Source organism: Salvia miltiorrhiza, unplaced genomic scaffold (assembly GCF_028751815.1).
Source record: "Salvia miltiorrhiza cultivar Shanhuang (shh) unplaced genomic scaffold, IMPLAD_Smil_shh original_scaffold_282_1, whole genome shotgun sequence".
NCBI classification, from domain to species: domain Eukaryota; kingdom Viridiplantae; phylum Streptophyta; class Magnoliopsida; order Lamiales; family Lamiaceae; genus Salvia; species Salvia miltiorrhiza.
Genome location: NW_026651518.1, coordinates 193378 through 318868, shown reverse-complemented (window position 1 = coordinate 318868; position 125491 = coordinate 193378). Strand labels below are relative to the sequence as shown.

The following is a 125491-nucleotide window of genomic DNA, read 5'->3' as shown; positions in this document are numbered from 1 at the left end:
GATCTTGGGACCTTGCATATTTCATCCCTCATCAGAGTTGATAAATCATATTGCTTCCATGCAACAATCACAACACACTTGATAGCAGATGCCAAAATTCTTTCCAAAATTTGTTCTTTCTAAAATAATAATTATTCTATGTTTAAAATAGTGAAACACGTTATTAAATTAGAAAACTAATTTAATACTTACCATAGGTGTGTAGGAAGAATCACGACAGATCAGGAAATGGAGGTATCAAAACAGAGATGTCGTCGGTGGGGTGGGAGTCGACGGCACGGTGGACGAACTCCAGGGCTCAGCGATGACTCGGCGGCGGACGAACCGCAAGCTCAGCGGCGACTATTTCACCGGAGTCTAGAAGAAGGAACGGCAACGGGTTATAGGAAAAAGAAATCTCAGGGCTCTTGTATTAATTGCTTCGAATGGAGAATTCTCATGGGTTTAAGAAGTGGAAACAAAATCGAACTAATTAAGGAATGGAAGAGGGAGTCAGAGATGAGGCGCAGCAACGCCGCCCTTAGGACGGCGGCGACGCCTGTATTTAGAGGGAGAGAGAGGCGGGCAGTTTAAGGGGGGAATTAGGGCTTGATTTGAGTGTGCAATCGACTTTAGAGAGAGAAAATGATTGAGAGAAGAGAGAGACAGTGAAGGGGGAGACGACGCCGACCGGATTCAGGGACGGCGGCGATGGGGTGAGGAAAATGGAGGCATGACTTTTGTTTTAAAAGTGAGAATGAGAATATATAGATTGGATTCTCAAATGCCACGTTGGAGATTGAGATTGAAAAGAAAGAATTTGAGGCCTGCCACGTAGGCTAAGGCCTAATCGTATTATAGAATAGATATTATTATTATTATTATTATTATTATTATTATTATTATTATTATTATTATTATTATTATTATTATTATTATTATTATTATTATTATTATTGTTATTAGGAAAAATGTGCAGATTAGCCCCCGAAGTAGTAGCCCCTATAGCGTATAACCCCTCTTACTCACTGTGTGTGCAACTAAACCCCTGAACTCCGAGAAAATGGTGCAAATTCCCCCCTCTGACCTAACGCCGTTAAGTGTCCGTTAACGTTTGGGTTTAATTGCACCCTCTACTTCAGGGGTGGATCTGCACCTTAATTTTTTTTTTTTTTTAATTTCAGCAACCCACCTCCGGCATCAACTTAACCGCCCCCCGTACTCATCGGCTCCAACTTACACTTTGTCAGCTCGCACGCGCTGAATCTCTTGATCGTCAACTGCTTACCGCCGACATGCAGCAGCATCACCAACTCCAGATGTGGACCTGGATCGAATCCTGCTTGGTCCAAATCAATATCCGTATTTTTTTACTTAGGTCAGGACCCGGTCCAAATCCATTAGGTCCAAAAAAATGAGATTCATGTCCAGATCCATTAGATTCACAGGGTCTCGAGTCCTGACCCGGATCCATTCTTTTTTCTCTTTTAAAATAAATTTACAAATATTAAATTAACCAAAAATAAAATCATAATTATTATCTAGAGTTTTAATAATTATTCAAAAATAAATAAATAAATTTAAATATATATTATATAGATAAATATACACACAATTAATATCATAAGATAAGCCTAAAAGGTTAAGGTGTTGGAGGAGATGATGTTGTGCGGGGCGGGTGAAGAAGCTGGTGGCGTTGCTGCATGTAAGCGGTGGGCAGTCGACAACCAAGAGATTGGGCGCGTGCGAACTGACAAGGTGCAAGTCAGAATCGATGAGTACGGGGACGGTTAAGTTGATGTCGAAGGTGGGTTGCTGAAATTAAAAAAAAAAAATAAAAAAAAATTAAGGTGCAGATCCACCCCTGAAGTAGAGGGTGCAATTAAACCCAAACATTAACGGACACTTAACGACGTTAGGTCAGAGGGGGGAATTTGCACCATTTTCTCGGAGTTCAGGGGTTTAGTTGCACACACAGTGAGTAAGAGGGGCTATACGCTATAGGGGCTACTACTTCGAGGGCCAATATGCACCTTTTCCCTAATTATTATTATTATTATTATTATTATTATTATTATTATTATTATTATTATTATTATTATTATTATTATTATTATTATTATTATTGTAGTAATGGACGAACAGAAACAAATAAAGTTTGCAGAATGAAAAATATATTTTTCTTCCCTATATAAATAAAATGTATGGATTTATTTTATAAAAAATAAAAATAAAATTTTAATTATTTTGATAGACATAAAATAAGATTTTGTTTTAAAGTAATCAGTTTATAGAATTTGTGCCTTATTATGCAAACATGTAAATCAATGATCGGACCCGTTTATAATTTACATATACGTGCATGTCTCAATTCAAACTTAATTTAAAATTAATTTTATTGAAAATTAAGAATATAAATATTATATATATATATATATATATATATATATATATATATAGGGTTGAGTTCAACAGAGAATTATCTTTTTCGAGAGAACGGACAAATGTATATATTTTACGAACAGATCAACATAAGTAATGAACAAACGTATTTAGTAAAAATATAGAAAAACTCGCCACCAACAGGATTCGAACCCGGGGCAAATTGTTGTTCATGCGGTACATTGATCTGTTCATTAAAATTATAGGTCTGTTCGTTTTTATTTTACGAATTCTCTATTCTCCACAATATTTAGCTTCTCTGTTGAACCCTTCTCTATATATATATATATATATATATATATATTCATACAATATAATATATTGCAACATATACATATAATATGTACGCTATTGAGAAATATAAAATTAATAACAAATATACATCTAATCACTGCTAACATTCAATTAAAATAATTTATCGTATATAGATTATAATTTTTTTCTTATCAGACATGTAAATCTAATTTTTATTTAGAAAAAATAAATAATAAAATTTATTAATTTAGATTATATGTAATGTTAATATTATTATATATATGTATATATTTATTATTAATTATATTTATTATGATTAATGAATCTTTATATAGAATGTAATAGTTAATTAATTAATAAATGATGAAGATTATATATGGTAAATTTTGAAATGGTGAGATTTTAGATATGCCACATAGGTTAAGGCTTAATCCTATTATATAATAGATTCAAAGATCACAAAAAGGGGGATTTAAAGTCTCCCAAATCTATTATAAAAATAGAGAATATCTTCTACTTTTGCATGTTATTCAACTGACGTAGCCCTCTGATCACGGCCAAAACTTATAATGCTATTTTAATATGAATTTTATTAGGGTCATTTTTTAAGATTTGAGTTAGAGTCTTAGTTGCTTTTGCCTCCAAAAATCACTCTTTATAGTTCCACAATTATTTTCTTCGTCTTTTCCCCATTCACAATTATTTTCTCCGTCTTCGTCTTTCCAATGGGAAAATATTATTTTAGCTTTGAATAAAAGGAAACCCTGCATTTCCTACTTTCATCATTAATCCTTCCCATTTGCCCATCATATCCACACACACACTATATATACATGTATATGGATTTCATAGTTCAATATTCTAAAAAATTACTACTGTCAAAATCAAGCCAAAAAATGCAAAAATCTCCCCATTTTCTCATCCTTGCGCTACTCTTAGCAATCCATTATTTGATGGATTATAGCTCAGCCAAAAACGATATCAACACCGATCGTTCTTCACTTCTCGCCTTAAAATCCCAAATCACATTAGATCCTCAAAATATATTGACCCAAAATTGGAGCACTGAAGCCAGTGTTTGTAGTTGGATCGGAGTTACTTGTGATTCATACTACAATAGGGTGACACGGTTGGATATATCGGACATGGGTCTTGTCGGAACCCTCCCACGAGAAATCGGGAATCTTTCTTTCCTTGTCTCTTTAAATGCGAGTCACAACTCTTTTCATGGCCTCATTCCCCCATCTATCTTCAACATGTCATTTCTAGAAGTTTTGGAACTAAAGAATAATAGTTTGTCTAGTAGTTTACCTCTTGATATGTGCACACACAATCTGCATAGACTCAAGAGGCTTCGTATATCTTACAACGAGTTGTATGGGGAAATACCATCGAGTTTGGGGCATTGTTCACAGCTTGAGTATCTTTCTTTGGTCCAAAACAATTTCAGTGGATTTGTGCCGACAGAAATTGGGAACTTGACCAAGCTTCAAGAGTTGTACCTTGGTGAAAATAAGTTGACTGGTAAGTTGATTCCTATATTTATGAGGTCAAATCATGCATTTAATCCCATATTATTTAATTCTTTAATTTATGTGCTTTGCGTTTGAGGGTCAAATTTGAAATTTATCTCAGATTAATTGTATGTATAAACTTAATTTGGACCACTAATCATTATACAATAATGCATACAACTGTAAGGATGTGATTTGTTGATAAAGGTTTTATTTTTCTTTGAGTTATAACTCACACACATCCTTACTCATGCATATGAATGACTCGAACCTCCAACCTACATCATTTTACGTTATGCATGATTTCTCCTCTTTAATTTCAGGTCCAATACCATCTACTTAGGGCTGTTTAATTGGTTATCGAGTTTTGGATAATCCGTTAACCGAACCGAAATTCTCGGATTTGGGTATCCAATAACTGATTTTTTTGGTTATCGATTCGATTTCGAGTATCATTTTTTAAAAAATTCGGTTATCGGTTAACCCGATAACCGAAACGGGTTAACCGAAATAACTGAAAATTATTTAATATATATATATATATTATATATTTTAATTATTAATTCATTATTTTTCTTTTAAATCGAGTCTTAGTTAAAATAAAATTATGATATATTTAAAGTATAAGAATGAGCTTTAGTTTAGTAGATATTTCGGACTTAATGGTAAAAATAGGACGGTAACTTTCAATATTTTTCAGAAAGAGGACTATATGTTACGAAATTTGAAAATGAGGACTATATGTTACGAAATTTGAAAATAAGGACTATACCTTTCATTTTTTATAATTACACTCCTATTTAACACATTAAAATAATGACTATAGCTTAAGGTATTAGACCTTAGTGAAAACAATTTGAGAGATGATTATATTTCCCTCTCAATCGATTTTTGAAAATTATTGCATCCAAGATAAATAATTCAAAGCAATTTTCCATATAGAAGATGCCATTAATTTTTTTATAGTTAAGAAATTTAATTATTCATTTGTCATTCCATGAGCCTAAGAGATCCGATTACTTACTGCAAGATATAGCACCGGAAATCGAACATACCAGCTTCAAAAGAGGTGAAATAATAATAATTTTTTTGGGAATTTATACTGAGAGGTATATATGTTCTTATCTCTATACTGAGAATTTAACTACTTTGATACCTTACTATTTCATTTCTATTGATAATTCAGAAATTGGTTGATAATGTCATTCGGTTTAAACGTAGATTTTTGGGAAAATGGCAAAACTACAGCTCTTGCCTCTAATGGTATTTTTCGGTTCCTCGGTAACATGATGTATATATAGCTAAGCAATTTAATTATTCTTTTCTCATTTTACTTTCAACTTTATTAATACTAATTCTTTGTTCAAATGTTCAATCTAACAATAGAACCGGGCATGCACCTAAATCTAGATTTGATGTATTATAGTCTCCAAATATAAAAAGCTAGTGAGTATTTCGACGGAGAATTATTTTAACTTGACATTATTTCACAGGTGATATACCGAAAGAGATTGGTTATCTTAATTATTTACAGGTGTTGAGCATAAGCGACAACAAATTCAGTGGACGATTACCAAGACAACTTTGGAATGTCACGACTCTTCGTGAATTATACATTGGCAACATCTCTTTAACTGGTACGTTGTTACTTTTTTGCTAATTTTTTTTTGGATAAATCTATACGGATCAATTTGATCCGGATCAGTAGGGGTATAAAAGTCCAAAAAAAATGACTGAAAATGTGTTTTATCTTAAATGCCCCTTATAAAAGTTTATTATTTTAAAATACTAAATTTAATATATTGTGAATATAAATTGAATGTCTTTTCAATTTTCTAGGCCATAAATTAAGTTCATGAACATATGCACTTAAATCAATACATTGAACATATATAGGATACATAAAATTAAACAGTTCATAATTCAATTCGTAGGATTTTGTAATTCGTAGGATTTCATAATTTTTTTTTATAAAAAATTAAACATTTCATAATTCGTAGGATTTTTGTTTATTTAAGAAAATAATTAGTTTGGTATATATAAAGAACTTGTTTTTTTAATATGTTTTTATGTTTTATCTGACTTTTTTGTTTTTGTAACATTTTTTTATTTAAACACCCCCAATCACTATAAAAAGTGTTTCAATTTAAAAATTTAAATATTTATATTATTATTATTATTATTATGTTGGATAATATATCTAAATTAAATTTCTTTACATAAATCATTAATGAGTATTGTAACATTTTTATTATTATTATTTATCAAGTTTGTATCATTATTTATCAAGATTAAAAAAGTTTGTAACATTTTTTTATTTAAGCACCCCCAATTATTATTATTATTATTATTATTATTATTATTATTATTATTATTATTATTATTATTATTATTATTATTATTATTATTATTATTATTATTATTATTATTATTATTATTATTATTATTTATCAAGTATTGTGTATTTTTCAACATCATCTTGATTTTAGTATTTTCCATGAGATCCTAATTATTCGAAACACAACCCAAAATATAAAAAGTCATAAAATGTAATATAATATATATTCTAATTTAGGATTGTATATATGTATATGTATATCACATAGTTAATAAAATTAGAATATTTTGTACAAGTAATTATTTTTAGTATGAAAAAAAAAAAATTGTGTGAGATTGAGCCTATTGTAATATCCAATAAAATCATGAATAAATTACGAAGAATTTGAGTTTACTAATTTTAATGTAATTTTTTTAGAATATAAAATATAAACTATTTTCACCCGTTAGATCATCAAGATCTACGATAGGCTCAATCTCAAATTCTTCGTAATTTATTCATGATTTCATTGGAGATTACAATAGGCTCAATCTCACACAATTTTTTTGTCATACTAAAAATAATTACTTTGTACTTTTTGAAGGGTATATATAAAATATTTTATGTATATATTATAATTAATTCATAATTTTAGGAGATAAAAAACTTTTACAATGTTTTTAGAATATAAAATATAAACTATTTTCACCCGTTAGATCATCAAGATCTACGATAGGTTCAATCTCACACACATTAAAATTAGTAAACTCAAATTCTTCGTAATTTATTCATGATTTCATTGGAGATTACAATAGGCTCAATCTCACACAATTTTTTTTTCATACTAAAAATAATTACTTTGTACTTTTTGAAGGGTATATATAAAATATTTTATGTATATATTATAATTAATTCATAATTTTAGGAGATAAAAAACTTTTACAATGTTTTTAGAATATAAAATATAAACTATTTTCACCCGTTAGATCATCAAGATCTACGATAGGTTCAATCTCACACACATTAAAATTAGTAAACTCAAATTCTTCGTAATTTTTTCAATTCGATGTATAAAGGTATGAATTGTGAAAAATAAATTTTTGCTACTTTTGGGATTCTGAGTTATAATTTTATGTAGAACACATATCAATTCGCTGTATAAAGGTATGAATTGCGAAAAATAATTTTTTGCTACTTTTGGGATTCGAACTCAGGATCATGAATTCATCCAACGGGATGTTGAATCAACCGTAGATCTTGATGATCTAAGGGCTGAAAATGATTCTTATTTTATAGTTTAAGAAGTGTACTTATTTTAGCCCGCCATATATATATATATATATATATATATATATATATATATATATATATATATATATATATATTTGTAAATAAATCATATCATATATATATGAAAGCTCAACCAATTACATAAATAGTAACATATTGCCTAAGTTTATAATATTATGAAAAAATTTCATATTGCGTAAATTAAATTATCAGTTAATTTTTTTTATCTTTTTAATATTTTATATTTGTTAGTCATACGGATAAATGTAAATAAATTGTCCAACCAAAGTTTATAATATTATGAAAATTTATATTGGTAATATATATTATTAAAATAGACTTTAAATGAAATAATATCATATTTTTATATTAAATGATCACACATGTTCAGTAAATGTAAATAAAATATTTAGAAATGAAATGTATTAGAGATTTAACAAATGGTGGTGTTAATGATTGTTATGCATCTATCGATCTCCTTTAGTGTACATTGGCATTGCTTAATGCATCTAAAGTTTCAATAATAGACATCATTTCAAACATTTACACATCCTATTCTAACAACATTTGCGATCATTTTTATCTTGGTATCACGAGCAATAATTGTTCCTACCCGTTTCTTGTATAACATAAAATTTTAACATTCATATAATATTATTTTCATAATTTAAATATAAAAAATACTTTTACATAATATTTATTGTTAAATATAAAACGCTTCTCAAACAATCTTAAAGTCAGTGGATTGACTCATGTGTGCATGTGTTTCTGAAATTTTAAAAAAATGTATATATGCAAGGACGATGTACGAAATTGTAAACCCTCTACCCTTGATAAAATATTGAACTATTTGTTTATAGTTAATGAATATTAAAAATTATGAATTAATTATATTTAATAAAGTATAGTTTATTTTCGTCAAGTTACCATACTAAAAGCTACAAAACTAATACAATCACTGTAGTTAAGCCGTTTTTTCGTATATATTAAGCAATAACTTTCATAATGCATTAAGATATCCACCGAAAAAGAATGAAAAGTACACAATATATTTTTAAATTGTGTTGGCGATCACTAAAGCTAAAGTTGTTATTCATATATATTTGTGAGCAAGAAAAATATATACTTCAATTGTAGCAATTGGACAAGAGGTGACAATTTCATTTACGTGTATTTATTTTTAAAATATAAAATTTCGACTCTTTATTTTTAGTTAATAAATATAAAAATTAATTATATTTCATACAATATATATAATTTATGAATTATGTTTATATTTAAATCACTTTACATATTATCAATCAAATGCGTACGAAAACTTTAGCTTAAAATGTATCCATTGAATTTAGTCTTTACATTTTCCTGTAAAAAATTATGAATTAATTTTTTTTTTTTGATGAGGAATTATGAATTAATTATATTTAATATAATATAATTTATGAATTAAGTGTATATTTTAAACCACTTTACATATTATCAATCAAATGCCTACGAAAAGTTGAGCTTAAAATGTATCTATTCAATGGATTCTTTATATCTTCCTATCCCAAATATTAATATCTATGTTTTTATGTTTAATTTGTTTCATATTTTTGTTTTTGTAATAGTATTTTTTATTTAAATAAAGGGTGTGTTTACAAAAAAGAAAAGCATACATAACAAAAATAAAAGTAAAGAAACACTTCAGGAAAATAAAAGTAAAACATTTTAACAAAAAAAAATAAAAAACGTAAATATCAAAGCATGATATTCACAAATGCATGATTGAGTAATTAAATACATTCATGTTGGTTTACAAAATATATTATAAATTAGTCAAACTTCTCATTGAAAACACAAAAGTATTTATTGAAAATAATGTTCCCAATAATATATATACATATTTCATTAATATTAAAATGAAAAATACATAAAGGGTAAATATGTCTTTTTATGTTGAACATTAATTATTTTTTGGATTTGATCCGGATCAAATTGATCCAAATAGCAAGGTCCTTTTTTTTTATTGAGATGTTTGGTTTGAGGCATTGTATATTACTGCTTTGACTCGGTTTACAATTTACAGTTTACAGTTTAACATTAATATGATTGTCAGTGAACAAAGGATTAACCTTAGCAATAAATTAACCGTATGCTTTGATTAAATAAATGACTTTTTAATTTTATTTTAACAACTTATAACCCATTCGTAAATATCAGAGAGACCACTTAACTTAATTAATACTATTGCTCATGATTACTTTAGTAGACTCTAAACCGAATTGTTTACAACTTAGCCCATATCACAAGATATATTGGTCATGCATTACTGTTGGTGGGCTCTTATTTATTATTATTATTATTATTATTTCTCTCTCTCTCTCTCTCTATTCTTGACACAGTTTGCACTTTGCATCGATCTAAATGGAATTGTTTACAATTTATCCCATATGATATATTCACTTTCATATAATTAGGAAAAACACATCACTAACTATTTTTCTAATACTTATGATTTAATTTGTAGTTCATACTATTTGTAACATATTATTACTACACCCGATTCAAAAATAGTTATCATGATTTGACACAATTTGACAGGTGGTATTCCGAAAGAGATTGGTAATCTTAATAATCTAGAGATATTAGCCATGAGTTCCAACAATCTTAGTGGACCATTTCCAAGACAAATCTTGAACCTCACAAGTCTCCGTCGACTATACCTCTGGAACGCCTCTTTAAATGGTATGTCTGCATTACTCTTTAAGCCAAAACTTTAGTGAAAGAGTTTGGTATATCGTAACTAACCATGAGAATTGGAAATAATATGTGATACACATTTAGTCTTATGCTTAAGTCAAAGTCTATTGCTAGTTGTGTAAGAGATGATTATATTTCTCTCTCAATCGATTTTTGAAAATTATTGCATCCAAGAAAAATAATTGAAAGCACTTTTCCATATAGAAGATGCCATTAATTTTTTTATAGTTAAGAAATTTAATTATTCATTTGTCATTCCATGAGTCTAAGAGATCCGATTACTTATTGCAAGATATAGCACCGGAAATCGAACATACCAGCTTCAAAAGAGGTGAAATAATAATAATTTTTTAAAAAAAGTTGCGTAATATATTTTCCCGATAAAAGAAAAAGGAAAACAGACTCTAATATTTTGAAAAATAATTGGAGCAGTGGAATCTCTTTTTCACATGAGACTTGAAGACAGCATCCCACTTGAAAATGGAAATCTTTCTTCGCTCGTCTATACTAGGAATTTAACTAGGTTGATACCTTACTATTTCATTTCTATTGATAATTCAGAAATAGGTTGATAATGTCATTTGGTTTAAACGTAGATTTTTGGGAAAATGGCAAAACTACGGCTCTTGCCTCTAATGATATTTTTCGGTTCCTCGGTAACGTGATGTATATATAGCTAAGCAATTTAATTATTATTTTCTCATTTTACTTTCAACTTTATTTATACTGATTCTTTATTCAGATGTTCAATCTAACAATAAAACCGGTCATACACCGAAATCTAGATTTGATGTATTATAGTCTCCAAATATAAAAAAAACTAGTGAGTATTTTAACATTAATCTTTTTGCAATAAACCGTATGCTTTGATTAAAAAAAAATGACATTTTAATTTTATTTTAACAATTTAATACCAATTTGTAAATATCAGAGGGCCCACAAAACTTAATTGATATTGCTCAATTCATAACTATATACTATAACTTTGCATGACTATATATGACTTTGAATTGATTAGATATAAATTCTTGCACATTAATCTTTTTGCAATAACCGTATGCTTTGATTAAAAAAATGACATTTTAATTTTATTTTAACAACTTAATACCAATTTGTAAATATTAGAAGGCTCACAAAACTTAATTGATATTGCTCATGATTACTTTGGTAGACTCTAAACCGAATTATTGACCACTACTTAGCCCATATCACAAGATATATTGCTCATGATTACTACGGTGGGCTCTTATTTATTATTATTATTATTATTATTATTATTATTATTATTATTATTATTATTATTATTATTATTATTATTATCGGAAGATGTATTTTATCGATAATACTTTATCAGGCTGCTTACCAAAAGACATTTGCTCGCATAACAACCTTCAAAGACTCAAACTACTTAGCCTGTGGGGGAACAAATTGGAGGGAGATATACCATTGAGTTTGGGTCAATGTACACAACTTGAGAGTATTGACTTGTCATACAACAACTTTGGTGGAAATGTCCCTCGAGAAATTGGGAACATCACACAGCTTAAGGAATTAGACCTTCGCCGGAACAATTTGAAAGGTATGCTCTTATCTTTATACTAATAATTTAACTGATTATCTCGAAATCAATTGATGATAACATCATTCAATTTCATGCTTTGTTTTTCTAGCTTTGCATTGTTTTACAGTTACATCCATCATATGAGAAAAGATGATATATTGAAGGCTTTTCCGAGGCTCAAAAAAGTTAATTTACCATTTTTTCATAATTATTATTTATTTTTCTCGCTTTGGGGTTTGAGAATCAACGGATTTTGATGTCAAATCTAATTAGCATTATAGGTTCAACAAGTTTTGAAAGATCACGTTAAGTACTCAAAATATCACAAGAGATACATACATACATTCACTTAATTTCATATAGTTGGACAACGCTAATTTACATTTCATAATTGATCGTATGAATATTTTTATTTTCATTATTTGAATTTTTTCAGTCCCACCCTTGTAATGGGATATTAGGTCACATAATAGTATTTCAGTCCTAAAATTTTACTTATATTCTTTTTCTTTTCGTATATCTATTATGGAATTCGGATTATAGTCCACCCAACTCCTTTTTCTGCATTAGCAAGATAGGGGAGCAGTTTGAAGTGGTGTACCACTAATATACTTTATAATCGAACATAATTTTTTAACTTGACATTATTTCACAGGTGATATTCCGAAAGAGATTGGTTATCTTAATTATTTACAGGTATTGAGGATGAGCGACAACAAATTCAGTGGACGATTACCAAGACAACTTTGGAATGTCACGACTCTTCGTAAATTATACATTGACAACATCTCTTTAACAACTGGTACGTTGTTACTTTTTTGCTAAATTTTTTTATTGAGATATTTGGTCTGAGGCATTAACCACCTTTATTGTTATTTCTAATAAGCCAATTGTTAATCATATTTATCGTCACTTTTCTGTCCTATTTTCTGTTCTTTGAACATTGTATATTACTGCTTTGACTCGGTTTACAGTTGAACAAAGGATTAACCTTAGCAATAAATTAAATAAATGACTTTTTAATTTTATGTTAACAACTTATAACCAATTCGTAAATATCAGAGAGACCACTTAACTTAATTAATACTATTGCTCATGATTACTTTAGTAGACTCTAAACCGAATTGTTTACAACTTAGCCCATATCACAAGATATATTGCTCATGCATTACTGTTGGTGGGCTCAATTTCACAGGTGGACTTTATTATTATTATTATTATTATTATTATTATTATTATTATTATTATTATTATTATTATTATTATTATTATTATTATCTCTTTCTGTCTCTCTCTCTCTATTATTGACTCAATTTGCATCGATCTAAATGGAATTGTTTACAATTTATCCCATATGATATATATTCACTTTCATTTAATTAGGAAAAGCACTTCACTAACTATTTTTCTAATACTTATGATTTAATTTGCAGTTCATACTATTTGTAACATATTATTACACCCGATTCAAATCGAGTTATCATGATTTGAAACAATTTCACAGGTGGTATTCCGAAAGAGATTGTTTATCTTAATAATTTAGAGACTTTAGACATGAGTGGCAACAATCTTAGTGGACCATTTCCAAGACAAATCTTGAACATCACAAGTCTCCGTCACCTATACCTTGGTGGCGCCTCTTTAAATGGTATGTCTGCACTACTCTTTAAGCCAAAACTTTAGTGAAAGAGTTTGGTATATATATCGTACATAACTAACCATGGGAATTATAAAAATACGTGATACACATTTAGTTTTATGCTTAAGTCAAAGTCTATTGCCCGTCGTGTATGAGATGAATATTATATTTCCCTTTCAATCGATTTTTGAAAATCATCACGTCCAAGGAAAATAATTAAACGCAATTTTCCATATAGAAGATGTCATAGGGCTCCCCAATAATTTTTTTATAGTTAAGAAATTTAATTATTATTTGCTTTTATAAAGTTACAATATTAAAAAGCTAGTGAGTATTTCGATCTAACAACAAAACCGGGCATGCACCTAAATCTAGATTTGATGTATTATAGTCTCCAAATATAAAAAGCTAGCTAGTGAGTATTTTGACTTGGAATTATTTTAAATTGTAATTTAAATTAAGTTATAGTATTATTTTTCGTATAATGCTATTATCTAAGCTGATTTGTGAGATTATATGGTCTGGAGTTTGTAAAATTTGGTCACAATACACTTAACAAAATTATTAAAATCTGTGCCGAAGCTATTTAGGTATATATTTTTGCATACGGAGGGTGTATTTTATACCATAATACTTTATCAAGCCACCTACCAAAAGACATTTGCTCGCATAACAACCTTCAAAGACTCAAACTACTTAGCCTGTGGTCGAACAAATTGGAGGGAGATATACCGTTGAGTTTGGGTCAATGTACACAACTTGAGAGTATTTACTTGACAGACAACAACTTTGGTGGAAATCAACTTGTACATTAATCTTTTAGCAATAAACTGCATGCTTTGATAAAAAAAAATGACTTTTTAATTTTATTTTAACAACTGAAAACCAATTTGTAAATATCAGAAGGCCCATTTAATTGATTCATTGCCAAGAATAAATTGAACCGAGTCAAAATTAATTGTGGATTCGACAATTACCATTTAATATTCCCTTAATAATGTATTCGAACTAACAAAAACGAACCATTAAATATATTGTTCTAATACTTATTATTTTTGTGGTCGTGTTATAATAATCAAATCAATTTATTTTACGACTTGGCAATTGTGGAGGTGATATTCCAAAAGAGATTGATTATGTATATCTTGGGAATAAGAAATTCCACAATGCTATGAAAACTTTAGCAAATCTTTAGCCATCTATCGTTCAATTATAAATCAGTTTAGTGGTAAAAAAAATTAGACGGAACATTACATAAATTATTTGTCATCCATTTCCTAATTTGTTGGTTTTAGATGCATTTGTTGAAAAGATATTTCAAATTATCTGTCAAAGTAAGATATGCGATTTGTCTAATTCCTTTGCCAATGCATGCACAATATGAAATAGAACACGAATGATATTTAAAAAAAAAAATAGAAAACACTTTTTTTCGAATTGTATGACTTAGCTAATTTGTGTCAAAAGATCTGAGTGCTTTACATCCCTATCTTTAAAGTGATTTATATGAAGGGTTCTCCAATTTTCAGGTCCAATACCATCCACCATTGGAAATCTATCAAATTTGTGGGCCCTAGACCTCTCTTCCAACAAATTAAATGGTGAGCTTCCATTCTCCATGTGCAACATGACATCCCTTCAAATTCTTATTTTCTCAAATAACAGTTTGGAAATCTTTGGACATATTTCATCTAAATGCAAATCACTTTAGTGGCCCCATTCCATCAATATTTATGAGAGGGTGTATTTTTGAGTCTAACAATTTGAGTGTTAATAAATTGCAAGGAAATTTGTCTATACGTGTGTTCATATAAGATATGCGATTTGTCTAATTCCTTTGTCACTCCATGTGCAATATGAAATAGATTTATATATCTTGATATAAATGGAAACTCTTTTCATGTCACTATTTCCTCCATCTATTTTTAATTTGTTGTTAATAGAATATATTTATTTATATGGCAATCCTATCAGCTCGTGTGATATCCCGACTTTTCTATAAGAAATATAGAAGATCTTTACTTAGTTTATTATTGCTACACGTCCATTTTTAATAAATTATATTATATTCCAAAGAAATTTTACAACTTTGACGTTGATGATTTTTTTTTAGAAATTAGTTGATAATGTCATTCAATTTCATGCTTTCACTACCTTGTTATGCCATTTTTTTAATTATGCTTTATTGACTTGATTGGAATAATAATTTAGTTTTTGAAATAATTCAAAAATATGGAAAAGAATTTTGGGTTGTCTATATTTTTTATAAAAACTATTTTTGATTGAATGATATTTTATCTAAGAATCAATAGAATACATGTTTTTATTGAAGAAGACCCTTTCATAAAAAAATTAACAAAGTGGGCATTTTTATCTATTAACATTTACTTTTATCCATCTAAACTAATCCTCAAAAATAAGTTTTTATAATATTTTTGATGAATTAATAGTTATTTGAGTAGAAGTCAAATTTTGTGGCTCAATGATTTGACTTCCACGCGGCATTGTCACATAAGTCAAATAATGACTTGCAAATTGAGTTGTCTTGTAAATTAATACTTTATCCGTTCCATAAAAATGTGCATCATTTTTTGTAGCACGAATTTTAATAAAATGTTAAATAACTGTATTAAGAGTTGAAAAAGTGATTGATTTTATTAAAAAATTAGAATAAGAAATAAAAAATTAGTGGTGTAGTAGTGTCCAAAAATGACAATGCACACTCTTATGGGTCGGAGTAAGCTAGTTTGCAAAAATTCTAGGCTCACAAGAACAGTTTTAGATTTGAATATAAAGGGCATTTGTAGGCTTCTAGTCTCCAAAATTCTAGGCATATTTTAAATCAACTATTACTCTCTTTTTTATTAAAAAAAAGATTAGTAACGATTTTTCATTTTCCCAATAGTGATTCAAATCCCTAATCTATTAATTGGAAGTGGAGAACTTTACCAATTTAGTCACGCTTCGTTATGAAATTAACTATATACTTATAACTTTGTATGACTATATATGACTTTGAATTTATTAGATATAAATTCTTGCACATTAATCTTTTTGCAATATGCGTTGATTAAAAAAAATGACATTTTAATTTTATTTTAACAACTTAATACCAATTTGTAAATATTAGAGGGCCCACAAAACTTAATTGATATTACTTTGGTAGACTCTAAACCGAATTATTGACCACTACTTAGCCCATATCACAAGATATATTTCTCATGATTACTACGGTGGGCTCTTATTATTATTATTATTATTATTATTATTATTATTATTATTATTATTATTATTATTATTATTATTATTATTATTATTATTATTATTATTATTATTATTATTTCTCTCTCTTTTTCTATACTTGACTAGGTTTACATCGATCTTATTAAATGGAATTGTTTACAAATTAGCCCATATGATTAGAAAAAGAACACCACTAACTAATTTTCTAATAGTAATTATGATTTTAGATTGGTTAGATTAACTATATATGACTCTGCATTGAATAGGTTAAATATAAATTCTTGTACATTAATCTTTTAGCAATAAACCGTATGATTTGATAAAAAAAAATGACTTTTTAATTTTATTTTAACAACTGAAAACCAATTTGTAAATATCAGAGGGCCCACTTAATTGAACCATTGCCAAGAATAAATTGAACCGAGTCAAAATTAAGTGGATTCGACAATTACCATTTAATATTCCCTTAATAATGTATTCGAACTAACAAAAACGAACCATTAAATATAGTGTTCTAATACTTATTATTTTTGTGGTCGTGTTATAATAATCAAATCAATTTATTTTACGACTTGGCAATTGTGGAGGTGATATTCCAAAAGAGATTGATTATGTATATCTTGGGAATAAGAAATTCCACAATGCTATGAAAACTTTAGCAAATCTTTAGCCATCTATCGTTCAATTATAAATCAGTTTAGTGGTAAAAAAAATTAGACGGAACATTACATAAATTATTTGTCATCCATTTCCTAATTTGTTGGTTTTAGATGCATTTGTTGAAAAGATATTTCAAATTATCTGTCAAAGTAAGATATGCGATTTGTCTAATTCCTTTGCCAATGCATGCACAATATGAAATAGAACACGAATGATATTTAAAAAAAAAAATAGAAAACACTTTTTTTCGAATTGTATGACTTAGCTAATTTGTGTCAAAAGATCTGAGTGCTTTACATCTCTATCTTTAATGTGATTTATATGAAGGGTTCTCCAATTTTCAGGTCCAATACCATCCACCATTGGAAATCTATCAAATTTGTGGAACCTAGACCTCTCTTCAAACAAATTAAATGGTGAGCTTCCATTCTCCATGTGCAACATGACATCCCTTCAAATTCTTATTTTCTCAAATAACAGTTTGGAAATCTTTGGACATATTTCATCTAAATGCAAATCACTTTATGGCCCCATTCCATCAATATTTATGAGAGGGTGTATTTTTGAGTCTAACAATTTTAGTGTTAATAAATTGCAAGGAAATTTGTCTATACGTGTGTTCATATAAGATATGCGATTTGTCTAATTCCTTTGTCACTCCATGTGCAACATGAAATAGATTTATATATAAAAAAAAGTTGAGTAATATATTTTCTCCATAAAAGAAAAAGGAAAACATACTCTAATATTTTAAAAAATAATTGGAGCAGTGTTATCTCTTTTTCACATGGATAATAGAGTGACTTATTTAGAACTCTAGCTGGGGTATGACTTGTGAGACTCGAAGGCAGCATCCCACTAGAAATTGGAAATCTGTCTTCACTTGTTTATCTTGATATGAATGGAAACTCTTTTCATGGTACTATTTCCTCTATCTATTTTTTAATTTGTTGTTAATAGAATATATTTATTTATATGGTAATCCTATCAGCTTGTGTGATATCCCGACTTTTCTATAAGAAATATAGAAGATCTTTACTTAGTTTATTATTGATACACGTCCATTTTTAATAAATTATATTATTCCAAAGAAATTTTACAACTTTGACGTTCATGATTTTTTTTTAGAAATTATTTGATAATGTCATTCAATTTCATGCTTTCACTACCTTGTTATGCCATTTTTTTTTTTAATTATGCTTTATTGACTTGATTGGAATAATAATTTAGTTTTTGAAATAATTCAAAAATATGGAAAAGAATTTTGGGTTGTCTAAATTTTTTATAAAAACTATTTTTGATTGAATGATATTTTTATCTAAGAATCAATAGAATACATGTTTTTATTAAAGAAGACCCTTTCATAAAAAACTTAAGAAAGTGGGCATTTTTATCTATTAACACTTACTTTTATCCATCTAAACTAATCCTCAAAAATAAATTTTTATAATATTTTTGATGAATTAATAGTTATTTGAGTAGAAGTCAAAATTTGTGGCTCAATGATTTGACTTCCACGCGGCATTGTCACATAAGTCAAATAATGACTTGCAAATTGAGTTGTCTTGTAAATTAATACTTTATCCGTTCCATAAAAGTGTGCATCATTTTTTGTAGCACGAGTTTTAATAAAATGTTAAATAAGTGTATTGGGAGTTGAAAAAGTGATTGACTTTATTAAAAAATAAAAGTAAGAAATAAAAAATTAGTGGTGTAGTAATGTCCAAAAATGACAATGCACACTCTTATGTGCCAGAATAAGTAGTCTCCAAAAATTATAGGCTCACAAGAACAGTTTTAGATTTGAATATAAAGCGCATTTGTAGGCTTCTAGTCTCCAAAATTCTAGGCATATTTTAAATCAACTATTACTCTCTTTTTTATTAAAAAAAAGATTAATAACGAATTTTCATTTTCCCAATAGTGATTCAAATCCCTAATCTATTAATTGGAAGTGGAGAACTTTACCAATTGAGTCACGCTTCGTTATGAAATTAACTATATACTTATAACTTTGCATGACTATATATGACTTTGAATTGATTAGATATAAATTCTTGCACATTAATCTTTTTGCAATAAACCGTATGCTTTGATTAAAAAAATGACATTTTAATTTTATTTTAACAATTTAATACCAATTTGTAAATATATATCAGAGGGCCCACAAAACTTAATTGATATTGCTCAATTCATAACTATATATAACTTTGCATGACTATATATGACTTTGAATTGATTAGATATAAATTCTTGCTACTTTCAAAAAAAAAAAGATATAAATTCTTGCACATTAATCTTTTTGCAATAAACCGTATGCTTTGATTAAAAAAATGACATTTTAATTTTATTTTAACAACTTAATACCAATTTGTAAATATCAGAGGGCCCACAAAGCTTAATTAATATTGCTCATGATTATACTTATTATTTTTGTGGTCGTGTTATAATAATCAAATCAATTCTTTTACAACTTGGCGATCAAAGAGATTGATTATGTATATCTTGGGAATAAGAAATTCCACAATGCTATGAAAACTTTAGCAAATCTTTGGCCATCTTTCGTTCAATTATAAATCAGTTTAGTGGTAAAAAATGAGATATATGGAACATTACATAAATTATCTGTCGTCCATTTCCTAATTTGTTGGTTTTAGATACATTTATTGAAAAGATATTTCAAATTATCTGCCGAAGTAAATGGTGAGTTTCCACTTGGCAGAAACGCTTGCAAAACTTGATCAGATCTTTAGCTTATTTTGTTTTCTTAACTTGCTGGCTTCTTCTCATATAACTAATTTATGCTTAGTTAGATAAATACTCTAACAACAGTTGGATTTTCTGTTTCCAGCCATATTGGATCTTCTATTTTCTCAATGTTAAAAGATGATTTGTTAAATTATGATGTCATCAAGTATACTTGGTGTGCATGTCTTCGTGATACAGGGAAATATAAGATTTGTAACAAAATATCTTGTGTGCATTGCTAATTGATTTATACTTTAGAGGCATTTAGCAAATAATAAAGTTTCAGCGTATGTTTTCAAGTACAAAACAAATGTCTTTCTTACTATGCTCCATCTTTAAAGCGATTGAAATGAAGGGTTCTTCAATTTTTAGGTCCAATACCATCCACCATTGGGAATCTATCAAATTTGATGGAGCTAGACCTCTCTTCCAACAAATTAAATGGTGAGCTTCCATTCATCATCTGATATAATAACTTTTTTACAAACTTGATTGGAACTTTGGCCATTTTTGTTTGAACTAGTCTTTTTAATATTTTACATTTGGTAAGATAAGATATGCAATTTGTCTAATTCCTTTGCCAATGCATGCACAATATGAAATAGAACACGAATGATATTAATAAGAAAAGAAAAAAATAGAAAACACTTTTTTTCGAATTGTATGACTTAGCTAATTTGTGTCAAAAAATCTTAGTGCTTTACATCTCTATCTTTAAAGTGATTTATATGAAGGGTTTTCCAATTTTCCAATACCATCCACCATTGGAAATCTATCAAATTTGGGGTATTTAAGGCTCTCTTCCAACAAATTAAATGGTGAGCTTAATTAGCTAAATACTTTAACAATAGTTGGATTTGTTGTTTCCAACCATGTTGTAACTCTATTAATTTTAAGGATCAATGTTAACAAATGCTATATTAAATTAAGATGCCATTGAATATATGAGACATGCATGGGTGATATAAGAATAGAAGAGCTAATTTAATTTCTATCAAAATACTTCACGTGCATAAAATGTATTTCTTCATTGCCGTTTCTTTATGTATCCAGATTGTTGACTTCTCAAACTTTCAGGTCCAATATCATCCACCATTGGGAATCTATCAAATTTGGAGTATTTATTGCTCTCTTCCAACAAATTAAATGGTGAGCTTCCATTCTGCATCTGCAACTTGACATCCCTTCAGTTTCTTCTACTCTCAAATAACAGTTTGGAAGGGACAGTTCCACAATGCTTTCGAAACTTGAGCAAATCGTTGTCCATATTTCATTTAAATGCAAATAACTTTAGTGGCCCCATTCCATCAATATTTATCAAAGGGTGTAGTCTTCAGTCCATCAATTTGAGTGGTAATAAATTGCAAGGAAGATTACCGAAATCCTTAATCAATTGCAAAAGTCTGAAGGGTCTCGACGTTGGAAATAATAGAATACAAGATGAATTTCCCTTTTGGATGGAAGGTCTTCCTGACCTTCGAGTGCTCGTCTTGAAGTCTAACAAGTTTGATGGTAACATGTCGCTGGCTTCACGAAGCAACCTTCCATTTCCTAAGTTGCAAGTTTTAGATATATCAGAGAACGAATTTGTGGGGTCTCTACCTCGAAAATATTTCAAAAATTTCAGAGCAATGATGGATGTGAAGGAAAATCAAAAAGAAAGATACAATAATAATGATTGGCAATTTCAAGCATTCGTGGAGATGACAATCACCTTGAAAGGCTTAGATCAGTTATTGAAGAGATTGTTGGAAACCTTTACAATAATTGATTTATCCTCCAATAATTTCTCTGGGAGTATTCCAGATTCCATAGGTAATCTGAATTCTCTGAGATACTTGAATTTGTCGCACAATAATCTCATGGGACACATACCTGCATCTCTTGGAAATATAAGTGTGCTTGAATCATTGGACTTGTCATCGAACAAATTGGACGGAGGAATTCCAAGTGAATTGACGAGGTTGACATTTCTTGCGAAATTAAACCTGTCAATGAATGATCTAGTGGGGCAAATACCACAATCTACTCAGTTTTCGACATTTGAGAATGATTCATATGTGGGAAACTTGAGATTGTGTGGATTTCCGTTGACGAGAAAATGCAACGAGGAGAATGGGCAGCGGATGCAGCCAGAAGAACAAGATGACGAAGATGATGAGTATGGATTTATAGATGGATTTGGATGGAGAAGTGTGGTGATGGGATATGGAAGTGGAATCATAGTTGGAATTGGAATTGGTTGTTGGATTATTCGATTTGGAAGGCCAAGATGGTTGGTGGAATTCTTTTTTGGCGTTGGATATATAAATAAGAAGAAGAAGAAGACAAGGAAGAGAGCTACTCCAACACAGAGGAGAAGTTGATTCAAGACAAGCATATATCATGAGCTTTTCTTTCTTGCTTTTTTGTTGTTTTTAAGACTTTAGATTGTTGTTTTTTTTATTGCTACTCGTGAGTTTGTGATTTAGAGTTTATAAAATTTCCTGCTGCTACGTGACGCATTAATCTCAGCCTCCCCAGAAGCCATCACACGAAGAAAACGACAGTGGTTTTGCTGATTTTCTTACATTTTTCTTCATTCTTCGTTGTGGGTTTTCTTTGAAAAGTGATTGTGATGGAGTCCCGGTATGATAAAAGCAGTTATTTTCTTGTTGGCTTTTTGTCGAACATTTGGCGGACTTGTTTTCGCCATTCTTTAGAGAATCTTAATTCTCAATTTGTTTCACAATACTAGAATTCCCTTCGTCTCTTGTCATCAAATAGATTGGATGGGGAAATTCCGAGTGAGTTAACCAAGTTGAATTTTTTTACAAAATTAAATTCCGAGTGATTATACTATTATACCCTTATAGCCATCATTTAAATTTTATAATGAATTATAAATTTATAAAATAAACAATCTGAAAGAGGCGTAAAACTGCAAAACTCATGTTCTTCTCCGGCATCTCTGAAACCGCAAAACTCATTAGAAGCAGGCGCTCCGCCTCTTCCAAGCACTCGTTATTCTGCAAATATTCTATACAAGTTATCTTCTCCATCTCTTCAACGTCGTTAAACTTCATTAATGAGCGCATCATGCTAATATAAACTTTATTAACAACCTTCCTACCCTTGTAAGCCTTCCAGATTATAAATGTAGTAGAAGAAGATGAAGAAGTCCGTGTTGGTCCAAAATTAACTAAATTGACTGTTAATGCTCAAATTACCTTCAATAGAAGACAAAAATTATAACAAACCAATAACAACAGAAAAATTAGAACCAGCGAATCACAAATTATAATCACATTTTCCACTGGAAATGTTGCGGAACTTGAAGCTTAGCTTAGCTGCAGTAATGGAATCGATCACCATGAGACTATCCTTTATCACCTTCGCCAATTCCTGTGGTGTCTTAGGCCTCGACTGCTTGAAGAACGAGAACGACGTTATGATGATTCATGAAATCACGAAATAGTACTTCGATAATCGAAGAGAAAACGACATTGTGATGATTCAGTCGTTGGCGATGGCGACGACATCTATAACATCTGACGAGGCTCTGCATGTGAAGAGAGAAAGAGATAGAGAGATCGAGATAGAGATATAGAGACAAAGGGGCTATACAAATTTGAGTTGGGCTATATAAATAAATTAAGAAATATTTGGAATGAGGCTATATGAATTTGAGATTGAACATAAATGTTTTTTTAATTTAACTTTTATGACTTATGATTCATTATAAATTCTAAACGGTGGCTATAAGGGTATAATAGTATAATCATACTTATTTTTATTATTATTTTAATTAAGGGGCTATAGTGATAAAATTGGGAGCTTAGTTTAAAATTACCCTTTTTAAAAATAATGGCCAAATATATATATGTCAATGTGAGCCTTATGGGCCGGGCCGACATGGTTTGGTCAGAGATCAGCCCAACTTTTGATTCAGACGTATATAAGGTTAGAATTGATTTATAATTCCTATACAAGGGTATTGTCTTACTGAATGTATATTTAGACATAGGGAATGCTCAAATAAATGCACGAGATTGTGTGTATTGGTTTGGGATTCTGTTGGATTTTTTTGGATTTTAAATATATATTCAGACTGTCTTTCTTTTTCTCTATACATTTAGCATTCTCTATCGATATATTCCCTATATAAATATATATTTTCTTTTTTCTGAGAATTACAAGAGGTATTTATTACATAATCAAATAAGTAAGTTTGCTCTGTGAGACTTCTGTCGTGCTTAATTAGATATATTGTAATTACAATTCGGTAATAATTTATGTAGTAAAGGCTGAATTTTTCCTGAATTAAAAATGATAAAAAAAATTTGGAAAACAGTTCGTCTCTCAAGTAATATCAAATATATTTAATAAATTATTCTCGAAATTGTCTCGATAATAAATGAATTAATTTCACGCACATTTAATTTAGTCTATTGACTCTAGTGCCGGTCGCCTCTGAAATATTGAAATGGGCATGTGGAGACCATTAATACAATTAATATTATTGACTATATCACGCAATCATACACTTTAAAAAGTAATAAAAAAATATATATTTCCCTTTCAATCAATTTCAGGGAATTATCTCATTCAAGAAAATAATACAAGGCGCAATTTTTCATAAGGAAAATATACAGTTATTTTGCCATTATCATAATCAAACCGTTAAATTAAAATTCAAAAGATTGTGTGAAATTGTGAATGTAACACCCCGCCTATTTATATTAAGTTTAGAATTTAATTTAAACTTAGATTTAAGATGATTCACGCCGGATAAAAGAAAATGAATTTATTTTTAATTCCAACAAAAATGATTTACAAAAAAACATTTGTAAATTTAGTTATTAAATTTATATGCATTACATATTTATTTAATTTAACATTTAGCATCTACACGAGTTATTTATTTAAGCGAACACTGAATGATTATTACAGTTTTCATTATATTTTATTTATTTCTTTCCCACTCACACTTTACACTACACTACACTACACGATATATTTTTTTTTTTTCCCCACCAATTTCACCCACTCTTCCACTCACACTTATAAGCTGACCCACTCTTCCACCCACACTTATAAACTGATTTCACCTATAAAAGCCTCCATCCTTTAACGCCTATTCATCCCAAAATCAATTCTTCTCATTGAGCTTTCTACTTAATTCAGCTTCCCAATCTTGAGCTTCTTCTCAATCATATTCTACAGCAGCTGGTAAAGAAATTCCTCCTACTTTCATTCTTATTCTCCATTCCTACTTTGACGTTACTTTGACGAAGCTTCTAACTATAATCTGTATTCTTTTCTGCAGAACAATAGAATAATCTCATAATAATTTCATAAAACAAAGGATCGCCTTTTACTCAACCATCGACTGGTAAACCCAAATCTTTCATGGTTATATCAAACACATCGACTGGTAAACCCAAATCTTTCATGGTTATATCAAACACAGCATAAACACCTATTTCACAGACAGTAAATTGGCATACATATATACACAGATAATCATCCTTCATACCAGAGACTTATACGGACTCTTATTAACCGATCGATTAAACAAGAAAATAGAAGAAACAAACAGAATGATACATATGCATATACAGAACAATCTGCATAATTTCTTTATTTTATATTTTTGAATGAAAGAGTCAACTTTCCATTGATTTGAGTGTTGGTGTAGCGTGAGTTCAGTTGGGGCAACGTTTTTGACGGCCATAGGCTGTCCGGAAAGGGGGGAGAGAAGAAGGCGGCGACGCCGCCGCTGTAGACGACTGTGGTCGGCGGCGGTGGTTTCCCTGCTGCTGGCACGCTGTCTGTGAGAGGAGGAGCTACGGCACGGCGGCTCTCCCCGCTGCTGTCGGGCCGAGGAGAGAGAGAGACTCGAGGGAGATGGCAAGGCACGGCGGCAGCCCGTCTCATTTGCTGCCGTTGTCAGCCAGTTTGAGTGAAGGGGGGGGGGGAAAGTCCAAGCGGACGCCGGAGTTCCAGGAGAGAGAAGCGGCTGCCTCGCCGGAAGGAGGAGCGGCTGCCTCGCCGGTTTGATGAGTGAGGATGAGGGAGAAGGGGGTGGTGGCGTGAACCGCGAGAGAGAGAGGGGGACAGAGCCTTGGGAGAGAGAGGTTGAGATATGTGATAGTGTGTGTGTGCGGCTGATGAGGGAGATAAGAGGATGGAGGTGTTGGGCTAGGGTGAGGGTTGGGCTTTGGGGTTGGGCTTGGTTGGGGAGTGGGCTTGGGTGTTGGGCCGGGGTTTAATTAAGTTTTGGGCTGCGAAATTTTATTATCAGTTGGGCCGATTTTTATGAGTATTTGGGCCGAGAATTTTTAAATGGGCTGGGTTATTTCTTAATTTTGGGCCGAGTCAGTTGGGCCGATTTTCTTTTATTAAGCTGGGCCTCTGATTATTTTAAATCATGGGCTGCCCAAGTATTTATTTAATTGGATTTGTGCAGATTTTATTTAAAGGAGCTACACTATTATAATTAATTAGACTTATTAAGTTTAATTAATTATTTTCAAAGAGAAAATTTTTATAATAATATTTAATTATTATTATAAGCATATTTTAAGTAATTTCTTATTATATGTCAAGCATGACATGAATTTGCATTATATTTTTGCAATAAGAGTATTTAAGATTTAATTGGTTTTATTTATAATTCCAATTATTAAAGAAAGATGAGTAAGAATATTGTTGGTGTTCTTAACTCAAGAGAAATGTTTTCAATTATTTATTCATTAAATTTTGAAAACCCGGCTAAGTGAATCATAGAATATTAAGCACTTCACTATGACTTAAGATTAGATTCAGGAGACCTATTAAGATTATAGATTTCTTGTAGGCTTTGTGGATCGTGAGGACTAGCACTGCTATACCAATTCAGAGTTAAGAATAAACGACAGGCTTTGCCTATTCAGGTGGGCTTATTTTCCAAATGTATGATTTAGCTATTGAGCTTAAATATTTCAATGAAATGAAAACTGTTTATCCAATAAATATTTTTGTGCACTCTGCTCTGTTTAAGGCTCGCATAAGTTAATCGATCGAGGTTCTCTTATGACCTAACACGTTGTTTGAGAATTGTGTACACCTATTAGCTGACTCGGTGGGTTGATCTCCATCGGGCACTAATCATGTATGAGGCGTTATAAGGGTGCTCGACGGGATGTGTTCCGGAGCATTGGGTCCCAAATGGGAGCTTGGCTGGGTTACGCCCTCAGTCCAAGTAAAGCAGGAGTAATGGATCCGTCGGTGGCTAAAAGGTCCGGGATCACAGCGAGTAACGGAAAGGGAGTGTGACAATTGCGCGCAATATAATAAAATGTTTTAACATGCTTAGAAGTTATTTTTGTTTTAAAACCTTCTAAGTCATGTAAAGTATAATTGGATAAACTGCTCTTATGATTATGAAATATTTATAAAAATGCTAGCCCACTAAGTACATTAGTACTTAGCCCAAAATTTCTTTCAAATGTTTTCAGGTTGATTGGTCGGTGCTGACGGGGCAGAGCTGAGGCTAGGGTTCAACTCCGTATTTTGTCTTCCGCTGTTGCACTAGCTCTTATTTGTCTTTTATTTCTCCAACTTAAGACTTTTATGTTAAATTCTGAATTATGTTTTCTTATCGAGCTTAAACTCTCAACTTCTAGCTCTATGTTATTAACGTTGGTTATCGGAAGCATGAAACCGAACTTGTGATCCTAAGGCTTAGAATGTTGTTGATTGATTAATATCACTTGATTTTTGTCTTTCTTCACTCAAAGGGCGTTCCCCGACTTTTTATCCTATTATTTGAATCCCACAAGGTTCTTTCCTTGTTTATTTCTATGATTTTAGTCGCACCTCGATTATAGTTTATTCCTTCAAGAATTGGGTTGTGACAGAATGGTATCAGAGCATGAGTTTTCTTTCATGTCTCTGATAACCATAAGTTTTTGATGTCGAGTCTAGAATAGTATCTCTAGACTTCTAAGAATTTCAGTAGCCCTCAGCTCGCCGTCACACTGCCGCAACAAAAGGTACGACTTAAAAATTTCAATGATTTTAAATGCTTTCAAAGTTTTTAAGAAGTGCGCGCTTTCAATGTATGATGTTATATGAATTGCTTATCGCTTTCATATTGTTATTTTGAGCCTTTAACTCATATAACCAATGTATGTATGTATGTCGTGTTTGGGACTACCCGAGCCCTTAACGAATCAATGAATTTATGGTCGAGTTAGATTTCATTAATCTTTCCGGATTAAGAAAATTTTTATGAAAGGGGCATTTATTGTCCATATGTTTAAAGGTTTCAAAAGAAACAAATGATTAAATGAATGAAAAGTTTTATGTTATCGTGTTAGGTCCACTGCCTGTACGATATGAATGATGAGTCTCTTACAAATCGTTTGAGTACTACCCAAGGATACTTTAGAAATGTTAGTCGTGAAAGCTCCGCTTGATCGATTTAAGTAAGGAATGATAAGATAGCAACGTTTAACATAGATATGTTACAACGTAGAAGAAATGTCATGAGATTAAGGTTTCACTTAAGTTATTCCACTTAAGTTTAGATTAGTTTCCACGTAGAACTAGTCTTTCACATGGTTACACTATAGAAGCGATATATCTCGTGTATATCTATATATGTATGTATGTATGTATGTATGCCGAATGAGTCTCTTTGTCTGCTGATTCTCGTCCGTCAATCAGAATGGAAGGTGCACCAAGAGGACGTGGTAGAGGGCGCGGACGTGGCCGTGGGCGCGGTAGGGGATTTGTACCCGAAGAGCCTATTCCACAAGTAGCACCAAATCGCACAGCCGAGGAAAAGTTTCGCAAAGAAAAACCCCCAACGTTTGATGGATTGGGCGAACCTGCGGATGCCGAGAAATGGGTTAGGGCAATAGAACGGATCTTCAACTACATCCGTTGTGACGATGAGGATAAAGTGGCATGCGCAACTTATCAGTTGGTGGACGAAGCTGACTTTTGGTGGGAGTCAGTGAGGCGGACTATGACTGACGAACAGTGGGAGAATTTCACATGGGAAGAATTCAAGGCTGAATTGTATGAGAAGTATATACCAGGATGTTACCGACAAAAGAAACAGAACGAGTTTTGGAATTTGAGACAGAAAACGGGAACTGTGACCGAGTATGATAGAGCCTTCAATCAGCTATCAAGATATGCTCCGACGTTGGTGGACAGCGATGAGAAACGCGCAGAGAAGTTCAGAAACGGACTGCGTCACGAGATAGCGATTTCCCTAGCAAGTCAAGGCGGTCTCACCTACGCGCAGACATTGAGCAGAGCCCTCACTATTGAGTCATTGTTGCCAAGGGAGAAAGGAAAATCCCCCGAACAGTTTGGATTTGTACCATCTCAAGATGGTAGTAAGGGAAAGAGAAAATGGAATGAAGGGACTGGTGGAAACATTGGAAATGGGAAGAAACCATGGACGGCAAATCAAAATCAGAATCAACATCAGAACCCACAACCTCAAGCAATAGTTCAAACTCCTTGCCCAAAATGTCAAAAACTCCATCCGGGAGAATGTCTGAAAGGAATGAACGTCTGCTATAACTGCGGAGAGGCCGGGCATTATGTCTCGACATGCCCAAAGAAGGGAGGAGGAGCACCCCAACAACAAAATCCTGGAAACCAACAACGACAAAACCAAGGTCCTAGAGGAAATCAGAACCAACCACGATACGCTAGGGCCTATGCCCTTAACCAACACCGAGCAGCAGGAGATCACGGAAACCTGACAGGTACGATTAATGTTTTCGACATGTCGATTATAGCTCTATTCAATATTGGAGTATCCTATTCTTCCATTTCATATGTTGCTTGTAAGAAATTAGAATTTACGCTATAATCGTCCGTAACAACGATAAAAGTTAGTACAACTGACGATGAAAGACTGCTACTAAGGACGTCACCGCGAACTCAGAGCTCGATATAGGCGCCGAAACATTTTGACATACTTACATGTTATTCCTATGATAGAAATTGACGCAATCCTCGAATTGGTTGACTTACTCAAGTCAGCGCCACGATACTTTTAACAAGAGAAAGATCCCTCTTCAATCTTCAGGAGAGGATGAGACAAGTTTCCACGACATAACGACGTACCAGAGTTTGAGGAAAATTTTCTAGTTTGCTAAACGATGTCGCGCTGTTAGGGAATTAAGTACGTATATGATTTAGTGCCGCACAAGAGTTGAGTGGAATGAAAGTCTAGTATCCAAACTAGATGACCCAGATATGCAATTTCGAGGACGAAATTTTTATAAGGAGGGAGGAATGTAACACCCCGCCTATTTATATTAAGTTTAGAATTTAATTTAAACTTAGATTTAAGATGATTCACGCCGGATAAAAGAAAATGAATTTATTTTTAATTCCAACAAAAATGATTTACAAAAAAAACATTTGTAAATTTAGTTATTAAATTTATATGCATTACATATTTATTTAATTTAACATTTAGCATCTACACGAGTTATTTATTTAAGCGAACACTGAATGATTATTACAGTTTTCATTATATTTTATTTATTTCTTTCCCACTCACACTTTACACTACACTACACTACACGATATATTTTTTTTTTCCCCACCAATTTCACCCACTCTTCCACTCACACTTATAAGCTGACCCACTCTTCCACCCACACTTATAAACTGATTTCACCTATAAAAGCCTCCATCCTTTAACGCCTATTCATCCCAAAATCAATTCTTCTCATTGAGCTTTCTACTTAATTCAGCTTCCCAATCTTGAGCTTCTTCTCAATCATATTCTACAGCAGCTGGTAAAGAAATTCCTCCTACTTTCATTCTTATTCTCCATTCCTACTTTGACGTTACTTTGACGAAGCTTCTAACTATAATCTGTATTCTTTTCTGCAGAACAATAGAATAATCTCATAATAATTTCATAAAACAAAGGATCGCCTTTTACTCAACCATCGACTGGTAAACCCAAATCTTTCATGGTTATATCAAACACATCGACTGGTAAACCCAAATCTTTCATGGTTATATCAAACACAGCATAAACACCTATTTCACAGACAGTAAATTGGCATACATATATACACAGATAATCATCCTTCATACCAGAGACTTATACGGACTCTTATTAACCGATCGATTAAACAAGAAAATAGAAGAAACAAACAGAATGATACATATGCATATACAGAACAATCTGCATAATTTCTTTATTTTATATTTTTGAATGAAAGAGTCAACTTTCCATTGATTTGAGTGTTGGTGTAGCGTGAGTTCAGTTGGGGCAACGTTTTTGACGGCCATAGGCTGTCCGGAAAGGGGGGAGAGAAGAAGGCGGCGACGCCGCCGCTGTAGACGACTGTGGTCGGCGGCGGTGGTTTCCCTGCTGCTGGCACGCTGTCTGTGAGAGGAGGAGCTACGGCACGGCGGCTCTCCCCGCTGCTGTCGGGCCGAGGAGAGAGAGAGACTCGAGGGAGATGGCAAGGCACGGCGGCAGCCCGTCTCATTTGCTGCCGTTGTCAGCCAGTTTGAGTGAAGGGGGGGGGGAAGTCCAAGCGGACGCCGGAGTTCCAGGAGAGAGAAGCGGCTGCCTCGCCGGAAGGAGGAGCGGCTGCCTCGCCGGTTTGATGAGTGAGGATGAGGGAGAAGGGGGTGGTGGCGTGAACCGCGAGAGAGAGAGGGGGACAGAGCCTTGGGAGAGAGAGGTTGAGATATGTGATAGTGTGTGTGTGCGGCTGATGAGGGAGATAAGAGGATGGAGGTGTTGGGCTAGGGTGAGGGTTGGGCTTTGGGGTTGGGCTTGGTTGGGGAGTGGGCTTGGGTGTTGGGCCGGGGTTTAATTAAGTTTTGGGCTGCGAAATTTTATTATCAGTTGGGCCGATTTTTATGAGTATTTGGGCCGAGAATTTTTAAATGGGCTGGGTTATTTCTTAATTTTGGGCTGAGTCAGTTGGGCCGATTTTCTTTTATTAAGCTGGGCCTCTGATTATTTTAAATCATGGGCTGCCCAAGTATTTATTTAATTGGATTTGTGCAGATTTTATTTAAAGGAGCTACACTATTATAATTAATTAGACTTATTAAGTTTAATTAATTATTTTCAAAGAGAAAATTTTTATAATAATATTTAATTATTATTATAAGCATATTTTAAGTAATTTCTTATTATATGTCAAGCATGACATGAATTTGCATTATATTTTTGCAATAAGAGTATTTAAGATTTAATTGGTTTTATTTATAATTCCAATTATTAAAGAAAGATGAGTAAGAATATTGTTGGTGTTCTTAACTCAAGAGAAATGTTTTCAATTATTTATTCATTAAATTTTGAAAACCCGGCTAAGTGAATCATAGAATATTAAGCACTTCACTATGACTTAAGATTAGATTCAGGAGACCTATTAAGATTATAGATTTCTTGTAGGCTTTGTGGATCGTGAGGACTAGCACTGCTATACCAATTCAGAGTTAAGAATAAACGACAGGCTTTGCCTATTCAGGTGGGCTTATTTTCCAAATGTATGATTTAGCTATTGAGCTTAAATATTTCAATGAAATGAAAACTGTTTATCCAATAAATATTTTTGTGCACTCTGCTCTGTTTAAGGCTCGCATAAGTTAATCGATCGAGGTTCTCTTATGACCTAACACGTTGTTTGAGAATTGTGTACACCTATTAGCTGACTCGGTGGGTTGATCTCCATCGGGCACTAATCATGTATGAGGCGTTATAAGGGTGCTCGACGGGATGTGTTCCGGAGCATTGGGTCCCAAATGGGAGCTTGGCTGGGTTACGCCCTCAGTCCAAGTAAAGCAGGAGTAATGGATCCGTCGGTGGCTAAAAGGTCCGGGATCACAGCGAGTAACGGAAAGGGAGTGTGACAATTGCGCGCAATATAATAAAATGTTTTAACATGCTTAGAAGTTATTTTTGTTTTAAAACCTTCTAAGTCATGTAAAGTATAATTGGATAAACTGCTCTTATGATTATGAAATATTTATAAAAATGCTAGCCCACTAAGTACATTAGTACTTAGCCCAAAATTTCTTTCAAATGTTTTCAGGTTGATTGGTCGGTGCTGACGGGGCAGAGCTGAGGCTAGGGTTCAACTCCGTATTTTGTCTTCCGCTGTTGCACTAGCTCTTATTTGTCTTTTATTTCTCCAACTTAAGACTTTTATGTTAAATTCTGAATTATGTTTTCTTATCGAGCTTAAACTCTCAACTTCTAGCTCTATGTTATTAACGTTGGTTATCGGAAGCATGAAACCGAACTTGTGATCCTAAGGCTTAGAATGTTGTTGATTGATTAATATCACTTGATTTTTGTCTTTCTTCACTCAAAGGGCGTTCCCCGACTTTTTATCCTATTATTTGAATCCCACAAGGTTCTTTCCTTGTTTATTTCTATGATTTTAGTCGCACCTCGATTATAGTTTATTCCTTCAAGAATTGGGTTGTGACAATAACTCAAACCAACAAGTACTTAAAGCAATTGCTAACTCTCTCAAGTTTTAGCTCTAAGTTCTCATTTCATCCTTCTACTTAGTAAAAAAAAAATCTCTCTTAACAATGACATTAGATTCCTTCATCTAAATCATCGTGACTTATCACAACTGCTCAAACAATTCTCATCACAAAACATCTCAAATACATCACATCATAACTCATAATCATGCATCCTCAATCATATAACATCATATGATATAAACGCTCTCATGATTCATCATGTAACATCAACATATGCTCTTACAACATAATAACTCATTATTAATCATGTTGTCATCCTCAAACTCAAACTATGCACCTTTAAAGTGTAACATCATAACTCATCATATAACCTCAACATCATGCTCTTCAAAATTTAACGTCAAATAAACTTTGAAATTTTACATACCTCGTTGAGCCTGGTGTGATGGTGCGCTGAGCTCACGGTTGTTAATAACTATTAGTCTAGTGACTCATTCTAGACTAAACTCAAGACTTCTAATTCAGAGCTTTCCTTCGCTCTGATACCACTCTGTCACAGCCCGCCCTAACTAGGGATAGTTAGGCCGAGTGATCCACGACTAGGGATGGGGTTAAAGAAGAAGGGGAAGAAAAGGGGCGTCATTTATAGCCGTAAAACTTACTCATCTTAATTAAACTCGTCATTTTTATTCATTAATACTCAATTGAAAACAGTCTATGAAAGACTGCATAAAAGTTAATTAATATCATTAATCAAGTTATACATCATATGCAACCATTCTCTTAAGACTCAAAGTATGACATAACATACTATAACATCAACAACATCTTGCAGCGGAAAGTAGCTAGACATATGTATGAAGACATATTCTAGACAGGTTAACTATTTATTAACAACCTTGGAGACTCCGCTCATTGCAGCACCATCATCACATCAGCTCAACCTGCACATTTAGAAAACATATGCAGGGCTGAGTACAAAAGCACTCAGTGGGCACGTATGCCTAGGTATAAAAATACATGCTTCAAAACTATAAATTGTCATGCCATCATAATCAGTACAGCAAGGGAGTTTTTCGCTAAAAAGGCCCAAGCTTACTAAGTTCATTTGTGATTCTTAAAGTTCGTCTGATCAGACTAAGTTCTTTTGTAATCTATCATATCTGAAACTGTGTGCCGGAGAGGTGGCCACCTCTCACGGTCACTTGACCGGCCAACCCGCTAGATGACTCACGGTCACTGGTGTACACTAGCCCTGGCAGGATAGCTATCAACTGCTCAGGACCCGAATTCGATTGCATCATTGGCAAAGCCAAAGCAGATAGATATCATACTAAAATTTAAACATTTTATGGCAAGACAACAGTTGTAATATTTTCCAGTTCAAAAATTTGTAACGAAATAACTTGTTCAAAGGTAGCATTAAACTCGTTTGATAGATATATAAAACTGAAATTAACAGTTAAATCATCTCATGCATTCATTCGTATAAGAGGCCTACGACACGTAGGGGATCTCTACATACGTATAGTAAAAGTAATGCCCACCTCGTTGTGTCTCTGTATCAATGAGTAACGTCACTCTCTCCCTCAAGTCGTTACTTCCCAAAAGGACCTTCATCGTTATGAAGAATTGGTGAGAAGTTATAAAAGAAACCTCGATTAATAATCTAATCTCTTTTATGAAACATTAGTATCTCTAATGTTCATCTCTCTTGATTGTTAATCAATATAACAATTATTATCTCTCGTCATTACTCATTAATTATAACATCCTTATGTTATAATTAGCAGCGCTTCAATTAAAAGAAATATTTAACACATCAAAAAGTCCACTTTCTTAGCAGATCTATTCGCTCTCATCTCGTCTAATTAACCGATTAGAAAGTTAAACTTTCCATTAGGCATGTATTTGAGTCACGGGTCAACAAGAATTGACTATGCTCAAATTCTAATTTCACTAAAAATTTCGGCATGACCTATTCATATATAATGTCAGCCACGAGATTTCAACGCGTGAATCTCACTACGTGAACTCGTCTCTCGACTCAAAACTTAACATCTTGACATCTTTTCAACGCAAACCAAACAATTCAAAATCATCAAAACTCTTTATCAGTAAACTATCATTTATACTCGACACCAATTGTTCGAGTGTCAGATACCAACATTTATTTGCGTTAATCATAACTCTCACAACTCACACCATTTAGTCATATCGTATCATCCATCAAAACAAATATAATCAAGTTGTTTTCTAGAAAGTTTTGCTGTTTTTGTGTCATCTTTAAAAATTCATAACAACCAACTCAATCATCATAAACTCTCATACCAATTGATCTCAAAAACTCCATGAAGTGTAGTTCACTCTAAAAATGGTAGTTAACCAAAAAGGTTAAAGGTTTTTGGAGATATTGCTCTTTTAGTGCAGGCTGTCAAAGATTGACAGTCTCTGCCCATTTTGTTTAGGCCATTAGAAACCAAGGCAAACCTTAATAAAATTCCATCAAATTTAATCAGCCAAAACTAAAGGTATCCTTGAAGATTTGGTTAAAATTTCACAAGAGAAAACGTTCATATGATCTGCCAAATAAACAATGAAACTCATACACTTTTACTGTTGGAAAAATATGACAGCAGAACAGGGCATTTTTGAAATAATAAACTGCTCTGTTTCAGAGGTCATAAAAATCGAAATCTTATGTTTTTAGAAAAGTATTGAAGTCTAGTTTTGTTTAAAAAAAACGGTGATGCAAAATCCTTCATGGATTAATAGATATAAACGTTTTTGTAAAGTCTACCAATAGTTGACAGATTCTGTCAAGGATTTTTCAAAATATCTTTAAAATAGCAAACATCATCCAAAAGACATGAAATTTTGCAGCAACGAAATACACATATCATAGATAAACATACTAAAATTTCAGAGCCATCAAGCAATGAAAACTCATCGAAACATAAGCTTGAAACTGCTGTAAAATTTTGACAGAATTCCAGTTTTAATTTCGTTCAACAATTATCATCCATAAATTGTAAATCAATTAGCATGCTCATGTGATATCGTAGAACACATATACGCAATAATATTCATTATGCAACGTCTCAAACTTCACGAATTTAAATAATCATACTCTAAAAACTTATAAAATTTTCGTGCTTGGAAAAATACGAATTTAATATATATCGACTCTAGCATACCCTTAAGCACAAATATCAAGTCAAAACGATCAAACAAAAATCGAAAGACAAGCTAATATGTGAAAAACGGGGCTGCCCTCATGGGTTTCATAGCTACGGTTCGTTCCGTTCTTACTCCCTTCATTAAACATGCTCAACATTTACCCAAGAACAACATACTAAAATTTCACGACGATCCGACGTCGTTTCAAAATAAAGTCGAGAATCGACGTTTTTCGACGTCGACGAAAATCGAAAATAAAACCATCAAAACGTAGGCAAAGATCTTACCTACTTAGATACGTGATCGAAAAGATGATCGGCGCTCGTCTCGGTGCTCAAATCGGAGGTCAAAAGCTCCGTCCAAGCTTAAATGGAAAATGGCGTGTGTAGTGTGTGTTTTAGGTGTTGTGTGTGTGAATATGTGAGTTGTGTGTGTGGTGTGGGCTGATATAGCGTGAGTTAGTGAGGGGAAAGGGGTTTTGGGAGGTTTGGGGGTGGTTAGGGGTAGGGTAGGTTAGATATTTAGGATATTAACCCGTTAGTCGTTAAATATCTCGTCTCGTCTCGTTTTAACAACTAACAACCCATACTCTTTGTTACTCGCCTTCTCAACCTCTACTCACTTTCATTGCACTCGTAATTCTATATAAATATAGAAAACGCAAGCTCGTTCTCAAAATTCTGATAAACGAGCTCGGTTCGTTTATCGAGAAATCCCGATTTACTATTCACTCGTCGTCCAAAAATAAAAACTTTCATTATTGGACTTGTATCGAAAAACTAAGAATATTTCTCGACGACGTGCACGTAAGATTTTGAAAGTCGACAAAAAGACGAAATAGCAGTATTTTACTATTCATCATCAAAAAGTCAAAATTTTCAAAAACGTCTTAACGGACTCAGATCTCACTTCCGAGTTCATCGTTCTCATTCAAATAATTATCTCGAATTATTCAAATACTCAAACTCAAATACGGATATAAAATCCCACATCATTCTCACATCATCGAAAGAACATCTCAACATCTTAAAAAAAATAACAAGAAAACTTCATATAACTCCTCATCTATTTACAAAGTAAATCAAACAAGGGATCTAAACCCTAATTACTCAAACTCAAGCAATTAAACACGTCATCAAAAGCCCGGGTATTACATGCCCCTAGCCAAAAATCTGTTATTGGTAACAATCAGTTTTTCAATGTTATTTGCAATTGTATTGGGTATGTCGGTGACAATCAAGATCTACGTGAAGAACTACTTGCAGCGCTGATCGAAGTGGAAAAGAGATTTTCAAAGGAGGGCAGTATGGAGTCTAAGCTCAAAGCTAAGCATAGGCTTTTCAATGATTTTTATGGTGTTGCACCATCGGAAACACCATCTGTTTTACCTCCGCTCATAGCTAAAACCAAAGGCAGTGGAGCAGGTGGAAGAAGAAAATCAAACCAAGAGAAGGCCATGGTTCTTGCTCAGAAGCCAATGCGTAATTGCAAGAAATGCAATAAGATGGGGCATCATGATTCGAGGAATTGCCCAACAAAAAAGACTTCTCATTGATCATTTGATTTAAGTTGTTTGAGTTTTATTTTTTCTTATTATTGTGAACCTTTAGCTATTTAATTTTCAAGAACTATGGTGAACTTTTTAATTTGATATCATCTTGTTGGGTTTTTTCATAACCTTTATTCCTTTAGTTTATTTTTTCTTATTATTGTGAATCTTTAGCTATTTAATTTTCAAGAACTATGGTGAACTTTTTAATTTGATAACATCTTATTAAATTCACACATGACTAAAATGCATTCATTTTCGGGCGAAATATTATTTGCTGTGTTCATCAGTTTTATATAGGTCGTTCAAATATTATATGTATTCTGTTCATTTTGGTCATTTTTTGGCGAAATATTTTTCTATGTTCATTATTTATATATTGTTCGTTCAAAACTTACATATATACTGTTCATTTTATTTAGCCAAAATCAGTATCTATCATCTTTACGTTTTATTTTATTTTATTTTCATATGATACATGTTCCTTTAGTTAGCCTAAGACTGTAGTATTTGAACCAACTGTTTTACTTTATGGTTTGAAATCACGTTGTATCGCAAATCAATAAATTTAACTCATCGAATAAGACACTGTTACCATAAATTAATCAAAACAATTTAGATAGTAAAAGAAAAGCAAGATAATTTAACTTAAGTCCATAATATTTGAAATAAATATAAGAGCACAACATCTCTCAAAAAACGATCAATGTTGGAAACTGATAATGAAAATATGTCCAAAAATTTAGATAGTTAAACTCCTGTAAAAATGAAGCTACCTCAACCGACCAATAATGAATTTATGTTAACAGATGAATCAAGACAAATCTCATGATATTCTTTTGCAGCAGTCTCTTGAATCTCTTTTTTCTTATCGTTCTCATTCCATGATATTATGGACGAGCAATACCTCACGCGCATTCGAGATAATTGGCGTGCACTTGCGTTGTACATGTCACATTTCCAATTTGATGAAATATCTCCCATGAATGTCTCCAAATGTCGCATAAGATAAATAGCTGTGTCCAATGTATTTCGATTGTCCGCCCACTTCAGCTTGACAATATGTATTTTCGAATTAGCCACGGATTTTGCCTTGATTGTCTCCTCTTTGTAGTTGAGATAATACGCCAACAATGTACGCTGCAATTAAAAGCAATAAATTATAAAATTAAGACATGTATGAACACATGTATATGCATTGCTAGTAGTTGAAAATACTTACAACTTTGTTGCAAATGTTCTCATACTTTCCCATATCATTATCCTCTGATATATCTACGAGACTGTCCAGCACGAAGATTCGTTCCCTTTTTAAATCCACACACAAAGCAAAGTACTGATCTTGTTCAACAATTGGAAAGAAGAACTGTCCAATAACATATATATATATATATATATATATATATATATGTAAGTAATAGTTACATTAAAATGTTGATGATATAAATCGAAAGTATTTGCTCACCATATCAATTTTCCCAACTGAATTTTTTCCAAACTCGTTCAACTCAACATATAATGACATGAAGAATGAAGCTCTTTGCGATTCTTGACTTGAATCATTTGGAGCTATACTGTCAACCTAAAACAATAATAAAATGTTTAGTTGTAGTTGAGTTATATTAAATATGAAGATACAAACTTACATATAGGCTGGCCGTAGTGAAAAAGCGTAGGGGTGAATTATCTGAACGATATTGCTCTTTCCAGTTCAGAACTAGTGTCCATGCATCTACAATACAAATGTTCACCACATTGCCTCTTCTCATCGACAACATTTCAAAACGCCTTACGTGTATATCAAAGAATGAAAATAAAATTTCATTCCTACATATAAGACAAACAAATTAATATGGATATGAAAAAAATTAGCAATTTTATTTAACAAAATGTTTACTTACTTCTCTCCACTTTCAAAGTACATGGCATAAAATCCCAACTCCTTCTCAATTTTCTGCAGTGGTTTTGAAGTGCATATATCTCGTTGCATGTAGGGTGAGCGAAATTTGATAGTATGCAAGAACATACTCTTCTTGGGTGTCTTAGTATCAGTTTTTTCTGAACTAACAATCTTCATAAAAAAAAAAGATAAAATATGAAAGTGTACTTATTACTGAACTAGCATGGCATAAAGACTTTACTAGTAAGTTAACGTTATCAGATATAGAATATCAATCATTTACAAAATACCAAATCATCATCAAGCCATCATTATAAACAATTCAAAAAGACACATACGTTTGTGTCAATGGCTTGTAATGCTACGCGATCCACCATACATCCTGTTTTCGAACACCCTTGATCAACCTGTTATAATTACATAATTAATATACAACCATATCGAATTAATTCTTTCCTTTCTTCTTAGGGTACACCACTTTTACCCCTGTTTTTGTCCTTGTAGCATTCAACAATCCCTTCCCTGCATCGCGCACCAAGTTCCCCTTCACCTGTTAATTCCCAACGTTATTATTTTCACATATATAAGAACATAATGAATGACAAAACGAACATACATAACACGAAAATGAACAATATTTTTTCAATTACCCTGTTGGATCGCCTAACTTCTATATTGCCAACGACAACGTCACTAACATTGTTGCCTTGGACCTTTGCATTTTCTTTTCCCGCACCAATATCAAGCTGAATGAAAACAGTAAAAACTTCAAATAATGAATTTTATTTTTGTTGCCCCAATCATATGTAATTATAGAGAGTAAATACCTCATCATCCTTTGTTGATTTACCCTCCTGAACATTCCAGTCTAAGTATGCAACATTAAACGAACATACATCATCAAACTAGTGAACAGATTCACACAAATAAATGAACAACACCAAACGTTTTTTTTTATTTTGGTTTTGACCAGATGAATAAATCAAAATCAACAGTAAAAGAACAGATTCATACAAATAAACGACACCAACATATGCTTGATTCCACCGATAACATCAATCTTCGACAAATTAAAAAGAGTTAAACATATATCAATAAACGAACAGACCATATCAGAAAAAAGAACAGACGCACACAACTAAACGAATGTGTCACCATAATACTTACATTGGAAGGAGCATTTTCGAATTCATGTGTTACGTTCAGGGAGAAACTTGGAATATCAACATTCTCAGGCATGTCACGTGTTTTATTTGTCAAAGTTTCAACTGAAGCTGCATCAACAGCAGCGTGAACTTCGTCCGTATACCAAAACGGGTCAGTTTCAGGTTCTAATCCCTCAGGCAATTTGTCACGCAACTTCCCACCCACCTCAATCGTTACACCAATAATTTTTGAAGCTGCAACCAAGCTATCCTTGAAATACTGTGAGTTCTTCTCCTCATCCGAAGCCTTCTGCACCATTTCACGTGCTACGCAGATCATTTCACCAATTACTATTGCATCGTTCATCAATTTAGTTGCTACGGGGCCCCTGTATTAACCACCCTGTGCATATTCAGTTGGGACGTCGGTTGTGTACTCAATTGGCAAAGCAATTGGCTTGACAACAGCACCACCCCCAAAGAAATCATCATCCAGCTCTTTCTCCTGCCTTTCTCTCAACGTCTTCCCTGTCCACTGCATGAAAATAGGGAATCCTCTAGGCACAGATTGCCTACCGATTTGTATCCTATCCACGTAGAAAAGCTACAACGAAAAATGTACAAGTCACTTAAAAGGATATATTTATAATAAATTTAAATAATTTTGTAATATATATAATGAATTGAATATTTACCACTAAGAACAAAGTCGGCCCACCAAAGACTTTTGTCTTGTCTGCCATCCATGATTTCTTATGATCTATCAAACACCTCAACAGATACTCTCCCCAATTCCAGCTTTTGATTTCTTCGATGTTAGCCAGAGCACTAAATATGTAAGGATGTACGGTGCCACTAGTGCAACTCTCCATCAGCGAGAAACACAATGCAATGATGAAATGGCGCTTAAACCACGACCCGCCATCTGCACTGTCAACCATACGACGTAGCAATGCTTTTATCTTGATCTTGTCTCTGTTCGCTACGTTGAAGAAATTCTTCCACTCGATAAAGAGCTCATTTTCAGCCGTCCTTTCAAAGTTCTCTATCAGTTTATTTCCTTTCGGAAATCCGTAGTCCCTGTACACATCATCCTCCTCTATCTCAACTTTTGTAAGTACATCAAGCTCTAATGTGCAGCTCCTATGGTTGAACCTGTCCAAGACCCAATAAGCAAGCTTTGATGGTACTTTGTTCACCTTGAACTCTAATATATGCCCGAATCCAATAGAACGGACCGCATCCTTTTGTGCGTCATTCAAAACTGTCAATTTTTTAAAGAATGTAGATGTTGTAGTACGGGTCTTGAGCTTTGGGTGGTCTGTTTTCTTTTTGGCATCTGGACCATCTTCGGTGTTCTTAATTCGTCGACGACACTTCACATCGTTTGGAATTGCAAATTCCTTTCTCTTTAGCTTCTTTCTTTTTGGGCTTTTGCAACCATCTGTTCAATTAAAAGAAATACACCAAAACAATAAACCTCATATTTCAGTATCCATACTATGATATATTGAAATGCAACATCCAAAATAGTAGACTCATCTATAATAAATCATTTTGCAAAATTAAAGAATGTATTAGGTACCTTCCACATTCTTCACTCCGGATGGTTCGCCCACTTTCCGTTTCTTTGTGGGTGGGCCAGACGACGATCCTTGCACTACTCTTTTTGTTTTTTTAACGCGTGAGGTGCCAGCTGCAAACTCGCACATTTATGAAATGAACAAAAACGAACAGGAGCAGAAAAGCAAATGAACAAAAAATATACCATCGACAGCCTTTCCTTTACCCTTCGTACGAGCCATTGGATTCAAAATACCTACAACAGCATAACAACAAAAGTTAAAAATAAAAAACAAACCAAAAAAACCATTCGACATCCGTACACGCTTTTCTCAAAATGGAATTAAAGTCAAGGTAAAGGTGAATAACAACAAAAACGAATTAAAGTATATTAATCAGTGGGGGACCATTTTTTTTGCAATCCCCTATTCAAATCCTATATTTTATTGTCGAGAGCCCAACATCTCATGCGAACGACTTCAACTTTTCACAAAAGGTTTTCGATATTCAGCGAAAATCAATTGTTCAAAACATAAAATCCAAAACCTTTAGGGTTTAGGGTTCAAAACATAAAATCCAAAAATCCCTAAAACATATCATGGATAGCCAAAAAAAATCGCAAAACCTTAGACATACCCGTTCGATTTCAGCAAAATAAACCACAAACAGAACAATGTTCGAAAATCAAAATTCCCTCAGTATTTTTGAACAAGTCGCTGGCTGAATGCGAAAAAAAAACTTGAAACGAGACCTTAATTACCTGGCGGCGTCGAAATCTGCTACAGAGAAACCCTAGCTGCCGTGAGAATCGTGGGAGACGAAGTGGAATGGTGGTGACTGTTCAAATCTTCTAATGGACGCAGTAGATAGGAGTAAAATACGAAACTACCTTATTTACTCTATTGGATTTTACCCAACTACCCTAATTCCATTTACAAAATAAATTCGAACAGATTAATTGCAAATTCCTAATTTTCTGCAGATTATATATCAACCGCACGATTTTTTAAAATCTAGGGATGAGATTTATTCTCTCTTCTCTATACATAGGGTCATTCTTTGTTTAACTTGACCCTATATATATATATATATATATATATATATATATATAGGGAATGACTAAAATAAGAGCATTTCTTAAGATATAAAATAAGAATCATTTTCAGCCCTTAGATCATCAAGATCTACGGTTGATTCGTAATCCTGTTGGATTGATTTATGGTCCTGAGTTTGAATCCCAAAGGTAGCAAAAAATTATTTTTCACAATTCATACTTTTATATAGCGAATTCATACATGTTCTACATAAAATTCATATATTAAAAATTGCTCTTATTTCTTATTTTAAGATATGCTCTCACGGTAGCCCACCCCTATATATATATATATGAGGGGGCTACGGTATAGGGCAATCCCTCAATAGCGGGTCGATCAACAGAAAGCGAGGGATTCCTTCCAAAACTTGTTGGTTTGAGTGGAAGGCGAGGGTCAAAAGGAGAAGATTAGCAAGACGAGAAGGAACAAGGGACCTCCCAAGGAGCAAGAACTACCATTCTAATCCTTCCCAGGGATGAAGGAGAAGTAAATACTCGCCTAGCTCCATCATGCATTTAAGAAAGCAAGTCTCTAAAATCAGCACAAAGAGAAGACACATCAACCTTCGGCAAAGCCTAACAGATTCATCCAATTGAATCCACACTCAAAGGAGGGCTTCCCGCTAATAATTCCAAAGCCAACAAGCCGGCCAAATTGAAGAAGAGGTGTGTTTCACACACGGCAAGCCACGTGAGCTATGGGTCTATATAGTTTCTTTATTCATACGTAAATATATATATATATATATATATATATATAAATCATATTTAAAATGAATCTATATAGTTTCTTTATTCTTGACTGCACTAAAAACTATTATAATAAAAAATATATATAAATAAAATCATAAGAAAATGATATAAAAATTAAATTAAATTAACATAAAAAAAACTTAAAGAAAAAATTAGATTTTATTCAATATTAAAGAGAAAGGAAACATGATAAACTGAAACTTTAAATAATCATAACTTATTTATTTTAAATTTAATTTGAATTTATTTCTTTTCCAAATTAAAGATTTTATCATAATCTTTAATTTAAGATATATATTAAATATTTTTCATAAATTAAATTTCACGATTTTTAAGAAGTAAATGTTAAAATAACATTATTCTGGGAGATGATCATTTTATGCGTAAGATATTTATATTGCATGTAGTTTTTTATTTATGATAAGAATATTCAATTGGCATCTAAAATTAAAGATTTAATTAAAAATAAATTTAGTGTTTAAAGGTTTTAAAACATCTCTCCTATATACTCCTACTTTTTTTTTCTCTCTCTCTTTTCTTTCATCTCTTATACTCCATGTGTCCCATTAGTAATGTCTCATACCCTTTTTAGTAAAAATTAACTATTTAATAGTGGGTCCACCTCACTTTATACATCAACTTTTAAAATAATTTTTAAATATCTTCCACCAACTCACTTTATATACTAACTACAATCTTCTTAATTTACGTGCTCAAAAGTAGCGGGAAATTACTAATAAGATAGAGGGATAGTATTTCCGCAGCTTAACTTCTATCATTTCTTCTCCCCTGCCTCATCTCTCTTTACATTTTAAAAAATTGCCCTCGATTAATATCTATAATTCAAAATTTGACATCAATCTGGTGAGAAATAAATTATTGAAAAATTGTGTTGTATAATATATATAGCTATAGATTATCAACACAGTTAGTATACTGAAGTATTAAATTTAATTAGTATCATATATTACATAATAGTTAAACTATAAATATAAGGGTTAATTGCATAAAAATACACGAACTTTAGTCACTTTTCCATTCTGCACACCGACTTTGAAATTTATATTTTAAACCATGGACTTTGCATTTGTTCCAATTTTTCCTTAAAATTGATTTACCCCCAATTTGGTGCTGAGGGGCGCCTATGTGGCAGCCGGAAGTGTGCCTCACAACCGCCGGAGCGATATGTTAAATGGCGTCGTTTTTAATAGGAAGAAACGACGTTGTTTCCCACTGAATCGCTGAATTTAGGTTAAATATGAAGGACTTATCCCAATTCATTCCTATTTCGCATTATCTAGGGCTCCTCAGCAAATTAGGTGAAATGTCATCATCGTCTGCGACTTCCGACCAATGTCACTCAGAAATGAACTCACGAAATTGCTATTGTAAAGCTCCGGTCAAAAAAAGAGATTTCAAGGACTACCAAGAATCCTGGGCGCGAATTTTACTGCTGCGCTTATGGATCAGTAGGTTAATTTGGATTTGTTCTTCACCTCCTCTTGATTTTGCTACACTTGTGTTAATTATTTCAATTTTGTTGTAGTGTGACTATTTTCGATGTGTTGATTCTCAACCAAGGTCATCATCTTCTTCATTTGTACATGAGAACTGCTGTGAAAAGATCAACTTTTGGATTGGGGAATACTTCAAGATTTATGACTCAAATGCTGTCTTCTTGAAGCATAATCATGAGCTAAGAGTGCAACTCACCATTTTGGAGGCTGCAAAGAAGGGACATGAGAGACAGATTGTAGTTCATCGCTTTGTAATTGCTGGACTTTTGGTGATTGTGTTAGCTCTAATGTTTAGATAGGTTGTGGAGATGGCATGTTGTGTGATTTTGGTAAGCTAATGTTTGGATAGATTGTAGTTTCATCCATGACATTTTGTATGATTATGCAGACTTTTGTATGACATTAGCAGAATTTGGTGGAATATTGAAGCCTGTGAAATGGCCATTATGCTGTTAACACTACAATTTGCAAACAACTAACATAACATCTGCCAATAATGAAAAAGTGACTAAATAGTGAATGAAATAGTGATTCATTGATAGAACACAAAATGCTGATCTGCCAACCAAAAAACACAACAATATTCATAAGTTAATAGTACATAACATCTGCAAACAGTCACTGCTTTGTTCCATCAACATTTTACAAACACAAAATGGACTAATCTAGTGCTTAGGTTCCTTGTGATTCTTATGTTGGAGCTGACCCTGTTGGAGCAGTTGGAGCAGATTGTGTGTTGGAAAATCCTACTCCAGATGATTGGCTTCCACTGGTTGTAGACCTTATGTTAGGACGGGGTGGTACGAAGGTTGCTCGGGCACTCCTTGAAGACATCTACATAAGCAATAAGTTTGAGTTAGTACAAATGGTAACAAATGAAGTGAAGGAAGTATTTTGAAATGATTTTTGGAACATACAATGACATATATGTTCCCTGTCCCTTGAGCAACATATGCCCCAAGTCCTTTTAAGGTCGTGTTTCTTTCTCTCATGACTGTGCTTGTGGAAGCATTTGCATGTGTTGTTGAGTGTAAGGTGGGGGCTGAACCAGTGGAGGCAGGATCAGTTGAGGTAAGAGTTGGAGCAGTGTCTTCATTAATGGCTGATGTAGCATTTTTCTTTATGGTGCGCCGCTTCCTTTCCTTTGTAGGCCTCTCACTGCATGTGACAGGATGCTTCCTTGGCCTACCTCTTGGCTTCTGTAAAATTCAAACATTTATCATGTAAGAAAATTAAGACAATGGCAGATTACAAATTAAAGTTATTAATCCAACCTGATTTCATTCTTCTCTAACCACCTCTTCGTTTTTGCAAGACCTTGCATTGTGATCAACTTGAAGGCACTTTTGACATGTCATCCTAGTCCTAATTCTTTTTAGCCTTATGTTGTTGTTTGGATCCCTCTCATCTACATCTCTTCTCCTCTTCTTTTTTGGCCTTCCTGGCATAGCCCTGATCAATGGAGGTTGCACTGGATAACCAACACCCTTTGGCCACATTTTTTTTCCCATTGATAGGCTCTAAGTGATATGACCATTGTCGATCAATCAATCGAACACGCAAACAGAAGACTTTGAAAACGAACGAACGGATGAAAAAATTCCAAAACCTCTGAATCTAATCCACAGAATGATATAGGCAAATGAATTCCCTATACCCCAACATGATGTTGACGCAGCAACTTGGGGACGATGAATGACACCAGACGAGGGTTGGTTGACTCGACGTTACACCGATAGATGAATTCGACTTAGAATTTTAAGAAGAATTTGAAAGCTCTCAAGAGAGAATAAAACTCACAGTTTTGATAAAAAAAAATAGGTTCAATTTCGTCCAACATGAGAAGACCTATATATAGGCAAAGACTAAACATAATCTAATAAGGAAACAACTTGACTAACAAGCAAATTAAGCCCTAATTTCGAAAATACTAAACAGCCAAACAAGGCCCTTATTCCTTATTTCGTAAATAACAAAAATAAACTAAAAACTATTGGGCTCTAAAATAACAAGGTTGAAAATAAATAAATAAAGTCTTCAGAACAATTAAATCTTCAAGCTTCGGCCCTCTCACACGTAAGTCCAACTCACCAACTCCATCATCTCCCGGATCTTGCACGAACGAACCTTGGGCTGCATCATTCCCCTCCCCTTAAAGAGGATTTGTCCTCAAATCTAAGTCGTCACCTACATCAAAAGAAAATCTTTCCTTGCACATATGCAACCATTCCTAAGCACCAGGTTCAAACACCACTTTGACGAAGTAACTAGGACTCAAACTCTTCCTCACGTGCCCCTTGGCCAACAACTCAATGATCGGCATTTCTTCCTTCATGTCCCACTTCCAATCACTAGTCCTTGCAAGAAGGGACTTATGCATCAATCCGCTCTCCTTTTTAACTACGGGCTGCTCCTTGGACTTCACCTTCTCCGCCTCTATTTGCAATTGCACTTGATCCTCATGAACTTGTTGAGGAGTAAGAGGAACAAGTGACACCTTCTTCTATTTATACTCAAAGGAATATTTGTTGGTGAAGCCATCATAAGTCACGCGTCGATCAAACTGCCATGGACGCCCCAACAAGATGTGGCTCGCTTGCATGGGAATCACATCACACAACACCGCATCCTCATACTTCCCAATGCTAAAAGAAACCTTCACTTGCCTCGTAACTTTGATGACGCCGGTCTCATTCAGCCACTGCAAACGGTACGGCTTGGGGTGCTTCACCTCGGTCAGTCCCAATCTCTCAACCATGGCTCTACTAGCCACGTTCGCGCAACTCCCTTCATCAATGATCACGCTGTACACCTTGTCTTGAACAAGACATCTCGTGTGAAAGAGGTTCTCCCGCTGCTCTCTCTCATCGGGTTGAGTTTGGACACTCAAAGCTCTCCTAGCTACAAAAAGCTGTCCATTGGATGCGAAAATCTGCTCATACTCCTCCTCTTCATCATCAACATCCGCCAAGACTGACATCTCTGGATCGGTCTCCTCACCATCCGTCACAACTTTACCATCATCTCGCATGACCATGACTCTCCTGTTTAGACACTCACTCATAATATGCCCAAATCCTTGACACTTGAAACACTTTGGTGGGACCCTTATACACATCTCCCACTATTTTCTTAAAACTCGTGTCCTCCCATCCACATCACACTTATCATGGACGAATGGAATATTATATAGATGTCATCCATGCTTAACCTTAGAATATGTCGAGAGGATATTTCAAATTTGTGGTGTTGGCGAAATAGTGATGACAAAAATAATTATCAATTTTAATATAATAAAAAATTAAGATTATCGTAATTTTTTTTATATAAAAAAGTTAATATTATTGTTACAAAATAGCGACCGCTTTTAAGAAATTCTCAACGATTTTAAAATAAGAATAAAATATAGGGTTAAGGTACAGATACCCCCCTAAACATGACCCCTCTAGAACGTATACCCCCCCATTCTCCAACTTGGTACAAATTGCCCCCCAAACTCGACGGAAAGTATACAATTAACTCCAGCCCACATATGGACGTTAGACGTCGTCCAGAAAATATTTTTTTTTATTAAATGCGGGGCCCACCGAGCAACGGCTATCAACAGCTTTCAAATTAGAAATTAGGGTTCAAATACTAAGAACCCTAATTTATGATCTCATTTCAGATTCTTGGAGAGAAATTGAAGGAAATTTCTCAAATTTGATTAGGGTTTAGCTTGGTTTATTGAAATCGAGCAAATACACATGAGTGTTAACTCTGGATTCGGGTGTAGCTCGTCGCTAGCTCGACGACAGATGTGAACTGAGCCATGTATTCAGCTTCGGTGGTGGACAAGTCTACTACAGATTGGAGGGCTGATTTCCAACTGACTGCAGCACCATATAATGTAAAGATATAACCAGACTGAGATTTCCTAGTATCTAGATTGGCTGCAAAATCTGAATCAACATAACCAAACAACTTATCCTTTCATCCCCATCTATTTTCTTAAACAAAATACCATGCCCTGCAGTAGCTTTCAAATACCTCAATATCCATTTCAACCTTGACCAATGCTCCTTACCAGGATTAGACATAAACCTGCTGATTAAACTTATGGCTTGAGCTATGTCAGGCCTAGTACATATCATGGTGTACATGATACTGCCAACTATGTTGGCATATGGAATTTTTTCCATAAAATCTCTATCTGCATCAGACTTTGGCTCTTGAGATTTTGATAACTTGAATTGTTGGCCTAGAGGTGTGTTAACTCCCTTTGAGTCAGCAATGTTGAACTTCTTTAGAACTTTCTTTATGTAATCATGCTGAACTAACCAAAGTTGATTGCGCTCCACATTTCTGATCAAGTCCATTCCCAGAATTCTCATTGCACTCCCAAGGTCCTTCATTTCAAATTTTTTTCTTTAAATCTGCCTTCAGCCTTTCAATCTCTTATACATCTCTGCTTGCCACAAGCATATCATCAACATACAGCAAAAGATAGGTAACTTCACCAACTTTATTCCTTCTTATATTGTATACACAGTTATCATAGTTTGATCTAGTGAAGCTAATATCTGTCATATGTCTGTCAACCTTTAGATACCACTGTCTTAAACTTTGTTTCAACCCATACAGTGACTTTTTTAATAAGCATACTTTGTTTTCATCTCCTGCTGATACAAAACCCTCAAGTTGACACATATAAATGCTTTCCTTTAGGTCACCATGTATGAAAGCAGTCTTCACATCAAGTTGTTGAAGTTCCAAACCTTGCTGTACTACTATTGCTAGAAGAATTCTAATGGAGCAGTGTTTAACAATCGGGGAAAACACTTAATTAAAATCTATCCCCTCATTTTGTGTGAAACCCCTTGCCACCAATCTTGCCTTGAACCTCACAGTGCCATCAACTTCAATCTTTTTCTCAAAGATCCATTTACAACTTACACTTTTTCTGATTCTTATAAGCCTCCACCAGAATCCAAGTTTCATTTCTCATGAGAGAATCTAATTCTTCTTTCATTGCTTGGATCCACTACTCTATTTCATTGCTGTTGACAGCCTCTTTGTAAGTTTTAGGCTCACTGGAATCAATTTCTTCAGTTGTGGCCAGTGCATAAGCTATGAGATCTGCATGCCCATATCTTTCAGGTAGGTGGATAGACCTCCTTGTTCTGTCTCTAGCTAGTAGATAGTTGTTGAGATCATTTTCTGAATCATGATCATTCTACTCTTCTTCAATTGATTCAGTATCTGAATCCATCTGCTCTTCAGGCTCCACCTGCAGTGGAGTTGCATTTTCCTTTTCTAGCTCCACCTGCAGTGGAACACCATCCTTTTCTTTTATACTATCACCAGCTTTCTCAGCAAATGGCATCTTATCCTCCTTAAAAATAACATCTCTGCTTATAATAGGTTTCTGCATCCCAGGTTCAGTACACCATAGCCTATATCCCTTTACTCCTTTTGGATATCCAAGAAATATATTTGATTTCCCTTGGCTCCAACTTATCCTGCTTGACATGTACATATGCTTGACATTCAAATTTCCTTAGATATGAGTAGTCTGATATCCTGCCACTCCACATCTCATTAGGGGTTTTGAAACCTATAGCTGATAAAGGTGATTTGTTTATTAAATGGCATGCAGTAACAACAGCTTTACCCCAAAATTTCTTGGGTAATCCACTTTCAGCCAACATAGCCCTTACCCTTTCAAGGATGGTCCTATTCATCCTTTATATCAAGCCATTTTGCTGAGTAATCCCCGGTACAGTCTTGTGCCTATTGATTCTCTTTGCTTTGCAAAAAACTAGAAACTCATCAGACAAGAACTCCAATCCATTGTCTGTCCTCAAATACTTAAGCTTAAGATCCTTCTCAGTGTGTACTTCATTATACCATTCTTCAAATTTCTTGAAAGTGTCAGCTGACTTATTTTTGAGAATATAAAGCCACAACTTCCTCGAATAATGATCAATCAATGAGAAGTAATATGTTCCCCCACCAATGGTTTCTATTCTTGCCTTTCCCCAAAGATCACATGACACATATTCTAAAGGTGAGCTGCATACCATCTTACTTGCAGGAAATAGAAGTTTTTTGCTCTTAACAAGAATACATTCCTCATATCCCTTTACACTGAATTTGGTGGGATGCTTTAGGATTCCCTATTTTAACAGTTCATTGAGCCCATTTTCACCAATATGACCAAGCCTTGAATGCCACAACATAGACTCATCTGTCATATTCACTTCAGCTTCTCCAACTATGGTATTAGCATCAAGGTAGTATAACTTGTTCTGCCTCAGGCCCCTTATCACAGTTACTAAATTTCTTGTTACCAACAATTCCCCATTCTCATATTTGAAAACATAGCCTTTAGCTTCTAGCATACCAAGTGAAATCAATTTTGTTTGAGGGAAGGGATGTACCTAACTCCTTGAAGAATTCTGACCACACCATCATGCATTCTCAGCTTTATGTTTCCTATTTCTTTTACTGGACAAAGGTGATCATTTCCAAGCATGACAGACCCTGCTCTTTCACATTTCAAATCAAGAAACCATTCCTTATGTGGACACATATGGGATGAGCATGCTGAATCCAGAATCCACATTTCCCCTACCACATGATTTGTGATATTTAGCATCTCAGCATCTTCAATATGCTCTGTGACTTCAACAGATTCATGATTCTGCCCAGCTTCCTTTTACTTCTTCTTCCAAGAGAAGCAATTCTTCTTCAGGTGGCCAGCCTTCTTCTTAGCATCTGCATGTGGTTTCTTTGACTTCTTCTTGGATTTCCATTTTATATTCAGTTCCTCTGCGATTGAATCTTGTTTTCCATCTGAGAATCTTTGTTGTTCTTTGGACTTTAAGGCTTTGATGACTTCATCTACATCAATGCTATCAGTTCTTCCATAGAGCATCCTTGAAATGCTCTAGTGACTTCGGCAGTGCATTGAGGAGAATTATAGCTTTGTCCGCATCATCAATCTTGACATCAACACTCTCCAAATCATCCAAGATTTTGTTGAATTCGTCTAATTGATCGGACATCTCTTTTCATCCAAGATTTTGAATGAAAACAACCTCTGCTTAAGATAAAGTCGGCTGGCTAAGCTCTTTTGCAGATATGGATCTTCAAGCTTTTTCCATACAGCCGCATCACTTCATTCTCTAGCCACTTCTCTCAGTACCTTATCACCTAGGCACAAAATGATAGCAGAGTGAGCTTTCTCCAACAGATCACCTTGATCGATTTTCTTGCCATCGGCTCCAGTCTCTTCAACCTTCTCCTCCTTCAGTGTGGCGACCAAACCCTGCGATGTTAGAATCGCTTTCATTTTAATCTGCCATAAACCGAAATCATTTTTTCCATTGAACTTCTCGAGACTACAAGAAACTGGGCGATTAGCGACGGAATTTTTCGTCGCTAATAGCCAAAATTTCGTCGCTAATTTCGATCACCGACGGATCAACGACGGTCGCTGTGTGTCGCTGTAAAAGTGTTCGGTAAAAAAATTACCGACGGAATTTCGCATCCGTCGCTAATTACCGACGGAAATACCGACGGACCGTCCGTAGGTAAGCACACGACGACGCTGGCGTCGTCTGAAATCAGCGACGGAAATGACCGTCGGTATTAGCGACGGAATTCATTTTCGTCGCTATTTTTTTTAATATCAATCTAGCTTTATTCTCCACAAGTATTTTGGTATTTCTAATGTATTTTGAACTTAATTGCATACATTAAGACGAACTTCCTAGTGGGTCACCCATCTTAGTTGTGCTCTAATTCAAGCATGCTTAACCTTGAAGTTCTTTTCGAGTGGTTACCAGCACAGAACACGTGTATTATTGATATAACTATCACCAATTAATTTATTTAAACTTTATTTCAATATACAATATCATTTATTCATAACCTTAGAATACGCTGAAGTCATATCTAAGACTTGTGGTGCCGACGAAAGAATGACGGTAAATATACGATCGAATTTAAAATAATAAAAACTATTAATATTATAGTTAGTTAAAATATATATATATATATATATATTATTGTTGAAAATAACAATAAATTTAAAATATTCTCAATAATTTAAAAATAAGAATAAATTAGAATATTAATTAAAAAATAATAAAAATATTAAAAAATAATAAAAATAACAAAAAAAATTAATAATATTTACCGATGGAATTACCGACGGATTATTAATTAAAAAATAAAAAAATTAAAAAAAATTAAAAATTAAATACTAGCGACGGAAAATATTGCGTCGTTAATAATTCCGTCGCTATTTCCGTCGGTAAATCTAAAAAATAATTAAAAAATAAATTAAAATAATAGATAATATTTAACAAAGGATTATTTTCCGTCGCTATTCCGTTGGTAAATTTTAAAAAAATAATTAAAAAATAAATTAAATATAATGAATAATATTTAACGACGGATTATTTTCCGTCGCTAATAATTCCGTCGCTATTCCGTCGGTAATTTGTCGGTAAAATTTTTAAAACATCTTCGTCGGAATTCCGTTGTTGTTCCGTCGGTGATTACCAACTGATATATTTTTTTGTAGTGCTCGTATTTTGCCATTGATCCAGCTCGGTGTTCCGTCACTAATAATTCCGTCGTAATTTTGTCGGTGTTCGATATATTTTTTTGTAGTGCTCGTATTTTGCCATTGATCCAGCTCGTTCAAATCTGATTCCAAAGTTTCCACAGACGAGGCCAAATGTAAATCTTATCACAAGAATTGAAAGATTACACAATCACCCAAACTTTGAATAGAAAATGAAATAACACGAACAAGAGATTTACGTGGTTCAGTTCACGAAGAACCTACGTCCACGGGTTCAACAAGAACTCTTTTATTGAATCAAAATGAAGAATCAAAGAATCTACAGAATTTGGACAAGAACTCTCGATGAATACTCAATACAATCGATGCTCTCAACTCCCTCTCATCTGCACTATTTTTTTCCCTCATACAACTAATGAATAACAAAAATACAACAACCTCTCAAACACTCAAACTGCAAATTACAAATACTCTTTCAAGCAGACGCACCACAGCCGTTGATGTGTTGATGATAGAGCAACAGATCCATGCACAGCAGCATGGAGTAACAGAAACTATCAAGCCTCTTTACAAATAAGTCCTCGGCTTAAAACGTTCTTTCACTTAAACCTACAGCAAAAAACGTGTTTGTGAAGATTGCAACTTTAACAAGAATTCTTAGGACTTGACCATTAGAGTGAATTACGAACGTTTATAATAAAAATATTACACATTAGAATTCTTAGAACTATAATTAAGTTATGAGAACTTGTCAGTAGAAAGAACTTAATTCAGTGATAAGAATTAATAATGATAAACGTTATAATGAATCATTGAAAACTTAATTCGAAGGTCTAATTCAAAAAAAAAACTTAATTCGAAAGTGAATTAAGAATTAAGAAGGTATAATAGCAATTGAACCATTAACTTGCTATTTATATGAAAGTGAGACAATAATAATAGGACAATTCCGAAGAATAAGTGAGACAATAATAATGAGATAGATGGACTATATAAATAGTGAAATTAATGGTTCAATTTCCATTATATATTTCTTCAACTAAAAGAATCAAATAAAAAAAGTTATTTTGAATTACAACTAAAAATAAATGATAAGGGAGAAAAAATTTCTCATCCCACCTATCAAAAATAAATTTAAATTATACGGCTAAGATTTCATATAAATTCCAATCAACGAAGTCCATACTTCATGTGGACAATAATATTTTGGGCCAAATTTTTTAAATTTGTATCAGTAAATTTATCTTAAAAAGTAATGTTAAAGTGAAATGCATCAAATAGGAATGTCAATCCAGCTCGAAATTCATAGGCCGACCAGAATAACCCGATAAAATTAGAGGGTTAGGGTTGAAAAATCGCAACTAGATTATAAATTGGGCTAGCCTGTTCGGGCTGGCTGGTTGAAGCGGGCCACCCCGTTGGGCTACTGATTTTTTTTTTAAATACATTAGAGTTTAGGTTTTTAGGGTTTGAGATGCTTTTTTTTTTTAATTTCAAACTATTATTGAATATTTTATTTTTATTTTTGTTAACAAAGTCGAACATTTTATTGTTATTAATTAACTTATTTTATATGTTATGTAATCTTGAATATATTATATTTTTGCATTTCATGATTTGCTATATAATTTATATCTTTAATATCTATGTATATTTTATACATTATACATTAGATCATTAAAAATAATAAATTACAAATGATAATTTTATTTTTACGCTTTTAACTTGATTAGCCCGATGGGCTAGCCCGAAATCCGAACGTTTAGACTTAAGGTTGAAGATTTACAATCCGAAAAAATCTTCAGCCCGATTAGCTAGCACCCGATTAACCCGGAACCCGATAGGAGTAGCCCGAAATTTCGGTAGGCTGACCCGATTGACATCCCTACCATCAAGCATGCATGTGAATAAAGCTAAAATTCGTGAATACATAGATAACGAAGTCCGTCGATGAAACATTCTCAGAATAAGGAAAGAAGAAAATAAAATACTATCAAAACCATTAAATTGCGGTAAAAAACCCGTGTTATTTTCCTATATCTACACACTAATTAAAATTTAGTATATGAAAGAGATATATATCTAGGATTGCACAAGATATGATATATACCCATCATCATCATTAATCTAAACTTACAGATATATTAAAAAGAATAGCCAGAAACCAACAAAATAAACATTGCAAAAACATGGAAAAAGGTAAACATTCAGCCACTCTTCATGTCATTTCTATAATTCCTTTCCCTGCCAATATAATTTTTTTTACCTTTCTGCAGTATTAGCCAATAAACTATATACTATTCTCCATCACTTTCGTGTTACTATTTCATCTACAAGATGAGATCTTTTTCATGAATCCTGGCTTTGTATTATTTTCACATTGAAATATCCATGTTCGCAATTTGATCAGATTCTTGCGATTAAGTCAAGAATCTGATCAAATTCTGATAAATCAAGAGGAAGAAGCAGAGAATATCTGAAGATTGTGTTTGTCTCAAAGATGAGTTTTCGACTCTTCATAATCCCGCTTGTGTGTGTTTTATTTTCCTGAATATCTATTTTAATACTAGTACATTATAAATCTTGTTAAGATATGTGTAATGCTGCAGTAGCAGATTACGTTAAAGAAAGTAGGATTTGTGAGTGAAACGTCGTCATGGGTTGGAGATTTTGTAGAATATAAGTCGATCTTGGAATATTGGGAGGTGTTCGAGAAAAAAGGATTTATTTATATTTGGGGAATCTGTGACAGTGTCAGCAGAAAAGGGCTGGAAGGAATAGAATAGACCTCTGGATGCAAGCAATATATCAAATAAGTACTTAAGTAATTTACTATCATCGCTGTGTATTACAGTAATCCCATGTCATATCTTCGAATGTCAGCCAAAGATTATATAGCCCATATAGACCTGCAGTATATCCAGTTCATTTATAGGCTTTTGCATGCGCACATATTTTGAGAGAGAGGGGATTTTCTATACTTTAATGCTACACCCTCAAAAGGTATTTAATTATATGAAATTTTTCACAAGTATTAGGCCTGAAAACTTTCTGCACATATTGGTGATTTTAGTACTTGTTTAATTATTGTTTTTTTACAGATGCATTTACTATAATTTATGTTTGAGAGCAAGGTTCTTTCTGATTAAACTTTAATGGTCTTGAAATATGTTAGTAGTTGGGAAACTATAATATCATCAATCAATTGCATGAAAAAGTGTGTCAGCTGCTGATATTTTCTAGTGGTGATTCTTCTCTAATTACAAATCTACAAAGTAGCTAGATTGCCATTAAATTTTTTCACTTCAAATTGTATTTTCCCTTTTGTGGCTTTGGGATTTGCTACTGGGAGTTATTTCATCATTCAAGAAGGGGTTAGTTACTATTCAAAACCATATACAAAAACTTGGTTTGACCCTTTTGTCCTTTCTGTGCTCCCAGTGATTCTCACACTGGGTTGTATGTGTTCAAACTTTCTTCTAAATTTTGTCTCCTTTTTTATTTTTTTCTTACTATTTTGTTTGCTTAAAAAACACATTTCTCAGTTTCATTTACTACATAATATCTCATTTGCTTGGATTTTCTTTCTCATGTCATATCGATGATTATTTCATGTTTTTTGATGTGGGAATACTAACCCTTTTCTTTGATGATCCCATTTTTGCTTTTTTATTTTTATTTTTAATCTTTTTCTCCAAAAATAGAAAAGGACTGAATGTTGAAGTAGAGGAAGATGAGGGTTGAGCAAGGAGATGATGGAGGTGGGGGGGAGCAGACATCTTCCACTTGTCATCCATATCCACCTCCATTGGCTACATATGAGGATGTAGTGTGCTCTCGTGACCTTTTTATGGATTCTTTGAAGAAGCTCCATATTTCCATGGGAACTAAGTTCATGTAAGATATACGTACTTATGTATATATATATATATATATATATAAATATATCATTTAATATTTTTTCAGAGGTATATGTTGATGGAAATTGAGGAACGATGTATTTATGTCCAAATTTAACACACAAATTAAGGGTAGTAAAGATAGATGCAATTTTTTTTTTCTTGGTTGCATCTTAATGTGCTAGATAGGGTTATCTTTGCCTTTTTTGTGCCGTAACTAGTTTTGTGATAGAGAGATAGTGTTTATTTACAGAAACTAGATTCTGATGAACTTTCCCATATGTTTCGAAAAGCATTGAACCCTGCCAGAATGGAATCAATCTTGTTTATGTAACTTGTATTTCTCGCAGCTTAGCTATTTAATTATTTGATAAGCATGTCATCTAGGCAAATTGTATTCCTCTACTATTTATGAAGCATGTATAGCATGATCCTGAGTTTGTTGTACTGTCCATATATATCTTTGGTATGCACCAACGGCCTCAGTTTCACACACGAATACTTTGATGTGGATGAGAATGTGGTAGGACTACTGGACTAGTCGATCCGTTGTCCTAATCACTATTGAAGTTGCCTTCAAGAATGCTCCACGTGTCATCAACTACATCTTAACAAGATATGATGTGATCGTAAGTAAAAACATGTTGTAAAAACAAGTGTCGAAGTAAAGTGTGATGATGAAGAACTACTAGACTTGGATGAAGTTAATTCTTATTGAAGTATGTTTTGGGAGCTTCTGAATCCTGAGAAAGTTCCTTGAATATTAAGCTCGAACTTCATCATAATAATCAAGCTATGACTGCTTTATTCAGGGTCCCGATCGTAGGGGGTAGGGACTTGGACTTGCATCGCCTCTTTGTTGAAGCTACTTCTCGTGGTGGCATTTCAAAGGTTAGCCCGATTCCTTTGATTGATTTTCATTCTGCTTTCACATTTGTATTAACTTTAATGTCATTTCATCTGCTATCTTCTCTGTTTACTTAATTTTACTATCTCGTCGTGGTGATGCTGCTAATAGGTAAACTGAGGATTGTGTTTCATTTTCAAATAACTACCCGACTACTGTACCCTGAACGTGTTTTTTTCGTTGTTAAAGTGGTGGTATGCTTTGTTTTTTCTTGCTTATTCCTTTGATGATTTGTGGTTACAGTCTTAATTCTTACTGCTTATAGTAACAATGACTTTCTGTATTTGTTTGAATGCAACGTCTCGGTGGAGACACACGCACACGACACAAACACACATTGAATATGTATCATGCCTGCATGCTGGTATATTAGAATAGGAAGGCATATATTTGAAATTTGATGATCTAAGCATACTTCTGTATCTTGGAAGAATATCTGATCTTAAATTATATGAAAATGGTTCGATTTGATCTCAGTTCTTGATGATAGATTGTCGTTGTGGTTTGCTCATTTTATGAGTATTGAAAAAGTTTTTACTTTGTCTTTGCTTGTTGAACGTATCAAACGCAGATTATGAGTGAAAAAAAATGGAAAGAAGTCACTGCAGTTTTCAGCTTTCCATCCTCAGCCACAAACGCTTCTTTCATACTTCGCAAGTATTATGTTTCGCTGCTTTACCACTACGAACAAATCTACTTCTTTAAGGCGAAATATTGGTCTCCTACAGCTTCTGGTGAGTTAAGATCCGCAAGATACTATGTAAAATATTTCTCGATGCTCCTAATTTTATGAAGCATACATCTTCTGCAGATGCTATGCAATCTTTGCCTCCGATCACACCTCCTCCCTTTGGATGCCCTGAGTATGTGACGCCAGTGTCACAACGAACACACTCAGCTTCACCACAACAGAAAGCAAACACTGAAACATTGATTCCTCAAGGTTTTGTCTCTCATTTATCCTCTCCGGCTACTCTTGAGCATTTTCATTATCTAGTTCTTGCCAAATGCTTGTAAATATTTCATCTTAGATCTCAATGTAAACAATGTTATATTCTGTAATCTTATTTGTTACTCACTATATATTCCTTCTTACTTGATAAATACTGTGACAAAACTAGTAGCTCTCGACCACTCTATTCTTCCATTTCTGTGTGTCAATTGATAAAGTCGTGCTATTCTAAGGGAAACATATAGAGAATATATTACAAAATCTAAACATTTATACTTTTTCTGGATTGACTAATACATCTTCAAAGTTCATTCTATCACAAATTATTACAAAATCTAAAGTTTTATACTTTTTCTAATATTCAATTCTATCACAAATTATTGCTACATCCCAAGCTATGCTTGATCTTTTTATTTGTATGTGGCACAAGGATGATTTGCATTAGTTTGATGTATCTGAAGTATTAAATGGTCAAAGTCGATAGCTGATGATAGAAATAGATATAAATCGTGATAGGTTTAAGTATTAGGTCAACACTAATGGTTAACAACTGCCTATTGTATTAGTCCATAAGAGTTTTGCCACAACATATAAACTTGTAACTTTTTTTGGATTAACTAACACGCCTTCAAAATTGATGCTTGGAGCTGCACTTCAATATCTCGCAAATGAATTCTCATCTGTTGTTCAATTTTGCAGTATCATTAACACCATCAGCAGCCGGTTCTCCTGTGTGTGGTGTGATCGATGGCAAATTCGAGAGTGGATATCTCATCACCGTGAAAATTGGATTGGAGGAGTTTAAGGGAGTTCTCTATCAAGTCCCAAATAGTGAGAATCAAATGATTCAAACACACATCAACAATCCATCACTAAAATCAGGAGCTCCACGTCGCAAGCGGAGGAAGAAATCCGAGATCAGAAAGAGGGATCCCGCCCATCCGAAGCCTAACAGAAGCGGCTACAACTTCTTCTTCGCGGAGCAGCATGCAAGGCTCAAGCCACACTACCATGGCAAGGATAGAGAGATAAGTAGGATCATCGGGGAATCATGGAATAAGCTGCAAGAACCCGAAAGAGCAGTAAGCACAAAACCTTTTCATGCTGTTTTCAAATGTTATTATCATCATGCATTCTTGATTCAATTTGCATGAAAAAAAAAAACATTAGGTTTATCAAGAAAAGGCGCTCAAAGACAAGGAACGGTACAAGATGGAGATGGAGGTGTATCGGGAGAGTTTGCGAACGGGGCAGATCACGACGGGCACGGCAGCACCCGTGCCCCAAGTGAGCCTGGCTGATCTCAACAGCAATGTGGTGGCGTTTGAGGGGGCTGCGGCCCCCTCTGCATCTGCATGCAACGAAGAGCATGAGGCGAGCTCGGACAAGAGCAACATGGAAGGGTTTGAGAGTGGTGGCGACAAGGACTCGAATTGTGGTGAGTGCTCGCAGGCAGAGACGCAGCTGAAGAATGTGGACATTGAGGTTGTGGCCGATGAGGCTTTCGATCTGCAGACGAGGCCGGATGGCGAGGAGAAGAGCTCCGGCGTGGTGGATCAAGGTAAGATGTTGTCTGAAGATGGGATATCGGTTCCTGTTGAAGGGATAGAACTGCTGCAGCCACCTAGTATTGGTAATGAATCAGTTGCAGACATGTAGATTTTCTGCTGCAGGAGATAAATTAATTCTCAGTATAGTAGTTTCTTTTCTTATATACCATGTCAAAAAGTAGAACTTGTTGTTTGGGAAGTCTCATTTTGTTAGTAGTATGATTGATAGTATTAATAGATCATTTCTCTCTCCCATGTTTCTTCTTCTCTCTCTAGTTTCTGCGTTTCTTGAATTTTGCTTTTTGTTTGATTTGAATCGTTTTCAAGGAACTGAGAAGTTGGTTTACTTGCTGCTGCATGCAGAATCACAGGAGCCACATATTTGGTCTTAACAAATTTTGTTAGTGTTGGGTTAATGTCATATTTCGTTCTTGTATCATTTTTTTAATGCAGAAACCTAATTACGAGTAACGACTGCAATTTTCATTTTTGTTTTCAATTGAATTTCATTCTTTATTAGGAAAGGAGTCGAATATACTTTTAATGTTTCGTGATAATATTGAAAAGATTAAGTGGGTGTTTGACCAAGCTTATATACATAAGAGTTAAATATACTTTTAATATTTCGGGAAAATATTGAAAAGATTAAGACGTGTTTGGTTGAACGTACATGCAGCTTATAAGGAGTATTTACGAGTTTGTAAATTATTTAAGTGTTTAATAAAATATGTTCAGTAATAGCTTATATATACTATATTAAAAAGGTAGCTCCCAATTTAAAATTAATTTTAAAATTGAATAGCAATTTTATAGTTATAATAAAATTGAAAGTGTATTTGTAAACTATATTTTTTCTTTTTATTTCCTTTTACTGTATCTTCTTATTTTTTTTTGTTTTAATTTCTTTCTAAAATTTAAAATTCGACTATAAAATATTTAATATGCATATCAAATTAAAGATTACGATAAGAGCTTTAATTTGACATATTTTATATACATATTTAATTTAAAATATAAAAGTTATATTTATTTAAAGATTATTTTTTAAAAAAAAATCTCTCTCCTCTCTCTTTTTTTGAATAAATCTATTTTTTAAGTTTTTTTTATTTCTATTTTGTTAACTTATTATTTTTGCCTTTTCATAATATCTATTTTTAATGTTGTGAATTTAAAAATATATATATTTTTTCAATATTCAACTTAAATATATTCAGTTAAAATTATTATTTTTTATTATATTTATACATATGATAATTGAGTTGGTATCGATTTTATATTAATATATAAATATAAAAACGTTTTCCATGCATTGCACGGGATGCAAATGCTAGTAAGTTATAAAAATAAGCTCTGTGAACTTATAACCTCTTTAAAAAATAAGTTCATCTACCTCAATTTATTTTATCATTATTTTATAAGCAACAATCATTTTACAAAAATAATTTAACTATGATTTGTATTTTTATCATAAATCATTTCAATTTTGCCCACAATTTTCTATCTAACTAAGATTTTCTCTCTCTACCTCATAATTCACTCTCTAACTTATAAATTTAATTATTCAAATATTCAAATTATTCAACCAAATTATTATTATTATTAAATAAGAAAAAGATGCTACAATTTATAGAACTCAATATTCACCAAAAAAGAGGGGTTAGTTTGCAATTTATAGAACTCAATAAAGTGATTTGGTGTAGTGAATAGTGCAACACCAAATTTGGTGTAATACTATTTATATGGTGGCTCCAAACCCATTTTGGGTTTGAGTTTAGAGTACCATTGAAGAGGTTTTGGTACACCAAAATGAGATTTGGTGTACCATTGGAGATGCTCTAATAGATTCACTTCTTTTTGGCACAAAGATTAAGAAATTTACTTTTTAGGAGGAAAGTGGTGTGTAGTCCATACCAATCAAATATTTTTTTTATTTAAAATAGAAAATTAATTTATTTTAATGAGACGTCACAAAAAGAAAAACGAGTCTATTAAAATGGAACAGATGGAATATAGGCTTAAACTCCTAAAGTTTTTAGGTACAAATAAGTCATTAATTTTGTAATTATTGACATTAATGCCTCAATCCACAATTACAATTCCAAATTTTTGTTATTCCAAGTTTTATTTTATTTAAATTTTTGAAGATTAATTATAAGAAATAACTAGAGTTTATCATTAATTTATTTATACTTAATACTTTCGTCGATTCCTCTATTTCGTTTTACAAACACTATCGATTTTTTGATATAGGCTATATATTTTACTTTAAACTTTTTACCCAAAACTCCATCTCGTGGTAGTAAATTAGAATAATAATATTAGATTTGTAAAATCTTAAGAATAATACGAGTTTAGATAATTTAAGATAGAATATTTTGTCCAATTCAAAATAAAAAATAAAAAAATATAGAATTTATTGTGTTAATTTTCAATTATTATTTGAAGTAGGACAAATAAATGGATAAAATATTTTAGCTAGCTCTTATTGTTAATGCTTCGAAAACATAATATAAATGGATAGAAATATGAGAGCACTTTTGGAATAGTCATTTCGAAGAAGAAAACATAATATTTGGCCATTAATTGAAAATGCATAAAATCTGGTTATTTATTACGTGTAAAGACTGTTTTGCCCTTAATTAGGGCGGACCGAATTCGGATCAAATTCAGGTTTGCACGCGGGTTAGGCACATATGCCAATCGAAAAAACAAAATCCAAGTATATGGCACTAATATGGCCATAAGTACCATTCGTGCAGTACACTAAATGCAGAATCTAAACTTTAAATGGATAATCTAAACCCTACGGGAAAATGTTCAAAATGATCATATAATTGTACTCATCTAAATAATATAAGCACATATGCATATGACACTGATGACACTAATATGACCATAAATATCATTCGTATGGCACTAATAACACTAATATGCCATAAGTAGTTAAGTACCATTCGTGCAGCATTTAGTATATGACACTAATGACATTAATAGTGTCATGTGTGCTTAACCCACACAAAAATCCGAATTCGAATCTGGTCCGCCCTAATTAAGGGCAAAACAGTCATAAAACGTAAAAAATAGTCAAATTTTGTGTTTTTCAATTAGTGGCTAAATATTATGTTTCTTTTTATAAAATGGTCATACGAGAATATTGTTTCTAGAAAAAATATAAAATCTGACCATTTTTTATGTTTTAGGACTGTTTTACCCTTAATTAGGGCGGACAAGATTTAGGTCGGATTCGAGTTTGTGCGCAGGTTAGGTACACATGACACTATTAGTGCCATATACTAAGTGCTGCACGAATGATACTTATGACCATATTAGTATCACTAGTGTCATACAAATGATACTTATGGTCATATTAGTGCCATTAGTGCCATATATACATGTGTGCTGATATTATTTAGATGGATACAATTATATGATCATTTTGAACACTTTCTCGTATGGTTTAGATTATCATTTAGGGTTTAAATTCTCCATTTAAGGTTTAGATTATTCATTTAGGGTTTAAATTCTCCATTTAGTGTATTGTAGGAATGGTACTTATGGTCATATTAGCGTCATTAGTGTCATATACACTTTTATGTAGTGTTGCACTAATGGTACTTATAGTTAGTGTCATTTGTGCCATATACTTAGATTTTTTTTATATATTTTTTTTTTCGGCTGGCACTAATGGTACTTATAGCCATAATAGTGTCATATGTGTCTAACTCGCGCGCAAACTCGAATTCGACTCGAATTTCGTCCGCCTTAATTAAGAGCAAAACAATCTTTACACGTAATAAATGACCAGATTTTGTATTTTTTCAATTAGTGGTCAAATATTGGGTTTTCTTATTCAAAATGGTTATTTTAAAAGCGTTTTGTTTTTTCAATTAGTAGTTAAATATTCTGTTTTCTTCTTCAAAAGGATCATGCAATTCAACCCTTACAATTATATTGTTTCTAAAATCAATCCACGATCTGTCTCAGTCCCAACTCGACGTTTTTTTTTTTAAATAAATTAATAATATTGAATAAAAAAATTTAACAATTGGGGCCAACCCACACACCCAGCATTTTTTTTTTCATGCACTTGAGGAGACGAACTCAAAAGAATGGGAGCCGAGACAGACTGCCATTGTGACTGTGAGTAGCAATGTGAACCGCCGTGTCCCAACTCCCAAATATTGAATCAGAAAACCACACAAGTCTGCTACTCCGCCACCGTCACCGTCGCCGTCGCAACGCTGCCTCGCTCTGGAAAGTCACAGGCAGCACAGCAGTCGCAATACGGCAACGGCAGGTAATTAACTCAAATCATTTCCTCAACTTGAAATAGAATAAACAATTTAACACCAAGTAATGTTCCAGACTCGAATTCGAAGAGAGCCAAACTCCCAGCTCATAACATGCCCCCAGCAATCCGACGCTTTTGTAGCTGTAGATGAAGAATCTAACGATAACTCCTCAACTTCAAATCCTTCAGAAACAACTCATAAAACGCCCAAGATATTTCAAGCTGCCGTCCTCATATTTCCATGGGCACCACGTGCTCGACGAAATACCAAGCCGACCAAATGTCTCTGTTCACCGTTTCATGCTCAATCTCATGAACCAAAACCGCAAGTGCGAAGCACTTTATGTTTTCAAGAATCATCTACAGGCGGATCTTTCCGTAGTTAATGAAGTTGCGCTCGCGCTTGCTTCGAAGGCTTGTGTTGGGCACCCAAGAATTGGGCGTCAAATCCATGGTTTTGCAGTGGTTTCTGGTTTTATGGCCAGTGTTTCTGTGTGTAATTCTTTGATGAACATGTACTGTAAGTCGTGGAATTTGCGGACGGCTTTGTGTATTTTTGGGAATTTGAAGAACCCTGATAGTGTTTCTTACAATACAGTGCTATCAGGGTTTGAAGACAACGAAAGTGCACTCCTTTTTGCTCGTGAGATGTATTCAGCTGGGATTGCTTTTGATTCGAGAACTTTTACTAGTGCTCTTGCCCATTGTGCAGATGGTGAGAAATTTGATTTCGGGTTTCAATTGCATTGTCTTGTTTCGAAGTTAGGTTTTGAGACGGAGAATTTTACTGGGAATGCGCTAATTACATTGTATTCGAAATGTGGAAAAGTTGATGATGCTAAAAGGGTATTCAGTGAAATGCCCCACAAAGATTTGGTTTCATGGAACGCTATTCTTTCCGGCTATGCTCAGGAGGGCAATAATGGATTTGGAGTCATTAAGGGATTTGTTGAGATGGTGATGGAAGGCTTCAAGCTTGATCATGTCTCATTTACAAGTGTGGTTGCAGCTTGTGGTCATGAGAGAAACCTCGATTTTGGTAGGCAGGTACATGCTTTGTCAGTGAAAAGAGGATACGGTAATCATGTCAAGGTTTGTAATGTTCTCATGTCTATGTATTCTAAATGCGAAACTGTTGAAGATGCAGTAGTTGTCTTTGAGAATATTATTGACCGTAATGTAGTGTCTTGGACAACAATGATCTCTATAGATGAAGAGGATGCTATGAAGTTATTCAAGGAGATGATGCAAGATGAAATATGGCCGAATGATGTTACATTCATTGGGTTGATTCATGCGATAACAAAACACAATATGATGCAAGAAGGCTTAATGGTGCATGCGTTCTGTATGAAGTCAAACTTCCTTTCCGAAACTAGTGTGGCAAATAGTTTCATAACCATGTATGGCAAGTTTCAGATGATAGAAGACTGCATTAAGGTTTTTGAGCAGATTGATGCTAGAGAAATCATATCATGGAATTCTCTAATATCTGCTTATTCTCTGAATGGCATGTACCAGAGAGCTTTACAAGTATTCTCGACAGCTTCTAAAGAATTAACACCAAACCCTTATACATTTGGTGCTGTCTTACATGCAATAGCTTCATCTGAATCGATTTCTCTTAGGCAGGGCCAACGATGCCATGGCTTTATGAAGAAACTTGGATTGGATAGTGATCCAATCGTCTCTGGTGCACTTCTTGACATGTATGCAAAACGGGGGAGCATTGTTGAATCTGAGAAGATATTTTTTGAGTTGACAAAGAAAACCCAAGTTGCTTGGACAACTATAATCTCTGCCTACTCAAGGCATGGGGACTACGAAAAAGTGATGAAGTATTTTAAGGCAATGGAGATGGAAGGCGTTAGGCCTGACTCCATTACATTTCTTTCCATTTTGACATCATGCAGTCGCAATGGGATGGTTGATGTAGGACGTGAAATTTTTGATTCAATGATTTATGATCATTCTGTGGAACCGTCAGCTGAGCATTATTCTTGTATTGTGGATATGTTGGGTCGGGCAGGGAAGCTGAAAGAAGCTGAAGAACTTCTGAGCCAGATCCCGGGAGGACCTGGAATATCTGTCCTACAAAGCCTACTTGGGGCTTGTAGGATTTATGGAGATGTAGAGATGGCAACTAGGGTTGCTGATACTTTGATTGAAATGGAGCCTAGTGAATCGGGTTCTTACGTTCTTATGTCTAACTTGTTCGCTGAGAAGGGGAAGTGGGAAAAGGTTGCGAAAATTAGGACAATGATGAGACAGAGAAAAGTGATCAAAGAAGTAGGATTTAGTTGGGCAGATGTAGGCAACATTGACAACTCAATTGATATGCATGGATTTTCATCTGGAGACAAGTCACATCGTCTGTCTAAAGAAATCTATGAAATGGCTGACTTGCTAGGATCAGAGATGAAACGAAGAACAAGACGCTATGAGATGTTCATATAACATTAACAGATATATCAGTTATTCATACTAAGAATGTAAAAGGAAGGATTATTGAAATTTGTGGTATTAGATTTTCTACTCACTGATTGGGGATGAGCTTCTTTGGAACAATACACAAGGAATAGTATGCTACCTAATCAGGTATATTACTAGTATATAAGAGAAGAATAAATCATCACTTGCATCCTCCGGCCGAGCATTATTATTCACCACACTTTAGGGAGCAATTTACTAATGAAGCAGGGGCATGCTTTTGACCTTAACATCCCCTTACACGTCTGGTTTCCTACAGTAACTTATTTATTGTATGTGAAGGTCTTTAGTGACAGTGAAGGTGTTCACTTAGCAGGACATGTTACAATATCAGTGGTAGCATTTTGTCGAGTACTCCAATATTCTTACCAAATTGACTCACATTCAATCACAAAATCTTTTAAAGTCTTTCTTGTATTACTTGTATGGGAGATGACCATAATTGTGGTTCAAGCAATGAGAGTCTGATGAGAAAATCTTGGCTTCTCGTCAAGCATATATTACTTTGACTGCTTGATGGCCTTGGATATTACCATCTTTTAGTTTGTTTTTTGCTTGGTTGTAAACCTGCACATCAACATTTCATTATATTTGTATTTTAGGGTGAGAAGGTTGTATTCATCACTTCTTTGGCCATGCACTCAGAGTTCAAATGAATAAGTAAGATCATGATTTGAGTCGTACGTTTATATTGATAATTCATCTTGTTATCTCTCATAATAAATAGGCAGGAGGAATGAATATTATTGTTAAGTTTCTAATATTCTCAGGGTTGGACTTGAATATGGCTACAAAGTCTGTAATATCTTATCTTTTGCCTTGTAACAATTTTATTGGCGCTGAGAGATCTCAATTTGATGCTATATCTCTCTAGTTCAGTCGATTGAGGAATTAAGGATCGATGTCGGGGAAAAGTTTCTTCTGAAAATACTATGAGCTGATCTTCTTTGCAGTAGATGTCTTCATTTCTGTTACTAGGACCCTTTCTAGTGACTCACACAACCATTCAATCATTTAACCAAGTAATTAATATAGAAAGAATGTAGTTAAATGGCCATAATGAATATTGAAAATCAATTTTTGGCCCCTAATCTTAAAACATCGAAATATGGCCATTTATTAGGTGGTATGTCTAATTTGCCTTTTTTACTCGTCCGTTGGGGTGATTGCGCGACAGCTGGATGATTGCGCGGCCGCTGGAAGCTAATGGGTGAGTTGCGCGCTCGCGGGGAAAAGCCAACGCCCGCTGCGCGTATGGCACTATTAGTGCCATAAGTGTCATACACATCATTTTATTACTTTGTTTTATTTTGGATTTTCGTTGGCACTTATGGCACTAATAGTGCCATAAGTGCCAAAAAAATCATTTTAAACACTTACCCGTAGGGTTTAGATGTTCCATTTAGGGTTTACATTATCCATTTAGGGTTTAGATGTTCGATTTAGGGTTTAGATTATCCATTTAGGGTTTAGATGATCCATTTATGATTTCTTGATTATATTACTGTTGTTTCTGTTGCACGTATGACACTATTAGTGCCATAAGTGCCAAAATGACCATTTTACTTGGCCGTAAATAAAACCAAAGTAAAATCTTGGTACTTATGGCACTAATAGTGCCATAAGTGTCTAACCCGACCCGGCACGCGACCCGCGCGCCTGATCCTACCCGGTCCGCCTCATTAAGTGTAAAAACGTTCAAATCAATAAAAAATGCCAAATTTTATGTTTTTTCAATGTGTGGCCATAAATTATGTTTTATACTTCATTTTGACTACGTCAAAATTTTACTCATTAATATATACATAATGGGTAGGTATTGGGTGCGGCTGCCCGCATCCTATTCGGTCGGGTTGGGTTCGTCTTGACCCGACCCGAATAGAACGGTTAAATTATTGTTGTGACAAATAAAAGCACAAGGAAAGGTGTGGTTCAATGGTTGGTCCTACACCTTAAGTTTTAGTTTCTGTCTAAGATTAGGAGTTCGATTCCTACTTCCCCCATCTGTTTGTTTCTTTTGCTTTTTATTTCCTGTTTTCTTTATTATGTGCATTTTTTTGGTGTTTACTTTTTCTGTTTTATTTATTATTTGTTTTTCTTTATATATTTTATTCTTCTATATTTGTATTTTTTTTATTTTTCTATTTTATTTTGTTTTGTTTGTATTTTTTTATTTTTACATTATTCCAAAGTAATTATTATTATGACAAAAAGTAATTATTCATAAAAAGAAAAGTAATGTTTTTGAAGCGTTACTTTTCATTATTTCAATAATTACTTATTCTTACAACAATGATTGCATGAATAATTATTTGATTATTTTTTTATTTTATTTATTTCTACGTTATTTAATAAGTATAAAATATACATTTGTTAGCACCAATGTAGACTTATGTTAATATAAGTATTTATCTTCATTTAATATAAAATATTATATTTTCTAAACCCTAAACCCTGAATGCTAAACCCTAAACACTAAAACCTAAACTCTAATAGGAATATTTACTTTTAATAAGTATAAAATATACATTTTTTAGCACAAATGTATACTTATAATAATATAATATTTACATTTCATTCAATATAAAGTATTCATTGAGTTTAGAATATCAAATAAATGACTATTTTTATACATGATAAGTATTACATTTTCTAGACGTAATGTTTACTTTCATTGAAAATAAGTATTACTTTTCATATTATTAATTAAAAAGTACAAAATACTAAGAAATTTAAAATTTAATTTAAGAAAATTAAGTTTACATTTCATAATACAAATATTTTCAATCAGTATAAGATATATATTTGTTGGCACAAATGTATATTCATATTAATATAGGGTTAAATACCAAATTTCCCACTATCGATGGCGTTCCTATCGCGTACAGGACCCTATAGTCAGGGTAAGCGCTATTTACTACCTCAACGTGGCAAAATCGAACCAATTTCCCCCCGCCACTTAACGGACGTTAACACCGTTAGATTAAATAATTTTTTTTTACTTTTAATTAAGACAGACCCCTACCTATCGATAGGGGGAATTTGGTCCTAGGTGCTGTGGCTGGCCTCAGACGGCGCTTCCTTCTTCTTCTTCTTCACCGGCGACAGCGACCGCCGTCGGTCGCCGCTCTTCTCTCTCTGACCTCCTTCGCTGGCGGTGGCACGATCTTGTTGTCCGTCTGGCGAAGGGAGAGAAATGGTTGGCGATGGTCGTCCAGTCCGTCCGACTGTTGTGGCATCGATGGCGGTGGCACGAATGCAGGAGTGAGGCGGTGTCGTCGTCTGTAAATCGGGCAGCGGTGTCTACCACTGAGCCAGAGAGGGAGAGACGGTCCTGGGTGCAGTGGCTGGCCTCACCGGCCACTACAGCTGTCGGAGTCGAGAGAAGGGTGGGAGAGTTGTCATGGTTTGGGCTAGGGTTTTCAGAGAGGGAAAATGGAGATCCGACAGTGGCTCTCCATTCGTCGGGGGAGCTGGGCATGCAGTGGCGTTTATCTCCGGTGAAGAACGTCAGAGAGAGAAGAGGCGGCTACCGACGGCGGTCACTATCGCCGGTGAAGAAGAATAAGGAAGTGCCGCCTGAGGCCAGCCACCGCACCCAATATATGTATATATATTTAATAAATTATATAAATAAGGGTGAAGGTGCAGATTCTCCCCTGAACTACACCCCCTAGAGCTTTTAGCCCCCTATAGTCGGTCAAAGCGCGTTGACCTCCCCAAAGTCCCCGAAGAAGGGTGCAATTAGGTCCTAGGGTGAAACGGGCGTTTAACGCCGTTCACTTAATTTTTTTTATTTTTTTATTTTCGGTGGGCCCCACCCCAACCACAATGCGCGGGTTTCTATGCAAATAGAGAAGACGAAGAGTTTCTTTCATTCCATTCGAAAACTCAAAGTTTCAGAGGGTAAATCGACGAAGAAGAAGAGAGGTTTGGTTGCGATTTTGTCGATTTCGATCGGTGGTTCTAATTTTCATCAAAGTAGACTCTGGAAAATAGGTAAGTAATGGCTAATCTTCATTGTTTCATTTTCTTTTTTACAGAACATGCAAGTACTGTTGGATTCTGAATTTTGTTGCTTTCTTGTTGTTTTTGATTTGATGCATGAACGCAGAACATAAGTTATATTCTTGTTTGTTCATGTTGTTGTGCAGCATGTCGAATCCTGAACTTTTGTTTATTTTCAATTGGTGGGGTGTTTGGAAAAAAGATGATGAGAATGGTGAATGGATGTATGATGGTTTTAACTATAAGGAAATTAAATCCACACTGGAAAACATGACTTTAGAAAGAATCGTATCCGAATTTGAGGAATGTTATGGTTCTAAACCTAAACTAGCTTCGCGGCAGATTGATGATGAGCAATATATGCGGAGCAGAGGAATGAACGCGAACAAGGGAATCACCAGAGTCAGAGGAACGGACCTCGCCAGAGGAACGAACATCATCAGAGAAATGGTTCCCGCCAGAGGAATGGTCCTCGTCAGAGGAATGGCCCTTGTCAGAGGAATGGCTCTCGCCAGAGGAATGGCTCTCGCCAGAGAAGTCACCAAGGAACAGAAGGATGATTTGTTCATACGCTAGAGCAGAGAAATCGACCGTCTTTGGACGACTTTACCATTATGCCCTCGACCACGCGGGGAGCATGTTCTTAGAGGCAAAATTACTATTTTACCCCTAGCATGTAATCTATAAATAGCCATGTACACGCACTCTGTAACATACGTTCTCATTACTTTTGAATACTACAGCTAGGGCTGCCGCCGGTTCCGGGCCCGAACCGGCGGTTCAGGTTCGAAAAATTCGTGAACCTGAACCGGCCCGCCTAAAATTTGAAGGGCCGGTTTTCGGACCCTGAACCGGCGGTTCCGGGCCAAAAACCGGCGGTTCTCGGGCTTTTCCTCTTTTTTTTTTTTTTTTTTTTGAAAAATTTTGAAATTACTCAACTTAAATAATATTTTAATTTTAATCAAATGTAGGTTCTCTATTTATAGTGTACTACACATTGTAGAAAATCCTACATTTTTCAATGTGGGATAATTTCAACTTAATGTATCTTCACTATTTATAGTGTACTACACATTGTAGAGAATCCTACATTTTTCAATGTGGGATAATTTCAACTTAATGTAGCTTCACTATTTATAGTGTACTACACATTGTAGAGAATCCTACATTTTTCAATGTGGGATAATTTCAACTTAATGTAGCTTCCTATTTATAGTGTACTACACATTGTAGAGAATCCTACATTTTTCAATGTGGGATAATTTTAATATTTTTTAGGCCCTCAAAAAAATATTAGTAATCAAAATCAATTAGTATTTTTTTAGGCCCTCAATTAATGATTAATTAATTTTTCTATAGAGTGTTCATAAAAGGGAGTCAAGAATCAACGATGAAAAGTAACATAAAATTAATCAATTGACTCTCTATTACAAAAAATATATGTTTTCAAATGTTTGATATAAGTATATAACTAAGACACGTTATCAAAGGCATACATATGTCAATTGATGGTGCCAGGTATATTTCTAAGTTATAAGTTATAAGTTATATATTTATAAATTATAAGTTATAAGTTATATATTTATAAGTTATAAGTTATAATATATTACATGAGAATTGAATTGAAATAAAATAAAGGAAAAATAATTAACACATTGAGAACCAAAAATTCAAATGAATTCATAAAAATAGATATCTTTATTGAATTTATTCTACGTACCAAAAGAATATTACAAGGATACAAATTACATAATCTTTAAAATTGAATAAGTAAACTAACTAATACTAACTAATTGATCCCTAGACCTTATAAGTTATAAGTTACATATTTATAAGTTATATATTTAGAAGTTATAAGTTATTACATGAATATAAGTTATATATTTATAAGTTAGGTTGAGTGATCCCACATTGAAAAATGTAGGATTCTTTATAATGCGTAGTACATTATAGATAGTGAAGCTACATTATCCCACATAGAAAAATGTAGGATTCTCTACCATGTGTGGTACACTATAAATAGTGAAGCTACATTATCCCACATTGAAAAATGTAGGATTTTCTACCATGTGTAGTACACTATAAATAGTGAAACTACATTTAGTTAAAATTATTAGGATTTGAATATAAAATTAAAAAAAAAAAAAAAAAAATTGGCCGGGCCCGGCGGTTCAGGGCCGAACCGGCGGGCCGGACCGGCAGTTCAGGGTTGGCAACCCTATGAACCTTAACCGGCCCGGATAACTGGCGGTTCGGCCCTGAACCGGCCCGTTGGTCAATGGTCCGGGCCAGAACCGTTGACCGGCGGGCCGGTTCAGGGTCGAACCGCCGGTTTCGGTCGGCCCTTGGCAACACTAACTACAGCAATCTCATTTGTGCTCTCAGCAACCTAGCTATTCTCTCTCACTTTTTTCGATCCAACACTAGGTATAACTTATAATTCAACGATAATTCACCGATTAATTCCCCACCTGTTCATTTATAATTCACCACAAATGAAGACTAATAGACTATACCATAGATAAGGGTCTAGTTCCCCTAAGAAATCATATCCAGTGTCATAAAGTTCTTGATTACCTAGAATTACTTGGCCATGGATAGATTGAGTTTTATGCAGTTCATGACGTTGATCCTATGCCTACTTTTGTACCACTTGAGATGTTTTTAGAAGGGAATGAAGATAGTGATTTAGAGGGTAAACATGGGGTTCAGATTACTGGTGAGGATAAGGGAGTTCAGAGCACTAATGGTGGGGTAGAAGAGAGAGAGGAGGCTGAGGTTGAAGAGGGAGAGCAGGGTGAGGTTTGCATTAATGACCAAGAGTGTCAATTTCTGATGCATGTCTCTATTGATGGGGATATTGTAGTTTTAGCTATCAAGACCCTAATTGCAGACCATACATGTTGCAAACAAAGGGAAGTCCCTAGTGCTAGCCAATCATACTTGGCCAAATACTTTAAAGAGGCAATCTACAGAAATCCTAGGTTTACTTCTAAGGATATGCAAGGTCATGTTAAAGACCATTTGAAGCTTCATGTTAGTTTACACAAGTGTAAAAGGGCAATGAAAGAGATAATATGCAAGCTTGAGGGTAGCTACAAAGATGAGTTCAATAGGCGGGTTGCCTATTGTAACATTGTTAAGGAATGTATGCTTGGGAGTAAGATGGAACTCCAACTGTCCATCGAGCATCTCCAGAACCAAAGAAGAGTTTTTAAGAGAATATTTGTCGTGCTAGAACCTTGTAGGTTGAACTGGCTAGGGGGTTGTAGGCCAATAATCTCTCTTTATAGTTGCCATTTGAAAGGTAAGACATTTGAGTGTCTGTTGATAGCAGTAGAAAAGGATGGGAATGATGGAATTGTGCCCATTGCTTGGGCAGTTGTAAACAAAGAGAACAAGAATAACTGGAGGTGGTTTCTAATGTGGTTGAGGCAGGAGCTCAACCTTGGAACAGGTGATGAAGTGACATTAATGTCAGATATGCAAAAGGTATGACTTTCAAATTATTTGCAATGCTTTTCTGTTTGATTATTGAAATGTCATCTAATTATTGAAATTATGTTTAGGGGTTGATGGAGGCTGTAAAGGAAGTGACTCCTGCAGCTGAACATAGGTGGTGTGCGAGGCATATTTATGCTAATTGGAGGAAGAAGTGGAGAGGAGAGGAGTTAAAGAAACAGTTTTGGACTACTGCATGGAGCTCTTTCCAGCAAGAGTTCAAGTTCAATCTAGCCAAGATTTCTGCCATAAACAAGAAGGCAGCTGAGGACCTATTCCACTATCGTACTGAAAATTGGTGCAGAGCTTATCAAAGCACAAGGTGTTCCACATATATGGTAGACAACAACATCAGTGAGTCTTTCAATTCAAGTATTTTTGATGCTAGACATAAGCCAATCATTTCAATGCTAGAAGATATTAGGATGATAGTAATGAGTAAGATAAGGGATAGGAAGGTCCTTGTTGATCATTGGAAAACTGAATGGTGTCCTAAGGCAATGAAACTGTTTGAGGCAAACAAGGTAGCTTCTATGGATTGTAATGTTCTTTGGAATGGTTACTACGGATATGAGGTTGAAGAGGGAGAAGACAAGCACATAGTATTTGTAGATACTAAGAAGTGCAGTTGTAGGATGTGGGATTTGAGTGGTATCCCTTGCCCTCATGCCATTGCTGCCTTAAACTCTAGTCAGTTGGACCCCTTATCTGTGATGAGCAATTGGTACCATAGCTCCATGTATAGGAAAACTTATGAGCATGCTATACAGCCAATCCCTGGGTACGTACAAGTTTTGGGATCCACAATTTAAAGATTGCATTGAGCCTCCACCGGTTGAGAAGAAGATAGGAAGGCCCAAGAATAACAGGGTAAGAGCTCCAAATGAGCCGAAATTGAAACACAAGCTATCAAGGATTGGTAAAACATAGCACTGCAGTATTTGTGGAAGTGCAAGCCACAAGAAACACGACTGCCCTAAACGGCCTACACAGGTATAAACTTATTTAACTTATATTCTTTGTTTATCATGCTTAGTCATATCAACTTACTTTGTTTACTTACAAAACCAATCACATGATTCAACATCCACAAAGCTTGCCAAGAAGAAGAGAGGTTCAGTGACTGGAGTTGGTCTATATGTGAACATGGAGATAGGAAAGCAGATACTAAATGTAAGTTTCAACAAAAGACCAATTTTAGCACTGAATTTCATGATTTCAACAAACTTAAATGAGTGTTGTTTCATTGTTCACACAGCCTGGAGGGTCACAATTAGTTGTGATCGATGAAGGCACACAAAAGGAGGCAGATCCCAATACAAGGTTCCCTATACCAAACAGAGCTAAACTGGAGTCACAGTGAAGGGCAAGAAACACCAAAGAAAACCATTCAAAGCTCCAAGAGGAAAAACAGTGGCTGTGGAGCAAGAACCAGTCCTCAGAAGAAGTCCAAGAGGACAGAATGTTATCTCAACTGTTGGATCAACAACCACTAGTTGAAATCACATTTAGAATTTGGGTTTTGCTAGAGCTTTGGGTTGTTTTCTTTTGTTTGTTTTTTTTTATAACAGATAATCATATCTAAGCTATGATGGTTTTTTGAATATGAAACATGTGGACAACAACTTATGATGATGAGGTTGAATTTTTTGGGAATGAATTTCAAAAACTTTGGAGATTATCTTTGTGAATTCATGATGTCACATGCTTATGGTGTCAATTTCTTTGAGAATTCAGAATATAACATGGGAGATTTACATCATTTCATAAACTTATTTCATTAACAAAAGTAAGATACATTAAGAATTCCATAGCATCAACTATCCATTGACTAAGATTGGAGATTTACATCATTTCAGAAAGTTCATGCTATATAACAAGCTTGATTATCACAAACCAAGAAATAATCAAAAAAATGAAAAGAAAACGGCTTATCCTTCTAACACCCCTTGACTCTTCTTTCCAACTTGCAATTACTGACCAAAGATGATCAATTTCAGCTTCCAAATCCATGGGGGGCTTCGAACTTTCATACAACTTTACAAGCTTCATGTTTTCCTTCTTCAATCCGTTTATAACTTTCTGAGCTCTTTCACACATTGGTTCGTTATACCAATAAAAAAACTACAATTTTGGGTCTGCGAATTCAAAAACTGAGTATTAATTCCATGTTTTTCACAAAAACCAAATGAGTGATAAGCAATTGATGTACCTTCCAATTTCAACACCCATAGAACCTTCTCCCAGGGTTGTCGTCCGTCCATGAAGTCATTCTCGTAGCTTCCAACCTCTTGCCATCAAATTTACAATGGCAATACCTAACCTCATCGCCGTTCATCATCTGCCGTCTACCACGCAACGAGGATGACCCGAATCCTGAGCTCGAACTCATGATAATAGCTCGAATCCTAGTATACTCAACAAACTCTAACCCAATTGCAGAAAATCTTGTCGATTTATCTCAATTTCCTACAAGATCGTTCGTAAATTAGGGTTTCTATTATTTGAACCCTAAATCCTAAATACAATACCGTTGGAAGGGGTGGGGCCCACATAAAATAAAAAAAAATTAAGTGAACGGCGTTAAATGCCCGTTTCACCCTAGGACCTAATTGCACCCTTCTTCCGGGACTTTGGGGAGGTCAACACGCTTTGATCGACTATGGAGGGCTAAAAGCTCTAGAGGGTGTAGTTAAGGGGAGAATCTACACCTTTGCCCTATAAATAAATAAAAAAATTTAAAAATCGCGCGACGGATCACTCGAACCCAAATCCGAGGTCTTGGGCATTAACCTCTCCAAACAAATGCCCATCCGTACGATAACCTTTTGCCCAATCAACCGGTGATTTGTAAGGCGGGAAGATTTCATCAGTTGTCTGAAATCTCCGCTTTCGCTACCCAATTGGTAACGCATTATTTACAGTGCGCTGGATTTTTCAGTGGTTGCTCAAAATAGTGTGTTTTATTGCTTATGATGTCTGCACAATTGAGGTGGTTCTGAATCCTACACTCCTTCGATTATGAACTTCAAAGAACTGGCTGGAAAGCTAAATCGGGTGGTCAATGACGATATCAGTTTCTAGGTAATTTCTTTGCCGATATTAAGTAAATTAAAAATGAATACAGTCGGATGTGTTATAGAAAAGAGATCTTTACTTTTGTGTAATTCGGCCTCGGGTAGTTGGAATTCAGTGAAATTTCATTCTAATTTCAAGTCGTTTTATGTAAATTACAGCAACATTTCGCTCACTTGGACTGGGTCACTTGGAGCATTGGTAGAAAGGTAGCTTCTCTTTTGTGTTTATGTTTGCTTCCCATTTTGTCAACCAATCTAGCTACCTATAGTTCAAGACTTGATGTTATGTAAACTTGACCATGCTTAGTGGAGCTTCTAGTTTCAAACTTTTCTTCACTTCGTGGGAGAAGTTCCAAAAAATGGAAGTTAGGACTTGATTATTAAGGCACTATTCAACAACACATCTCTACAAAGGCACGCACTTATTTGGCATTTCATTTGCTTTTTTCTCCATCGTTCTATTAGCCAGCCCCCCATACAAATAATACATTTGCATCATATTTCTAGTTGATCATCATTTGAAAATGGCTGAATCAGCAATCCTTGTTGCTTTAGAAACCCTTCGGAATCTGCTGCTTGATGAAGCAAAATTCTTGTCTGGGGTGGGCAGTCAAGTGAAGGGATTGCAATCGCAGCTCAAAGAGATGCAGTGTCTGCTAGAAGACACTGACAGATCAAGACAACACAAAAGCAAGAGCGTTGGTTATTGGATTCTAGAAATCAGAGATCTTGTGTACCAAGCTGAAGATGTGATTGAAATGTATTCGGTTGTTCAAGTTTCTTCCAGAAGTGGAAGAGGCATCAGACAGTTCTGTCAAAGATTTTCTTGTCTCCCAAATCGCTGCTGCAGTCTCTACAAGATTAGTTGGGAGATTTCAGAAATCAGATCAGCTATTGGAAGAGTCTACAAAAGCATCCACGAGTATGGCCTAAGAAGTATTATTCAAGAAGAAAACTCAGGTCCTGCAAGTGAAAACCAAAGATGGCAAAGAAAAACATATTCTTTTGAAACCAATGATTGCTTTGTGGGAATGGAGGAAGATTTGAAACGACTTGTTTCTCTTACAGTTGATGATAACCTAAACCGAGTTATTTCAGTGTGGGGAATGGGTGGACTAGGAAAGACAACCATTGTTCGGAAAGTGTACAACCATGTCGATGTTAAGCATGCTTTTGATTCCTTCGCTTGGGTTTGTATTACTCAACAATGCCAAATTAGATTTGTTTTGGAAGAAGTCATTAAGCAGTTAATGCCACAACAGAAGGAAGATGCTATGCATCTAAGCGATACAGAGTTGGTTGAGCAACTCTTTCAAGTCCAAAAAGAAAAAAGATGTCTGATTGTATTGGACGATCTCTGGAAAATCGAACACCGGGATTGTCTGTTGGGTGTCTTTGTAGATAGCCAGATTTTGATGACAACTCGAAAACAGAATGTTGCAGATGTGGGATTATCTTACAAACTTGGGCTCCTAAGCATGGCTGATGGCTGGGAACTGCTCAAATGCAAAGCATTCCCAAGAAACTACATCCCACCAGGTTGGTGTCCATATTGTTATCCTCATGACGTTGTGTGTTAATTTGTGCTTTGGTATTAACTTTTGTCACTATACCAATTCTATCACAATTTTTGTGTTGATCCCCATTATTACACAGTTATGAATTCTTATGTACTAAACCAAGTATAGGCTTTCTGGTCCTTGAATTTGGTATATTAAGTCAACTTTTGAACAATACTTAATCAAATATCAACATGGACACAGTCACAGTCAAGTGCTGTCAGTCAAAATCGCCAACGAGGTAATACTGTGTGCTATGCCCAGATGGAATTAATAGACGAGCAGTTTTCATTTATTTAAATATTAATTTTCTTCTGCAACTTTATTTTCCTCTTTTTTGTTTTTGTTTTCCTTGTTCTTCCTTTATGCCCTGTGCCAGCCAATCACTTCCCTCAACCAGTTGTGCTTATGTAGATTTGTACTTGTAGTTGTAAACATTATAGATTATAAATCAAATTACTACTTAATATTTCATAACTAGACCAAAAAGAATGAAACGGTTTAACTTGGAAGTTGGAAATAATTTCTTTTAAAATCATGTTATAATTTTACTCCAACACTATGTACATTTCGGTTTCCAAAAAGAATCTTTTCTTTTAAATGTGAAATATTAGATGTATTAATATTTAATAATAGTTATCTTTAAGTTTACATTAGTTTGTTCCTGTCAATTGGGTCAATTATTTAATAAGGTCTGAAAATAGGTATGAGTTTTTATTAATATTCTGTTTTGTTATTGTATTCCAGACTTGAAATCATAATTTTGGTTAATGTTCAAATATTATAAAACTATAGTATTTTATTTTATTTTTGTAATAATTTCAAACACAGTTCCATTCTTCTATTAATACATAAGAAAAAAGCGAAGTTGGATGTGATTATTCTTCTCCAAACCTGTCTATTCATAAGTGTAGTCATTTCCAACCTTTGCCCAATTTGAATGTAAGTTAGTAGAATTACTCATCCTGACCAGCAATTAAAGTTGATGTCTTAAAAGTTAAAATATATATAAGGACTAAATTTTAGAATTTTTGAAATAGAAAGGAAAATGGGCCTGAGAAAGTAAGTCAGTTTGAAGGACGAAAAACATTATTTCCTTTGAATATTAGACTAAACACAGTTTTTCCATTCTATAGCACGGATACGCTTTCAAAATTTACAAATACATATGCTTTAATATCTTGCAGACTTTGGACTTCAAATTGAATTGTTTGAGGAAGTTGGTAAAAAGATGGTGAAAATTTGTGGGTATCTACCATTAGTAATTTCTCTTCTGGGAGGGATCTTAAGCAAACGGCGATCATTGAAGGAGTGGGAGTTGGTAAATAAAAATATTGATGATTACTTGTTTAGTGCTGGAAGCACAGATCAGGACAATAAGATCAATGCGGTAATACTAGATTTAAGTTATGAGGACCTACCGTCTTACTTGAAACCGTGTTTCCTTTATATGGGTCAATTTGTAGAGGATCAATACATATATGGTGACAATCTGTACATGTTGTGGATAGCAGAAGGCTTGATATCAGTTGAGAATCGAGCAAGTGAGGAGACGTTAATGGATGTTGCAAAATGCTACTTGAGTGAATTGGCGTCTAGGTGCATGGTTGAAATTGTAGCGCAGGAAACTGTATCAAGTAAACGATATGTCTCCTGCCATCTTCATGATGTCGTACGCGATCTATGTTTGTTGAAGGGGAAGAAGGAGGACTTTCGTCTCAAGGTTGTGAATTGTCAAGCTCAAGGGGGAAGATTTGATGTGTTGAGTCCATCTGTTTTGGGTATTAAAACTCGATATTTGGCAATGCATTTTAGAGGAGAAGTGGAAGTAGAACATGATCAACTTACGACCACTCATGAAGAAACTAACCAACACATTCGATCTCTCAAGTTTATCTGTCATTCAAAACAGAGGAAAATCAACTTCCCAAATAGTGTTCTTGAATATTTCCATAACTTCAAACTGGTCAGAGTTTTAGTATTTGAAGGCTGCAACTTCCAACGACGAAAGTTACCAAAAGAAATTGGTAATCTAATTCACCTTAGATACTTGCGCTTGCGAAATTGTGTATTTACTGAATTGCCATCCTCCATCAGCAACTTGATATACTTGTGCACGCTAGATCTATTCCATTCATGGGATGTCCGAATACCAAATGTTTTGCACAAACTGATTCGGTTAAAGCACTTGTTTCTTCCTGATTACCGGAAAACCAGCAATGCCAGAACCTACCAGCTTAGTTTGGAAGGCCTTAACAAGCTGGAGACGCTGATTGGGTTTGACAGCTTGTTCCATGATTGGAAATCTGTGTCGAGAATGAAGAATCTCCAGCGCCTTCGAGCCACAGTGCATGATACAAAAACCCTATCCGAAATCATTGATGACCTCAACACTAACTGGAATAATCTGCATGAATCTACACTTATCATCAAAGATGGTTGTGAGTTAACATCTTCAGAACAAGAGGTACCAATTTTAAAGAAGCTGTTCACATGTTCCAATCTTCATTCTTTGTGGATAGACATGCGTATGCAGAAGCTGCAACAAGAAATCGAAACTCAAGTAGTTTTTCCAAGACTCGTGTTCTTGACATTGAGAAACTGCAAAATTGAGGATGATCCAATGCTTATGCTGGAGATGCTGCCTTGCCTAGAATCTTTGTGCTTATGGCCATGTTCCTATGTGGGGAAGAAAATGACTTGTCGTGCAACAGGCTTCTGTAAGCTCAAAACTATTCAGTTGTGGGGTTTACCAAATCTGACAGAGTGGAAAGTTGAAAAAGGAGCCATGCCAATCCTTTCTGAGCTTGAAATCAGGCACTGTCCAAAGTTGGGGAAGGTTCAAGATGAACTGAGATCTATTACAAATTTGGAGGAACTTGAAATTTCCGAAATTCCAGGATTTGGAAAATGGGTTTCTGGGAGAAAGAGAGGAGTTCAACACTGTTTTCCATGCTCCTTTCGTCACCATCCCTCAACCGACTGGCCTATTTCATGACTACAGGTGTCAAAAGAGGCTTGGTCCAATTTCATGCTGGACTGGTTGGTAACGTGTTTGGCCTTACTGGCCGAACTGCCCATTTAGTCAGTAGGCCCTGCTCTAAAAATATCCTGCTTCTGGGTCTTGCTGGACCATCTCTATTCATGAGGTAGCTCTTGCTTCAGGTTAATAGCATTTTTACTTCGTAATGGTTAGTGCAATCACAATTCACACTCATGACTGCTTAACTTCTGCTGCCTTTTTTCATATGCATCATGTCTTGATTTTACGCATGAAACTGAAATCTTGCTCTGTTAAATGACTGTTTCCTGTTTAAAGTTTATACGCCTGCTCATTCAAGTTGCTTAAATTTTTCCCTTAGTGTGATACATTAATAAAAAAGTATTTATTACTTCTGTAACACCATGTTTCCTTGTTCAGCGGTTATTGTCAATCCATTTGTTATTGAATTATAAGCAGGGATAGAAAATTATTCCCTAAGATAGACAGCTCATTTAGCACTTTAGCTGTGGATAGATAATATATACTGATAAAGTTCGAGTTTATTGTTGTTGGGCTAAGGTGATAGATGCTGAGGATTACTGTCACGGTGCTACTAAAATTCCTTAAGATTATGCTGTTTATTTAGTTATCTATTAGTTTGGCTTAATCTATTTATGCTATGGGCTAGGCTAGAACTGGACTTGCTATGCGACAGTGATAGGATTTAACCTGCTGGTGTTGGTGAAGGTGAGGGTGTAGGAGGTGATATTGCTGATTTACCTATGCGCTTGATCAATGAGGAGTGTGATGAGATACCCTGCGAGAAATCCTAGCAACTCAAGAAGAAATACTTGAATTAACCTAGTAATTTATTGAATAAGAATGAATAATCTCTCCTACGATCTGACCCTAACGGGTTTATATAAAACAATTATTAGAGTCCTGCTAGCATAAGGAAACTTCTAATAAGAATCCTGTAGTATCCTACTAAAAAAAGGAATTAAAATATTAAATAATAAATAACACTCCCTCCGCCCCCCTAAAAGTGGCTCACTTCTTTCCGGTACGGAGATTAAGGAGAAGGTGTAAAGTAGTAGGATCCACACTTTTTCAAGAGTTAATTGTTTCCTTTTATGGACTGAGCCACTATTAACGGGACGGAGGGAGCACTAATTTAACTAAACAGTTTCTCTCAACTTCCTGCTCCTCACGCTTCCTCCTGTCCAACGCTCATTGCACTTCTCTTTCTCCTAACATACACCTTAGTAACTGGTGGATTCCATCAGAATGGGAGGTTTCCTTCTTCTTTGCTTCAAATAGTCTGAAGCTTGCTTCTTTGCAGGCTTTGGCAGTGTTGGTGGAACATTGCTCTTGCCTTGTTCAGGAAGATTGATTTTAGATCTTGTCTTTGTCCGTCAAGGGATCGATCTAGATGTTGTCTCAATCTTTCCTTCGCCTTTATCTGCTCAGAACAATTTTCTGGGCCTGACTTCTTCAATTTCATCGACATCAGTGGCGATGTCAACACTCGCCTTTTCTCTGGAAGGAGATTTCGCCGAGTCTTAGCTTGCAGCAGAAATCGATCGGTTCATCAACAAGGTCCCTCTTCTGATGTTTGCCGGAAACATCAACTTTCATTTTCTTTGAAACATTCTCTTTTTTCTCTAACTTTAGTTCTTATTGATCTTTCTTGGTTTTTCGAGCTCGAGACTTTTCCTCAACAAATTTCTGAAGCGGTAGTTCCATTCTTCCTTCTCTCAATCAAAGCAAGTGAATGGAAACTTGTTTCGAGTCAGGGCCCATTTCTAGTCCCTCTCTCTGGTAGAATAATCTGAACCAAATCAATTTTCAGAGGGTCATGTCGGCAATCTGAAGTACTGGTAGAAGTGTCTTGCAATTTCATCTTGAGAGGAGTCCATTTCCAAGAGAGAGAGAGAGAGAGGATCGAGTGAGAATGGTCAAATATGATGAGAAATGAGAATGAATTTGGAACGTGAGATATTCGAATCCTATGGCTGATATTTATTTGAATCATTCGTGTGAAATGGGAATAAATAATATGTCAATATAAATCTACGAATAAATCAATGTAACACACGAATAAACATTCTCGTCTGGATTAATCGTGGAAGGCTTCTGCCATGTATTTATTCGAATCTACGAATAATACCCCTCCACGTTTTTTGTGCTTAGAGGCTTCTGCCATGTATTGCGTTTCTAGTATGTCTATATGAACAAAATGTGTGGTCTAGATATAGTACTACGCACTACCTAATGCCTGGGTACTACATGATTTCATTTCAATATATATGTACACATATATAGAGAAATGATCCAAATCTTTTGTGAGAATGAGAATTGATATGAATAAGTTAGTATATAAGGTTGAATAAGCTTCATGCATTATGAACAGCTTATTCAACCATATATGTATTGATTTATTCGTTATTCTTATTTTCTCATGATGATAGTCATTCTCACTATAACCTAACCTTTTATATATATATATATATATATATATATATATATATTATAGGGAAGTGCTACCCTGAGAGCACCTCTTAAAATAAGAAATAAGAACTAGAAAAAATAGATGAATTTTATGTAGAACACGTATGAATTCGTTGTATAAAGGTATGAATTGCGAAAAATAAATTTTTGCTACCTTTGGGATTCGAACTCAGGACCATGAATTCATCCAACAGAATGATGAATCAACCGTAGATCTTGATGATCTAAGAGTTGAAAATGATTCTTATTTTATATCTTAAGAAGTGTACTTATTTTAGCCCTCCCCTATATATATATATATATATATATATATGCGTTATTTGGTTTGATTGTATATGTTAGGCCTAGCCTAGCCCTAGTCTGTGATGTTATCTCACAGATATTTGTCTTGCCTAAGTTATGATGGGACCTTTTAACAAATTATATTTTATGATGTGTCTGTCATTTAAATATAACATACATCATATAGTCTCAATGATCACGTTATCACTTGTTGGTATGTACTAATACATAAAAGTTCTCTCTTGCACGAGGGGATTAGACTTTTCAAAGAAAGCTACTAGAATAAGCAATTTTATGTTACCCTAATTTATTGTTTGCCATTTTTTATAATTTCTCAGCACATATAGAAAGGAAAGGATCACAGAGTAGGAGAATTCCATGCTCCAAAGACAATTTTGTTCCTAGATTATTGAAGAGGTGAATTGGTGAAACCTGCTTTTGTTCTGTTTTTGGTCTCTTTAACATTGCCTTTATTCTTCTTAATCATTTTTAGAATGATGATCCAATATTTAGTAATCTTGGCAAAGTGAAAACGGAAGTCAAAGGAACACATGTTGCTCCCAGTAATAAGAGGTACATAATAACTTGCCAATGGAGATGCAATGGGAGATGTTATGGTAACTCTGAATTCCATTTTACGATTCTTCTCATTGTTTGCGATGCAGCATGTGAAGAGATCTGTGTTTCACTCACCATAATCCTAAGGATGAGACCTCTTGACACCAACAACATACCAACATTTGGTGATGACAGGAATGGCCGACAAAAACATCCGAATCATGCTCAGTCGTCCCCACTGTTGCATCCGCTACATCAGCCACGGTCCCCGGTGGCCTAGACCATCAACTTTCTATCGCTTTACCCACTCCGCTCCGCGCATCCATCACAGCTCTTTTTTACTGCAAGACCTGCCGAAGAAGCTGTTAATTGGGTTGACTTGTCTGTTTTCATTCAAGCATAGCTGCGCGATACTCTTGTCGTTCGTGGCAGGGAAGAAACTGACTGCTGCAGTGCCGATATACGCGGCTGCTCTGATACCTGTCATGGTTTTCACCATTAGGCAGCTGCCCATGTACTGTGATCTTGTTTGAGGTGCCCGTGTAAAAGCTGCTACAAGGTCTTCTCTTGCTTTCTTTGTTGATATTATTATTATTGGTAAGGACTCGCAGTAATGAATTAGGGTTTGCGCCTTGCATGTACTTCCTTTGCTGTATAAATATACAGTTTTTACTGGCGTGTTTGTGTATTTGAAGTTGGCAGTTTAAGTCATGTTTCAGTATGCGTCACTGTTTTCTGGCTTCATGGAAAGTTCCTTTCAGATTATTCATGTGCTAAAAGTATAATTTTCTCTTTGATCGTAAGTTTATCATGAGAAGAAGGGAAAAATATCGAAAGATGAGTTAAATTGTACTTCCTTTATCCCACGTAACATGAGGCTCTATAGATTTTCAATCCATTTTTTAAAAATTGTATTCTAAATAAAATAAAATTGAATTTTAAATTCAAAAAATTTATTAAATTTACATTCAAAAATTAAAATAATTAAATAGAAATTGAAAATTACAATTAAAACTAGAGGTTCCATTTTGGATATTTTGCAATCTCCTTCAAAGAATTACTCCCTCCGTCCCTCAAACATCTTTCTATCTTTTTATTTTAGTTCGTCCTCAAAATATTTTCCTAACCAGCATTTGGAAATAATTGTACTCACTATTACTCTTACAATCTTTATTTTTTGTGGGATCCAATCTTTATTCATCAAATACACAACTAAATTTTATTAAAACTCGTGTCACTATTTCTTAGGAAGATGTTTGGGGGGCGGAGGGAGTAGGAATTGAAAAATTCATTAAATTTAAATTTAGAAGTTACAATAATCCTAAAAAAAATCTCATTGATTTATGTGTTGTTATGATCCAAGTTGAAATTATAGTTTTATGTAATGTTGCAACAAATTTCTAATAATGTAAAGAGATAGTGTATAGAATATCGAGTAGGAGGTAGAGAGAGAAAGTAAGTAACAAATTGGATAATTCTTTCATAAACACTACTGTTGCAAACTTACAACACATACGAAATGGGAAGTGGTCCCCTTCTGGTAAAATAAGAGCATCCACTATGGGGGTGCGGAAGGTGGTGCGCACCAGGCCCGCGCGCAACCCTCCGTTGCCGAGTGATCATTATTTTATTAGCAACAAAAACTGAAACTATAACAGTATAATTGTAGCAATAAACAACAAGTCGACTATCGTATCCACATGGACTTATATGTTAATTCGTTTAATGTATTTACATATTTTCCTGATAATGTCATGTTCAAACTGAGGAGATGAACAGGAATCTTACCTCCCCTTATACTTAGACGGGAATTATCCAGGGCCTGGGGCCCGATGGTATGCCTGTCCTTTTCTACAGGGATGGAGCTTGGAATTAAGTTCGGGGGGGGGGGGCTGAACCTGTACGGGGGTTCGGGGGCGGTAGCCCCCGAGAAATTTTTTTTGGGCATTCTGTATATTTAAGGTATTTTTTTATTAAAATACGAGCATAACGAACAATATTTTCATAGATTATATAGTTTCAATATATCACAAATTTTTTTTTGGACATTCCATATATTTAAGACATTTTTTATTAAAAGGCAAGCATAATAATAATAATAACAAACAACATGAACGATTATAATTTCTATATATTACAAATTAGTTTCAATACATTATAATTTTTTTAGCATTTCATACATATTAGGCATTTTTTATTAAAAGACAAGTATAATAGTAATAATAACAAACAATATTTCATAGATTATATAGTTTTAAATAACAGAATTATCCTTAAATTAAGTATATATGAGAGAATATAATAACCAAATACTCTTTTATAAAACCAAATTATTTTATAATAGGTATAAACATATATCTATATATATTTTAAAATTTATAAAAAAAAAAAACTCAAAATTTGGGAGGGGGCTCTAGCCCCCCTGGCTCCGTCCCTGCTTTTCTACACTTCTTGTTGGGAGTCGGCCCGTCATGATATTATTCATGTGTTCCTTGATATTCTTAATAATGGTGTGTCTCCGGCTCCTTTGAATTATACTTTTATCTGCCTTATTCCTAAAAAGAAAAAATGTACCTTGCCTTCTGAGTTTCGCCCCATAAGTCTTTGCAATATCATTTATAAAATTGTGTCTAAAGTCATCACTAATAGACTTAAGGTGTGTCTTCCGTCCATTATTCATGAGAGTCAGTCTGCGTTTGTGCCTGGTCGTCATATTACTGATAATGCTCTTCTTGCTTTTGAGATTTTTCATATGATGAAAGTTAATAAAGCTAAAGATCATGGAGTTGTTGGGAAATTATGTGCAATTTCCCTCTAACCAGATATGTGAGAGCGAGATAAATGCGGAATAATAAAGACACAAATTTGATAACGGAGTTCGGCCAATTATGCCTAAGTCTCCGGAGCTGCTGCAGATCTATTTAACAAGGGAGAAAAATATACAGTGTTTACAACACTCACAACATTAAACTCACAACCTGTTATACCCCGAGAAAATTACTATCTAATTTTCTCACACCAAAAGCTTCTAACTAAGCTTTTGTCTCAAACCCTCAAACTCTCGTATTTGAGACTTTCCTTCAACTCACTCTTGCTCTCTCTACTAACAGAAGAAGATTTCTGTTTTTGGTGGTGATCTGCAATGTTGCTGCAAGGCTCAATTTATAGGCAAACTTAGCCGTAATAGTTGAAAACAATGGCAGCAACTTTTGACAATGAGATTATTTGCCATAAATGCATGGAAATTGGCAAGAGCTATAATAGTAGCCTATATGCTAGCCCATTTGACCAACAATCTCCCACTTGAAGACTGATTTCAATCTGTCTTCACACCCCGATCAATGCAACAGCTCCTCTGGTCTTGTTACTCAAGCAGACCAACTGAAGTTGAACACAACCTCAGTTTATCAATGGTTACCGTCTTCGTTAGCATGTCCGCTAGATTTTGAGCTCCACTTATCTTCTCGAGTTTCAAAATCCCATCTTCCAGAAGTGACCGAATAAAATGATACCGCAACTGTATATGCTTCGTTCTGGAATGGAATGACGGATTTTTTGCTAGATGGATAACACTCTAACTGTCACAATACAAAACATTGTCTTGTTGTTTCTTGCCCAATTCCTCCAAGAAACCTTGTAGCCAGACCATTTCCTTGCTGGCTTCTGTGACAGCAACATATTCTGCTTCTGTTGTGGAGAGAGCAACTATCTTCTGCAGTTGAGAAACCCAACTCACTGCTGTTCCGCCCAGAGTATAGATATACCCTGTAGTGCTCTTTCTGACGTCAACATTTCCAGCTAAATCAGCATCCACATAGCCTGTCAGTGTCGTATCTCCACCTTTGAAACATAGTGCTTTGTTAGTGGTACCCCGTAGATATCTGAGGATCCATTTGACTGCTTCCCAGTGAACCTTGCCTGGATTATTCATGTACCTGCTCACTGCTCCCACTGCTTGAGCAATGTCTGGTCTGGTACAAACCATGGCATACATCAGACTTCCAATTGCTGAAGCATATGGCACCTTAGCCATATGTGCACGTTCTTCCTCCGTCTTCGCTGATTGTTTATTGGAAAGCCTGAAATGAACACCTAAAGGTGTACTTACTGGTTTAGCATCTTGCATGTTAAACCTGGATAGTACTTTGTTGATGTACTCAGCCTGCGACAACACCAAAGTCCCCGACTTTGTGTCCCTCTTGATCCTCATGCCAAGAATTTGCTTCGCAGCACCTAGATCTTTCATTGCGAACTGCTTTGACAATTTATGCTTCAAATTATCAATCTCTTGCATGTCTGAACCTGCAATGAGCATGTCATCTACGTATAACAATAAGATAATGAAGCTATTGTCAAACTTCTTAATATAACAACAATGATCTGCTTGGCATCTAGTGAAACCGATGTCACCCATAAAGCTATCAAATTTCTTGTACCACTGCCTCGGAGCTTGTTTTAAACCGTACAAGCTCTTCTTCAACCTGCACACCAGGCTTTTCTTGTCTGCCTTTATGAAGCCTTCTGGTTGCTTCATATAGATTTCCTCCTCCAAGTCACCATGAAGGAAAGCTGTTTTTACATCCAGTTGCGCAAGATGTAAATTCTCCGCAGCTACAATTTTCAACACCAGTCTGATTGTAGTCAGCTTCACGACTAGAGAGAAAATTTCGTTGTAGTCAACACCTTCTTTCTGCTGAAAACCTTTGACAACCAATCTCGGTTTGTAGCGTTTGCTCCCGTCATGCTCTTCTTTGATCCTGAAAACTCACTTGTTATGAAGTGCTTTCTTACCAGGTGGTAATTCAGCTAATTCCCATGTCTGATTTGACATGAGTGAGTCCATCTCATCTTTCATGGCAGACTCCCACTTGGCTGAATTCTCCACTTGCATGGCTTCATCATAACACTCTGGTTCTCCACTATCAGTTAACACCAAATAGTGCAAAGAAGGCGAATAGCGTTGGGTTGGCTTGGGAACTCTGGAGGAGCGTCTTAGTACTGGCGTGCTTGGTTCGCCATCGACTGCTTCAGGACTGACCTGAACATCTTTTTCAGAAATCTCCTCAAACTCAACGAATTCCTCCTTTGTTTCAGCATCATTGTTTGGGCTTCTTGATTCTGCTGTCATCCGGTCTTTGTACATCACATTCTCATTGAATATGACGTCCCTGCTTCGGATGATCTTCTGATTTTCATAGTCCCAAAATCGGTAGCCAAACTCGTCTCCGCCATATCCAACAAAAACACATTTGTTAGATTTTGCATCGAGTTTACTTCTTTGAGCAGAATCAATGTGTATGTACGAAATACAACCAAACACTCTTAAATGTAAAAGGTTTACCTCATTTTTGCTCCAAACTTCCTCTGGTATTCTCCCGTCCAACGGGACTGATGGCCCACGATTGATCAAGTAGGCCGCAGTGTTGACAGCTTCAGCCCAGAACATATTGGGTAAGCCGGCATGTATCCTCATGCTCCTGGCACGTTCATTCAGAGTTCTGTTCATGCGCTCTGCCACGCCATTTTGCTGCGGCGTCATGGGAATTGTTTTCTCCATCTTAATTCCACTTTCTGCACAAAATTCTCTGAATCTGCTATCTCTGTATTCTCCTCCATTATCAGACCTCAACCGTTTGACTTTCAACCCAGTTTCATTTTCCACCATCGCTTTCCATTTTCTGAAGGTATCAAAGACTTCTGATTTCTTCTTCAGAAAATAAACCCACACCTTCCGTGTGGAATCATCAATGAAGGTGACGTAATACACTGAGCCTGAAAGAGATGGAACTGGTGATGGTCCCCATACATCTGTATGAACCAATTCCAACTTCTCCGTCTTGGGTTCCTTGCCAATCTTTGCAAAGCTAACTTTCTTTTGTTTGCCAAAGATGCAATCTTCACAAAGCCCGACATCTACTTTCTTCAGATGCGGCAGCTTCCCTTTTGACAGCAATGTCTTCATCCCTTTCTCGCTCATATGGCCAAGCCGTTGGTGCCACAAACTGGATTCCCCTTCAGCGTCTGCTACTGCAATGATATTCTCTAAGTTTGAGGTTACATAGAGAGTACCATTCATCTTGCCACGAGCAATGATGAGTGCTCCTTTGGTAATCTTCCATTCATGATCTGAGAAGGTTGTACAATAACCTTCTCCATCAAGTTGACCCACCGAGATCAAATTCCTTTTAAGACCGGGAATGTGTCTTACATTTTGCAGCTTCCAAATAGTTTGATCTGGCAGCTTCAAACGTATATCACCTTTTCCCACGATCTTTAAAGCTTCATCGTCAGCTAGATGAACCTTCCCGAAATCACCAGTGACGTAGTTCTCCATGATTTCTCGGCATGGGGCAGCATGGAATGATGCCCCTGAATCCAAAATCTATGATTCAATCGGGCTGTTGACGCTTAGAATCATAGCATCACCTGCTTCCTCGGCTACGTTGGCAGATTCTTGAGCACCACCATTCTTTTTTGGTGCTCGACAATCCTTCTTGAAGTGACCCGGCTTGCCACAATTATAGCAGCTAAGATCTTTCTTTCTCGATCTAGATTTGCCTCTTCTAGATTTGGATCTACTGTGATTTGTATTTCTTTCTGAAGTTCTTCCTCTAGACTCGGTGTGTAGAGCCGAAGAGGTTGATGATTCACCCGATTCCCTCCACCGAATTTCTTCACTCAATACCAGATCCCTAACATCATTGAACTTTAATTTGTTGTTTCCCGATGAACTGCTAACTGCTGTAACAGTAGCATTCCAACTGTCTGGTAGAGATGATAAGATAATCAAAGCTCGAACTTCATCATCAAACTCAATCTCCACAGAACTCAATTGGGTTGTTATTGTGTTGAGTTCATTGAGATGTTGAGCCACCGATGCACCTTCCGCCATCCGTAGGTTGAATAACCGCCTCATCAGGTGGACTTTATTTGAGGCCGATGGTTTTTCATACATACTGGAGAGAGCCGTCATAAGACCCGCTGTGGTCTTTTCTTTTGCTATGTTGAAGGCAACATTACGGGATAATGTCAGCCGAATGACTCCGAGGGCTTGTCTGTCGAGAAGGATCCAGTCCTCATCATTCATGCCCTCTGGTTGTTTTCCTGAGAGAGGTTGATATAACTTTTTCTGGTACAGATAATCTTCAATCTGCATTTTCTAGAAGCCAAAGTCCGCACCATCGAACTTCTCGATTTTCACCTTTCCTTCATCTGCAGCCATCGCTCCCACTCGATCTGGACTCCTTGGATCGTTTCTAATTTTTTTCAGCTAACCACCTGTGTTTAGAACACCTTTTTGTCGACAAACTGGAACCGCTGACAAATTTCACTATTCACGGAATTCACTATTCACGTGAATAGTAACAGCGAAAAATATATCAGAAAGTATCTGCCACCAACGTGGCTCTGATACCAGTTGTTGGGAAATTATGTGCAATTTCCCTCTAACCAGATATGTGAGAGCGAGATAAATGCGGAATAATAAAGACACAAATTTGATAACGGAGTTCGGCCAATTATGCCTAAGTCTCCGGAGCTGCTGCAGATCTATTTAACAAGGGAGAAAAATATACAGTGTTTACAACACTCACAACACTCAACTCACAACCCGTTATACCCCGAGAAAATTACTATCTAATTTTCTCACACCAAAAGCTTCTAACTAAGCTTTTGTCTCAAACCCTCAAACTCTCGTATTTGAGACTTTCCTTCAACTCACTCTTGCTCTCTCTACTAACAGAAGAAGATTTCTGTTTTTGGTGGTGATCTGCAATGTTGCTGCAAGGCTCAATTTATAGGCAAACTTAGCCGTAATAGTTGAAAACAATGGCAGCAACTTTTGACAATGAGATTATTTGCCATAAATGCATGGAAATTGGCAAGAGCTATAATAGTAGCCTATATGCTAGCCCATTTGACCAACAGGAGTGTTTGCTTTTAAATTAGATATGGCGAAGGCTTATGATAGAGTGGAGTGGATTTTTCTTGAAGCTATGTTGTCTCATCTTGGTTTCCATCATTCTTTTGTGAATTTGATCATGAGATGTGTCACCTCTGTTTCTTTTCGTGCGTTAGTGAATGGCTTTCCAGGTAGCTCCTTCGAACCCAGTCGGGGTCTTCGACAAGGCGATCCTCTTTCACCTTTCCTTTTCTTGATGTGTGCCGAAGCCCTTTTTGGTCTTCTCCAACAAGCAGAAACGAGACAACTTCTCCATGGTGCTCGTCTCTGTCGAACTGCTCCCAGAGTGAGTCACCTGCTTTTCGCGGATGATTGTATCATTTTTAATCAGGCTAAATCGCAGGAGGTGGCTGTTGTGAAGGATATCTTGAGAGTGTATAAGGAAGTTTCTGGGCAGAAAGTGAATCTGGATAAATCCACCATTTCTTTTAGTAGAGGTATTTTACATTTGGTGCAAATGGATTTATCAAGGCAGATGGGTGTTAATTTGAGCAGGGAATGGACTACCTATCTTGGTATTCCTAGTATTGTGGGCAGATCCAAGGTTGAAACTTTTCAAATGTTGGTTGATAGAACTAGAAAGAAAACTAAGGATTGGAAGAGGAAGTTGTTGTCAGGCGCTGGGAAGACTGCTCATTAAGGCGGTCCTTCAATCAATTCCCACCTATTTGATGAGTTTTGCAATTCCAAATCAGATTCTTCAAAGACTTAATAGTGTGGCCGCAAGTTTTTTCTGGGGGCAGAAGAATGGCGAACGACGTATCCATTGGAAAAGCTAGAAAAAATTATGTATGGCCAAAGGTGAGGGGGGGTCTTGGTTTTAGAGATTTGACGCAAAACAAGTTTGGAGAATTCTCTTGAATGATATGTCACTCCTTGCTAGATCGCTAAAGGCAAGGTATTTCCCGCGGACAGATATACTCTTAGCAAGTAATGCTCATAACCCGTCTTTCAATTATTTTCACCCCTTAAACCTCACCAAAGAACTACTCACACATAGCAGTAAGCATAAATGCAATAAGATATAAACACAACATATAGTAAAAGAGGAATACTTGAATTAATAAGAAAATACCTAAGGCAACTAGCCTTAATCTTATTCCTTGCTACAAATCGAAATGAAAGCAAAAGATAATTGTTTGTACTGGAAATTAAATAACTTGAAATGTAAATTGTTTTGGATGCTAAGTAATTAAAATGCCACAGGTCCGCTTAGAGTCAAAAGTTGCAAAAAGTCCTCTCCCCGCTAAACTTCCTTCAACTTAAATACTGCAGAATGGTGGAGGGCTAAGCCTAGCTGCGCCAGCTCCATATCTTCATCGAGATCTTATTTCCTTCTTTAGCTCAATCTTTGATTGATCCGATTGAAGATATTTTCTAGCTGCAATCTTGAGTCAACCTTCTATTTTCTAGATTCTTCCGGCTCATTCTTCATCTTCCTATTTCCTTCCATCAAATCTTCGTGAGTTACTTTCGTTTTCTGGCTTCAACTAGCTGCTTCTTCTGGTAATGATCGAACGGATTGCTTATTCGGGTTTGGCTCATACCAGGTGGGTTGCTTCGGGTTCCTATGCCCCAAGTAATACTTGAGAGGTACTGCGCCTAGGCTCTATGCTGGTAAACATGACATTGCAATTTAGGCTGGTAATGCCCATTCCGACCATATTTCTCATCTTTGCCTCTTACTGGACCTCCCTTCCTCCACAATATTGTTTTCCCCCGAAACAACCTGAACTGACACAAATAAAAGGGAAAAATAGGGTCAAATGGCCCAAAAGTCGAAGACGCATCAATATTCGAGAAATTTTCCCGTTTTGACCCCAAAGGCGCACTTAGTAGGGTTGAGCACAGGGCGGTGCTGCCTGATGACCGCGAAGACTTCCTATAAGTACCGAGGATGGGATGTTGCCTTCAGACTTTTTACCAGCATATCATCTACGTACACTGCCATGTTCCTTCCGATCTGATTTTTAAAGATTTTGTCCATCATCTTTTGATACGTTGCTCCTGCATTCTTGAGTCTAAACGACATGCTAGCGAACCCGAAGATACCTTCACACATCGCAAAGGTAGTTTTGGCGATGTCGGCTGGATGCATCTTTATTTGATAGTAACCTTGATAAGCGTCCATCATGGATAACAACTCGCACCCTGCTGTGGCGTCCACAAGTTGATCGATTCTAGGCAAATGATAGTGGTCTTTAGGTAAGCAACGTTGAGATCTCTGAAATCCATGCACATTCTCCATGTTTTTTCCTTTTTTACCACCATCACCACGTTAGATATCCAAGAAGGATATTGTACTTTCTCTATATGCTATGCTTTAAGAAGTGCTTGGACCTGTTCCTTGATAGCAGCCTCCTTTTCGACCCCGAATAAACATAATTTCTATTTTACAAGCTTGACAGTCGGGTCCACATTGAGCCAGTGCTCAGCTAAGCTACGGTCGATTCCTTTCAGATCTACAGTGCTGAATGCGAACATGTCAGCATTTCTCCTTAGGAACTTTATGACTTCTTCTTGCACTTTGGGACTCATGTTTGTCCCGATTTTAGTAGTGAATCATGTCTTTCTCGGTATGAGCTCGATGCTCATACATTGTCCCCCTGGTATGGTAAGGGTTGCTCCAGATTGTAACAGTGCTCCTTTACTTCCAAGAAGTCCTCATCCGTTGACCTTGATATCATCCATATTTTCTGTTTCTTCGTTATAAGCGTTGTTTCTTCGGTCCTATTTGCCTGTTGACTTACTATGCGGACATAACATTCCTTAGCTGCGACCTGGTTACCATACACTTCTCCTACACCGTCTTCAATAGGGAACTTCATCTTTAGGTAATACATTGACACTACTGCCCTAAAAGCATCGAGGACGGAACATCCGAGAATCACATTGTACGTAGGCCTCCTTTGATCCATGACTAAGAACTCCACCATCCTGGTCTTCCTCGCTGCTAGGCTTCCCAACGTGAGCGAAAGCTCAACTCGTCCCACGACATCACCATCTCCCCTGCGAACCCATAAAGGTTTGTCGTTGATTTCAACCGAGCATTAATGTTCATAGCTTGTAAACATTCTTGGTACAGTATGTTGACTGAACTCCCTGTATCCACGAAAACTAGATGAACTAGGCATTTTGCTAATTCAACTGTGCACACGAAGGCGTCACTGTGTGGCCTCACTAAAGGCCTCTCATTCCTTGGTCCAAAAGAGATTTCGGCATCATCGTTCGTGTTGGTAACTTCCATCACTTACCCTACTCTGGCTCTTGAAACCCTGATTGTAGCCTTTCTAGCCCTGTTGGATATCCCATCCACTTCCCGTCCTGTGATCAATCTTACCTCTCGATTAGGTAACGTGGTGGTGCGGGCAATAGCCCATGTTCTCTCCATTCCATTGGCTCTGCTGCTCATTCGGCCCGTATGTACTGATATAGCTTGTCATTTCGTATCAACAATTCGATCTTGTTCTTCAGATGTGAACACTTCTCTGTGGTGTGGCCAAATCTATTGTGAAACTCACATAGCAAATCATTGGGTCCCAGCTGTGGTGGTGCTTCTTGGTACGATCTGGGAGGATGGAACCAATCATTGTGTTTGACATCGTGAAAGATGTCCTCCTGGCTTCAATTCAACAGCGTATACGTACATAGGAGGCTTACGAACCTCATTGATGTCTTCTCCCCTATCCTTGACTCTTCTTAAGTGTACAGGGTGTTGTTCCATGGTCTCTCTTCTCCGATCATCTGTTTGCCTTTCTGGCACTAGGCGCTGGTTAGTGTTAATGTTTAAAGCAACAAGGCCCCTAGGCGGAGGCGCTCTTGCTGCAGGTCGATCGGGATACCTGGTTTCCCTTTGTTCCTCCCTTCTCTCTGTCTTTTTGTTTTTATTCCTATCAGCCTCTTCTTTTCTAACCGCTTTGGCTTTTTCCAATTGTATGTACCCAGGCAATCAGGATAGTAAGTCATTGAAATCCTTTGGTGGTGCAATCTGCAACGCGTCGAACATGGGTTTGGGCCCTCGGATGAAGGCATATCCTTTGATCATTGATTCAGCCTCATGAACTTCCAATGAAGCCATGTTGAATTGAGCAGCATACTCTCACAAACTCTCCTGTGGCTCTTGTTGTATATCCACCAATGACTTGGTTGTCTTTTCTGCTCTTTTAGAACTAGCAAACTGGTGCATGAACAAATCATACAATTCGTCAAAGTTGTGAATACATCCAGGCTTTAATTTACGGAACAATTGTTGGGCTAAGCCTGACAGAGTCGTCGAAAAAGCCTACACCGAATACCTTCGTTGTACTAATGTAGCATCATGAGCCCCTCAAAACGTAACATATGAACCTCGAGATCTTCTTTCTCGTTGTAATCCAATGTCACAGGCTTATAGTGAGCCGGTAACACATCTGCCAAAATTTTGTTAGAAAACGGACTCCTTGCTTCGCGTTGCCTCGCAAAAGCACTGTTTGCAGGCCTCTTGGGTGACCTCTCTTCCCTGGTTTCTCATTCCCTAATGTGCACTGCGCGTCCCTTGGGTGGGGCTCTAGGGATTTCCAAGTTTTTCACCTCATGGACAGGCTCTTTGCGGCTATCTTTACTTTGCAGTGCTACTTGCAGATCTCACACTTTTCGTTGCATTTCCTCCAGTCGGGCTACTAAGTCTATTTCATCCCTTTTAGTATGATGCAAGTCCTCAGATGCCTCATGTATCGATTCTCCTTCTACATCTATTAGTACTCGATCTTGCTAATCGATTTCATCTCTATTAGTAGGATTATTTTACATGGCTGGATATCCTTCGTCCTTGGTACCCCCAATCATAGTGGACTTAGCTTTTTGACACCTTCATGGGTTTGCTGCACCAAAAAATCCTTCCCCGGGGCCATGATCTGTGACTCTGGCGTAGTTAATAGGGTATTTGATGTCCCTGCCATGTTCATGAGTTGTTTCATAAGTAACAAATCAAGGGTTTGTGACATGGCATCAACATAATTGGGAACTGGACTGTTTCCCTTCGACGTGGTAATGGCAGCGCTGTTAACGATGGTGTTAACAGGGACTCGTTCGATAGCCTCGTTGTTGATTGCTCCAGCCGCTAAATTCAGTATTTGATTATGGTTAGTGTCTTCTTCATTGAAATTTGCAGTGAGGTTGCGGTTGATGTTGAGGTTGTCGAACTCCTTCTCCATGGCTTTGGCTGAAGTTGTTCGTAGGAAAATAGTAGCAGCAACGGTTAAAAATTGTTAAACGTCTAGCTCAGGTATCGATTTCCCATAGACGGCACCAGTTGTGCCCAAAAATATCACCTTGTAACAGAAAATAACAAGAACACGAGAAAGGCGTCGAAACGTTGAACTTTGTATTGATTTTGGCGTAAAGCTTTGAAAGTAGGTAAATAATGATAGTCGATGATTTTACATTAGAATTTTACACGTATTTATAGGCAAATTACTAGGAATTTTAGTAGGAAAAATACTCTTATTTGACTTATAATTAAATTATAACTCTTCGTGCTTATCTTGTGTCTGTGTTGTGATCTTGACTTCGGACTTGGTTGACTGAGAGCGTTTGACTCTTTCGGGATAAGGTCATATCCCTGAGATTAGGCTCGTTCTGTTGAAGGCAGCACTGTTTTGGGCTTGATAGCACAGTTTTGGGCTCGGCAGTGCTGTTCGTCGGGAATCTTTCTCTTTCTTCATTATTTCCTTCGATATTTCTATGATGCATATTTTTATCCTCATTTTATACATATATAGGGAGAGATTCAAGAAATGACCACTAAATAAAAGAACGGAGAACTATTTCCAGTCATTCGATCATCAAGATCTACGGTGGATGCATCATCCCTCTTTTCTTTAATGGCACAGACTCGATCCCACTTGACAGAACAACTCGGATATCTATCAATGTTTCCAGTCCAAATGGATTTACAACATTTCTTATCCAAATCCTTGATAAGATATTTAGGCCATTTGAAAATCATCATCGAATGCATGGAGCTCTAAATCACCGATTTTACCAAGCATATCCCGCCGACGATGGAGAGATGCATCCATTTTCATTTGGCGAACTTTTGAATAATGTGATCCTTGATCGGCATGAAGTGAGAGGCTCGAGGCCGACCTACGAAAAGTGGAACTCCGATCCTTGATCTCTCTCATGATTTTCAATTTGTATGTTGAGAGTTTTTGAAGATGAAGTTTATGAAAGTTTTTGGGCAAAACTTAACGATAGGAAAAGGTCTTAATCTACGTTTCAATAGATTTATTAGATATGTTATAGTATTTGTGAATAATCATGTGTTTTTTTTTATGATTGTTGATTTAGAATTTGCTATGTTGTTCTTAGTTACATAGAAATATGCATGCTAACACAAAAATTCGACACTTATACACAAATTTGATACATATACATAAAATTCAACTGTTACACAGTTGAATTTTGTGTGTATGTATCGAATTTTATGTGTAAGCATGCACATTTTAGTAGTGGCGAGCTCGACGGTAGTGAGGGGCAACGTGCATAGTTGACCGAGCTTGGCAACATGCACAGTCCACTGAGCTCGGCGGTGGGCTATGGGAAACTAACAGCGACGGTGTCACGACCGGACTTAATTAAGGATAATTAAGCCGGGAAACCATGACCAAGGGTTGGAGATAAGAAGCGGGATAGAAAGGGGATGAACGAATAAATAATAAACAATGAAGGAACTTACATAATCATTAATAACAAGGGAATTATATATACATGGTTGGAGTCGTAATGACTTAGTCAATCTAATAAGTTCGGATAGTTCCGACTTAGTCAAAATAACATGAAGTTCTTTTGAGTATGCAGTGGAAGAAGGTTCTGATTACATGTATGAAGACATGTACTCAAGAGTTCATTAATACATTTAACTTCAGACAAAAAGGGATTTCCTGCTCGTCACTTCATCACCGCCGGCTACTGCTCAACCTGCACATTTAGGAATACATGCAGGGCTGAGTACAAAAGTACTCAGTGGATACATATGCCTATAGAAACTTGCATTGAAATAATCAAATTGTCATGCCATCTTAACAGTACAACAAGGGAGTTTTCGTGAAATAGGCCCAAGCTTACTAAATTCTTTTGTGATTCTTAAAGTTCGAATGATCAGTCTAAGTTATCTTGTAATCTATCATATCTGAAGCTGTGTGCCGGAGAGGTGGCCACCTCTCACGAACACCTGACCGGCCAACCCGCTAGATGGCTCACGGCCCTGGGTGTACACTAGCCCTAGCAGGATAGCTATCAACTGCTCAGAACCCGAATTCGATTACTTTAAATTGGCATTGCCACATCAGATAGATATCATACTAAATGAAACATTTTATGGCAAGACAATAACTGAAATATTTTCCGTTCAAAGATTCCGTAGTGAAATAACTTGCTCAAATGTAACATTTTACTCATTTGATTTAACTGAAAATAAGCACACCTGATATGAAATCTTTGTGATTCGGTGGTTCCTTGATTGATTGTTATTCCCGACTTTGACCTTGATTTTGAGAAAATACATAAGATACTTACTCGGGAAAAATTCTCAGAATGAGAATGCATGATTAACCATGCATGAATCTAGTATGCATGAACTAATCCTCTGAGCGATAGTTGGGAATTTCTACTATTAATTCTCGTTAATAGATTTAGCTAACTCTCGTTTATCGCGGTCGAATAAAGCTGTAACTCTTCTTTCCCCATCGGAATATTCTAATTGTAAAATAAATAATCTCGTCCTTGTATTTGATCGAAATAAAGGAACTAACTCGACTTTAATCGAGATGTGACCTCGTAGAAATTTATTGGGCTCAACAATTGAATCATAATCACTATTGTAGGTTCAAATAATAAATAGGCTCAAAGAAATAAGGTAGCCGATTAATTAAACACAACAAGTTATTTTAATGAAATAAATAAGGGCAGCTCACTTTAAGGAAATAAAGAATGACGCGAATTAATATACTGCAGTCGTCTAAAAAAGAATAATGGAAGAGTCCAAATAATAATTAATGTGGACTGGAAAGAATTAATTCTTAGCCCAATATTCAAATAAAATCGGCCCTATGAAGAAATAAACAGGCCCGACGAATTTATTTGGGACTTGGAATAAAAAGTCTATCACAAACTACACATCAGCTCAAATCTTTAAAATTATTCAAGCCCAATCAGCAATTAAAAAAGGCCCAAAACTTTAAAAAGACTGGCCCAGTTCGAATTTAAATGTGAAAGGCCCAAGGAAATGAAATAATATACTAAGCCCAGTTTCAATTAAAAGAGGAGGCCCAAATTCATAACAAAAGAGAAAACCCAAATTAAATAAAACAAAGCCCACTTCTTCCACTTCAATCTCACGGTTTCTCTTCTCAAAACCATTTCTCGCCTCTCTCTCTCTAATCTTTCTCAAGGCCGGCCGCTCGGCCTCTTCTCCATAATCGATCAGCTCTTCCTTCTCCGGCCACTCAGCTGCCGCCTGCTCCGGCCGGCGTCGACTGTCGACGCGTCGAACCCTGGCGCCGTCCTCTCTCTCTCTCTCTTCCTCACGCAGAACCCAGTCGAGCCCTAACTCTGGAAATCATCGCCGCGGCCGCATCCTTGTTTGAATCCGGCGAGCGACCGCCGCCTGGAAGCGGTTCTGTCCAATTCCTGTCTCCATATTCCCCCTTCGACGTCAAGCCCTAGCTTCTAGAAAAGGGAAAAATCGCCATAGTCAAGCGACCGCCGCTCCGGCCCTGGTACCGGTCGGCTTCGTCCCCTCCGGTTCGGTAACGCCGTAGCTGTCATTCTTGGGTCTCAATGAGGCCGAGTGAGTTCGCCCCTGCCACGATTTTGAAGGGTTGTATACTGAAAGCAAGACTTTATGCTTGTATACATTGATTCCTTAGTTCACTGTGATTCTTCTATCTGAAATATTGTTCTTGCATAATCCTATTATAGTCCAATTTATCTCATACTATAGATTATATGGTGTGTTGTAGATCACAGAAGATCATATAATTGAAAAAAGTTGAGATATAAATTGAGTTCACAATCGAGGCAACTATGGACGAGTTGCTGGTTTAGATTGTAGCATAAATGGATAAATAGTTTGTCTTGGCTATTTATTTATGCTAGTACCTTCGTGTATTGAACAGGATCACAGTGAGATGAATTCTTATATTCTGACTAATTAAGAATCAAGATCTCGGCGACTTAAATAATCTTAACCTTAGTTGGATTAATCGGTGTAAATAATATATTGACTATTGCTTTGATTTATCATGGGTGAGAGTTCTCTTGAAGCTCAATATACTCGATACTTTGGGTGATAGCAATTATTATTTGACATGCGATTATATTGCAATAAGGATCCGTGTCCTGCTAATAACAGGATGATAATATCCTCTCGAGGAACTTAATAAGTTTATCGTATTAAACCCTGCAGGTGGAATTAGTTCCGATACGATAATAAGTTTAAGTGGTAGCACTCGAGATATCGTTTATAATTAAACGACTAATTAATTAATTAATTAATTGATCGTCAGAGGAATTAATTAATTAATGGATATTGGATATCTTAAACACGGGGATTAATTAAGTCTAATACTAGCCCCGACTCACCTAAAGAATAAAGAGGTAATTCAGTATTAATTTTCTAGTGGAATAAATTAATACTTGTGTCTTGATTTTATTCTGGGCTGAATAGGAAAATCGAGCACTGGGAGGCCAAACTTTATTCAAGCTAGTAGATCCCCGCTTGGCCCAATAAAGGCTTCACTCCATATGGGGCGTCCGTCAATCTATTTCTCACTTAAGCCTTTGGGCTTTGTTTTAGTTTAATTAGATGATGGGCTTATTATTTAGGGTTTTAATACCCAGTATAAATAATAGGTACAGCCCTAATTCTAATTACGTGTGACATTACGTGAGATAAAATAGAGAGAAATCTGTGGGAGCACAGAAAGTGAAGCGGCGCGTTTCCCTAGGAAAAGGAGAGGACTTGAAGATCGTTGCCATCCAACGTCAAGTCTTGCCGTGGGAACAAGTTGGAAGATCAACACTGGAGTCGATCATTGCCGGATTTGCAAGTAAGATTCTATCCTCTTGCTATAGGCATATGGTTTTTGTATGTATTCGTTTGATATCCGAAATGGATCACGGGCACGTGGATCATATGTCAAAATATGGTTCCTTTATCGTCGTCTTAGTCTCAAACCGAACGAGGCAGTCGGCCCTTCCCCTTCTAAAAGCTAAGTTCTACTTTCCTATTCTTCTCTAGTTTCTAGTTGTTAAGGATGGAGATTCTCAAGCTTGTTGTTCTAGAGTGCAGTAGGATGAAAAGCATAAGTCTTTCTATTGTTATACATATCATGCCCATTTGATGCAGTGGTGAAACATGATTATGCCTCTGATATGAATGCGGACTGAATAGTTATTTTAGATAGCAAAATACCTTGAATGTGTTCGAACTGATGGATTATTATTAAGGTTGAATGTAATGTGTAACAACTGAAATGAATTGAGGGAGCCATGGTTTAAACGAATGAAGGAGTAAAGTTTGAGAGCAAAGCTTACCTTGCAGTTGTTTGGTTTGATTGATGTATTGTTCGTTGTAGTTGAATAGTTTTAACTGGGGAAATAACTGAAATGAACGATGGTTCTTGTTTAGTGCAGGTGAACTTCTCAAAGGAAATGAAATATTGAGGCCAAGCCTTACCTTCAGAGCTTTGGCCGAAACGAACTGGATCTGCTCCTCAGTACTTTTTGGATGAAATGAGATGAGAGTGAACGTTGCATTTGTTGGCTGTGTTGATACTAATAGAAGGATTTGTTGCCGCATACTTGAGTATGCTAGTGAAATGAGCAGGGGATAGGGTGGCTGGAGGTAGAGTCCTGAGGGAACATGGCAGCCATAGAAGGCGGCTGGAATGATGGGGTGCCGAGAGGGTGGTCGGCTTCTTCTGCAAGGAAAGAGGGAGTACAGTCTCTAGTGCAGTAGCTGTTCTCTCTGCAGCACACTGTTTTCTCTGCAGCACACGCTCCTTTTCTTTCTTACTAACTTTATTGACTTTCTTCCTCCTTCTATTGGGCCAAAGCCTTGAGTTAGAATAGTAAGTAATTGGGCCAAGTAAATCCCAAAATTTGTGACATATGGGAATGAATTTTCCCCAAGCTGGGAACTAATTTGTAGTCACGAACTATAAAAATACTGGTTTGAGTTTCTAAACATCATGTTTCTGTATCTGTTTGATATCTGTTTTCTCGCTCGCTTATATTAATAAACTATACAATAACTTAAATTAAATTCGTGGATTTAATTCATTTCACAGTCGAAAATAATTCCACGACTCTAAATATAAAATATAACTATTGCTGCATCTCGATTAATAGATAATTTGACTTCGCTAAGTCAATTGTAACTTGGAATAATAATTATTGAATAGCTCAATAATCCCCATCGCGATTTATCTCACCCGATACAAAAGCATAAAGCTAAAATAATAACTCTTGTCTCTGATAATAAATCAGGATCATAAGCTGAATTCATAAAAACTGTCATTTGGATTCCATTTACTGAAAGATGCGATATTAATTATCGCGTTGCCGAATTTAAATAAAATAAAAAGAGCGGGTCATTACAGACAGGCGTTGGCTTTGGGTAGAAAAAGGCGACGTACACAGTTGACGTACAGCCGGCGGCAATGGGCAACAATGCGGGCGGCGGCGGCAGGAAGGATTTAGGGTTTGAGCAAAAACTTGGGTGAGACGGGCCGGGGTGGGGCTAGGGTGCGGGTCGAGGCGGACTGGGGGCGGGTTGCAGGTCACAGGCTGGTTGAAAAACACGGATAATTCAAAGTAATTATTGTTGTGATGAAAAGTAAAAATCTACATGAAGAAAGGTAATTGTTCGCTATTATTTTTACCACGCCGCAAGTATACAGTGTAGTTGCAACATAGAAAAGCAAGGTCGTATTCCACAAGGATTAGTAGTCAAATTATAGTGATTATCCTAATTTATTGCACTAAAGCTATTTAGACTAAGCAATGAGGTGAGTGGTTTGGTTATCTAAACAATTATCTAATAAATTCAAAGACAAATAAGATCAAATAAGCAATTGACTCTTGGTTTTCCCTGAAAACACTCTAAAAACTATACCAAGCATCAAATCTAAATAAAGCATAACATTAAGGCACAAACAAGCACTCACAAGCAAAATATGAAGGAAAATGACAACAATTCGTACGAAAATGAGGAACGAAAACCATGTTTGTTCAGTAATGTTTTTGAAATATTACATTTCTTCATATCAATGTTTACTTTTTCTTATGGCAATGATTACTTGACCAAATAACTAAAATACAAGTTGTCACAAGTAAAAATAACCATTACTTTTCTTCATATCATTAATTAGTTTTTCTTACGACAATGATTACTTGACCAAATAACTAAAGTACAAGTTTTAGCGAGTAAAAATAAACATTATTTTTCTTCATATCAATAATTACTTGACCAAATAATTACAAGTTCTCTATCGTAAATAATTGAATGAATAACAGCCACAAACAAAATGAAGAATCCACCCATATTCTTGAAGAAATTTATTTTTCATGAAAGTAAAATTAGAACACAAGGGAAGCCGTCGTGCAAGATCTAATTCGAATAGCAGAATTTCAAATATAAAATCATCAAATAGAGGAAATATGTCGTTGATTCCAAGCTTTCTCGAACAACGAAGTAGTTGTTGGGTCCCGGAGGGGTACTAAACTAGTGTATGTGGGGGTGAATACACCAGTGGGCTATTTTCAAATTGAAAACTGAAATCAGTTTCTAAACTGAAACTGAAGTGATCAGTGTGAGAAAGATTAGTTTTAGAATTAGTTAAGACTGATACTGATAATGATTCAGTAAGTTAACTTTAGTATGAAGAACTAGTCTATAAACTGAAGTTCAGGTAGGGTTTCAGTCTTATCAGTTTTCGAAATCAGAGAAGTGTTAAAAATCCTACTGATTGTTCCTAGACTGATCAGTTGGACTGATAACACTTGAGCAAAAGCGATTTAAAGAAATAGCCTTTAGTGAATCAGATTATCAGTTTTAGGGTTTATCCTTTAGAATAATAGTTTTCAATTTAAGTGGGGTTTGTGCACATATAGAAACTGAAATACTGAAAGCAGTAAATAACACAAGAATTTTTACGTGGTTCAGAATAATGATTCCTACGTCCAAGGTTAGTAGATCACACTGATAATCGATTCAACTCGTGCTTACAGGTGCACAACAAACCTTACAACTGAACACTCGTTTCAGTGCCAACAACTGTTGGACTTCTCTTCCTTAGCTTACTGGTGCTAAGTAAACCACACATCTATCATGCGGGTGTTAAACAACCTAGTGTTCAGACAACTGTCTCGAATACTTCTCTCAAACTCTCTTTGAAAAGGGTTTGTATTCCAACAAGGATTACTGAGAACAAGATCTCAGTAATTAGTTTCTAGGTTAAGGATAGGAGTGTATATGCCTAGAAAAGCTAAGAGAATTTTTGTTTATCAGTGAAGACTGATAATTACAGCAATAGGGTATTCTCTTCTTCGATTCAAACTTGGATGCAGTGGATTAGCTTGACTCTTGAGTTCGACAGAGTTTCGGCTTTGTGCGTTGAATCGGTGAAGAATGAGGTTGATCCTTGAGCTCTATTTATAGGTAGCGTCTCGAGAATAGATCCGTTGGAGGAGGTCTTTTTTCATTTTCTGCCATTGTGACTCAGATTTGAATCTGGCTCAGGTTCTCAGTCTTCGATCTCCTTAAACTGAAAGTAGGCACCAGATTTTGGTGGGCACCGCCGTGCCTGGTGCGAATAGGGCCACCTGTGGGCTCTGGTTATCCTCTAGCAAACTTTTCATGGCTGCTCTCCGTCCGATTTGTGGCTGATACTGTGGCCGCTATGGCTCTTGGCGTGAGCAGTTGGGGACGTTCCGACGCCCCTTACCAGCTTACCTGCCGGAGGCTTGTGCCGCGGTATTGATTATCGCCGCTCTGAATCGACATGGAAGTCTGAGTCGCGGCGCTGCGATGCTGGTGTCGGGTGGAGGCTCACCGGAGCAGCAGCGATGACTGACGACGTCGCCGGCAGGAGAGCAGTTGGTCGACGACGGCGCAACACGTTTCATGTGGTGGTGGTGAGGTCAGGTGGCTGGGGTAGCGGCGACGCCTAGGGCGGCGCAAACCCTAGCTGAACGAAAAGGAGTGCGCCCTGTTGCGGGGTCAAGGCCTTTGGCTGCGTATTCTGGGCCTTTGACCGCATTTTTGGGCTGTGTTTTTGGGCCTGAGCCTTGTGTTTCTGGGCTGCTTTGCTGCGAGTAGAAGGGCCTGTGCGAGGCTGATGTTGGATCAGTTTTGGGCCCGGTTTTGGGTCCGTTTTGGGCCCGATTGACGGAGCTGTCGTTTGAGCTTCATGCAAATAAATAATCCTGTGCCCACAACTAGATTAGCTAGCCGTAAATCCAGAGTCGAATCCACAGGGAATTGAGCAGTAATTTCTCCTGCAAAGGTGTCACTAAAAAGGTTTTGTTTTCCGTAGTGTTCTGACCAAAGCGTGATTATGGGCAGAACGGGTATCCAATCTAAACTGAAATAACAAAGTAGATAAATCAAATAACAAAATAATTCTGACTTGGGTCCGAATCACTAAACATGAATTAACACTCGATCATTGGTGCAAAGATTAATCACTATATTCACATACCAGTGGTTATAGGCATAAGAATTGTTGTGCCCCTATTGTCACTCGTCACGCACACAACAAACCCCTGCCCAATCTATCCTTTCAATTTATGATCCCTTAGAAGGGTCAGCTAATGGAAACCAACTACCCCGGACAACATCCACGCTCTCTGCGATGGCCTATCGCTAGTTGTGCTTTGCCCAGAATGCTTTAAGAACTAGATAGACCCACTTGACTCTTACGCCGATATTTCACAGCAGTCACAGCTCCAACACCAGTTGTACTATTTTGGAGGTCGATGGCAACTCGCCTTTTACCCAAATTATTACTTGTGACCAAAACTCCCTAGTTAACTAGTGATCAATTAATTAACCAAGTTGTTAAAGTCTTTTTGGAATCAAACCTAGTGTATCGGGAATATGTTCATATAGTTATTATGCCCAAATTAGACCTCTCGAGTTTATTCATTCATGCTTAGATCATCTTACCCCAAATCAGAATATAAAACTTAGCCAAACATAACGTAAATAACACAAGCAAAAGATATAAAAGAAAACATAACTGGAATTGAAATGACTTAAATGAAAACGAAAGTACCTACGGCCGAAAGTGCCGTGCAAAACATAAAACGGTAAAGTACTAGGAAATTGCCCACAGCCTGGGCTAAGTGTCTAACTCTCAAATAATGCACAACTAGACGGAAAATCAGCACCCTTAGCTTGTGAAGCTCTTCGGGTATTTATAGGAGTCATTAGGGTTTGAAGGCCCAGCCCATGACTTGCAGCCGGATCCATGCAAGCATGGAGATGCGTATCCTTTTTCAGACCTAATCTTCATGAAGATATGTTTCCTTTTGGATAAGGCTGTGGTTTGGCCTTATCGGTCTCTTTTGGATAGCTACCGCCTTCCGCCTTTCTCGGACTCCCACTTGCACTTCTTCCTCGCTCGTCTGTTGCACCTCTGTCTTCTCTTTCCTTCCTTCTTCTCTCGCCTGCCAGCTCTCGTGCGGTACTTATGGATATAAGGGAGAATCCTGCTTCCACAATCCCTTTGCTTCTGGCGCATACCTCTTTCACGAGAGGTGGCAGCGCTTCCGACCCCTGGAATGTTCTGAGGATTCTTCTGCTCAGTTGACTTGGCTGCTCTGGCGTCCAGAGGAATCGCTTCCCAGCTGGCTTCCAGAGGAATCGTCTCCGCTCTGGCATGGCAGACTCCTCTGCCCTGGCGGACTTCTCTGCCCTGGCAGACTCCTCTGGTGGCTATGATTCCTCTGCCCTTTTCGAATCCTCTGATACTCCATTTCTCTGGCATTTTGGCTTCTTCCCCGCAAGTTGGTTCCTGTCATTGAACTATGCCCTCCCAGGCGACCAAACCACACAAACACACGGAAAAAGACTCGATCTAGAATTAAAACAAACACAAAAACAGAGCACAAACCTGGGCTCATCACCGATTCAGCTTAGTTTTTTTTATTTCTTTTCTATTGTTTTATTGTAATAGATTAGAAATGGGATTCCACGAATGGGCCGCGAAGAATTTTTTCTTTATTGTCCTTAGCATGTCGTGGGTTTTTATCACCGTTAAGGTGTTTTGAGCATGATTTTATTTGCTTATGTGAATGTAAATGCGCATAGAATATCATGCTAGGTTCTATCACGATTTCACTAAGCACGTTTTAATTTCAAGCGAGCATGTTTTATTACATGTGTTCTAGAAATGCATGCTTAGGTTTTCCGTGTCAACGTGATTTAACCTGTAAACCTTTTGAAGTAAAAGACTAAGCGGATAATTCAATTTTTTAAATAAAATTGATATAGACCTCCACAGTTGGTTTAAGACAAAGTAAATTGATAATTGGTGTAAACGTCCACACGAACGTGGCTTGCACTCGTTATTAATTTGCAGCTTTTGTCGGTTAAACTTCTAAATTAAAAATATTTTAATCTTGTGAATAAGTGGGAGTTTTGCATGTAAACGTTCACACTATCGTGACTTGCATGTATTAATTTATGCGAGTTATTCTGGAAAGGATTAAAATTAATTATTTTAACCTTGAGAATAGTGGGAGCTTCTCGTGTAAACGTCCACACGAACGTGGCTTGCACGGGTTAGTTTTTCATGGATTATTCTAGGAGGGGTTAAAATAAAAGATAGTCATAAAGTTGACTAAACTGTGGTCATAGCTTAGGCGTTTATTTCAAGTACAACTCCCCAACGGAGTCCCTTCTTGAAATTGCGTGGTCTAGTCAAGGTCCGTTTATTGGTCTCATTTTGTCATAAGGATAAGTTGGCAATGGAATGAGACCAAAGACTGGGTGTCTGGTCAAACGAAGAGCGCGTAAACGTCCACACGAACGTGGCTTGCGTGTAATTCGATTGGGCTAACGGAGGTTTCAATAATATTGTTTTATCAAAAGGTTACAATATTATTGTTACGAATCTTTATGCAATAACGTGTTTTTCTAATGTGCGCTTGTTTGTTTATATTTCAGATATGACTGTTACCCCGCTTTTGAATGTTTTATCTGCTAAGCCGCTTACTGGTCCGAATTTTTTGGAATGGAAGCGCAATCTGGGATTTGTCCTAGACGCGGAGGAGTATAAGTTTGTGCTTACTACTCCCGCTCCCACTCCCGCAATCTGGGATTGGTTGAGCTCATTCACGGACATGTCTCTGATCTCCCCATTCATGGAGAAACTCATGCCCAAAGGACCACAGGCTTGATTGATGTCCACCTGCACTGATTCAAATACTTCTCTCACCACCTCCTCGTAAGCGTGCCCTGGCCAATCCAAGAATGCCTTCCATCCGATGTTGTTAAAATACTCCTTTACCTTGTCCACTATGCCCAGGGGCTTTAGTGTGTCCATATCCGGAATCTTGGGCACAGCAATCCCTCTCTCCGCCATCTTCTTGCTCCTTGGTGTAGATGCCGGTTCTTCCTTTATCATTCGGATTGGGTTTGGGTCTAACACCTTCTTCCTCCTTTTTGCCGGAGTTTCTTCTTGCTCCTCGCCGGAATCTCCCTGTTCTTCGCTATCTGCAGCCGAACCAGATGGTTCGTTTCCTTCAGTGGATGATTCTTTGGTTGGCGTGGCCGATTTCTCGGCTGCCGGCTTCTTCCTCTTCTGGACAGCTGTGATGCGCTTTTTCTTGGACGGCTCTCCCTTGCTTTCCTTCGCCTTGTTCGGTGTCGCTTTGCTCTCTCCTTCAACTACATGCTGGTCTCCGTCGCCGAGAGTAGGGACGTCGATTTCCGCCGTGAGTTGCTCGATTGCATGTTCGTCTACCGGCGAGGGGCTCTCGGTTAGCGCTAGGGTTTTGGATGAGGGAGTAGGTGTGGGTTCCATCGGAAGTGGTTCTTTATGTGGGGCTTTCCTCGGTGCTTTTGGTTTTGACGGTGAGGGGTTTTCTCCGGTAAGATCGATTTCTGTTCCGTCGGGTATTCCTCTAAGTTTGTTTTTGGGTCTGGTGGATACCATGGTGGCTGATGGTGGTTTTGGTACTCGAAAGGTCGGGAAGGTGGTGGTGATTATGGGAAGTTGGCTGGTCAGGGAAATGACGTCGTGGTAGGGGTTTTTAGGGTTTTGGGGGGATATAAAGGGCTGACAACTGTCACTTGATGTGACGTGCGTCTGATGGTTTCTGCCGCGTTCTGCCCGAGAGCCCCCTTTTGCCCATAACTCCTTCCCTGTTTCTGCAAAACACATTCACACTTCCGCGAAGGCGGGAAACGAAAACTCGCCCACAGCTGTGGGCAAAACCGGGTTCCTAGGCAAACAAAAAACAAAAAACGAAACAAACTAAAAGTAAAGAAAAAAACTAAACGGAAATACCAGGTTACCTCCTGGCCAGTGCCCTATTTATCGTCCTGGGCATGACGTGGTACCTTCCAATTAATCCGAGGTGCTTGTGGCTGGGTCGAGATCCACTTCTTCCCCAGCGTCGGGCTTATGCCCATAATAGGCCTTCAATCTTTGTCCATTCACCTTGAACACTTTCCCAGATTTTGGATTTTCGATCTCAACGGCTCCATTTGGGAATTGGGTCTTCACCATGAATGGGCCGATCCACTTTGTACTCAGCTTGCCTTTTGTGAATTTGAACCGTGTCTGGTACAGGAGGACCTCTTGCCCATAGCTGAATTGCTTGCTTGTGATCAAGGCATCATGGCTCTTCTTCATTCTTTCCTTGTAGAGTACAACATTGTCATATGCCTCCCTCCTGATTTCTTCGAGCTCTTGGATCTCTAGTTTCCTTGCTTGCCCTGCTTTGTCCCAATCATAGTTTACTTTGTTCACTGCCCAGAACGCCTTGTGCTCCAATTCCACCGGTAAATGACACCTCTTGCCATACACCATTCGATATGGCGACATCCCGAATGGAGTTTTATATGCAGTCCGGTATGCCCATAAGGCATCTTCCAACTTGAGACTCCAGTCCTTCCCTGTTGGGCCAACGGTCTTTCGCAAAATCGTTTTGATTATGCGATTTGAAAGCTCGGCCTGTCCATTGGCTTGTGGGTGATAGGCTGTCGAAACTCGATGTTGGACTCCATACTTTTTGCACAAGTTTTCGACTGAGAAATTGCAGAAATGGGATCCTTGGTCGCTGATGATTGCTCTGGGTACACCAAACCTGCAAAAGATGTTAGTTTTCAAGAAGTTCACCACTACCTTTGAGTCATTCGTCGGTGATGCTTTTGCCTCCACCCATTTGGAGACATAATCCACCAAAAGTAGGATGTACAAATTTCCTCTCGAGCTGGCAAGAGGTCCCATGAAATCCATTCCCCAAATGTCAAAGATCTCTACGGGCATAATGGGCATCATGGGCATTTCATTCCTCCTGGTTATGTTCCCTTCTCGCTGGCATTGTGGGCAATTCTTGCAGATGGTGTAGCTGTCCTTAAAGATTGTTGGCCAATAAAAACCACACTCCAGAACCTTAGCTGCAGTCCTCTTATGCCCAAAGTGTCCCCCACACTCCTTCGAATGGCAGAATTCTAGGATGCTTCCTTGCTCCTCTTGTGGAATACATCTCCGAAGCATTTGATCTCCGCATTGCTTCCACATGTAGGGTTCGTTCCATATGTATTCTCTGCTATCTTTGGCCAATTTCTTTCTCTGGGCATAAGTGTACCCAGGGGGTACATACCCAGAGCAGAGATAATTGCTCAAATCAGCGTACCACGGATCTTCTCTTCTTCCCTGGGCATAGAACAATTGTTCATCCGGGAACGTCTCCTTGATTGGTTCCCCTTCTTCCTTCCTCACGATCCTACTGAGATGATCGGCCACTTGGTTCTGTGCTCCAGCTTTGTCCTTTATTTCTACGTCGAACTCTTGTAGCAGCAGAACCCATCGAATCAATCTGGGCTTAGATTCCTTTTTTGCCAGAAGGTACTTCAGAGCCGCATGATCGGTATAGACTGTGGTCTTTCCTCCAAGCAGGTAAGATCTGAATTTTTCAAAGGCGAACACCACTGCCAACATCTCCTTCTCTGTCGTGAAATAATTTACTTGAGCTCCATTCAGTGTCTTCGAGGCATAATAGAAGACGTGACTCTCCTTTCCCCGCTTCTGCCCAAGCACTGCCCCTATGGCATATCCACTGGCGTCGCACATAACCTCAAAAGGCATTCCCCAGTCAGGGGGCTGTATTATGGGTGCGGAGATTAGATTGTTCTTCAAGATCTGGAACGCCTCCTTGCAATCCTCATCAAAATTCCACTCCACTTCATTTTGTAGCAGCCTTGTCATAGGTTGGGCAATTTTTGCAAAGTCCTTCACGAACCTTCTGTAGAATCCAGCATGCCCAAGGAATCCTCGTAGCTGTTTAATGTTCGTTGGATATGGTAGCTTGGCAATGATTTCAATTTTTGCTTTGTCCACCTCTATTCCTCTGTCGGATATCACATGTCCGAGCACAATTCCTTCTCTGACCATGAAGTGGCACTTCTCATAGTTCAACACCAAGCTCTTGTCCACGCACCTTTGCAGCACCTTCTCCAGATTTGCTAAGCATGAGTCGAAGGTTTGCCCATACACCGTGAAATCATCCATGAAGACTTCGATGCAATTCTCAAGGAGATCCGAGAATATGCTCATCATGCATCTTTGGAATGTGCCTGGGGCATTGCAAAGCCCAAAAGGCATCCTTCGGTAGGCAAACGTCCCAAAAGGGCAAGTGAACGTCGTTTTTCCTTGGTCCTCCTCCGCGACCCAAATCTGCATGTAGCCTGAGTATCCATCTAGAAAGCAAAAATACTGATTCCCCGCAAGTCTTTCCAGCATCTCATCGATGAAGGGCAAAGGAAAGTGATCCTTCCTTGTCTTCTGGTTGAGCTTGCGGTAATCGATACACACCCTCCAGCCGGTCTGCAATCTTGTAGCAATTAATTCTCGGAATTCATTCTCCACCACTTGTATGCCCAACTTCTTGGGCACAACGTGCACTGGGCTTACCCACCTGCTATCGGATACTGGGTATATTATGCCCAAATCCAATAGTTTGAGTATTTCTTTCATCACTACTTCCTTCATGGCTGGATTCAGTTTCCTCTGGGGATCTCTGACTGGAATTGCATCTTCCTCTAGTAATATGTGGTGCATGCATACGGTGGGGCTTATGCCCTTAATGTCGGCCAGGGTTCATCCAATTGCTTCCTTGTACTTTCCCAAGGTCATCTTGACTCTGTTCTCGTCTTCAAGTGTCAACTCTGAGTTGATGATCACGGGCAAAGTGTCATCCTCGCCCAAGAAGATATACTTGAGGTGTTTGGGCAGAGACTTCAGCTCGAGCTTGGGTGCCCTTTGGATTGATGGCACCAGTCGGTCTTCCTCCTTCAAGGTAGGGATTTTCAGAGCTTCCGTGTAATTGATCTCTTCGCTCCATGCATTAAGTACCTTCACCGTCTCTTGCAATTGCTCCTCTTGCAAGTCCTCCTCTGTTATGGCATTCTGGATTATTATGTCATATGGCTCCTTGAATGCTGCTCTAGGCAAAACCTCCTCAACAACTTTCTCGATCATGTCGACACTTCTCACCATCTCTGTGTCAGCTGGATGCTTCATGGCATTGTATATGTCGAAGGTCACCGTTTCCCCTTCAAACTGACATGCTAGCTTTCCTGTATCACAGTCTATGCGAGTCCTGGCAGTCTTTAGAAATGGTCTTCCCAAAAGCATTACTGGATCTCGTGCTTTTGACTTCCCCATGTCGAGAATGTAAAAATCCGCTGGAAAGATGAGTTCCTCCACTTTGACCAGCACGTCTTCCAATATCCCCTCTGGGTAGACACTTGATCTATCTGCCAGTTGGATTACCACTCGGGTGGGCTTCAACGGTCCTATCTCCAGGTCCTGGTACATGGATAAGGGCATAACGTTGATGGATGCCCCCAAATCGAGCATCGCTTTTTCCACTTTCATTGTTCCTATCACACAAGGAATGTAGAACATCCCAGGATCTCCACACTTTATCGGCATATCTCTTTGTAAGACCGCGGATACTGATTCTCCCACTTGAAATTTCGCATCATCAGTGTATTTGACTTTCCTAGTGCAGAGTTCTTTGAGAAATTTCGCACATCTGGGCATAGAGCGTAATGCGACTAACAGGGGCATATTGACCTCCACTTTCTTGAAGATTTTTACCAGTTCGGTTAGCTCTTCCTTCTCTTGTTCCTTAGCTGCTCTGCCTGGGAAATGGAGTATGGGCTCGGTCTGGTTTGATTTCTCTTTTCCCTTCCCAATCGCCTTCAGCTTTGCCTCTTTCTCTCTGGCAAATTCTTCCTCATCTGCTGATCCCATTCCGACTTGCTCGCTGACCTCTGATTCTTCTCGATTTTTCTCTGTCACCATTTCGGGTAGTTCCTTTCCTCCTCTGAGCGTCATGGCATTCACCTTCTTCACCTCCACTTGGGACGGGAGTGTCCCTTGTTTTCTTTCAAGTCTGGCAACAGCTTGGGCAAGATGTGATAGTTGGGAGTTCACATTCTGCATTCCTCCTCTTGTCTCCATTATGAATTTTTCGGTCTCACTCTGGAACTTCACTTGTTGCTGAGCCATTTGATGCACTAGCTATGATAAGGAAGATCCTCTTGCTTGTTGAGGTTGTTGCGAGTATTGTGGTGGGTTACTCGTTTGCCCTTGGTTTGGCCCCAAATAGTGGTTGTTGCCGTACCTAAGGTTCTCATGCTGCCTCCATCCTTGATTGTTATGCTGCTGTCTGTAGGGCTCAAAAGGCTTCTGGCTCTGCCCTCCATTGTTTCCTCCTGGCTGTTGCCCAATGGCATTAAGCTCTTCATCTTCGAAAAGTTGTGGACATTCATCGGTTGCATGTGAAGTTGCCATGCAGAGTTGGCATGCCCTCACAGGCTTCCGAATGTTGGGATTTCCCTGATTGGATGCTCCTTGGTTCGTCATAAACTTCTCAAACATGTTGCACAGCTTATCCAACTTTTCGTCTTGGGCAGAGGTGTCTGGCGTCAGAGGGTTCCTGACTATAGTTCCTTCCTCATCTCTCGATTCCTCTGCCATGTCGGCTATGAGCTTGAAAGCCTCCGCTGCGGATTTGTTTAAAATCGATCCTCCACATGCAGCGTGTAACCATTGCCTATCTTGCCTCCGGAGTCCTTCCACGAAATACCTAATAAGATCATGATCCGGTATTTGGTGTTGTGGGCATTTGGCCAGCATCTGCTTGAACCTTCCCTAGTACTCATATAGAACTTCTGTTGATCCCATCTTTATATTGCTTATTCGAGTCCTCAGATTCTGGATCCGGGCAGCTGGAAAGTATCGCTCCAAAAACTTGCTTTGTAGCTCCTGCCATGTTCGAATGCTTCCTTCGGGTAAATCATACAGCCACTCCCTCGCTCCTTCTAACAGAGAGAACAGAAAAGTGAGGAGTCGGATGTATTCGCCAAGTGCTTGGCTAGCGGTGCGCACCGTTCCACATGCCATCTCAAAATCTTGTAAATGCCTTCGAGGGTCCTCTTCGGGCATATCACTGTATTTGGGTAGGATCTGGATAAGAGTATGCTTCAGCTCCCAATTTCCAGTGATCTCTGGCAGTACTATGGCTGAGGGCCGGAGGTTCAGGTTGCTTGGAAACATCATGTCTCGAAGAGTTTTGTTGGCGTTATCATTCTGCCCTTCTGGATTTTCCGCCATCTCTCTCTCTGCTACTCTCTGTCTCTCTGCTTCTAACTGTCTCTCTCTGGCTTGTGCCTCTTGTTCTGCCCTGCGTCTAGCAGCGTTGTTCTCTCGAGCAATTCTTTCGATGTCCTCGTGGAACAAAAGATCTTCGTTACCTGCACTCCTGGTACGACGCATACAAAAACGTGAAGGCAAAACTCACACAAAAATCACAAAAGAAATTACTAGCGCTCTCAATTCCCCGGCAACGGCGCCAATTTGACGGAGCTGTCGTTTGAGCTTCGTGCAAATAAATAATCCTGTGCCCACAACTAGATTAGCTAGCGGTAAGTCCAGAGTCGAATTCACAGGGAATTGAGCAGTAATTTCTCCTGCAAAGGTGTCACTAAAAAGGTTTTGTTTTCCGTAGTGTTCTGACCAAAGCGTGATTATGGGCAGAACGGGTATCCAATCTAAACTGAAATAACAAAGTAGATAAATCAAATAACAAAATAATTCTGACTTGGGTCCGAATCACTAAACATGAATTAACACTCGATCATTGGTGCAAAGATTAATCACTATATTCACATACCAGTGGTTATAGGCATAAGAATTGTTGTGCCCCTATTGTCACTCGTCACGCACACAACAAACCCCTGCCCAATCTATCCTTTCAGTTTATGATCCCTTAGAAGGGTCAGCTAATGGAAACCAACTACCCCGGACAACATCCACGCTCTCTGCGATGGCCTATCGCTAGTTGTGCTTTGCCCAGAATGCTTTAAGAACTAGATAGACCCACTTGACTCTTACGCCGATATTTCACAGCAGTCACGGCTCCAACACCAGTTGTACTATTTTGGAGGTCGATGGCAACTCGCCTTTTACCCAAATTATTACTTGTGACCAAAACTCCCTAGTTAACTAGTGATCAATTAATTAACCAAGTTGTTAAAGTCTTTTTGGAATCAAACCTAGTGTATCGGGAATATGTTCATATAGTTATTATGCCCAAATTAGACCTCTCGAGTTTATTCATTCATGCTTAGATCATCTTACCCCAAATCAGAATATAAAACTTAGCCAAACATAACGTAAATAACACAAGCAAAAGATATAAAAGAAAACATAACTGGAATTGAAATGACTTAAATGAAAACGAAAGTACCTATGGCCGAAAGTGACGTGCAAAACATAAAATGGTAAAGTACTAGGAAATTGCCCACAGCCTGGGCTAAGTGTCTAACTCTCAAATAATGCACAACTAGACGGAAAATCAGCACCCTTAGCTTGTGAAGCTCTTTGGGTATTTATAGGAGTCATTAGGGTTTGAAGGCCCCGCCCATGACTTGCGGCCGGATCCATGCAAGCATGGAGATACGTATCCTTTTTCAGACCTAATCTTCATGAAGATATGTTTCCTTTTGGATAAGGCTGTGGTTTGGCCTTATCGGTCTCTTTTGGATAGCTACCGCCTTCCGCCTTTCTCGGACTCCCACTTGCACTTCTTCCTCGCTCGTCTGTTGCACCTCTGTCTTCTCTTTCCTTCCTTCTTCTCTCGCCTGCCAGCTCTCGTGCGGTACTTATGGACATAAGGGAAAATCCTGCTTCCACAATCCCTTTGCTTCTGGCGCATACCTCTTTCACGAGAGGTGGCAGCGCTTCCGACCCCTGGAATGTTCTGAGGATTCTTCTGCTCAGTTGACTTGGCTGCTCTGGCGTCCAGAGGAATCGCTTCCCAGCTGGCTTCCAGAGGAATCGTCTCCGCTCTGGCATGGCAGACTCCTCTGCCCTGGCGGACTTCTCTGCCCTGGCAGACTCCTCTGGTGGCTATGATTCCTCTGCCCTTTTCGAATCCTCTGATACTCCATTTCTCTGGCATTTTGGCTTCTTCCCCGCAAGTTGGTTCCTGTCATTGAACTATGCCCTCCCAGGCGACCAAACCACACAAACACATGGAAAAAGACTCGATCTAGAATTAAAACAAACACAAAAATAGAGCACAAACCTGGGCTCATCACCGATTCAGCTTAGTTTTTTTTATTTCTTTTCTATTGTTTTATTGTAATAGATTAGAAATGGGATTCCACGAATGGGACGCGAAGAATTTTTTCTTTATTGTCCTTAGCATGTCGTGGGTTTTTATCACCGTTAAGGTGTTTTGAGCATGATTTTATTTGCTTATGTGAATGTAAATGCGCATAGAATATCATGCTAGGTTCTATCACGTTTTCACTAAGCACGTTTTAATTTCAAGCGAGCATGTTTTATTACATGTGTTCTAGAAATGCATGCTTAGGTTTTCCGTGTCAACGTGATTTAACCTGTAAACCTTTTGAAGTAAAAGACTAAGCGGATAATTCAATTTTTTAAATAAAATTGATATAGACCTCCACAGTTGGTTTAAGACAAAGTAAATTGATAATTGGTGTAAACGTCCACACGAACGTGGCTTGCACTCGTTATTAATTTGCAGCTTTTGTCGGTTAAACTTCTAAATTAAAAATATTTTAATCTTGTGAATAAGTGGGAGTTTTGCATGTAAACGTTCACACTATCGTGACTTGCATGTATTAATTTCTGCGAGTTATTCTGGAAAGGATTAAAATTAATTATTTTAACCTTGAGAATAGTGGGAGCTTCTCGTGTAAACGTCCACACGAACGTGGCTTGCACGGGTTAGTTTTTCATGGATTATTCTAGGAGGGGTTAAAATAAAAGATAGTCATAAAGTTGACTAAACTGTGGTCATAGCTTAGGCGTTTATTTCAAGTACAACTCCCCAACGGAGTCCCTTCTTGAAATTGCGTGGTCTAGTCAAGGTCCGTTTATTGGTCTCATTTTGTCATAAGGATAAGTTGGCAATGGAATGAGACCAAAGACTGGGTGTCTGGTCAAACGAAGAGCGCGTAAACGTCCACACGAACGTGGCTTGCGTGTAATTCGATTGGGCTAACGGAGGTTTCAATAATATTGTTTTATCAAAAGGTTACAATATTATTGTTACGAATCTTTATGCAATAACGTGTTTTTCTAATGTGCGCTTGTTTGTTTATATTTCAGATATGACTGTTACCCCGGATTTGAATGTTTTATCTGCTAAGCCGCTTACTGGTCCGAATTTTTTGGAATGGAAGCGCAATCTGGGATTTGTCCTAGACGCGGAGGAGTATAAGTTTGTGCTTACTACTCCCGCTCCCGCTAACCTTAATACTCGGTCTTTCGAAGAGCAAAGGGAGGCCCATAAGCGGTGGCATAGGGCGAATAATATGGCGAAAGCTTATATTATGACCACTATGTCTTCTGCGTTGCAGCTGCAACATCAGTCATTGGAGACTGCGACTGCAATTATGAGGAACCTCAAGGAGCTCTTTGGGGAATTGGACCGATCAGTCCGTTTTGAACTCATGAGGAAACTCATGTCTTCAAAGATGACGGAAGGTTCGTCTGTGCGCGAGCACGTGCTTGGAATGATTAATCATTTCAATGAGCTGGACGTGCTCGGTGGAGGAATCGAGGATGCCACTAAGGTAGACATGGTTCTCCACACTCTGCCCAAATCCTACGAAAACTTTCGACTCAATGCCGTAATGGGCAAGAAAAAGTTCACTCTAAATGAACTGCTTAATGAGTTGGTTGCGGCCGAGGGGGTCATGGGAAAGAGTCCACAGGCTTTGGCCACTGCCACAGGACCCAGTTTTCCACCGAAAGGTAGGAAGAAGAAAGTGCCCAATGGCAAGAAAGGCCAAGCAAAAGGTGGGAGCAAGAAGAAGCTAGGCCCGACCGGAGGCGTTGGCAAGCCAAAAGGGAAAGGGAAATGCTTCAAGTGACAACAAGTAGGACATTGGAAGTCTGACTATCCCATGATGAAGAAAGCTCAAGGTATTTCTACTGCTCTTGTAACAGAAACATATTGAGTTTCGAGATCTTCCCATCAATGGGTTGTTGACTCGGGTGCAACTGACCATGTTTGTTACACCTTGCAGGGGTTCCTGCGGACAAGGGAGCTTAGTGGAGGCGAGCTGGCACTCTCCATGGGAAATGAAGCAAGCTTACCTGTTGTTTCAATTGGAGATGTGAATTTATTGATTGATGGACATGTTTTGGTTTTGAGAGATGTACTCTATGTTCCGGGTTTTCGGAAAAACTTGATTTCGACTATTCAATTACGCAAGTATGGATATTCTGTTCTTTTAGAAGACAGTGCAGTATTCATTAAAGATGGTCAAGTTTTATTTAGAAGTGCGGCTGATTCTCTTTATACTTTTTCATGTCCATTGATCACTAAATTATTAGCAACAAATTACCGCAACTAACACGGTGCAATTGTAGCACAATTGGTAACCAAGTATCGTATCCACAGGGACTAACACAACGAAACTACTTTAGCTATCTCCTAAACAGACTTCAACAGTAGACAGGCAAACGAAAGTAGAGATTGATTTACTTAAACTAAAACGCAATTAACAATAAATAAAAGTACGTAGACGAATTCAATTATGAAAGACAACTAATCCTAGGGCAGTAAATTCATTAACTAAATCTACGCAATAAATCTATTAATCCTATGTACCAGTTTAATCCAGCTATGATGAGAGATCACTTAATTAATCAATTACTCTCGCTAGAGCAGCAACGATCGTAGATTAGTAAATTATGTATCTCCGTTAGGTCTCAAGAAAATCTACTAACTCCCAAAAGCTCCTAAGAATAGCTCCCTATGATCCACATATCTCTGCTAGGTCTCAAGGTTAAAATCATATCATACATCCCTGAATCCGCTAAACAGTTATCTCCGCTAGGTCTCAAACCGAATAGCTAAACATGCAAACTATTGATCAGATAATTCACAAGAAATTAAGCACCAGGAATTATGAATCATAAACTGGAAGGCACAAAGGTATTAACAAATAAATCACATAAATTCAATCAACTATTTACAAACCCTAGAATCAGCTAAAGGAAACTAGCCAGACATGCTAAAATAAAGCTCAAACATAATTAAAAAGAAAGCAATTATAAAAACTAAATTGTATAAAAACCGAATAAAAACAATTGTAGCGGCTTGAATCTTCAATCTTGATCCAAGCCTTGAAAACCAGAAAGCAATAAAATTCTAAAGCTATAAAACTGAAATATGAATGCTCGGGTTCGAGGTTTTTTGTTGTGCTTGCATAGGTCAAAAGAGGACCTATTTATAGCTTTCAGAATTCCTTGGATCACCATGGAAGTTGCCATGCAAAGTAGAATTCTAATGGTAATAGAATCGTGTAAAATAAGGCAACTCTCCAACTGGATGCGCGCTTCGGAAAATACTCCTACTCTTGCCGAATTCGCAGCTCTCGCCATAGGAACGGATGTCACCAGGGGAACGGGTCACGCCAGAGGAATGGATGATTTCTCTGACCTCGCCAGAGGAATGGGTCGCCAGCGGAATGGTGATATCTCTGGCTTCTCGATTCCGCTGTAATGGCTCTCACTTGGCTTCTCTGACTATTGACTCCTCTGGTGATGACTTCGCTACACTGACTTCTTGATTTCGCTGACTCCAGAGAAATGGTGATTTCTCTGGCGATTGATTCCGCTGCACTGGAGGCTTGACTCCAGAGGAATGGTGATTTCTCTGCTCTGGAGATGTCGGTTCCTTTGCTCTGGAGACCAGAACACCTAGAAAACGCCAAATTCATCCAAAATTCTCCAAAACTGCATTCTTCCATCTCGAAAGCCTAAATCTCCTGCAAAGCATAAAATACACCATAAAATGCACCAATTTCCAGAAGATTATCTTAAAACACGCACATACAAACCCTTAAAAATAGAGTAAATTAAGCATAAATCATCAATTCGATTATTCTTCATCTGCTTATACTTTGACTACAAACCAAAATAATAGAAATGCTTCTTCTCTGGAGAACCAAACTCTTCTTTGGCACCTAAGATTGGGTCACA

General features: G+C 36.5%; 7 protein-coding genes and 2 long non-coding RNA genes across 32 annotated transcripts; 6 read left to right on the top strand and 3 right to left on the bottom strand.

Moving 5' to 3' along the window:
* The first annotated feature begins 3821 nt into the window (after positions 1 to 3821).
* On the top strand, positions 3822 to 23048 carry LOC131003861 (receptor-like protein 36). The gene is made up of 2 exons (XM_057930413.1): positions 3822 to 4200; positions 21465 to 23048. Exons 1-2 carry the CDS (start codon positions 3822 to 3824, stop codon positions 22751 to 22753), a joined length of 1668 nt encoding a protein of 555 aa, XP_057786396.1. The 3' UTR covers positions 22754 to 23048.
* Positions 23049 to 25266: 2218 nt separating this feature from the next.
* On the top strand, positions 25267 to 30743 carry LOC131003879 (uncharacterized). 6 transcript variants are annotated; one of them, XR_009094834.1, is made up of 4 exons: positions 25267 to 25598; positions 25696 to 25761; positions 27218 to 27304; positions 27869 to 28143. XR_009094834.1 is itself a non-coding variant. In XM_057930448.1 (4 exons), the coding sequence occupies exon 4, from the start codon at positions 29083 to 29085 to the stop codon at positions 30247 to 30249; it is 1167 nt and encodes a 388-aa protein (XP_057786431.1). In that variant the 5' UTR covers positions 25278 to 25598; positions 25696 to 25761; positions 27229 to 27304; position 29082; the 3' UTR covers positions 30250 to 30743. The 6 variants fall into 6 exon arrangements, 4 of the variants coding, with proteins under 4 accessions (XP_057786431.1, XP_057786433.1, XP_057786434.1 ...); XM_057930448.1 differs by lacking the exon at positions 27869 to 28143 and adding an exon at positions 29082 to 30743 and having other exon boundaries at positions 25278 to 25598; positions 27229 to 27304; XM_057930450.1 differs by lacking the exon at positions 27869 to 28143 and adding an exon at positions 29082 to 30743 and having other exon boundaries at positions 25278 to 25598.
* Positions 30744 to 31054: 311 nt separating this feature from the next.
* Positions 31055 to 33732, top strand: LOC131003880 (uncharacterized). 2 transcript variants are annotated; one of them, XR_009094836.1, is made up of 4 exons: positions 31057 to 31189; positions 31287 to 31352; positions 32818 to 32893; positions 33458 to 33732. It is a non-coding gene; the product is annotated as an uncharacterized LOC131003880 (long non-coding RNA). The 2 variants fall into 2 exon arrangements; XR_009094835.1 differs by having other exon boundaries at positions 31055 to 31189; positions 32818 to 33732.
* A 798-nt stretch (positions 33733 to 34530) lies between these two features.
* LOC131003872 (uncharacterized) lies at positions 34531 to 37599 on the bottom strand. Its single transcript, XR_009094828.1, has 3 exons — positions 37331 to 37599; positions 35411 to 35477; positions 34531 to 34807 (listed from the first exon to the last, which is right to left on the bottom strand). It is a non-coding gene; the product is annotated as an uncharacterized LOC131003872 (long non-coding RNA).
* A 4099-nt stretch (positions 37600 to 41698) lies between these two features.
* On the bottom strand, positions 41699 to 48062 carry LOC131003860 (uncharacterized). Its single transcript, XM_057930411.1, has 8 exons — positions 47862 to 48062; positions 47481 to 47762; positions 47270 to 47397; positions 46954 to 47021; positions 43406 to 43456; positions 43223 to 43333; positions 42333 to 43081; positions 41699 to 42241 (listed from the first exon to the last, which is right to left on the bottom strand). Exons 1-8 carry the CDS (start codon positions 48060 to 48062, stop codon positions 42032 to 42034), a joined length of 1800 nt encoding a protein of 599 aa, XP_057786394.1. The 3' UTR covers positions 41699 to 42031.
* A 9165-nt stretch (positions 48063 to 57227) lies between these two features.
* On the top strand, positions 57228 to 62790 carry LOC131003867 (high mobility group B protein 9-like). Its single transcript, XM_057930419.1, has 7 exons — positions 57228 to 57340; positions 58846 to 59038; positions 59853 to 59931; positions 60519 to 60681; positions 60759 to 60890; positions 61599 to 61981; positions 62070 to 62790. The coding sequence occupies exons 2-7, from the start codon at positions 58875 to 58877 to the stop codon at positions 62556 to 62558; spliced, it is 1410 nt and encodes a 469-aa protein (XP_057786402.1). The 5' UTR covers positions 57228 to 57340; positions 58846 to 58874; the 3' UTR covers positions 62559 to 62790.
* A 3743-nt stretch (positions 62791 to 66533) lies between these two features.
* On the top strand, positions 66534 to 69919 carry LOC131003878 (pentatricopeptide repeat-containing protein At4g32430, mitochondrial-like). Its single transcript, XM_057930447.1, has 2 exons — positions 66534 to 66746; positions 66815 to 69919. The coding sequence occupies exon 2, from the start codon at positions 66888 to 66890 to the stop codon at positions 69195 to 69197; it is 2310 nt and encodes a 769-aa protein (XP_057786430.1). The 5' UTR covers positions 66534 to 66746; positions 66815 to 66887; the 3' UTR covers positions 69198 to 69919.
* Positions 69920 to 79503: 9584 nt separating this feature from the next.
* LOC131003870 (probable disease resistance protein At1g58390) lies at positions 79504 to 88437 on the top strand. 18 transcript variants are annotated; one of them, XM_057930424.1, is made up of 7 exons: positions 79505 to 79823; positions 79976 to 80023; positions 80324 to 81355; positions 82563 to 84524; positions 87490 to 87568; positions 87665 to 87724; positions 87817 to 88437. In XM_057930424.1, the coding sequence occupies exons 3-4, from the start codon at positions 80341 to 80343 to the stop codon at positions 84371 to 84373; spliced, it is 2826 nt and encodes a 941-aa protein (XP_057786407.1). In that variant the 5' UTR covers positions 79505 to 79823; positions 79976 to 80023; positions 80324 to 80340; the 3' UTR covers positions 84374 to 84524; positions 87490 to 87568; positions 87665 to 87724; positions 87817 to 88437. The 18 variants fall into 18 exon arrangements, with proteins under 18 accessions (XP_057786425.1, XP_057786407.1, XP_057786412.1 ...); XM_057930429.1 differs by having other exon boundaries at positions 87645 to 87724; XM_057930425.1 differs by having other exon boundaries at positions 82563 to 84540.
* A 28612-nt stretch (positions 88438 to 117049) lies between these two features.
* Positions 117050 to 118468, bottom strand: LOC131003858 (uncharacterized). The gene has a single exon (XM_057930410.1). It carries the CDS (start codon positions 118466 to 118468, stop codon positions 117050 to 117052), a length of 1419 nt encoding a protein of 472 aa, XP_057786393.1.
* Between the last annotated feature and the right edge of the window lie 7023 nt (positions 118469 to 125491).

Coding starts and splice junctions, on each gene's coding strand:
- LOC131003861 (XM_057930413.1), top strand. CDS start 3,822: ATGGGTCTTGTCGGAACCCTCCCACGAGAAATCGGGAATCTTTCTTTC. Junction 4,201..21,464: donor TGGTGAAAATAAGTTGACTG/GTAAGTTGATTC, acceptor TCAAACTTTCAG/GTCCAATATCATCCACCATT.
- LOC131003879 (XM_057930451.1), top strand. CDS start 29,083: ATGGAAGGTGCACCAAGAGGACGTGGTAGAGGGCGCGGACGTGGCCGT.
- LOC131003860 (XM_057930411.1), bottom strand. CDS start 48,062: ATGTGGCCAAAGGGTGTTGGTTATCCAGTGCAACCTCCATTGATCAGG. Junction 43,082..43,222: donor CGGAGTGAAGAATGTGGAAG/GTACCTAATACA, acceptor TTAATTGAACAG/ATGGTTGCAAAAGCCCAAAA. Junction 42,242..42,332: donor GGCCGACTTTGTTCTTAGTG/GTAAATATTCAA, acceptor TTTTCGTTGTAG/CTTTTCTACGTGGATAGGAT.
- LOC131003867 (XM_057930419.1), top strand. CDS start 58,875: ATGAGGGTTGAGCAAGGAGATGATGGAGGTGGGGGGGAGCAGACATCT. Junction 59,932..60,518: donor CTCGTGGTGGCATTTCAAAG/GTTAGCCCGATT, acceptor TATCAAACGCAG/ATTATGAGTGAAAAAAAATG. Junction 61,982..62,069: donor TGCAAGAACCCGAAAGAGCA/GTAAGCACAAAA, acceptor AAAAAACATTAG/GTTTATCAAGAAAAGGCGCT.
- LOC131003878 (XM_057930447.1), top strand. CDS start 66,888: ATGAAGAATCTAACGATAACTCCTCAACTTCAAATCCTTCAGAAACAA.
- LOC131003870 (XM_057930436.1), top strand. CDS start 80,341: ATGGCTGAATCAGCAATCCTTGTTGCTTTAGAAACCCTTCGGAATCTG. Junction 81,356..82,562: donor AAGAAACTACATCCCACCAG/GTTGGTGTCCAT, acceptor AATATCTTGCAG/ACTTTGGACTTCAAATTGAA.
- LOC131003858 (XM_057930410.1), bottom strand. CDS start 118,468: ATGGCTCAGCAACAAGTGAAGTTCCAGAGTGAGACCGAAAAATTCATA.